A 144,179-nucleotide genomic window follows, 5' to 3' on the forward strand; every position below is an offset into this window, starting at 1 on the left:
TTGCTGCACGAGGAGTCTCCCACGGGTCAATTGAAGGAAGGTTGGTTGTTGTTATATTTTCTTGAATAATGTCCCAATTTTCAATGTGAAGGTGGTTTATTTGCAGGATATCAAATGCTTTGGTCAAATCCTGAAAAGATGAGATGGAGAATCTCTGACCATTGAAGAGAAAGGACAAGCCAAAGGGGAATAGCCACTTATACATCACTTTATTATCACGTAGCCACTCAGTTAGTGGTTTCAGAGCTCTTCTTTTCTTTAAGGTGGTTTGCGCCAAGTCCTGGAATATTGAAATAGGGCAATCATCCACACTTATTTGTGGGGCGTTTCTTGCTTTATTCATTATAGCGTCCTTAACAGGGTAATGCAAAAACTTGCAAATAACATCCCTTGGTGGTTCTGATGGTTGGGGTTTAGGGCGCAGAGCTCTGTGTGCCCTTTCTATGATTATTTCATGTGATGAATCTGGGCCTAGCAGCTGCATGCATATGTTTGTCACTGCTTCATGTATTCCATCCGTGCCCACTGCGTCTTCCCCTGTTCTCCTGGTCCTCCAGGAGTGTATACAGGGAGTTCAGGTGCTTCTGGTGCTGGGACAGAGTGGAGGCGACATTATTTTGATGCGATATGATCGCCGATTGCGTGTCTTCTAAAACCTCCACTCTCCTTCCTATGTGGCGCATGTCTTCTTTAATAGAAGTCAGGTCGGATCTCAGGGGTTCCAGTGCTTCATTCAGAGCGTCTTTTAGGAACGCTCTGGAGATAGGCAGGGTGTCAGTCCCAGGAGAGGCCTCCCTTACCTTCTCAGAGGCAGCCGCACACTTCACACTGTTCCCCGCCGCTCTCGGCGTGCCGGGCGCCATCTTGGATTCTTTAGCCACATGAACTTGAGCGGCTTTCTTCAGGAATTTATCCATGGAATCGTTCGGAATCGCTTCCTTAGTGTGTCTCTGCGAGTCCCCGGGTCTGGGGCCACCTATCTTGACCATTCTGGGTCCAAATCGCTGGTTGATTAAGGCTGTGAGGGCTCTTTACACAGCAGAGCTGCGCTTCAAGCTGCCATCTAGCTCCGGTGCAGGCTCCGCCCCCCGACATTGACACAATTCTAACAATTTTGGCTCTATACACCACCACAATGGATTTGGAATGAAACAAACAAGATGTGCTTTAACTGCAAACTGTTAGCTTTAATCTGAGGGTATTTACATCCAAATCAAGTGAACGGTGTAGGAATTACAACAGTTTGCATATGTGCCTCCCACTTGTTAAATATTTTTACAGCTGGTCACTGGGACCATTGGTTGTCTCTGGGTTAACACGTGTTACTAATTTACCGTTACTAAAATTGAACGTTTATTGTGGGGGACCCTAAACGATAGGAATCTCACTAATAGTGCAAAAGATCAGTAAAAAGAGAGGATGGCTAGCTTTCTATCCAATCAACCCACCACTTCAGTCTTTCTATCAGAAGCTAGCAGAGTGTTTTCTACACAAAATCTTCCAGTGAATGTACTGTATATCAACTTTGCTTTCAAGGAATTAAATAAAACTTACAAGCAATACATTAGATCCATATGGGAAGTAACCAGCCTGGAGACTTACCTGCAACAAAATATTGTATACAGAGGTATCAGGATTAACATCAGACCCAATTCGCACCAAGACGATCCAGAGTTTCAGAAAGGCTGGGAAACCCTGTTGACAGAGAGCTCCCTGCGTATGCAGGCGTACCTGTTGGAATACGAAAAAAAGGTACTGAGCAAAATAGCTGTACAACTTGAAAAAGGAATCAATGATATTAGGTCATTTCGGTCTCAAACAGAATTTACAAACTTAGAAATAAAACTTCAGAAAAATATTGAATATCTGCAGAGCGAAGTGAAAGAAAGAAAGCACCGGAAATACAACAGGGACAAAAAAGACTTTGAAACAGGGAAGATCTATATAAAAAATAGTCAAACTAATTACCGAAGTAATTATAACCTCAGTAAATACACTGATATATCAGAGTCAGATATATCAGAACCTGAGAGCAATACCTCCACATATAGAACAGGCTATAGGCCCAGATACAAACGTAGGGGCAATAATAGGTCTAATTTCAATCAAGCCAGGAATAAAGGTAGCTCCCAGGATAATCTAAGATGCCCCAACCCGGTGCCTACAAATACAAGTGCAGTGACAAGTGGTGGAGAAGGACAGTCATTTACAGCACAGCCATTCTCCTGTTCATTGTTACCTCAAACATCAGGAGGTGCCCTAGCAGGAACCACTACTCAAGTAGGGACCACCACACAAATGTTCATGCCCCATTTTTTAGTACCCGGAGTGCAGCTCAGGGACCAAGACAAGTGGGGATATCGTCAGGGAACATAGCCGCCGAATCACTGAGTAAAGAAATGCAAACTATTAACCTCACTGACCTGACACTAACGCCAGAATATGAAATGGTACTAAGCAAAGGCCTATCATTTGCACCATTACCCTATTTTGATTGTTTTAGTTGGGTTAAGGACATCAATCTTTTTGCAAGGAAACTACACAAAGAACACAAAAATTTGGAAAGAGATCCGACTAAATACAGTGCCAGAGAAGCACAAGCGATACAAATTTTAGAAGATCTAGAGAGAGAGCATAGGGGAGAGATAGTGACACTAAGTGCACCACACAGCACCCTAACCCCGAAATCAAGATTCACCCCACCATTTACGAAATATGGGAAAATAGAGTCATTTGTAGATTTGGTCACCAAAGACCTTCAAAAAATAAAAACTAGAAAAACACTTTTGGGATCAAACCTAAACCCACAAGAAAAGGTAGCTCTAGATAGTCTGATGAAAAATAACAATATAGACATTAAACCCTCAGACAAGGGTGGCAACATAGTACTCCTTAACAAGGAATACTATGTACGTATGGTGATGGCCCTCCTGGAGGATACAAATACATATCAACTAATGAAAGAAAATCCCACAGAGAAATTTAAACAAGATCTAAAAGCTATATTAAATCAAGCAAAACAGAAAGACCTTATCACCAAAGAATAACTGAAAGTTCTCTACAAACCCCATCCAACTATAGCTACTTTTTATGCTATCCCCAAAGTGCATAAGAAACGTGACATACTACCAGGTAGGCCAATAGTGTCGGGCAATCAAAGTTTATGTGAGGGTATCAGCGGCTATGTGGACCAGATGATATCCCCATTTGTATCCAGCTTGTCCTCTTACCTTAAAGCTACGAAGGACACGCTGACCAAGCTCCAGGATATTCAGGTCAATAAAACCACCTTGATAGCGAGTCTAGATGTAGAGGCACTCTACACCAGCATCCAACATGATTTGGGCCTAGAAGCAATTAGATATTATTTAATCGCAAAAGGTATACAATACCAAGAGCACAACAATTTTATTTTATCACTGTTACAATTTTTGTTAACACATAATTATTTTATATTTAATGGGAAGTTTTATTTACAGATCACTGGGACAGCTATGGAGACGACTTGTGGACCTAGTTTTGCTAATTTGTTTTTAGGGTGGTGGGAGGAACGCACAGTATTCACAGAAGATAATCACCGATTCACCAAACACATACTATATTGGGGTTGTTTTATAGATGGCGTTCTAATACTATGGGACAGCACTAGTACACATTTCCTTGAATTCGTCAAGGAACTCAATGATAATTGTCTAGGCCTCAAATTTACTGCTGAAATAGATGAGAATACCATTAATTTCTTAGACCTTACAATTACCCTGGAGAATGATGGCAGCGTAAAAACCACTATATATAGGAAGCCTACTTCTACAAACAGCCTCCTACATTGGCAAAGCCATCACCCCATTCCCCTTAAAAAGGGTATTCCAATCAAACAGTATCTCCGAGCGAAACGGAACTGTTCTACATCTGAGGGCTTTGAGGACGAATGTAGGCTCCTATATGACAGGTTCCTATTAAGAGGATACCCCAAAAAAAGTCTGCACTATGCATATAACAGAGCTAAAAAAAAAACGATAGAACCATTCTACTTCGCAGTGGCGAACAACGTGAAAGACAAAAGAAAGAAGTAGTACGATGCATAGGTAACTACGATGGACAGTACGAAAAAATACGCAAAATCTTAGGGCGACACTGGCATATATTGCTCTCAGATGACGAATTAAAAGAGATCATTAACCCTAGACCAGCCATCACATACAGGAGAGGGCAGAATATTAGAGAAAAACTAGTGCACAGTCACTTCACCCAAGGTAAAAAACAAGAAAAACCCACCTGGCTCCATGTGATGGGGTCATATCCATGTGGTGACTGCAGTTTCTGCGGGAAAATGATACCAAAAAAGGACTTTGTAAACCCAACTGACAACAAAAAAATATCAGATTAAAGAATACATAAACTGTAAGTCTATGGGAGTAATATATGCCATACAATGCGGATGTCCAAAAATATATGTGGGAAAAACCACGCAAGAACTTAGAAGGCATATTTCCAAAACACCTTAGCACTATTAATACCCTCAGCGATACACCCCTTGCAAGACACGTGCAAAATAGACATAATGGAAACGTTCAGAACCTTAATGTATGGGGGATCCAAAAACTTAAGTTAGGCCCAAGAATGGGCAGCTTGGATAAAAGGCTACAACAAGAGGAAGCTCGGTGGATATACTGCCTTGGTAGCCTAGCCCCTCACGGTCTAAATGAGGGATTTACATATGCGTCGTTTTTATGAGAGAGATTCAAATAAATACTGTAAATAATTTAGTATGTAAGAAAAAGATTATATATAGAACCATATGATGATGACAAGAAGAGTGGTTAATCAGTCTCTAAAAAACCTAGAACATAATAAAGATGCACCTCCATACTGCAAATGTAATCTAGGGACGGTAAAAGGATTATAACTAATCCCAATGATGCAAATCAAACATATTAGGATATAAAAGGAAATAAAATAAGAAAAAAAAATAGAATATACACACCTGAGGAACACTGGGCAAGATGGAGAGATCATCTGCAAAATATAAGAAAGAGGATGATGCAGAATAAGAAAAGGAGTCAGCAAACAAGCTGACAAAAAATGCTGTAGAGAAGTAGGGAGAGTCCATCTAAGCTCTAATGTGAGTGCATCTAATACCAGGAGCGTGTAAAATAAGACCAAGTATCTGCGCATGGGCAATAAATAAATAGATAAGATAAGTGATCTGCACTAAGTCCGTACGAAGGCGCAGTAACATCAGCAACAAGGGGAACGAATCATTAAGGGTTCGAGTATGCGCATAAAACTAAGGGGGAAAAAAAGCGGAATGAATCACAAGTAGTCGAGCATGCGCAAGAAATACATGATATGAGGGACCAGTAACTAAGTCCGGACGCATGCGCACAAACAACAGTAGAGAGTGGAACGAACTACAAGTATTTGAGCATGCAGGACATGAGGGACTAGTTACTAAGTCCTGGCGCATATGTACTAGTGTGAGAAAAGAGCGGAACGAAGTACAAAGTGCACAGACATGCACGGCAACGGAGGATGTTCACGATCATTACCAAGTTCATGCGGAAGGGCAGACGGCGCAGGTAAGCGCCGATAGGTAGAGAGAGAAGTGGGAGGACCTAACCACCCCATGCATCAAGAAACATATACACTGATTGGCCGAACATTACTCTGAGTAGTAAATAGATGTGGATTGGCCAATGTAATCATGATACACATAGGGAGGTTTTAAAAGCCTGATCCCGCCCCCAACACATTCACTGCCCAAACCCATGAAGACGCCAAGGATTTGGCGAAACATGTTGGGGGGCATAGAGTGTAACATGTTGTTTTTTAGCCAGCGAATGCCATATGTAGCAAGACAGTATGATTAGACTGTTAGCAGAAGAGTGAACTAGGAGGACATTTGCTATCTCAAGATAGCACACTGTGGAACTAACAGTGTGCATCAAATACAATAACATTGTTGCCAAGAGGAGATAGTAGAGGCAGCCAGGCAATACAAGTCAAGGCTGCCCCCTGATGGTTCACAACTGCATATCAAATACATATATCTATAATAATAACAGCTACAGCAGGCACGGCTGATAATTTTAAAATTGTGAGTTCTAGTTAATTTTAAGGGTAAAACAATAAACGTTAAATTTTAGTAACGGTAAATTAGGTAACACGTGTTAACCCAGAGACAACCAATGGTCCCAGTGACTAGCTGTAAAAATATTTAGTATTATGTCTCAACACGTGTTAGTGGGTCGAATGCAAATAAAGTCCCACTTGTTAAGGGACCAAATGTAATGAGACAATTGTCTTCTCAGCTGTTCCATGGCCAGGTGTGTGTTATTCCCTCATTATCCCAATTACAATGAGCAGATAAAAGGTCCAGAGTTCATTGCAAGTGTGCAATTTGCATTTGGAATCTGTTGCTATCAACTCTCAAGATAAGATCCAAAGAGCTGTCACTATCAGTAAAGCAAGCCATCATTAGGCTGAAAAAACAAAACAAACCTATCAGAGAGATAGCAAAAACATTAGGCGTGGCCAAAACAACAGTTTGGAACATTCTTAAAAACAAGAAACACACCGGTGAGCTCAGCAACACCAAAAGACCCGAAAGACCACGGAAAACAACTATGGTGGATGACCGAAGAATACTTTCCCTGGTGAAGAAAACACCCTTTACAACAGTTAGCCAGATCAAGAACATTCTCCAGGAGGTAGGTGTATGTGTGTCAAAGTCAACAATCAAGAGAAGACTTCACCAGAATGAATACAAAGGGTTCACCACAAGATGTAAACCATTGGTGAGCCTCAAAAGCAGGAAGGCCATATTAGAGTTTGCCAAATGACATCTAAAAAAGCCTTCACAGTTCTGGAACAACATCGTATGGACAGATGAGACCAAGAGCAGCTTGTACCAGAGTGATGGGAAGAGAAGAGTATGGAGAAGGAAAGGAACTGCTCATGACCCTAAGCATACCACCTAATCAGTGAAGCATGGTGGTGGTAGTGTCATGGCGTGGACATGTATGGCTGCCAATGGAACTGGTTCTCTTGTATTTATTGATGATGTGACTGCTGACAAAAGCAGCAGGATGAATTCTAAAGTGTTTCTGGCAATATTATCTGCTCATATTCAGCCAAATGCTTCAGAACTTATTGGACGACGCTTCACAGTGCAGATGGACAATGACCCAAAGCGTACTGCAAAAGCAACCAAAGAGTTTTTTAAGGGAAAGAAGTGGAATGTTATGCAATGGCCAAGTCAATCACCTGACCTGAATCCGATTGAGCATGCATTTCACTTGCTGAAGACAAAACTGAATTGAAAATGCACCAAGGACAAGCAGGAACTGAAGACTGGTGATGTCTATGCGTTCCAGACTTCAGGCTGTAATTGACTGCAAAGGATTTGCAACCAAGTATTAAAAAGTGAAAGTTTGATTTATGATTATGTCCCATTACTTTTGGTCCCTTAACAAGTGGGAGGCACATATGCCAACTGTTGTAATTCCTACACCGTTCACCTGATTTGGATGTAAATACCCTCAAATTAAAGCTGACAGTTTGCAGTTAAAGCACATCTTGTTAGTTTCATTTCAAATCCACTGTGGTGGTGTATAGAGCACAAAATGTTAGAATTGTGTAAATGTATCAATATTTATTGACCTGACTGTAAATAAAAATGTCCTGATCTTTCCCCATCATTCTGAACTCAATGCTCCATAATGACAAACTTTATTGAAAAGTAAAATCTAAAATATTGCACTGACCTTAGTATTTCAAAGCACCTTTGGAAGCAATTTACAACTTCCAGTCTTCTTGGATATGATGCCAAGGTTTCTACATCTGAATTTAGTGATTTTCTGCCATTATTCTCTGCAGATCCTCTCAGACTCTGTCGGGTTTATGAAAACCACCATGTACAGCTATTTTCAAGGCTCTCCAGAGATGTTCTATTGGGTTCAAGTGAGGGCTCAGACTGGCCAATCAAGGACATTCACATACTTGTCTGAAAGCCACTCCTGTGTTGTCTTGGCTGTGTTCTTAGAGTCTGAGGTCCAGAGCACTCTGAATCAGGTTTTCATTAACATTCAGCTTTCCCTCAACTCTTACCAGTCTCCCTTCCCTAGCCACTGAAAAACCCTACCGCATATTGCTGCCACCGCCATGCTTCACCATAGGGATGGCATTTGGCAGTGTCTGGTTTCCTCCAAATATAACACTTAGACTTGAGGCCAACTAATTATATTTTGGTTTAATCAGACTAAAGAATCTTCTGTCTTACAGTTCTCTTTTAGTTTTTTTTTTTTTATTGAGGAGAGGCTTCTGAACACATGATTATGTGGAGCTCACCCATTTAATTTTTGTTAATTTCTCTTACGAAGGCCCCTTTCCCCTGATTACTCAGTTTGGTGGGGTAGTCAGCACATAGAATACTCCTGGTTTCTCCAAACTTCTTCAATTTATGAATTATGCATGATGTGCTCTTGAGAACTTTCAGTGTAGCAGAAATATTTGTTTCCTTTTTCCATATATGATAGATAGATAGATGCAGAAACATGCAGAATTTCTAAAGTAACTGGAGAACTGTTGTAATATTTGTAGTAATATCTAATGCCACATAAAGCCCCAAATATAATATTGAATATAATGTATATTATAATTTAAGGGCATTATCAATTTGTTTGGCACTTTTATTTGACCCACTATAATAGTTTCTTACAACAATTCAGTTGTAAGCCAGCATTTTGGTAAAAGAAGGCATTCTAAAATGAGGTTTGTAAAGGCTAAAAGAAACAGGTGGTATTTTTAAACTGGAAAGCAAGCACTGCTGAGCTCATTTATATTAGGTAATTACACTTCTCATTACCTCTTTCTGTCTATGCCAGATTGGTTGTTACTCCACAGGGAGTGTATATAAGAATTGTCTTTTCAAAATTACTTAATATTTGTTTGTAAGGCATTGGCGGGCCATAAAAGGCAATAATTAAAGCTTTTAAAGTTTCCATTGTCTTTTCACTAAAAAATCAAACATTATAGGCTTTTCATTTCTATTTTTCTTTCTGTTTTGCATATAATAATTCTAGATGGGCAGTATATCATGGCTTTGCATATACAAGATAAAATTCCCTCTGAAATCACTCCCTATCTATGATATGTACGGAAAAAAATTAGATAATAAAAAGGCACATTTACATTGTTTTACTGACAGAATTCAGTAGCAAAAAACAAACAAACCTTTAGATATCTTTAGTAATCTTCAAAGAAGAGAAACAAAATCAAGCTCGGTATTGTGCTGTACAGCCTCTCTGGGGAAGGGGGGGGTGGTGCATTTCTCCTGTAACTGGGGCTACTATGTCAGCCCCAGTTACAGGAGAAATCAACAGTGAAAAGAAAAAAAAATATGAAAAAGTGAAGTAAATGTCCCCCAGAGGTCTTGTATGACCTTATGGGAGACGAAAAGTGTGAAATAAAAAATGTCCTGTTCCGGTCCGGCGGTCATGTGACCGTCGGGACCGGAGAGTGCAGGAGCTGTGTGAGGTCTTTCACAGACTTTGATCAGCCCTGCACTGAGGCTGTACAGCTCTGTATTGCGCTGTACAGCCTCTCTGGGGGGGTGCATTTCTCCTGTTACTGGGGCTACTATGTCAGCCCCAGTTACGAGGAAATCAACAGTGAAAAGAAAAAAAAAAAAGAAAAAGTGAAGTAAATGTCCCCCAGAGGTCTTGTATGACCTTATGGGAGACAAAAAGTGTGAAATAAAAAAAAAAATATAAAGTGTTGAAAAAATAAAATAAAAAAAGGTTTCACATCTAAAAAAAAAAAATCCCCAAGTAAGGAATAAAAAATTGTTAAAAATAGAAAAAATAAAATAAAATAGACATATTTGGTATTGCCGCATCCGTAAAAACCAGCTCTATAAAAATATAATATCACATGACCCAACCCCTCGGGTGAACACCATAAAAAAAAAAAAAGAAAACAGTGTCAAAACGAGCAATTTTTGTCACCTTACATCACAAAAAGTGCAACATCAAGTGATCAAAAACGCATATGTCCAACAAAATGGTAACAATAAAACCGTCACCTCATCCTGCAAAAAATGAGCCCCTACATAAGAAAATCTCTCAAAAAAAAAAAAAAAACTATAGCTCTTAGAATATGGAGACACTAAAACATCATTTTTATGGTTTTAAAAATGCTATTATTGTGTTAAAGTGAAACAAATAAAAAAAGTATACATATTAGGTATTGCCGCGTCTGTAAAAACCAGCTCTATAAAAATATCACATGACCTAACCCCTCGGGTGAACACCGTAAAAATAAATTTAAAAAAAACTGTGTCAAAACAAGCAATTTTTGTCACCTTACATCACAAAAAGTGCAACACAAATTGATCAAAAATGCGTATGTCCCACTAAATGGTACTAATAAAACCGTCATCTCATCCCACAAAAAATGAGCCCCTACATAAGAAAATCTCTCAAAAAATAAAAAAACTATAGCTCTCAGAACATGGACACATTAAAACATAATTTTTTGGTTTCAAAAATGCTATTATTGTGTAAAACTTTAATAAATAAGAAAAAGTATACATATTAGGTATCGCCACATCCATAACAATCTGCTCTATAAAAATGTCACTTGACTGAACCCCTCAGGTGAACGCTGTAAAAATAAATAAATAGAAACTGTGCTAAAACAACCAATTTTTTGGTCACCTTGCCCCATAAAGTGATATAATGAATGATCAAAAAATCATATGTATCCAAAAATAGTAGTAATTAAACTGGCACCTTATCTCCTAGTTTCCCAAATGGGATCACTTCTTGGGAGTTTCTACTGTAAGGGTGCATCAGGGGGCTTCAAATGGGACATGGTATCTAAAAACCACGTGGAGTTCCTTTTCTTCTGCGCCCTGCCGTGTGCCCATACAGCAGTTTATGACCACATGTGGGGTGTTTCTGTAAACCGCTGAATCTGGGTAATAAATATTGAGTTGTGTTTGGCTGTTAACCATCGATGTGTTAAAGAAAAAATTTGATTAAAATGGAAAATCTGCCAAAAAAATGAAATTAAAAAATTTGATCTCCATTTTCCTTTAATTCTTATGGAACGCCTAAAGGGTTAACAAAGTTTGTAAAATCGGTTTTAAGTAACTTGAGGGGTGTAGTTTCTACAATGGGGTCATTTATGGGGGGTATCCACTATGTAGGTCCCACAAAGTGACTTCAGACCTGAACTGGTCCTTAAAATGTGGGTTTTGGCAATTTTCTTAAAAATTTTAAGAATTGCTTCTAAACTTCTAAGCCTTCTAACATCCTAAAAAAATAAAATGACATTTCCAAAATGATGCCTACATAAAGTAGACATATGGGGAAAGTTAAGTAATAAATATTTTATGAGGTATCACTTTCTGTTTTAAAAGCAGAGAAATTGAAATTTAGAAAATCGCAAATTTTTCAAAATTTTGGGTAAATTTGGGATTTGTTCATAAATAAAGGTGAAATATATTGACTCAAATTTATGACTATCATGAAGTACAATGTGTCACGAGAAAACAATCTCTGAATGACTTGGATAAGTAAAGGCGTTCCAAAGTTATTACCACATAAAGTGAGATATGTCAGTTTTGCAAAATTAGGCCTGGTCAGAAAGGGGGCAAATGGCCCAGATGGCAAGTGGTTAATGACCAGTTTGGGGCCTCACTTACCAAGCGTTTTCTTCCTTTTTCAATTGTCACCTAAAGCCATTTGTGGCGTGTATTAGTGGCAAAAGAAAAAGATGTTTGCTGTTCAGCAGTGAAGTTATATGTTTTAAAGCCTTTTGTGGCCTGTATAAGTGGAAAACAAAAGGGCCTATTTGCTGTTCAGCGGTGCAGTTATATGTTCTAAAGCCCTTTTTGTGTGTATTAGTGGGAAAAAAGTGCTTATTAGTAGGCATGAGCGAACCCGTACTGTATAGTTCGGGTTCGTACCGAATTTTGGGGTGTCCGTGACACGGACCCGAACATTTTCGTAAAAGTCTGGGTTCGGGTTCGGTGTTCGGCGCTTTCTTGTGCTTTTTGAAAGGCTGCAAAGCAGCCAATCAACAAGCGTCATACTACTTGCCCCAAGAGGCCATCACAGCCATGCCTACTATTAGCATGGCTGTGATTAGCCAGTGCAGCATGTGACCCAGCCTCTATTTAAGCTGGAGTCACGTAGCGCCACATGTCACTCTGCTCTGATCAGTGTAGGGAGAGGATGCAGCTGCTGCTGTTAGGGCGAGATTAGGCACTAGACAGGGATTTACTCAGCAAAAACACTTAATGAAGTGATCGATCTACAGCTGTGAATCATTCATCTTCTGCTATTCAATTGCTTAGTGTTTTTAGGCTGCCCAGATGGCGCCTGAAAACAAAGCCCATCAGTCTGTCACATCACCCCTATGCATATCAGGGAAACTGTCTGCGCCTCAAGTTATGCAGCAGTCTCTTATGCTGTTTGAAGACTCTGCTGGCGGGGTTTCCCAAGGGCATCCACCTAGCCCTTCCCCAGTGGTGGAAGACATAGAATGCACTGACGCACAACCACTTATGTTTCCTGATGATGAGGACATGGGAACACCACCTCAGCACGTCTCTGATGATGAAACACAGGTGCCATCTGCTGCGTCTTTCTGCAGTGTGCAGACTGAACAGGAGATCAGGGAGGAAGACTGGGTGGAAGACGATGCATGGGACGATGAGGTCCTAGACCCCACATGGAATGAAGGTCGTGCCACTGACTTTCACAGTTCGGAGGAAGAGGCAGTGGTGAGACCGAGCCAACAGCGTAGCAAAAGAGGGAGCAGTGGGCAAAAGCAGAACACCCGCCGTCAAGAGACTCCGCCTGCTACTGACCGCCGCCATCTGGGACCGAGCACCCCAAAGGCAGCTTCAAGGGGTTCCCTGGCGTGGCAGTTCTTCAAACAATGTGCTGATGACAAGACCCAAGTGGTTTGCACGCTGTGCCATCCGAGCCTGAAGCGAGGCATTAACGTTCTGAACCTTAGCACAACCTGCATGACCAAGCACCTGCATGCAAAGCATGAACTACAGTGGAGTAAACACCTTAAAAACAAGGAACTCACTCAAACTCCCCCTGCTACCTCTTCTGCTGCTGCCGCCTCGGCCTCTTCCTCCGCCTCTGGAGGAACATTGGCACCTGCCGCCCAGCAAACAGAGGATGTACCACCAACACCACCACCTCTGTCACCAAGCATCTCAACCATGTCACACGGCAGCGTTCAGCTCTCCATCTCACAAACATTTGAGAGAAAGCGTAAATTCCCACCAAGCCACCCTCGATCCCTGGCCCTGAATGCCAGCATTTCTGAACTACTGGCCTTTGAAATGCTGTCATTCAGGATGGTGGACACAGACATCTTCAAACAGCTCATGTCGCTTGCTGTCCCACAGTATGTTGTTCCCAGCCGCCACAACTTCTCCAAGAGAGCCGTGCCTTCCCTGCACAACCAAGTATCCGATAAAATCAAGTGTGCGCTGCGCAACGCCATCTGTGGCAAGGTCCACCTAACCACAGATACGTGGACCAGTAAGCACGGCTAGGGACGCTATATCTCCCTAACTGCACACTGGGTAAATGTAGTGGCGGCTGGGCCCCAGGCAGAGAGCTGTTTGGCGCACATCCTTCCGCCGCCAAGGATCGCAGGGCAACATTCTTTGCCTCCTGTTGCCTCCTCCTCCTACTCGGCTTCCTCCTCCTCTTCTTCCACCTGCTTTTCCAGTCAGCCACATACCTTCACCACCAACCTCAGCACAGCCCGGGGTAAACATCAGCAGGCCATTTTTAAACTCATATGTTTGGGGGACAGGTCCCACACCGCAACTGTATTGAACAACAGACCGACGAGTGGTTGCTGCCGGTGAGCCTCAAGCCCGGCCTGGTGGTGTGTGATAATGGGCGAAATCTCGTTGCAGCTCTTGGACTAGCCGGTTTGACGCACATCCCTTGCCTGGCACATGTGCTGAATTTGGTGGAGCAGAAGTTCATTCACAACTACCCCGACATGTCAGAGCTGCTGCATAAAGTGCGGGCCGTCTGTGCTCGCTTCCGGCGTTCACATCCTGCCGCTGCTCGCCTGTCTGCGCTACAGCGTAACTTCGGCATTCCCGCTCACTCCACCTTGCACATGCTGAACAGACTGTGCGAGCAGCAGCAGGCCATAGTGGAGTTTCAGCTGCAGCACGCACGGGTCAGTCGCACTGCAGAACAGCACCACTTCACCACCAATGACTGGGCCTCCATGCAAGACCTGTGTGCCCTGTTGCTCTGTTTTGAGTACTCCACCAACATGGCCAGTGGCGATGACGCCGTTATCAGCGTTACAATACCACTTCTATGTCTCCTTGAGAAAACACTTAGGGCGATGATGGAAGAGGAGGTGGCCCAGGAGAAGGAGGAGGAGGAAGAGGGGTCATTTTTAGCACTTTCAGGCCAGTCTCTTAGAAGTGACTCAGAGAAAGGTTTTTTGCAACCGCAGAGGCCAGGTACAAATGTGGCCAGCCAGGGCCCACTACTGGAGGACGAGGTGGACGAGAATGTGGAGGAGGATGAGGATGAAGCATGTTCACAGCGGGGTGGCACCCAACGCAGCTCGGGCCCATCACTGGTGCGGGGCTGGGGGGAAACGCAGGACGATGACGATACGCCTCCCACAGAGGACAGATTGTCCTTACCTCTGGGCAGCCTGGCACACATGAGCAACTACATGCTGCAGTGCCTGCGCAACGACAGCAGAGTTGACAACATTTTAACGTGTGCGGACTACTGGGTTGCCACCCTGCTGGATCCCCGGTACAAAGACAATGTGCCCACCTTACTTCCTGCACTGGAGCGTGATAGGAAGATGCGCGAGTACAAGCGCGCGTTGGTAGACACGCTACTGAGAGCATTCCCAAATATCACAGGGGAACAAGTGGAAGCCCAAGGTGAAGGCAGAGGAGGAGAAAAAGGTCGCCAACACAGCTGTGTCACGGCCAGCTCCTCTGAGGGCAGGGTTAGCATGGCAGAGATGTAGAAAAGTTTTGTCACCACGCCACAGCTAACTGCACCACCACCTGATACGGAACGTGCTAGCAGGAGGCAACATTTCACTAACATGGTGGAACAGTACTTGTGCACACCCCTCCACGTACTGACTGATGGTTCTGCCCCATTCAACTTCTGAGTCTCCAAATTGTCCACGTGGCCAGAGCTAGCCTTTTATACCTTGGGGGTGCTGGCCTGCCCAGCGGCCAGCGTTTTGTCTGAACGTGTATTCAGCACGGCAGGGGGCGTCATTACAGACAAACACAGTCGCCTGTCTACAGCCAATGTGGACAAGCTGACATTCATAAAAATGAACCAAGCATGGATCCCACAGGACCTGTCCATCCCTTGTGCAGATTAGACATTTATAACTACCTCCCCTTAACCATATATAATTGTACTCCAGGGCACTTCCTCATTCAATCCTTTTCTTATTTTCATTTTACCATTATATTGCGGGGCAACCCAAAGTTGAATGAACCTCTCCTCTGTCTGGGTGCCAGGGCCTAAAATATCTGAAAGTGGCCTGTTCCAGTGTTGGGTGACATGAATCATGATTCTCTGCTATGACATGACGCCTGATTCTCTGCTATGGGACCTCTCTCCTCTGTCTGGGTGTCGGGGCCTAAAAATATCTGATAATGGCCTGTTCCAGTGTTGGGTGACATGAAGCCTGATTCTCTGCTATGACGTGAAGCCTGATTCTCTGCTATAAAACCTCTCTCCTCTGTCTGGGTGCCGGGGCCTAAAAATATCTGACAATGGCCTGTTCCAGTGGTGGGTGACATGAAGCCTGATTCTCTGCTATGACATGAAGCCTGATTCTCTGCTATGGGACCTCTCTCCTCTGTCTGGGTGCCGGGGCCTAAATATCTGACAATGGCCTGTTCCAGTGTTGGGTGACGTGAAGCCTGATTCTCTGCTATGACATGAAGCCTGATTCTCTGCTATGACTTGAAGCCTGATTCTCTACTATGACATGAAGCCTGATTCTCTGCAATGGGACCTCTCTCCTCTGTCTGGGTGCCGGGGCCTAAATATCTGACAATGGCCTATTCCAGTGGTGGGTGACGTGAAGCCTGATTCTCTGCTATGACATGAAGCCTGATTCTCTGCTATGACTTGAAGCCTGATTCTCTGCTATGACATGAAGCCTGATTCTCTGCTATGGGACCTCTCTCCTCTGTCTGGGTGCCGGGGCCTAAATATCTGACAATGGCCTGTTCCAGTGGTGGGTGATGTGAAGCCTGATTCTCTGCTATGACATGAAGCCTGATTCTCTGCTATGAGATTAAGCCTGATTCTCTGCTATGACATGAAGCCTGAATCTCTGCTATGGGACCTCTCTCCACTGTCTGGGTGCCGGGGCCTAAATTTCTGACAGTGGCCTGTTCCAGTGTTGGGTGACGTGAAGCCTTATTCTCTGCTATGACATGAAGCCTGAATCTCTGCTATGGGACCTCTCTCCTCTGTCTGGGTGCCGGGGCCTAAATATCTGACAGTGGCCTGTTCCAGTGTTGGGTGACATGAAGCCTGATTCTCTGCTATGACATGAAGCCTGAATCTCTGCTATGGGACCTCTTTCCTCTGACTGGGTGCCGGGGCCTAAATATCTGACAGTGGCCTGTTCCAGTGGTGGGTAACATGAAGCCTGATTCTCTGCCATGAGACCTCTCTCCAATTGATATTGGTTAATTTTTATTTGTTTTATTTTTATTCATTTTCCTATCCACATTTGTTTGCAGGGGATTTACCTACATTTTGCTGCCTTTTGCAGCCCTGTAGCCCTTCTCTGGGCTTTATTACAGCCATTTTAGTGCCGGAAATTTCGGGTCCCCATTGACTTCATTGGGGTTCGGGTCGAAGTTCGGGTCGAAGTTCCGATCCCGAACATTTCCGGGAAGTTCGTCCGAAGTTCTCGAACCCGAACATCCAGGTGTTCGCTCAACTCTAACCATGTCCCATTTGAAGCCCTCTTATGCACCCCTAGAGTAGAAACTCCAAAAAAGTGACCCCATTTTAGAAACTACGTGATAGGGTGGCAGTTTTGTTGGTACTAGTTTAGGGTACATATGATTTTTGGTTGCTCTATATCACACTTTTTGTGTTTCAAAAAGGTTAGATCATGTGGTAATTTTACAGAGCAGGTTGTCACAGACGCGGCGATACCTAATATGTATACAATTTTTTTTATTTATTTACGTTTTACACTATGATTTCATTTTTTAAATAAAAAAAAGTGTTAGTGTCTCCATAGCCAGTTTTTTCAGTTTATGGGCGATTATCTTAAGTAGGGTCTCATTTTTTGCGGGATGAGATGGCTGTTTTATTGGCACTATTTTGGCGTGCATATGACCTTTTGATCGCTTGCTATTGCACTTTTTGTGACGTAAGATGACAAAAAATGGCTTTTTTTTAACCGTTTTTATTTTTATTTTTTACGGTGGTCATCTGAGGGGTTAACTCATGTGATATTTTTATAGAGCCGGCCGATACGGACACGGCGATACCTAATATGTATACTTTTTTTTATTTATGGAAGTTTTACACAATGATTTCATTTTTGAAACAAAAAAAAATTGTTTTAGTGTTTCCATAGTCTAAGAGCCATAGTTTTTTCAGTTTTGGGGAGATTATCTTGGGTAGGGTCTCGTTTTTTGTGGGATGAGATAACGGTTTGATTGGCACTATTTTGGCATACATGCAACTTTTTTTATCACTTTTATTACTTTTTTTGGGAAGTAAGGTGGGCAAAATTTCAATTTTCTCATAGTTTTTATTTTTTTATTTTTATGGCGTTCACCGTGCGGGGAAAGTAACATGACCCTTTTATAGATCAGGTCATTACAGACGCAGAGATACCAAACATGTGCAGGGAATTTTATTTTTTTCATTTTTAATCAGTGATAAATGTGTTTTTTTATTTTAACTTTTTTTTACTTTTTTTTTAACGTAGACCCACTTGGTTCTTGAAGATCCAGTGGGTCTGATGTCTGTATAATACAGTACAGTACAATATATATTGTACTGTATTTTACTTACACTTTGTCTGAACAGATCTATGCCTTTAGCACAGATCTGTTCAGCACCATGGACAGCAGGACGCCTGAGAAGGCGTCCTGTTGCCATGGGAACCTACCCCATCTGCGAAGTTGTGGCCACAACTTCACAGACGGGGAAGGGTAAGGACTGGGGCTCCCTCCCTCTGTCACTCCATCCTGTCGTGGGGCTGCAAAGGCACAGCAGCCCCCCGATGGGAGAGGGAGGGAGCCGCATCTTACTGTTAACTCTTTCCATATAGCGGTCCGTACAGACCGCTGTATGGAAAGGGTTAAACGGCTGACATCCCATCACAGATGTCAGCCGTTTATACCAGAGTGTCAGCAATGTGCTGACACTCTGGTATACCACTGTACACCAACGATTATTCGGTGGGAGGCGGGCGGTGCGGCAGGCGGGATCGTGATCCCCTGCCCGCCTCCTGACGAATAATCGTTGGTGCACTCCCGCACCAACCGCAACACCCCTCCTGCACCACCCGCCACCATAAAACCATCCAGTGGTGCAGGGGGGTGGAAAAAAATGTATATGCAGCATTTTGAAGTTTGATCCAAAGCGCAGCAAACCGCAGGTCTGAATTGACCTGCGGTTTGCTGCGATCGCCGATACGGGGGGGGGGTCATATGACTCCCCCCAGCGTTGTCACAGGATGTCGGCTGAATGTATATATATATATGTATATATATATGTTTTTAGCCATAATATATTTACATATATTATTATGTATTTAGAATATATAATATATTATAATATATGGAAATATATTATGGCTAAAAACATCAGTAGTAGTTTCCCACATATTATGCATTCATATATATCACCTGATAAGAAGCTACCTTGTCGTCTGGTAGGTGGGCCCGACATATTTTTGATCAATAATATGCGCTAAGAGCTACTTCACCTCATTTGCAGTAAATATTGGCGTCATGTATTTGACCCTGTTCACACATTCACCTGTATACTCAGTCTTAGTGCATTTAGTGGTATGCTGCTACTATATTTGTTTGCTGTATTTTTGCTGGGTAGCTTGCACCTGCGATTTGTCTCAGGAGGTGCTGTTCCGTTTTTTTGCTTATATGTATATTATAGAGGACCAGGCATCCTCTTTGGAACTTAGCACTCCCCGCCCATCCCCCAGCCCTTAGTGTTTTTAAATCAGAGTGAAAATGGAGCTGGACCCTCCATGTTAGAGTAGGTCCCACCTGATAAGAAGCTACCTTGTCGTCTAGTAGGTGGGCCCGACATATTTTTGATCAATAATATGCGCTTCTTCACTGCATTTGCAGTAAATATTGGCGTCATGTATTTGACCCTGTTCACACATTCACCTGTATACTCAGTCTTAGTGCATTTAGTGTTGCGCTGCTACTTTATTTGTTTGATATATATATATATATATATATATATATATGTCAGGTCCATAAATATTTGGACATCGACACAATTCTAACATTTTTGGCTCTATACACCACCACAATGTATTTGAAATGAATCTAACAAGATGTGCTTTAACTACAGACTGTCAGCTTTAATTTGAGGGTTTTTACATCCAAATCAGGTGAACTATGTAGGAATTACAACAGTTTGCATATGTGCCTCCCAGTTGTTAATGAGCCAAAAGTAATGGGAGATAATAATAATCATAAATTAAACTTTCACTTTTTAATACTTGATTGCAAATTCTTTGCAGTCAATTACAGCCTTAAGTCTGGAACCCATAGACATCACCAGACACTGGGTTTTCACTTCTTTCCCTTAAAAAAAACTCTTTGGTTGCTTTTGCAGTATGCTTTGGGTCATTGTCCATCTGAATTGTGAAGCACCGTCCAATGAGTTCTGAAGTATTTGGCTGAATATGAGCAGATACTATTGCCCGAAACAATGCAGAATTCATCCTGCTGCTTTTATCAGCAGTCACATCATCAATAAACACAAAGGAACCAGTTCCTTTGGCAGTCATACATGTCTACGCCATAACACTATCACCACCATGCTTCACTGATGAGGTGGTATGCTTAGGATCATGAGCAGTTCCTTTCCGTCTCCATACTCTTCTCTTCCCATCACTCTGGTACAAGTTGATCTTGGTCTCATCTGTCCATAGGATATTGTTCCAGAACTGTGAAGGCTTTTTTAGATGTCATTTGGCAAACTCTAATCTGGCCTTCCTGTTTTTGAGGCTCACCAATTGTTTACATCTCGTGGTGAACCCTCTGTATTTACTCTGGTGAAGTCTTCTGGCCAACTGTTGTGAGGGGTGCTTTCTTCACCAGGGAAAGAATTATTTGGTCATCCACCACAGTTGTTTTATGTGGTTTTCCGGGTCTTTTGGTGTTGCTGAGCTCACAGGTGTGTATCTTCTTTTTAGGAATGTTCCAAACAGTTGATTTGGCCACGCCTAATGTTTTTGCTATCTCTCTGATGGGTTTGTTTTGTTTTTTCAGCCTAATGATGGCTTGCTTCACTGATAGTGACAGCTCTTTGGATCTCATCTTGAGAGTTGTCAGCAACAGATTCCAAATGTAAATAGCACACTTGAAATGAACTCTGGACCTTTTATCTGCTCATTGTAATTGGGATAATGAGGGACTAACACACACCTGGCCATGGAACAGCCAAGAAGCCAAATGTCCCATTACATTTGGTCCCTTAACAAGTGGGAGGCACATATGCAAACTGTTGTAATTCCTACACCGTTCACCTGATTTGGATGTAAATACACTCAAATTAAAGCTGACATTCTGCAGTTAAAGCACAGCTTATTCGTTTTATTTTAAATCCATCGTGGTGGTGTAGAGTTGTGTCGATGTGCCAATATTTATGGACCTGACTTTATATTGTATATATTTTTCTGGTAGTACTGAAATACTCCCTTATTTGCTTTCACCAGAAATAACTGTAACAGTGCAGTGCGTATATATTTTTCTTTGTTACTGAAATACGCCCGTATACGCAAATTAAAGCTGACAGTCTGCAGTTAAACCATATCTTGTTCATTTCATTTCAAATCCATTGTGGTGGTGTATAGAGCCAAAAATGTTACAATTGTGTCGATGTCCTAATATTTATGGACCTGACTGTATATATATATATATATATATATATATATATATATATATATATGACAAAAAGCGGGCAGCACTCTAATTCGTAAAATAGTAAACTCAAACTTTATTCCCCCATGTAGTAACGCTTACCATGTGCCTTACCACATGGGTGAATAAAGTTTGAGTTCACTATTTAACGAATTGGAGTGCTGCCCGCTTTTTGTCTTCTTTATACTGGGTAAGCTTATTCCCATTGGGTGTTGCACCCTCTTTTTTTTTTTTTTTTTTATTCTCAGTCGGTGCTGCCATTTTTCTGTCGGTGCTGCCATTATCCTTTGTAAGTGTACATTTATTTTGTGCCATTTACAATTACAAAAAATATATATAAAATATATAATTACATAAAAGTATAAATGAGGAACAATCATCTCCCATGCCTAAAGTAGGGACTGATAGCAGCTGTTCGTGGGCAATTCTATCATAAGAGGTGTTTGAGGAAAATAGTTTTGTGAGATATCTCCCTGGTGCTACCGCCAGCAGTTCGGCGGGACACGAACGCGCAAAGTTCGACGAACCGACCGCCAGACGAACCGCAAGGCCATCACTACTGGGTAACACTCAAGGCAGGTTTTGGTGAAACTTTGGTGAATAACTTCAGTATTTGATTATTAAACTTGAAAAACATTTTAAAGCAGGTATACTTGGCTCTATGATGATTGCACTACTTTCTAAGGAGCCCTATTACAGGACAGGGATCCATACTAAATACTATGCAGCAGCCTCCTGTCATTCATAAAGACAGGGGCTGCTGCATACACACTCTGGCTCCTCCAATGGCCACGGCCACGGGGGAGCCAGAGCACAACCAAAATCAAAAGCTATTGGTTTCAGCGCGCTTAGATGCCGTGGTCAGGATTGACCACTGCATCTGTGGGGTTAAATGTCCGCGATCGGCATAACTGCCGGTTGCGGACATTAGCCATGGGTGTCTGCTGGAAGAAGCAGGCGGCCACCCGTGGCTATTGCGCCTGCTGCGGGCAGGAGCTGGCGCCATCTTTAAACACCTGCCCAGTGCCTTACATATACGGCGCTGGAGGTGACAGGGTTAATGTAAAGTGTCTTCAAATCAGAGATTATTCTTAATACCATAGTGCATAAAACAGATAGATTGTGTCTAATAGTCTGTTTAAAGACAGTTTAACTCGTTTGCCATTAACCATCTCTTTATAACAAAAGTGATATTTTACAAGGGCTTTTATCTTCAATGTCAAAAGATTTTAAAGTCTGGTCTTCCTAAATATCCTTTATATATATATATACTTTATATAAAGACAAAGTCAATTGACTTTAGTGAATTATAAACAATACCCTTGAAATAATGAATTTTCATATTTTCTTGGTCTAAAAATCAAACAGTAATACAAAGTAAAGATCTCACTCAAAGACATTAATCAAAAGGCTTTCTTAGTTTTGAAGTGTTTGTTTTTGACAGATTTTGAAATGATACAGGTTCATGCACTTACTATCCTAAGGAATTACTTCTAAAATATCCTCTTGCTACTTGTCAATCTACTGGCCATTGCCATTTAACAACAAAGAGCATGAAAGTTGTCTGCAAGCCCCCTTTGAATAAAAGTAGTTTACTTTCTCAGTGGGCCACTGCACAGTAGGGGATTTAAAAATGTAATAGGTGAAAAGATTCATTAGAGGTTTTTAGCTGCTTTCTGGAAACACTTTCATTAAACCTTTTATGTTATGATTTTTTTTTAACCTCAAGGTCAACTGAAAAACAGTGACACAATTAAAATTCATGGTCAAATTATATATATATATATATATATATATATATATATATATTAAACAAACTAAGTACAATGGTCATAATACAAATCAGGCTATAATAAGATGAAAGAGAAGTACAGTAGTGTTAGTATAAGATGTCAAAATAAAATTTGACTAGCACCTACAAACAATAAATAAAGTACAGCTGCACGCTACCATGGCTGACATACAAACAATCTCTATGGTCCTTATTGTATTTTAATCTATGCTTTTAGCTTGCTGGTATCAGAATACATTTGGTTATGTAATTAATAGTGAAAGTGTTATTTAAATCCAGAACGAAGAAAAATAAAAGCTCCACGGCTAATTAAAACTTTAATAATTAAAAAACGATATTACTATGAAATGTATTATTTTGATCAATTTTTTTGGTGGATTAAATATTATTTTTGCTACTAAAATAAACAAAATTACACATGCATAACCATTTATATTAATTATATTAAATGCAATCAACATTTATTGATATCTACATTGCAAAGTAAAAGATTATATTTTTTTATGGATGTTTAAGGATGTTTTGGAATGAAATTTCCCTATTCACTACTTCCAAATTTAGTAGATTACCACTTATAATGTGTCATAGTAAGATCTAATATATAAAGCTGAGTGCAGGGGCGTAACTAGAAGTGACTGGGCCCCACAGCAAATATTTGTAAGGGCCCCCCTCAGCGCGCTTCACACCTCCCTCCTCCTGTGTAAACCCCACTCCTTTGGCACAGTGTAGAGGTATACTGTATATTGTGTGGCACAGTATAGAGGTATACTGTATATTGTGTGGCACAGTGTAGCGGTATACTGTATATTGTGTGGCACAGTGTAGAGGTATATTGTGAGGCACAGTGTAGCGGTATACTGTATATTGTGAGGCACAGTGTAGCGGTATACTGTATATTGTGTGGCACAGTGTAGCGGTATATTGTGAGGCACAGTGTAGAGGTATACTGTATATTGTGTGGCACAGTGTAGCGGTATACTGTATATTGTGTGGCACAGTAGCAGTATACTGTATATTGTGAGGCACAGTGTAGAGGTATACTGTATATTGTGGGGCACAGTGTAGCAGTATACTGTACATTGTGGGGCACAGTATAGAGGTATACTGTACATTGTGGGGCACAGTATAGAGGTATACTGTACATTGTGGGGCACAGTGTAGCGGTATACTGTATATTGTGGGGCACAGTGTAGGCTATATGTGCATAACATAAACATACTCCACATGAACACTTACAGTTACTTGGCTTGGCCCTTGGGGATCTCGGACGCCACTTCCACACTTTGGCCGGGGGCTCGGCGGAGCTTATGTTGTGTTTTATCCTAATGAGAAAGATTTTATAATAAGGATTTGGAGAAGGGGCAGAGGGATAGCAGAGCAGGGAGAGGCCGGTGCTGCTACTAGGGGGTCATACCATGGGGCAGTAATAAAACCCACCATAATGCCCCCCCCCAGTAGTAATAATTCTCCTTATAATGTGACAGTGCAAAAATACCCCCTTGTAATGCCCCCAGTTGAGCTAATGTCCCCATAGTGCCTCCATAATGTGGCAGTATAAATACCCCTATATAGTGCCCCCAGTAAATTCCCCCATAGTGCTCCTCTCCCCCCTTCCTGCTAGTGCCCCCCAAAATGTACCAGTATAAAATGCCCCATATATAGTGCCCCAGTAGATGCCCCTCAGTGTCCGGCCTCTGATAGGCTGCCGGCCTAGTGTCCCCCATAATGCCCCCCAATAATGTGCCAGTAAGTGCCCCCCATCATGTGCCAGTATCAAGTGCCTCTCCCCCCCCCACATGTCCCAGTATCATAGTGCCATCTCCCCCCATGTGCCAGTATCAAGTGCCTCTCTCCTTCCCACCCCCCATGTGCCAGTATCAAGTGCCTCTCTCTTCCCCCCCATGTCCCAGTATCATAGTGCCATCTCCCCCCCCCACTAAAAAGTGCCAATATCAAGTGCCTCTCTCCCTCCCCCCTCCCCATGTGCCAGTATCAGGTGCCTCCCCCCCCATGTGCCAGTATCAAGTGCCAACCCCCCTCTCCCCTCCAGGTGCCAGTATGAGGTGCCTCCCCCCTATGTCCCAGTATCATAGTGCCATCTTCCCCCCACCACCACCACAAAAAAAGTGCCAGTATCAAGTGCCTCTCTCCCTCCCCCCCCATGCCAGTATCAGGTGCCTCTCTCCCTCCCCCCCATGCCAGTATCAGGTGCCAACCCCACTCCCCCCATGTGCCAGTATCAGGTGCCTCTTCCCCCCCCATGTGCCAGTATCAGGTGCCAACCCCCCTCCCCCCCCAAGGTGCCAGTATCAGGTGCCAACCCCCCTCCCCCCATGTGCCAGTATCAGGTGCCACTGCCAGTATCAGGTGCCTCCCGCTCCCCCATGGCAGTAACAGTCGGGTATTAAAAAAAATAATAATAAACACTTCTACTTACCTCCATGTCAGCCTCTTCTTCCTGTGTCCCGCCCTGTATGTCCTTATATGGACTCAGTGCTTGTATTTCAGAAAAGAGTCTGCTGGGATTCGAACCCACGACCTTCTGCTTCAGAGGCAGAGCAGCTAACCACTAGACCATACCATCTGCCTTGCTGCTGGCTGAAAAAATATGAGACTTCTACTGTTATAGCTGGCTAAGTGTACATCTATACACATGGCAGCTGCTCATATATAGAGATGTAGCAGAGCTGAATGTGCTGAGACAGCTGTCATATACAGATATAGCAGTATCTCAGATATATCTCTATATGACAGCTGTTCCAGCACACTCAGCTCTGCTATATCTCTATATATGATAGCTGCCCCAGCAAACCCAGCTCTGCTACATCTATGCATATGACAGCTGCCCAAACACACCCAGTACTGCTATATCTCTATATGACAGCTGTCCCAGCACACTCAGCTCTGCTATATCTCTATATATGACAGCTGCCCCAGCAAACCCAGCTCTGCTACATCTATACACATGACAGCTGCCCAAACACACCCAGCACTGCTATATCTCTATATGACAGCTGCCCCAGCACACTCAGCTCTGCTATATCTCTATATATGATAGCTGCTCCAGCACAACCAGCCCTGCTACATCTATATATCTCTAAGTATTGCTATACAGTAGATAGATATATAGAGATATAGCAGAGCTGAGTGTGCTGGGGCAGCTGTCATGTGTATAGATGTAGCAGAGCTGGCTGTGTTTCGGCAGCTGTCATGTGTATAGATGTAGTAGAGCTGGGTTTGCTGCTGCAGTTGTCATATATAGAGATATAGTAGAGCTGAGTGTGCTGGTGCAGCTGTCATGTGTATAGATGTAGCAGAGCTGGGTGTGTTTGGGCATCTGTCATGTATAGATGTAGTAGAGCTGGGTTTGCTGGGGCAGCTGTCATATATAGAGATATAGTAGAGCTGAGTGTGCTGGTGCAGCTGTCATGTGTATAGATGTAGCAGAGCTGGGTGTGTTTAGGCATCTGTCATGTGTATAGATGTAGTAGAGCTGGGTTTGCTGGGGCAGCTGTCATATATAGAGATATAGCAGAGCTGAGTGTGCTGGGACAGCTGTCATATAGAGATATAGCAGTGCTGGTGTGTTGGGGGCAGCTGTCATGTGTATAGATGTAGCAGAGCTGGCTGTGTTTCGGCAGCTGTCATGTGTATAGATGTAGTAGAGCTGGGTTTGCTGGGGCAGCTGTCATATATAGAGATATAGCAGAGCTGAGTGTGCTGGGACAGCTGTCATATAGAGATATAGCAGTGCTGGTGTGTTGGGGGCAGCTGTCATGTGTATAGATGTAGCAGAGCTGGCTGTGTTTCGGCAGCTGTCATGTGTATAGATGTAGTAGAGCTGGGTTTCCTGGGGCAGCTGTCATATATAGAGATATAGCAGAGCTGAGTGTGCAGGGACAGCTGTCATATACAGATATAGCAGTGCTAGGTGTGTTTGGGAAGCTGTCATGTGTATAGATGTATTTTTTTTATTTTTTTATTTTTTTTCCAGTCAGTTGTAATGCAGCCTTTATGGCTGTGAGGGTAAATGCTTTGCCACTGATTCACTGATAGATTGGAGGTTGTGGGTTCGAATCCCAGACCAGGAGACTTTAGCAGACAGTAAGATTAGATCACACTAGCGGCTGCTGTGAAGGGGCCCTGAACACGATATTTAACTAACTTGAAAATAAACTGTCACACATGCTGCTGGGGCGCCGGGCCCCGAAGCAGCTGCTTCCCCGGTAGTTACGCCACTGGCTGAGTGTATGTGTGTGTTTATGTCCGCTGAAGGAATCCATACCGTCGCATTTACAATCACGAAATTTAGCACACAGGTACATCAGGTATCCGGGAAGGTTTTAGACCAGCTCTCTAGGTCGTACTGTTCCTGAGATATTCCTAAAAAATGCATTAGCCAATAGAAGCTCGGTCACATGATCCTTATCAGCCAATAAAAGCTTGCAGGTCCTCCAGTCTCCACATACATAGTTTTTCTCCAGGTTTCCATAACAACCCAGGCATTTTTCTTCATTGCTGTAGGAGAGCTTTAAAGGAAATCTGTCACAAGGATAATCGCTATTGAATAGTGATGATCGAGCACCAAAGTATTTGGGTGTTCATGTGCTCGGCCGAGCATAATGGAAGTCAATGGCAGACAATCAGGCACCCCCGGCTCTGAAGAGGAGAGGGTGCCTGGTCCTTTGGAAAAGGTCAGAAAGTGACAGAAACACCATCAAAATTGTTTGGGAACAGCATGGGGATGATGCCTAGATGCACCTTGTAATCCCAGGTCACTGCTGGGAACCATGTTGTCCGAGTTTTATGCCACTTTTACAGACTGACACAAATACGCACAAAACCCCCCCAAAAAATAAATTTTACAGGAACAATTGTTAGGAAACATTCTTTCCAGTATATTCAATTGTTTATAAAGTACAAGTGCTTCAAAAAATTACAAGCAAGAGACACTCCAAAACAGCCTGTATATCACATAAAGGAGGGCTTCATTCACATTGTTCAGGTAGTGGGACTCCTAGCCTCATAAAGCCAATGCATTAAGTGAAATGGCTGCCAAAAATTACAATGGACCGGCACTCAAAAACACCCTTTGTTACACATAAAGGAGGGCATCATACACACCCTTGAAAAATTATGATTGATGGCCTGCTGGTGACCCTCAAAAACATTTGGAGCAAGGGCCAAATCACTAACGGAAAACTCACTCAAAAAGGTGGTTTCACTGTAATAAAGTTTAAGTATAAGTGCATGCAGACGAATAAAACAAATTTTTTGAAGTTGGTAAATTATAGGTTGTGAAATCTTTCAAAATTGTGAGGTCAAAACAAACTAAATTCATTTAATTAATAACACTATCGTAAGAATTTGCTTGCCATGTCATTTTTGTGCTCCCTGCCTTCCTAGAGCCATAACTTTTTCATTTTCCTGTTCACATAGCCACATGGGGGCTTGTTTTTTGCGGGACAAGTTGTACTTTCCGACACCTCCATTTAATATTGCATATAATGTAGTGGGAAGGAAGCGGGAAAAAAATTCCAAATAGGGTGAAATTGCAAAAAAAAGCAATTCCACCACAGTTTTACGTTTTTATTTATTTACGATGTTCGATGTGCGATAAAATTGACTGGTTACTTTTATTCTACAGGTCAGAACAAATCCAGCAATACCTTATATGCATAGTTTTTCTTGCGTTTTGATAGTGATAAAATAATTAAAAAGGTGGAACAGATCTGTTTTATTTTTTTGTCACCATATTTTGACCCCTATAACTTTTTTTGTAATTATTTGTATGAAGCTATACACGGAATCATTTTTCGCGGGGCAATCTGAACTTTGCATTGAAACGATTCTGGGGTGTGTATAACTTTTTGATCACTTTTCATATCATTTTTTGTAGAAAATTAAGTGACCAAAAACGGTGAATCAGCCATTTGGACGCTTTTTTCCCGTTTTGCTGTTTGCCGTATGGGGAATATATATTTATATTTTTATAGTATGGGTGTTTTTGCACATTGCGACATCCATGATACGGTATAAATTTTTTAGATTTTTTTAGTTCTTTTATTATTTTTTTAATTAGTGATGGACAAACATCTGCCGGGATGGTTCGCGAATGCGATCAAATGTTTGCGAACCGCAAGTTTGCGGCGGGTCCCATTCATCTTAATGGCAGGCGAACCTGAAAAACCTTCAGCTCATATTTGCAGCCAAGAAATAATTACTAGAAGTGCACAAAAAGTCCCACAACATGGACAGTGACATACCAGATGTATTATTCGAATTTGCGATCTCCATTCATTATTTTTTTCAATGTGAAATATCGGCAATATCATTTTCGCAGACGCGCATGCGCAAATGCACTATACAGTACGCAAATGCACTATAAAGAAAGTATATTGGTATATAACACTCCACTTCAATCAGTTTTTTTGGGGGGCAACTGGTATATCACACCAGTAGAAATTATTTGTTCCAATAACGCTTGTCCCTCTATATACCTGCAGTATCGCAGCAGAACAGCACACAACTGCCGCACAATACAAATGTACTATAATATACTTTCTAACATAGAAAGTATATTATAACATTGTACAAGGAAGGCAATCCATTAGAATATACATAAAGATAAAACATAACCTTTAATCATTTTACTATGAGGGTCCATTCACACGTCCGTAAGTGTTTTGCAGATCCGCAAAACACGGACACCAGCAATGTGCATTCCGCAATTTCTGGACCGCACATCGCCGGCACTATAATAGAAAATTCCTAATCTTGTCTGCAATTGCGGGCAAGAATAGGACATGTTCTATTTTTTGGCGGAAACGAAAGCACAGATGCGGAAGTGCAGATCCGCAAATGTGGATGCGGATCCGCAAATGCGGATGCGGACAGCACATTCCGGCCCCATTGAAAATGAATGGGTCTTCACCCGGACGTGTGAATGGAAAAGATATCCCTCAAAATGAAAATAAATTAAATTATTTAAGTTAAAGGGGTTCTGCACTTTGTTTTAACTGATGATCTATCCTGTGGATCTGATCGGCGGGGGTCCAACACCCAGGACGCCCGCCGATCAGCTGTTTGAGAAGGTAGCGGTGCTCCAGCAGTGGCGCGGCCTTCTCACTGTTTACCGCCGGCTCAGTGACGTCACAACAAGTATCAACTTGTGTTGGCGGGGCTAAGCTCCATTCAAGTGAACAGAGCTTAGCCCCGCCCACGCTAGTTGATACTAGTGGTAATGTCACTGGGCCAGCGGTAAACAGCGAGAAGGCCGCGGCGCTGCTGGAGCACCGCTGCCTTCTCAAACAACTGATCGGCGGGGGTCCCGGGTGTCGGACCCCTGCCGATCAGATGCTAATGATCTATCCAGAGGATAGATCATTAGAGATGTCGCAAACATAAAATTTTCCGTTTGCGAACGGCGAACGCAAGTTTTTGCAAATGTTCGCGAATGGGCGAATCGCCATTGACTTCAATAGGCAGGCAAATTTTAAAACCCACAGGGACTCTTTCTAGCCACAGTAGTGATGGAAAAATTGTTTCAAGGGGACTAACACCTGGACTGTGGCATGCCATAGGGGGATCCATGGTAAAACTCCTATGGAAAATTACATAGTTGACGCAGAGTTGGGTTTTAATCCATAAAGGGCATAAATCACCTAACAATCCAAATTTTTTTTGAACAACGTGGTTTAAAACATCCAGTGTGTGTATACGATCAGGTATGATGTTGTATCGATCAGGTAGTGTAAGGGTTACGCCCGCTTCACAGACATTGACAGACCAAACTCCCCTTTTAATGCACCGCAAACAACTGCAAACAGTCCATTTGCCCAACCGCAAACTCTGCATTTGCACAAGGTTGGATACCAAGCTAGCCATGTCCCGTTGATGTCATTGAAGGTTTCTTCCTCCACCTAGCCACGTACAACACCAAGGTTCCCCGAAAGGTGAATTGAATTGATTTTTCGAATGGGGAGATGGTTCCCCTTTGTTTTAATCCACGGTCACTGCGTCTGCGCCGTTCAATTTACTGTCACACCCGATATGAGTGGTATTTTCTGTAGTACAATTCTCATCAGTTTAATCCCTGTTACGTCCCCAATCTGGGGTCCATTTATTGAATTGATTTTTCGAACGGGGAGATGGTTAAAAAAAACGCTGGCTCCCTCCCCTTTGTTTTAATCCACGGTCACTGCGTCTGCGCCGTGCAATTTACTGTCACAGCCGATATGAGTGGTATTTTCTGTAGTACTATTCTCATCAGTTTAATCCCTGTTACGTTCCCAATCTGGGGTCCATTTATTGAATTGATTTTTTGAACGGGGAGATGGTTAAAAAAACGCTGGCTCCCTCCCCTTTGTTTTAATCCACGGTCACTGCGTCTGCACCATGCAATTTACTGTCACACCTGATATGAGTGGTATTTTCTGTAGTACTATTCTCATCAGTTTAATCCCTGTTACGTCCCATATCAGGGATTGCCTTTTGTGAAAAAAAAAATTAGGCCAGGTACCTTCGACTGCCTTCACAGTGACAGACCAAACTCTGATAAACCAAACTGAATTGATTTTAGGAACCGTGAGATGGAAAAAAGCCGCTTGGTCGGTTCTCTTACTCCCAAATTGGGGCACTGCGCGTGTACGGAGCAATGGGCTGTGACACCCTATATGAGTGGTGTCTTAACTAGTACAATTCCTATCAGTTTAATCCCTGTTACGTCCCCTATCCGTGGGATGTGTCGAATTGATTAACCATTGTCAAATTAACGAACCATTACGACATCCTGAAATAATTTAATTTAGTTCTGAGCTCTGTACTTGCCTTGTATTGGAATTGATGGGGATTTTTTTAATTGTCTGCATTATTTCTAATAAACTATTAAAAGACTTTATTATGATTTTTTATTTTATGTATTAAAAACCCATACAACTTAAAAAATAAAAAAATAAAAAAATAAAAGAAAATTAATGTTTTTTCTATGAAAAATTATCCAGCCGATCGCTTTTGGTCTAATCATAATGAAGCAACGGCCTTATCATCTGGGGTGTGGCAACATTGCCAATACACTCATAGAGGTGATAATCATTTCATTGTGATATGCTTTTTTTTGTTTTGTTTTGTCTTGTTTTGCAGCCACAGTGCAGCACCAGAGGCCAGAAAAATTAGGCATGTACACATGCCTGAAAAATAATGGTATTGTTGCAGCCGCTGTTGTAGCAGCGGCCAGAAAAATGTATGTTTTCCAGGCAGAAATGTGACTAAAACATTGCAGCTTGAACCCTAGTTGGTGGCGGAGAATTCACGAAAGTCATCCGGTATGCAGACATTAAATACAGCAGCGTGGGGACCATTTTGAGGCCAAGGCATGTCATCAGGCCTTTTGTTAGTCAAACGTATCCCCTACTGTCAGTCCCTTCGGGATCCATGCCTCATTCCTCTTAATGAAGGTGAGGTAATCAACACTTTTTTGACTGAGGCGACTTCTTTTGTCAGTGACAATGCCTCCTGCTGCACTGAAGGTGCTTTCTGACAGGACACTTGAAGCGGGGCAGGCCAGAAGTTCTATTGCAAACTGGGATAGCTCAGGCCACAGGTCAAGCCTGCACACCCAGTAGTCAAGGGGTTCATCGCTCCTCAGAGTGTCGATATCTGCAGTTAAGTCGAGGTAGTCGGCTACCTGTCGGTCGAGTCGTTCTCTAAGGCTGGATCACGAAGGGCTGTGCCGATGTGTAGGACTGAAAAAGCTCCGCATGTCCTCCATCAACAACACATCTGTAAAGCGTCCTGTCCTTGCCAACGTGGTCATGGTAGGAGGAGGATTACTTTTACCTCTTCCCCAGTTAGATTCCCGTTGTGCTGTGACATCCCCCTTATAAGCTTTGTAAAGCATATTTTTTAGTTTGGTTTTGAACTGCTGCATCCTTTCTTACTTTCGGTAATTTGGTAAGATTTCCGCCACTTTCTGCTTATACCGGGGGTCTAGTAGCGTGGCCACCCAGTACAGGTCGTTTTCCTTCATCTTTTTTATACAAGGGTCCCTCAACAGATATGACAGCATGAAAGACCCCATTTGCACAAGGTTGGATGCTGAGCTACTCATTTCCTGTTCCTCGTCCTCACTGATGTCATTGACGGTCTGTTCTTCCCTCCAGCCACATACAACACCACTGGTCCCAGATAGGTGACAACAACGAGCACCCTGGGGTGCCTGCTGTGGTTGGTCTTCCTCCTCCTCAAAGCCACATTCCTCCTCTGACTCCTCTTCCTCATTCTCCTCTTGCAGCGTTGCCGCAGGTCAGGCAAGCGATGATGACAAGGCTGCTTCTGGTGGTGATCGTGACCACAACTCTTCCTCTTCACGCTCATCTACAGCCTGATCCAGCACTCTTCGCAGGGCACGCTCCAGGAAGAAAACAAATGGGATGAGGTCGCTGATGGTGCCTTCGGTGCGACTGACTAGGTTTGTCACCTCCTCAAAAGGACACATGAACCTACAGGCATTGTGCATGAGCGTCCAGTAACGTGGCAAAAAAATTCCCAGCTCCGCAGAGGCTGTCCTAGCACCCCGGTCATACAAATACTTGTTGACGGATTTTTCTTGTTGGAGCAGGCGGTCGAACATTAGGAGTGTTGAATTCTAACGTGTCGGGCTGTCGCAAATCAAGCGCCTCACTGGCATGTTGTTTCGGCGCTGAATATCTGGCTTACAGGGAACCCAGGCTTACAGGACGTCCTCAAGCAGGCCAGGAAGGTGTGTGGCCATTTCAGGCGTTCCTACACGGCCATGGCGCACTTTTCAGATATTCAGCGCCGAAACAACATGCCAATGAGGCGCTTGATTTGCGACAGCCCGACACATTGGAATTCAACACTCCTAATGTTCGACCGCCTGCTCCAACAAGAAAAATCCGTCAACAAGTATTTGTATGACCGGGGTGCTAGGACAGCCTCTGCGGAGCTGGGAATTTTTTCCCAGGCTTACAGGACGTCCTGTAAGCCTTTTAGACACAAAGCGTTGTCTGATGAGATTCAACACATGTGCCATGCACGGCACATGTGACAACTTGCCCAAATTCAATGCCGCCAACAAATTGCTTCCATTGTCACACACCACTTTGCCGATCTCCAGTTGGTGCGGGGTCAGCCACTGATCCACCTGTGCGTTCAGGGTGGACAGGAGTGCTGGTCCGGTGTGGCTCTCTGCTTTCAGGCATGTCAACCCCAAGACAGCGTGACACTGTCGTATCCGGGATGTGCAATAGCCCCTGGGGAGCTGAGGAGATTCAGTTGATGTGCAGCCAGACGCCGCAGCAGAAGAGGACTCAGCCGAGGAGGTTATAGAAGAGGATGGAGTAGAGGAGGTGGCAGTAGGCCTGCCTGCAAGTCATGTCGGTGTCACCGACTCCGCTGTAGAGCCACGCATTCCATTATTGTCAGCCGTCAGCAGGTTGACCCAATGCGCAGTGTACGTGATATACCTGCCCTGACCGTGCTTAGCAGACCAGGTATCAGTGGTCAGATAGACCCTTGCCCCAACACTGTATGCCAGAGATGCCATGACTTCCTTTTCAATTACTGAGTAGAGGTTTGGGATTGCCTTTTTTGAAAAAAAAAAAATTGTTCGGGTACCTTCCACTGTGGTGTCTCAATAGCGATTTTTTTTTTTTAAAGGCCTCAGACTCCACCAGCTGGCATGGTAAAAGCTGGCGAGCTAAGAGTTTCAGACGCCGGGCAAGGGGGTGACTCTGTGATATTGGCTTCTTACGCTCAAACATTTCCTTGACAAACACCCGACTGTGGGCAGATGAGATGGAACTGCTGAAGGTGAGAGGCGGAGTGGCGGGTGGTGGCAAGGAGGGGGCAAGGAGGACAGCAGTGGTTGACGTGGCTGAAAAAGCTGGACCAGGAGGAGGATGGTGGCCTTGAGTTTGTGTGCTGCTTGTACTCATGTGTTGATCCCATTGGCGTTTGTGATGTGAGATCATGTGCCTTCGCAAAGCAGTTGTACCGAGGTGGGTGTTGGACTTCCCACGACTCAGTTTCTTTAGGCACACGTTGCAAATGGCATTGCTGTTATTAGAGGCAGACACACAAAAAAATGCCACACTGCTGAGCTTTGCAATGACGGCATTCTGGTGGTGGCAACAGCATGCGTTGATTTGCGTGCTGTCTGGCTGACCCCGGGTGCTGATACATACTGTCTGACTGTGCCACTAGCTCCTTGCGACGACCTCCCCCTGCTTCCAACTCGTCTCCTCCTTTTCTCGGTCTCCCCTTCTGAACTTTCCCCCTCTTCTTCTTCTCTTCGAGGAAGGCACCCACGTGGCATCCACAGACACATTGTCATCATCAACCGCTTCACTTGTATCTGACACCTGAGCAAACGAAGCAGCAGCGGGTACAACTTTATCATCATCATCACACTGTACGTCCATGTGTGTAATGCTGCCTGACTGAGACATATCCCTGTTATCTACATCCTCCGGCAATAATGGTTGCGCATCACTAATTTCATCCAACTGATGTGTAATTAACTCCTCTGACGGATCAAGTGAAGCGGCTGTGGTGGCTGTGGTGGTAGTGGTGGCGGCGGGCGGGAGAGTGGTAACTTGAGAGCAGGTGACCAAAGCTGAGCTGGAGGAGGATGGTGCGTCAAGGTTCTTAGCGGAAGCTGTTGAAGATTGGGTGTCCGGTGTAAGGTATAAGAGAGAGAGAAAGAAAGTGTGAGTGTCAGACCGATCTGTTGGAAAGGGTTCCACTAGATCTGAAAGACTTGAGGCGCCTCGGGTTTATAGGAGTGGAGTGGAGAGAAGGTTGGGTGTTAAATACTAGAGGCTGCTCTGGGTATAGTCAGGTCGGAAAGGTGTCTGCCTGTAGAGGATATAGTAGTGAGCCAAATTAGGGGGACAGGTAGGTAGAAATACCCTCCAGGTCTCGCCTATTTGAAATATACCCTTTTGGGCGCCAATAGTGGTTGATCGTTAATGGTTGATATTTGGGCTTTGTATTTGGATGTAGGGGTGTGTATAGAAGTCTCGATCTGTGAGATAAAAGCACATATATATATATACGCACATAAAAACGCGTATAAAAACCTGCACAAAAGATCAAAAGATTGTACACATATAAAAGTCTAACACATTTTCTACATGGGTAGGATTACTGCAAACTGTCTCAAGTGCCTAAGAGACCGTGTTCTGCAGCATCGTGCACTGTATAGTATGGTACAGTATGTAAATCAATGGGTTAAAAATCTGTATAAAAGGATACCATTATACATATATTGAAATAATATATTTAAAATAATGTGGTATCGTGGGTTCAGTTACTCACTTCACGAGGGGGCGGTTTACCAGGATAAGCATAAAACACCTGTAAACCGAGTACCCCCCCAGCCTGGATTGCTTCTAGAGTTTTAACGGATGAAGGCAGCAAATCACACGGGTGCTTCTCTTCAAAGGTCTTTATTTGCATGTGCATATAAATCCGACACCCTGTAACGGTATGAGTGGTGGCCTAGCCAGTGTCCACAGTACAGTCTGTGGGCCAGACACTCACTGGCTTGCAACTGCGATTATATCACAGATAAATAATAAATTGAATTTTTTTTGTTATCTGCAAGTTATTGGGATTTGAGATTGACACCCTGTAACAGTATGAGTGGTGGCATAGCCAGTGGCCACAGTACAGTCTGTGAGCCAGACACTCACTGGCTTGCAACTGTGATTATATCACAGATAAATAATAAATTGAATTTTTTTTATCTGCAAGGTATTGGGATTTGTGAGTGATACCCTGTAACGGTATGAGTGGTGGCCTAGCCAGTGGCGACAGTACAGTTTGTGGGCCAGACACTCACTGGCTTGCAACTGCGATTATATCACAGATAAATAATAAATTGACTTTTTTTATCTGCAAGGTATTGTCTGTGACACCCTGTATAAATGGTGTGCACACAGTACTGTCTGTTAGCCTGCAGCCTCTCACACACGGGCAGACTACTGCAATATATATATATATATATATATATATATAAAAAAGCTGACTGATGTACCAGCCCTAAAAAGGGCTTTTTGAGGTGCTGTCAGGACGCTGTCCATATAGCAGATAAGTCTGTGGACACAGAACACTGCCCTAGCTAACGCTTTCTCTATTATATCAGCACCAGCTACACTGTCCCTCCTCTCACTAAGAATGCAGCTTCCGAATGAATCTAAAATGGATGCTGTCCAGGAGGTGGGAGGGTCTGGGAGGGAGGGTCTGTTGCTGATTGGCTGGAATGTGTCTGCTGACTGTGAGGTACAGGGTCAAAGTTTGTTCAATGATGATGTATAGGGGGCGGACCGAACATCGCATATGCTCGCCCGCCGCGGCGAACAAGCCATGTTCGCCGTGAACTGTTCGCCGGCGAATAGTTCAGGACATCACTATAGATCATCAGTTAAAACAAAGTGCAGAACCCCTTTCAGCAATAAGCATAGATGTGGTAGGCAATAACAAGTGCTCAGCAGCACCAAATCAGAAACCATATGTCCTTCCACAATCCGGGGGTTCCAGTGCGTATCCATGAATCCTGGAGGGATAGCAAAAAACATCTATTCCTGGGCTAGATGATGATGTGGTATTGAAGAACAGGGTGGGCAAAGAACTGTCCCTGATATTGCCTTACAGGGGGTTGCTATTCTGGCCCTGATAGCCTAACCACCCGCCCTGATAAAAGCGACCCTGTCCAGAACCTTACCCTATATAAAAGTGGCCCTAGTAAGCCCCTAGGCCCCTGACTTCCAGGTGATCACTATATAGATCTATGTGTTTTTGACTCATAAAAGTATATTATAAGTATATTGCACCCCTCTGTGTATCACACATATAGATAGCACACCTATACTAGTCCTTAAAATTACTTTTATGGCCCTATTAGCTAGCGTTTGGTGTCCCTAACAGCCTGTCCCTGCTCCACTCAATTGGCTGTCCTGTACCACCTGATGGATGTATCATGGGTCAAAGTTCTTCATAATGTAAAAGAATATGGCGGGCGCAAATTTCTTCATATGTTCGCATCTTCAGCGAATCGCGAACACACAGAGTTCGCCTTGAAACGACCGCCAGGCGATCCGCAGGGCCATCTCTAGCACTAATTAGATTGGTATTATCATAGCCTCCAATGCACTTGCATTGGTGATTCTAGTTAACCTCTGGGCGATTGCACGTCCCTGTGACGGTGATGATCCATTTGGATGTCTTCCCTATCAACTTTCGATGTTCTTTTCTGCACCTACCATGGTGATCACGGGTAACGGGGAATCAGGGTTCGATGCTAGAAAGGGAGCCTGAGAAACGGCTAACACATCCAAGGAAGGTAAGCGGGTGTTGCTCAAATCACACACTCCCGACTCGTGGAGGTAGTGACAATAAATAACAATACAGGACTCTTAAGATGATCTGTTATTGGAATGAGTAATAAAAAATTACAGGGAATGTCACTGCAGTATATACCCTGCTGCCACTTTGTTGCCTCTAGATAACTTCTGCCTGATTGCACGTCCCCATGACGTCCACGATCCATTTGGATATCTTCCCTATCAACTTGACCACCAGTAACGGGGAATCATTGTTCGATTTCAGAGAGGGAGCCTGATGAATGGCTATGTCTTCTACTTCTTGCTGCCATCTCCACACCATGTCACCTTGCCATTTTTATCACCATGCTGCTGATGATGCTGCTTAAAAGGGCTTAAAGTGATCACCAGGCCCACAATTTAATTATGGTTTTGTAATCGATAAATCCAACTCGCTTTTGTGGGCTGCATCAGTGGTGTAGCTAAAAATGACTGGGCCCCACAGCAAATTTCTGAATGGGTCTCCATCCCAAAGTAATTTTTTTGTGACCCCTTCCTTTAATGCTGCCCATTTCTGTGGCTAGTAAACATCGCTCTCTCAGACCAGGGCTGGCAGCTGTTCCATCCATTTTATACACTGTTTATAGTGTCACTGTATATGATTTCATTGTGTAATACTGTTTAGAGGGCCCTGACCAAATCCTTAAGTCCTCCTCCTCCTGGATGTGCCCCTTCTGGGTCAGGACCCCAAAGCTGCAGCTTCCCCTGCTTCCCCTATAACTACGGCCCTGGTTTGCATTAATCTGCAGGTGACCATGATACAGCTCCACAGATTCTTTCCATCTGCATCTTTCTTAACAATCTGTGGCCTTAATCTTTTATCCAGACTCTGTCATTGTGTCACTATGTAGCCTCCTCATGCTGCCATATCCACACCATGTCACCTTGCGACTCATTTTTATCACCATGCTGCTGATGATGCTGCTTAAAAGGCCTTAAAGGGATCACCATGCCCACAATCTAATTAAGGTTTTACACACAAAACCAAAGTACAAAAATCGATTTTATAGGAAAAATTGATTGAAAACATTTTTTCCTGTATATTTACTTGTATATAAAATGCAAGTGCTGCAAAACATTACAAGGAAGAGGCACTCTGATACAACGTGTATATCACATAAATGAGGGACTCATTCACATTGAGTTGAGGGCCTGCAGGTGAGCTGACCCTGTAAAAGATTTGAGTTGCGGACCTGCAAGTGAGCGGACCATGTACATTTTTTTATCTAAAGGGCCTGCTGGTTAGCGGACCCTCTAAAAAATTAGATGTGAGGGCCTGCTGGTGAGCGGACCCTCTGAAAATTTAGATGTGAGGGACTGCTGGAGGGTGGACCCTCTAAAAAATTTGATGTGAGTGCCTGCTGGTGAATTATATTCGAAGGCCATATATGCGAGAGCATTATATGTGACGAATAAGAAATGCATGTTGATAAGACGAAGAAGAGGAGGAGGAGGAGAAATGGAAGATTCAACCATATACACTTGTTTGTGGTGCAAGGGGTGCATGGGAATACAGTCTATTAACTACATTAAAAACACATGTAAAGTGCCTTTATGTTCATCAGCATTCCTCTGGTGGAGTCAAGAAGTCATGTTCAATCCAGACCTTGTTCATTTTTATGAGTCAACCTGTTGGCATTTTCAGTTGAAAGGCGGATACGCTTATCTGTTATAATGCCACCAGCAGCACTAAATACACGCTCAGACAAAACGCTGGCGGCAGGATAGGCCAGCACCTCCAAGGCATAGAGCGCAAGTTCGTTCCACGTGTCCAGCTTTGACACCCAGTAGTTGTAAGGCACTGAGGGATCATTTAGGACGCTGACACGGTCTGCTATGTATTCCTTCACAATCTTCCAAAACTTTTCTCTCCTTGTACCACTAGGCCACGCTTCAGGGTGAGGTTGCTGGCGGGGTATCTTGAAAGTGTCCCATGCCTTAGAAAGTGTTGCCCTGCCTTTGTTGGAACTGCTGTGTGTTCCTCTTGTCTCCCTTCCTCGGTTGCCTAAGGAAGTACGGACTCTGCCGACCGCATTGTCAGATGGAAAATTTTGGAGCAATCACTCAACAAGTAATTTCTGGTATTGCACTTTCTGGTTTTACTCGTCCTCTCCACCACAGGAATGTGATATGAGAAGTTCTCTTTGTAGCGGGGGTCAAGAAGGGCAAACACCTAGTAATCAGTGTTATCTAAAATGCGTATAATGCGAGGGTCGCTGAAAAGGCAGCCTAACATGAAGTCAGCAATGTGCTCCAGAGTACCAACAGGCAAGACGTCGATATCGATATCATGATGACTCTCCATCGCCTCATCCTCCTCCTCTTCTGCCCATCCACGCTGAACAGATGGAATAAAAGATACATGGGTACTACCCTCCTTAGCAGAGGCAACTGTCTCCAGCTCCTCCTCCTCTTCATGGTCGAATTTGCGCTGAGAAGACAAAGTGAGGGTGGGCTGGCTATCACCTGTGTAATGTCCTCTCCTATTTCCTCGTCTGCCACATTCAGAGCGTCGTCCTTAATTGTGAGCAGCGATCGTTTAAGTAGACACAGCAGTGGGATGGTTACGCTGATAATAGCGTTATCGCCACTAACCATCTGTGTGGATTCATCAAAGTTTTTTAAAACCTCACAGAGGCCTGCCATCAATGCCCATTCTTCGCTTGTGAATAGTGGCAGTTAACTCGAAAGGCAAAGTCTATGTTGCAGCTGGTATTCCACAACTGCCCTCTGCTGCTCACAAAGCCTGGCCAACATATGGAACGTAGAGATCCAGCATGTGCTCACGTCGCACAACAGTCGGTGAGCTGGAAGTTGCAAGCGCTGCTGCAGCATTGACAGAACGGCTGAAGCAGTGGATGACTTGAGAAAATGGGCACACACATGGCGCCTTCACTAGTAGCTCTGGCAAATTGGGGTAGGTTTTGATAAACCGCTGAACCACTAAGTTTAAGAAGTGGGCTAGGCATGGGATGTGAGTCAGGTTGCCAAGCTCCAAAGCTGCCACCAAGTTACGGCCATTGTAAGACACAACCATGCCTGGTTGTAGGTTGAGTGGCGAGAGCCACAGCTCGGTCTGGTCCTTTATACCCTGCCACAGCTCTGCGGCAGTGTGCTGTTTTTCCCCTAAACAGATCAACTTTAGCACGGCCTGTTGACGCATACCCACAGCAGTGCTACACTGTTTCCAAATAGCGACTGATAGCTGACTGCTGCTGGAGGTGGAAGTGGAGGAGGAGGATAAGTGAGGGTTGGAGCCAGTAACATAGCTGCTGGCGGAGACCCTGATGGACGTAGGGCCTGCAATCCTGGGCGTGAGTAGCACCTGTGCTATCCCAGGGAACTACTCACTCCCGGCCTCCACAACATTAACCCAGTGTGCTGTCAGGGAAATGTAGCGTCCCTGGCCACCAGCACTTGTCTATGTATCCGTGGTTAAGTGGACCTTCCCAGCAACTGCATTGGTCAGGGCATGGGTGATGTTCTGGGACACATGCTGGTGTAAGGTGGGCACGGCCTGAAAAATAGTGGCGGTTGAGGACTGCGTACCGAGGGACGGACACCGAAATCAAGTTGTGGAAGGCCTCAGTGCCCACAAGCCTAAATGGCAACATTTCAAGGGCAAGTAATTTCGAAAGTTGCACATTTAGTACTATGGCCTGTTGGTAGGTGGGTATTTGCACTTGCGTTCAAATGACTGTGTTATGGACATTTGGATGCCGCGCTGGGACAGGGAAGTGGATGTTATTGCTGATGGTTCATGCAAAGGTCCAGGTGCAGGGCGAGGGGCATTTGGGCCTGCGCCTTCGACAGGGGATGGGCCAGCAGTGCGTAACCCAGCGGAAGAGGAGGCAGGGGTGTGACCCACAGACCCAGATTGTGGACCCAGACATTCCGTCCACTTATTAGGGTGCTTGGATGCCATGTGGCGGATCATGCTGGTGGTGGTGAGGTTGTTAGTGTTCATGCCCCGGCTTATTTTGGTATGGCACAGGTTGCAAACTACCACTCTTTTGTCGTCTGCACTTTTCTAAAAAAAGCACCATACTGCGGAACACCTACCCCTTGGAAAGGTAGATTTAGGCATGGGGGTGCTCGGTGTAATGGTTGCGGGCCTGTTTGGTGTGGACCGACTTTTACCTTTTGCAAACCCACTGCCTCTTCCAGCCTGTTGCGGTGCTGCGGATCCCTCCCCCTATGTACTGCTTTACTCGCTCGGGTTTTCACCTTCCCACGTTGGGTCAGTGACCTCATCGTCAACCATCTCCTCTTCCACTTCCTCACTCTGATCATCCTCCTGACTTGACTTAACCACAACCTCAGTGTTTGACAGCTGTGTCTCATCATCATCCACCTCGTGTACGAATGATTGCTGTTCAACACCGTCATATTCTTGAGACTGTGAAGGCTAAATAGGTTGGGAATCAGGGCACAATATCTCAGGTTCCTCTTCAAGCGTGCTGGACGCAAGGGCCAAATGTAATAGCGGTGCTGGAAAGAGCTCCTCGAAATATCCGAGTGTGGGATCACTCGTTTGGCAATCCTCTCCAAGGTGGGAGAAAGGATGATCAGAGTTAGGATTCGGTTGACCAGACTCTTGGCTACAGAGACTGGACTTGGTGGAAGAGAGGATGGTGCTTTACCCACTGGAACCATTATGTTCAGCAATCCAACAGACCAACTGTTCGCACTGGTCCGCCTTGGACAGTGTTGTCCTACACCGCCCAGCTAAGTTGGACATGAAGCTGGGTACAGTGGATGTTTTTTTTTTTTTTTTCTGGTGCACAGTTTAACCGCCTCCGGACCGCCTAACGCAGATGTGCGGTCCGGAGGCGACAGCCCTGCGCACGACGACGCATATACGCGTCATCTCGCGAGGGCCGGGATTTCCTGTGAACGCGCGCTCACAGGAACGGAAGGTAAGCGAGTGGATCTCCAGCCTGCCAGCGGCGATCGCTCGCTGGCAGGCTGGAGATCCGAATTTTTTAACCCCTAACAAGTATATTAGACGCTGTTTTGATAACAGCGTCTAATATACCTCCTACCTGGTCCTCTGGTGGTCCCTTTTGTTAGGATCGACCACCAGAGGACACAGGTAGGTCAGTAAAGTCGCACCAAACACTACACTACACTACACCCCCCCCGTCACTTATTAACCCTTTATGAACCCCTGATCACCCATGATCACCCCATATAAACTCCCTGATCACCCCCCTGTCATTGATCACCCCCCTGTCATTGATCACCCCCCTGTCCGGCTCCGTTCAGACGTCCGTATGATTTTTACGGATCCACGGATACATGGATCGGATCCGCAAAACACATGCGGACGTCTGAATGGAGCCCTACAGGGGGGTGATCAATAACAGGCGGGTGATCACCCATATACACTCCCTGATCACCCCCTGTCATTGATCACCCCCCTGTAAGGCTCCATTCAGACGTCCGTATGATTTTTACGGATCCATGGATACATGGATCGGATCCGCAAAACACATGCGGACGTCTGAATGGAGCCTTACAGGGGGGTGATCAATGACAGGCGGGTGATCACCCATATACACTCCCTGATCACCCCATGTCATTGATCACCCCCCTGTAAGGCTCCATTCAGACGTCCGCATGATTTTTACGGATCCATGGATACATGGATCGGATCCGCAAAACACATGCGGACGTCTGAATGGAGCCTTACAGGGGGTGATCAATGACAGGCGGGTGATCACCCATATACACTCCCTGATCACCCCCCTGTCATTGATCACCCCCCTGTAAGGCTCCATTCAGACGTCCACATGTGTTTTGTGGATCCGATCCATGTATCCATGGATCCGTAAAAATCATGCGGACGTCTGAATGGAGCCTTACAGGGGGGGTGATCAGTGACAGGGGGTGATCACCCTGATCACCCCCTGTCATTGATAACCCCCCTGTAACGCTCCATTCAGACGTCCGCATGTGTTTTGCGGATCCAATCCATGTATCCATGGATCCGTAAAAATCATGCGGACGTCTGAATGGAGCCTTACAGGGGGGGTGATCAGTGACAGGGGGGTGATCACCCTGATCACCCCCTGTCATTGATCACCCCCCTGTAAGGCTCCATTCAGACGTCCGCATGTGTTTTGTGGATCCGATCCATGGATCCGTAAAAATTATACGGACGTCTGAATGGAGCCTTACCAGGGGGGTGATCAATGACAGGGGGGTGATCAGCCCCCTGTCATTGATCACCCCCCTGTCATTCGAGTTCCTAGAATTTTTTATTTTTTGTCACAAGTTAGCGGAAAATGATGATTTTTCTTTTTTTTTCTTTTTTTCTTACAAAGTCTCATATTCTACTAACTTGCGACAAAAAATAAAAAATTCTAGGAACTCGCCGTGCCCCTCACGGAATACCTTGGGGTGTCTTCTTTCCAAAATGGGGTCACTTGTGGCATAGTTATACTGCCCTGGCAATTTAGGGGCCCAAATGTGTAAGAAGTACCTTGCAATCAAAATGTGTAAAAAATGGCCTGCGAAATCCGAAAGGTGCACTTTGGAATATGTGCCCCTTTGCCCACCTTGGCTGCAAAAAAGTGTCACACATGTGGTATCGCCGTACTCAGGAGAAGTTGGGGAATGTGTTTTGGGGTGTCATTTTACATATACCCATGCTGGGTGAGAAAAATATCTTGGTCAAATGCCAACTTTGTATAAAAAAATTGGAAAAGTTGTCATTTGCCAAGATATTTCTCTCACCCAGCATGGGTATATGTAAAATGACACCCCAAAACACATTCCCCAACTTCTCCTGAGTACGTCGATACCAGATGTGTGACACTTTTTTGCAGCCAAGGTGGGCAAAGGGGCACATATTCCAAAGTGCACCTTTCGGATTTCACCGGTCATTTTTTACACATTTCGATTGCAAAGTTCTTCTCACACATTTGGGCCCCTAAATTGCCAGGGCAGTATAACTACCCCACAAGTGACCCCATTTTGGAAAGAAGACACCCCAAGGTATCCTGTGAGGGGCATGGCGAGTTCCTAGAATTTTTTATTTTTTGTCGCAAGTTAGTGGAATATGAGACTTTGTAAGAAAAAAATAAAAATAAAAAATCATCATCATTTTCCGCTAACTTGTGACAAAAATAAAAAGTTCTATGAACTCACTATGCCCATCAGCGAATACCTTAGGGTGTCTACTTTCCGAAATGGGGTCATTTGTGGGGGTTTTCTACTGTTTGGGCATTGTAGAACCTCAGGAATCATGACAGGTGCTCAGAAAGTCAGAGCTGCTTCAAAAAGCGGAAATTCACATTTTTGTACCATAGTTTGTAAACGCTATAACTTTTACCCAAACCATTTTTTTTTGCCCAAACATTTTTTTTTTATCAAAGACATGTAGAACTATAAATTTAGCGAAAAATTTATATATGGATGTCGTTTTTTTTTGCAAAATTTTACAGCTGAAAGTGAAAAATGTCATTTTTTTGCAAAAAAATCGTTACATTTCGATTAATAACAAAAAAAGTAAAAATGTCAGCAGCAATAAAATACCACCAAATGAAAGCTCCATTAGTGAGAAGAAAAGGAGGTAAAATTCATTTGGGTGGTAAGTTGCATGACCGAGCGATAAACGGTGAAAGGAGTGTAGTGCAGAAGTGTAAAAAGTGCTCTGGTCATGAAGGGGGTTTCAGCTAGCGGGGCTGAAGTGGTTAATTGCGCCCTGGGCCACGGCCTCTGCGTGCACCATCAGCATCAAGCATCAATTTATATTTATATATTTCCCTATATCTGAGCCTGACAACCACACAAGGTGTTGAAGCGCAAATCACAAAATTCACGGATTACACCGTTGACAGCAAAAATGTGGATAGATTATGGGAAAAAAATTATTGTTTTCACTAATATTTTTCCTATCTCTACCCCTGACACACAGAAGGTATTGCTGTACTGATGTCACAAGTCACTGCAGACACCTTCTATATAGCAAAAGAATCACTATTTCACAAGGTATAAAAAAATAAATTGCTACTGGCATTACAATGATGGCAGTACTTACCTGCACGTTTTTTTAGCTGCTTAGCAGCCGCGAAACGTGCGGGGAAGAAACTCGAACATGGAGCTCGAGCGCATGTGGTACTCGACCGAGTACCGCCATGTGCCGAGCATAGCGATGCTCGAGTCGAACAGGTATTTGGACGAGCATGCTCGCTCATAATTACTATTGAAGTAAAGCCATGGTCTAATAGCACTTAGTACCTTATTTCAAGATGAACCTTTGTTCCAGCATTAGATGTTTTTATCCTCTGAAAATCCAGTTTATTTGGTATGCAAATGAGCAAGTAAGGTGCCCAGAGGAGCATCACTCTTGTAGGAAGGAGCCCAGACACACCACCTACCACAATGTGTCCACCCTCAAAAGACTCAAAACACTGACCTCAGGTCCCGCTAAGCCACGCCCCGATCTGTTTAGTTTACTCCCCCTCCCACTCCTGAGCCGACGGGGATTGAAAAAATGAAGGTGAAAATCAACTTCTGTCAACTGCAGGGGTGGGAGGGAGGGTGATTTTCTCCCTGTAGCTTACACTCAGACAGCACAGTCCTGCTGCCTTAGAGTGAGCTGTTCAAAGGGACACGCTCCTGATACATTTAGCCCCCCCCCCCCCCAACTCAGCCAACTGAGATTGAAAAAGTGAAGTTAAAAATCAACTTCTAGGTCCTTCTAAGCCACGCCCATATCTGGTTAGACCATGCCCCCTCCCACTCCTCAGCCAAAAGGGATTCAAAAAATGAAGGTAAAAAACAACTTCTGTCAGCTGCAGAGGTGGGAGGGAGGGTGACTTTCTCCCTGCAGCTTACACTCAGACAGTACAATGCTGCTGTCTGAGAGTGAGCTGTTCAAAAGGACATGCCCCCGATCCAGTAAAGGCAACTGTTAAGAACTAAAAATATAAAATTGGATTGAACACATGGCTAACGAAATGGCCCCTCCTTAAGAAAAACCCCTAAAGATAATAGTTGAAATTCGATAACACGTAGTCGTCACTGGTGTTAATTTCTTCCGAGGCCTCAACAATTATTCACTCACCGTACAGACAAGAACAAGTAAGTATGTGGCTGGAGGTAGATTACACAGTCATGGGATATCAATTTTACAGCAGGCCTGTGGACTGCAGGCCCCAAAAATTATGCATTCAATGTACAGAATAAAAACAAGTAAGTATGTGGCTGGAGGTAGATTACATGGTCATTGGATATAAATTTTACTGCATGCCAGTACAAAAACAGGTCAAATACATGTTTAAAAGAACTAAATATATTAAATTGGATTAAAAACATGGCTAACAAAATCCCCCCTCTTGAAAAAACCTGAATGATAATAGATTAAACACGTGGTTGTCACAGGAATTCCTCTGAGGCCTAAAATATTAGGCATTCACCGAACAGAAAAGGCCTTTTATGACACTGTATTTACCTAAGACAGGGACCATTATTTGTTCTAGGTGGTGTTGGATATTTGTGGGCTGTCATGAGGAAATTCAATTAAACATGGTCGACTTGTCAAATGTGTTGAATTTCTCAGAGATCCATGCCTCATTAATTTTTAGAAATGTGAGCTATGTGAGTGCGCTTATTGGTCACGATCCCCCCTGCTGCGCTGAACGTCCTTTCGGACAGGACACTGGACGAGGGGCAAGCCAAGAGTTCCATGACAAATCGTGCCAGCTTTGGTCACAGATCAAGCCTGCTCGCCCAGTAGTCCAGGGGTTCCTCACTTCTCAGAGCGACCACATCGGCCGTTAACCCAATGTAGTCGGACACCTGTCGGTCTAGGTGTTCTCTGAGGCAGGATCTGGAGGGCAGCTGACGATGGGTTGGCTGCAAGAATAATCTCATATCTGAAGTGACCAACACATCTTCAAACTGCCCTCTTCTTGCAAACACTGTTGGATTGGTACCCGCAACTGTTTCTCTGTGAGTAGAAATTCCTCTGTCGGCGCCCGCAATAGCGGAATGCAGCATTTCTCTAAACAAGGCCTAGAAGTGCTGCGTTCTGACAGCCCTCTGTGATGCTGCTAACATGTCTGCCATTTTGTTTTTGTACCGGGGGTCTAAGTACGTTGCCACCCAGTACTGGTCCTTGCCTTTTATGCTTTTTTAAGGGGGTCCCCTCTTCAAATACTGGAACATAAAGGCTCCCATTTGCACTAAACTTGAAGCAGTAAAGTGGCCTGGCTCCTGCTCATCGTCCAGGATAATGTCGTCCTCGTCTCCTCCCACCATCCACGGACAACACCAGGGATCCCAGAAAAGTTTAAAGCATGCTCTCTTCTTGCTCCTCCTCCGCCCTGACACCATCCTCCTCTGACTCCTCTTCAGACTCCTGTTGACTTGTCTTAGATGGAGTAGCCCCCTTGGGAATTCATCCAGCATTGCGACTTCATCTTCCTACTCATGCTCCTCGACAGCTTGATCAATGACATGATGCAATTCACGCTCCAGAATAAAGGCATACGATGTGATGTCACTGATGGCGCCCTGACTGCGACTGACCAGTTTGGTGGTCTCATTAAATGGCCACAGAAGTCTGCATGCGTCACGCATAAGCAGCCACTGGCACGGTGAAAAAAAAAACTAGCTTCCCAGAACCTGTCCTGCCGCAGAGTTCGTAAAGGTAGTCGTTAACTTCACGTTTCTGCTGGAGCAGTCTATCAAGCATATACAAGGTGGAATTCCAGCGCGTCGGGCAGTCACAAATCAGACATCTGACGGGCAGATCGTGTCGCCGCCGAACGTTAGCAAGGTGAGCTATGGCCGGGTAAGATCTTCTAAAATGGCCAAAGATTTTCCTGCCCTGCCGCAAGACGTCCTGGACTCCGGGATATTTGGCAATGAATCACTGCACAACTAAGATCAGGATGTGTGCAAAGCACGGCACGTGTGTCATTTTGCCCTGTTTCAGAATGCTCAGCAGATTGGACCGTTGTCGCACACCACTTTACCAACTGTCAAATTGAGCGGGGTAAGCCACTGATCGGCCTGTGACAGCAGAGCTAAAAGCAGTGCAGGACCGGTGTGGCTCTTGGCTTCCAGGCACAAGAGCTGCAGCATATCATGGCAACATCTCACCTGGCACGTCGAATAGGTTCTGGGGAGCTTGGGAGGTGCAGAAGAAGAGGCGGTAGCAGTGGAAAAGGAGGAGTCAGCCGAGGAGGAGACGTAGGATGGAGTAGGAGGAGGCGAAGAAGAGGCAGGCCTGCATGCAATCCGTGGCGGTAACACCAAAGCCACACGGGTGCCACGGGTTGCATGCTTGACGGCCATCAGAAGGTTCACCCAGTGGGCTGTAAAAGTTATGTACCTTCCCTTCCCGTGTTTGCTAGACCACGTGTCTGTGGTCAGATGTATCTTGGCACCGACACTGTGTTCCAGAGATACATTCTTTCGCCGCTGAAAATGGCCATATACGATAGCTCCGGGATGCCCTTCTGGGAGAAATATTTCCTTCTGGGGACCTTCCATTGTTGTGTGCCAATAGCCACAAATTTTCTAAAGGCTTCCGAGTCCAACAGTTTACATGACAGTAGTTGGCGGGATAGCAGTTCTGATAAGCCAGCGGTCAGCCGTTGGGCAAGAGGGTTAACCAGTGTCATCATCTTTTTACGCTCGAACATTTGGGCCACAGAAGCCTGCCTTGTGCCAGATGAACACGACAACAGCACGGTGGAAGGTGGAGTGGAGGACAAATGGGGAGTAAGAGGAGAAGGAGAAGAGGCATGATGTGGAGCGCCGGGAGTGTGTCTTTGTGGATTCTGACAGTGTTGCTCCCACTGGGCTCGGTGATGGAAGGACAGGTGCCTTCTTAAGGCAGTTTTCCCTAGCTGAGTGTTGGGCTTACCGCGACTTATGCGTTGACAGCACAGGTTGCATATGGCAAAACTATTGTCAGCAATGGACACGTTAAAAAAAACTGATTGTGGAGCTCTGTGCCGGCGTCCTGGGAGCGCCAGATGTGAGCGTGCATGGTGGATGTCTCGTTCCAGATACATTAGCAGTCTGCTTTTTGCCTCATGTGCACTGTAAGTTCTGCCTGCTTCGCCTCCTTCTCCTCCCTATGTGCTGCTCTGACTCTCCCTCTGAACTCCCCTCCTCTTTCTCTTTTGTAGGCACCCATGTGAGGTCCATAGACCATCGTCCCCTTTACCAACACTGACATTAGAGATCTCGGAGTAGGCAGCAATAGCGGGGACCACCCTCTTCGGGCAGATCTGGGTACTGTCGTCAGACTGCTGGGTGGCGACCGTTGCTACCTCCTTTTCCTGATCCGATGCCAAGAATGGCTGCGCATCAGTAAGGTCTTGGAATGGATGGGAAAATAATTCCTCTGACTCGAGTGAAGGGGATATGGTGGTGGTGGTGGTGTCTTTGGGGGTGCACACAGTAGAGAGTGAAGAGGGTGTAGTCAAAGAGGATGAGGAGGGTGCAGAAGCGTAAGGCTGAGTGAGCTACTCAACCAAGTCTGGTGCATCCTTTGACATAATCATACGCACCTTCTGCAACTTCCCACTTAGGCTCCGGCCTGATGCACCTGCCCGACCCCAACCACCCCTGCGGAATGGCCTACCTCTTCCTCTGCCTGCCATTTTCAAAATGACCCTGTGACAAAAGTCCCTATAGAAGGGCAGTATTTGTGTAAAAAGGTATATCACACCCCTGCCTCAATCAACTTTTTTGGGGTACAACTGGTATATCACACACCAGTAGAAATTATTTGTTCCAATAGCGCTTGTCACTGTGTGTAGCTGTGGTTAACGCAGCAAAACCACAAACAAATACTGCACTACCCAAATGCACTATATAGAATGTATATTATTTGTATATAACACCTTTTCTTCAATCATTTTTTTTTTTTGGGGGGGGGCAACTGGTATATCACACCAGTATAAATTATTTGTTCCAATAGCGTTTTGCGCTCTGTGTAGCTACAGTATCGCAGCAGAACCGCACACAACTGCTGCACAATACAAATTCACTATAATATACTTTTTATGTATATTACAAGTATCTTACTCCCCTCAGTAAGTCACACCTATCGATAGCACACCTATACCAGTACTTAAAAGGACTTTTGTGGCCTTATTAGCTAGCGTTCGGTGTCCCTAACAGTCTGTCCCTGCTACACACAGCAGCCTCGCAGCCTCTCCCTACACTGGAAAAAAAAAAGACTGAATATAAAATGGTGGCCAGATCAGGTTTATTTATAAGGTAGGGGGTATGTCCATGTGCTGAAACGTCTCAATTTGCTGTCCTGTACCACCTGATGGATGTGTCATGGGTCAAAGTTCTTCACAATGTAAAAGAATATGGTGCCGGCGGACATCACCATATGTTCGCCCGTTCGGCGAACCACAAACGAGCAAAGTTCGCAGTTAAACGACCGCCCGGTGAACCGCAAGGCCATGTCTAATCACCCACTCCTCAGGCAGAGAGTTCCACAGTCTCACTGCTCTTACCGTAAAGAATGCTCTTCTAGGTTTCTGTACAAACCTTCTTTCCTCCAGACGCAGAGGATATTCCCTTGTCACAGTCACAGTCCTGGGGATAATTATAAGATGGGACAGATCTCTGTATTGACCCTTGATATATTTATACATAGTAATTAGATCTCCTCTCAGTCGTTTTTTTTTTCTAAATTGAATAACCCTAATGTTGATAATCTTTCAGGGTACTGTAGTCCTCCCATTACAGTTAATACTTTAGTTGCCGCCCTCTGTACAATCTCCAGCTCTGCTATGTATGCCTTGTTCCTAGGAGCCCAGTGCTGTACACAGTACTCCATGTGTGGTCTGACTAGAGATTTGTAAAGTGGTAGGACTATGTTCTCATCACAGGCATCTATTCCCCTTTTGATGCAACCCATTATCTTTTTGGCCTTGTCAGCAGCTGCCTGGCACTGGTTTTTATAGCTTATTTTGCTGTTCACTAAAATTCCTAGGTCTTTTTCCATTTCAGTGTTACCCAGTGTTTAACCATTTAGTATGTACGGGTGAATGGCATTATTCCTTCCCATGTGCATAACCTTACATTTGTCAGTGTTAAACCTCATCTGCCACTTATCTGCCCAAGCCTCCAATCTATCCAGATTCATCTGTAGCAGTATACTGTCCTCTTCCGTGTCAATTACTTTACACAGTTTAGTATTATCTTCAAAAAATTAATATTTTACTGTGCAAGCCTTCTACAAGATCATTAATAAATATATTGAAGAGAATAGGGCCTAATACTGACCCCTGAGGTACCCCACTAGTGACAGTTACCCAATCTGAGTGTGTACCATTAATAACCACCCTCTGTTTTCTATCACTGAGCCAGTTACTTACCCACATCCAGTCCAAGCATTCTTATTTTATATACTAACCTTTTATGCGGTCAAATGCTTTGAAGAAGTCCAGATATACAACATCCATTGATTCGCCGCTGTCAAGTCTAGAAACTTACCTTATCATAGAAACTAATTAAGTTAGTTTGACATGACTGATCCCTCATAAAGCCTTGCTGATATGGCGTTATTTGCTTATTTACCTTGAGGTACTCCAAGATAGCATCTCTTAGAAAACCTTCAAAACAGTTTACCCATGACAGATGTTAAACTTACCGGCCTATATGTCTGTGAAGGTTCTCATTTATCCAGGTCATGGTATATCTGTAAAAAATAAATCAAGGCAACTGGACTTACTGTAGATTTCTTGAAAACGTTTCTCAATTCTGAGTGACTGTACAAGAATTATCTCGGAATAAATATGTAACTGAATCAACATCTGGTAATTATACCCAGCATGGGGTCAAAGGTGTTGATGCCATTATCCTAATTGGAGTCAGTAGGTGATAATGACCTCCCAGAAAAAGTTGTCAAGACAGCATTGTATGTGGCAGACAATATATTTCAACCCCCCCCCCCCCCCCCCGCCTCTATTCAAGCTTGGCTTCTCCATTTTTATGTAGATGGCCTCCTTCACACCTCGTCTGTACCAATCTGCCTCCTTATCCAAAACACGTACTTGACTGTCTTCAAAGGTGTGACCTGTTTCTTTTAGATATAAATACATGGCTGAATCTTGACCAGAGGTTTTGGCTATTCTATGCTGAGCCATACGCTGATGTAGTTGTTGTTTTGTTTCGCCGATATACAGTTTGAAGCATTCCTCATTGCACTGGACCGCGTACACAATGTTGTCCATCTTGTGTTTAGGTGTTGGGTCTTTTGGGTGAACCAGTTGTTGCCTCAGTGTGTTGCTGGGTTTAAAGCAGACAGGGATGTGATGTTTATTATAGATCCTTTTGAGTTTCTCAGACACTCCAGCTACATATGGGATAACCATATTCTTGCGTCTGTCATGCTTCTCGCCCCTCACTGGTAGTCTTGGTGCTCTTTCTTCTCCTTCCTTCTGTTTTGAGAAACGCCCAATCTGGATACCCACAAGTTTTAAGTGCCCCTCTGAGGTTTTTGAATTCCTTCGCCTTGGCCTCTGTGCTGCTGGGGATTTTCTCTGCCCGGTGGTGTAGAGTCTGGATGACTCCCAGTTTGTGGTCTAGAGTTTGGTGGGAATCAAATAGCAGGTACTGGTCTGTGTGTGTTGGTTTTCAATAGACCTCTAATTACCAGATGTTGATTCAGTTACATATTTATTCCCAGATAATTCTTGTACAGTCACTTAGAATCGAGAAAGCTCGTTGGAAGAACGAGTGAAACATTTTCCAGAAATCTACAGTAAGTCCAGTTGCCTTGATTTATTCTTTACAGATTTACCGGCCTATAGTTTCCGGGCTCTGTTTTTGGACCCTTTTAGCATATTGGCACTAAGTTTGCTATGCTCCAATCCTGTGGAACACTCCCTGTCAGTGTAGAGTCCTTAAATATCAGAAATAAGGGTCTGGCTATGACATTGCTTTATTCTCTCAGGATACGAGGGTGTATGTCATTTGGTCCTTGCGATTTGTCTATTTTAATCTTTTTAAGACGCCACTATGCTTCTTCTTGGGTCAGATAGGGCACTTTTAATGGGAAATAAACTTTTACATTCTGCATTTCATCTGACTTTTTATTTTCTTCAGTGAATACAGTGGAGAAAAAAATATTTCATAGCTTTGTTTTCTCCTCATCACTCTCTGTTAGTCCCCTTCATTACTCTGTAGAAGGCCGACACCTTCAGATTTATACTTTTTACCATTTATATAATTTAAAAACAGTTTAGGGTTAGTTTTGCTCTCTTTGGCAAATAATCTTTCGGTCTCTAGTTTGGCTGCTTTTATTTGTTTATTACACATTCAATTTTTTTCCTTATAGTTTTTCAGTGCTTTCTCGCTACCCTCCGGTTTTAGTGATTTAATTGTTTTCTTTTTGTCATTTATTGCTTTCTTTACAGTTCTATTTATCCACATTTTTTCCTTTTTCCTTAACCTTTTATTTCCATAAGGTATGTACCTCTCACAATTAGATTTTAGGATGCTTTTAAAAATATCTCATTTTGTGGCTGTATTTTTATTTTTGAGGACTTTGTCCTAGTTAGTTAGGCCTATGGTCTCTCTTAGTTGGCTAAAGTCAGCTAGACTACCACAACACCCTCTTTAGTGTTCTTACTTCCCCAGTTTATTCTATACTCTGCTGTACAATTTATCTACCTTTTGTTGATCTAATGCCACCCGCCCTCAATTGTCAATTACTGCACTGGTTGGAAATCATACAAAGGAGGGAATTGTCAGTTTTTCTTGAGTATGTGCTGACATAAATTGTGCCAAATGTTTCACATTGTTTGATATATTTTGTGCATCTATAAACATGATTCTTCTGTGTCTGAGTTGTAGCCTAAATTGTGTACACTACCTCCCTACTGGAGTAAGACTGCACCTTTCTTGAGTCTTTAAAAAAGTTGCATTGATAAATTTAAAGTGTAACGGTCCAATTTTCATAAAAAAAATCAATAAATTAGCATATGTTATTGTGCAGCAGCATTATGCATAAAGCAATCTTTAGTTTCTTCACATACCACTGTTTTCCTTGAGTTTTCCCTTAGTTACGACTGTTTAAACATTTACAATATGAGGACCTTCCCAACATGGCTCCTCTGCCAGTTCTGAGGCCAAAACTGCTTTCCCTCACTTCCCATATACACTTGCTGTGGCCAGCAGCTCCCTGCCAGTCAATCTGATTGGATTACTGAGAGACATGCCTCCTCACTCTGAAGCCTAATGCAGGCATGCAGTGTGAAGGACCTCCCCTCTGTCTTCTGTTTACATTAAGTTGGGAGACAGACAAGCCCTAGTAACAGTCTTTAAAGGGAGCAGTGGAAAGGGACAGAGGACATTAATGAAAGCTGTAATTATTAGGTAATTACAGATCTTTTGACAGTCATTGACAGACTAACTCAGGTATACATGCCTAGCTCTAATAAACTGGCAAAGAAAAAAAATGACAGTTACCCTTTAAAATGAAACTAATTAACTTAGCTATTCATGCCCACTTTCCCATCTGCTTTACTGGCGTGAGTAGTTAAAAAAATATATGATTTAGCAAAATGTTTGCCCAAGTAAGGAGAAAAGATCACAATGCATTATTTTGCAACTTTTTGAAGCTATAATTGTGGAGTGCAGGCCTTGATAACTTCCCACAAAAGACTAAAATTTGTGATTTTTCATTTCTGCATTTTCATTTTTTACTTAATGCCTTCATGGAGCCCTATTTTTATTTATTTTTTCTATTCACATAGCCATATGAGGGCTTGTTTTTTTTTGTGGGGCAAGTTGTAATGTCTAATGGCACCATTGCATACAATGTAACTTGAAGCTGGAAAAATTCCAAATGGGCTGGAATTGGAAAAAAATTCTGCCATAGTTTTATGGGTTTTGTTTTTATAGTTACCTATTCAGTGACATGTCATTCTACAGATCAGTATGATTACGGCATTGCCACATTTATATAGTTTTTCTTGTGTTTTAATACTAATATGAATAGTAAAATAAAATAAATATATAATAATATATAAAATATAATAAAAATAACTTTAACAACCAGTTTTTTCTTTGTTTCACCATATCCTAACCCCCACAACTTTTTTATACTTACATCTATACAACTGTGTTACAGCTTATTTTTTGCAGGGTAATCTTTAGGTTTTATTGATACTATTTTCAAATGAGTTTGACATTTTAATAATAAAAATAAAAAATCGGAATGTGAAGCAACAATAAAATGGTGAATCGGGGGCGGAGCTTGACCGCTGGCGTGGATGGCTGTGTGAAAGAACTGCTCCTCCACGTTCCAGCATCTACAGCCTTTTAAACAGCAGTGACCTGTACAGCAATGGCCTCCACGTTCCAGCATCTACAGCCTTTTAAACAGCAGTGACCTGTACAGCAATGGTCAAATACGGTCAAGACAAAGGGCTAGAACCCCCGGATACACCAAGATCACACAAGGGGCAGCAGGATATGCAGAAATTTCCTAAAAAGAGAAGCTCACACTCACCGGAATCTAATGCCAAGATGGTGGCGGTGCGTGAGGCTGAAGCGGAAGCTGATGACTCAGAAGCAGACAGTGAAAGATGCGGTGCAGCTGATGAGCGAGACCCGATGCCTGTGTCCAAGTCATTTCTCACCAAGGTAACTCAGTCAAGCTTTGGACAAAGCCCTTAGACAGGTACTTACAGAACTGGCTGATATAAAGATAGAGATATCTCAAGTAGGCCACAGGGTTGAGGCCCTGGAACATACGGCCCAAGAACTGTGGTCGCACGCCACAGGAGTGGCGGAATGCCTAAATGGTCATGCCGTTGAGCTCAATAGAGCATTCTTACTGCTGGAGGATCAAGAGAATCACAGCAGGAGACGCAATATTCTTATAAAGGGCCTACCTGAGCCCTGGGCTGCGGAATCACTTCGCGAGGTAGCCATGGAAATCTTCGCAGAGTTGCCAAGCCTGGACTCTGCTGCTTCCATTACCATCGAACGCATACATAGGGCCTTGAGACCCCAGCCGAAGCCAAATGAGAGGCCAAGAGACATAGTCTGCGGCCTACTATCGTTCATAGACACAGCATGTGTCATGGAGGCGGCGCGCACTAGAGGCCGAATTTCGTATTGAGGCACAGATATTGCGCTTTATCAGGACATTGCGCCCTCATCGCTCACAAAGAGGCGCATATTGAAACCCCCTGCTAGACGCATTAAGGGCACAAAAGATCCCATATACCTGGATGTATCCCTTTGGACTGTCAGTGCTTAAGAATGGGAAACGCATTGCCATACACACTCCGGAGGACCTGGATGGTGCGTGGGAGCGCATCAGTGTTCAGCCCATCGACATCCCTTCGTGGCTACCTGTGGCCTGTCCGGCGGCACTCCCGGTCCTGCTGCAAATAGAATCTTGGAGAAGAGTCCAGTGTGCCAAGGCCAGCAAAGCAACTAAACATCTGATGGGAGCCGCAGACCCTCCAACATGAGGACATCTTGGAGAAGAGTCCAGTGTGCCAAGGCCAGCAAAGCAACTAAACATCTGATGGGAGCCGCAGACCCTCCAACATGAGGACATACCGCGCTGTAATCTGGTTCAGTATTATTGAGGCCATAAGATACTTTTGCTGGGACAGGCCTTGCACTTTTACATGAATAACACCTTGGGACGATCTAGCCATATTATTCCCACATATTTGGTGAGTTGAAGCTGAGTCATCATACATCCTAGGGGCCCACACTCACCATCACCTCTCGATCAGTTTTCCGGTGCTCCTTGCACCTTGTTAACGTTCAAGTTACACCAAATCTATGATTAATGTACTCAGCACTCTCTTATTCAACTGTTTGTTAGTGCGATGCTTAGATAACAATATGTTTCTGTTCAAAGTACTCAACACCTTCATCAGGGTACATGTATGTAATGTTTTAACACCAACATGTTACCGTCTATATGTACTCAGCGCCTTCATACATATATGGGTTATTCGGGCACTAGTGTGTCTCTGCTTAATGCTATCAGCATTTCTCTGCCCGAAGCTGTATCTGCGATGTCTGTTCTATAACACATTTTTGGTTAATGTATTCAGCGTGTTCTACCTGGGAGCCCAGATGCATTCTTATTAGATCTTATCCTTCCCTGGGGATCTCATCTGTGACTCTCAGGTACAGATATGTTTTAGTGTAATGCATTCTACACTTTTCCACCTGAAAATGTATGTCAAGAATGTATGCTTACTGTACATACGTACATGCTTACTGTACATAACACATTCCTACCCGAAAGGTAGAGCTATGCCTGCTAACCCTTACCCCCCCCCTTTCCCCTTTCCCCCCTTCCCCCTCCCTCCTCCTAATTGCTTCCCTACATTTGCACCTAAGGGCTTGGCGATAATTTAAGTATACAGGTCACCAAAGAATAGCTTTAACATTGCTAGCTGTGATGTCTGGACGATGCGACTAGGCTAAAAGTTTTTCTTGTGTTTCACTCCCCTGCTGTCTACATACACCACGGATTACTCCTTATGTAACAGCCTCTATTTACTGGCGTCATATCCAGTAACTGGTTAACTACACTATTTTCTCTATTTCTCTTGATTTTCCTTGTTCTTGCTATTCCACCCAAACCCTTGATTCTACCCTTAAGACAAGTTTACAGAGAGTTCTTTGCCACAAAACTAGGTAACACTGCTCACCTAAGATGACTGACATAGTGGTTTCTACATTTAATGTGAAAGGTCTTAACTCGCCTCAGAAACGAGGTTAGGTCATGCTTGCTCTTAAAAAAACTAGGCTTACATATTGTGTTCCTCCAGGAAACTCACCTCTGCCAGAAGAAAATGACAAGACTACCGAAGCGTCCATATGCACTCTGGTACCACAGTACCCAGCCAGTGTCAGCCTCTAAAGGAGTTGCCATAGCAATTCATCAATCAGTCCCAGTCCATTGGCTCCTGCAAGCCCTTGACACCCTCAAGCTTTTTGTCGAGGGACACATAATTCTTGGTGCTGATCTGAATCTAGTGCTGGACCCAGCTGTGGACTCATCCTCAGCTAAGTCCCATATAGCACAAAAACTCCTTAGCAAACTCCACAAGAAACTCCATGACTTACACTTAATAGATGTATGGCGTAGCCTCCACCCCACAGTTAAAGACTTCTTCTTCTACTCCTTCCCACATGGGACGTATCAGCAATTAGACCACGTTTTTACTTCTGCACCTCTTCTTCCCTCTTTTAGGTCAGCTGAGATCGGAACTATCACCATATCGAACCACGCACCATGTTCGGTGACCTTCACCCTAGCCCCTCTACCAAAAAAAGAATGGAGCTGGAAACTGAACGAATCTCTACTTCTCAATCAACTTCATCTAGACCAGGTTAGGACCCAATTGACGGAGTACTTTGCGATTAACTCATCTGCACACAGCTCACAACCCATTATATGGGGGCCCACAAGGCGTTTGTCAGAGGTTGCTTTATCTCTCTGGGCACCAGGGTTAAGAAAGAACGACAAAAAGCAGTAGATACACTCTTAGAGAAGATAGCAACAGTAGAAAAATTGCATAAGTCTTCCCTAAGAATCGAACATCAAAAAACTTTAACAGAGCTTAGGTTGCGGGGGGCGGAGCTAGTGCCGAAGCAGCATGGACGCCTGAGGCTGCAGCTCCGTGTTCAGTGTCACCACAGAAGCCTTTTCACTGCAAGCTGGCGTTCTGAACATGGTCAAAATTGGAGGTTCCAGGCCCGGTGACCACACAGCACAAGACAAAAGCGCTCCCACTCCAGGGGAGATGGATAAATTCATTAAAAAAGCGGCGGCACTGCATGTCTCCAGAGACACCAAGATGGCGCCGACCCCGTCCCGCACCCCGCGCTCCAAACAAGCTGAGCTACTAGATCAAGCCATCGGAGGTGAGGAGGAAGCGGACAACCTATCTATCTCACGCACCTTCCTGAAAGAGATCCTCTCCTCCTCACTGGCTTCAGCACTTGAACCCTTGAGCTCCGATCTTGCCTCTATCAAGCAGGAAATCTCACAAGTTGGCAGCCGAGTGGAAACATTAGAACACACACAGGAAGTTATCATCCAGCACCAGACTGAAGTCTCACAGCGCTTCCCGGCTATACCATTGAAGATTAACTACCTCTGCAGCTCCCTGGAAGATCAGGAAAATAGAGGTAGGCGCAATAACTTACGTTTTAAAGGTGTCCCTGAGTCTGTTGAAACAGGAGACATCCCCAGCACAGTGGTGCAAATATGTATGTCCCTGCTAGGGCCAGAAACTGCACATGAAGTTATACTTGAAAGGGCACACCGAGCCCTAAGGCCCAAACCTGCTGCCTCAGCCCCTCCAAGGGACATAATATGCAAATTTCTCAGCTTTCCTGTGAAGGAGGCAGTTATATACAAGGCCCGTCAATCCGGCAAAGTAACCTGGGACGGCCATGATATACAAATATTCCAAGACTTAGCCCAGTCCACCCTTGAAAAGAGAAAAGCCCTGAGACCACTGACAAACTGGCTCAGAGAAAACAGGATCCCCTACAGATGGTCCTTTCCGTTTGGCCTTTCCTTTATGTTTGAAGGACGCAGACTATCCATATCTAATTACACCAATCTGGACTCAATCTACGACGATCTCCAGATAGAGCCCCTAAGGATTGAAAATTGGGACCCCATCCAAGATTTGGGAAATCTACCCGAAATTCCTCACCCAGGCATATGGGAATGTCAACGCACTCCTAAGCGTCAGAAGAGCCCTAGGAATCCCAGAAGAACAGCACCCAGAAGACTTCCTATGGACAACTGATTATTTCCTACCCGCCAGCTTAATGCGCATTTGGTGACAACTAACATGATACCTTTTCCCCTCTCTCCCCCCAATCCAACCCCGGGCACATCATGCCTACTCTTAAATTAGCTTTGCTAATACTGTTATTTGATGTTCTTCCTGTTAACTTTTTCTTTTTATTTCAGGATGTAATGCATACTATTGAGTACTTGATTCCCCACAGAGGGAAGGAGCATTATGTGTCTTGTTTGGGCCGTGTAGAGAACCTGGATTATATGTCCTCTGGAGTAAGGAGCTTTGGAGCAGTACCCTCTAATTTTTAAACTAATGGCGGATATACAAATTACCTCTTATAATGTAAAGGGCTTTAAAGCCCCTTCCAAACGCTGTCAAATTCTCTCTGATCTTAAAAAAAGAGGCTGTTCCGTAGTTCTCCTCCAGGAGACACATTTCAGACTTAACCATTACCCTAATCTCTCCCATGCATACTTCTCCAATTGGTACCATTGTGGTTCTGAATCATCGGCTTCTAAAGGAGTCAGTATAGGTTTTAGTAGAAATACACCGTTTACCTACTTGGATCATATCCAAGACCCTAATGGTAGATTTTTAATTCTTAAAGGTAATATAGCAAATCAGGTTTATACATTTATTAATGTGTATGCTCCAAACGTCAAGCAGGCTAAATGGCTCAATAAAACCCTCCAAACGTTTGACCACTTTAGAGAGGGCGTGACTATCATGGGAGGTGACCTCAACCTTACTTTGGTCCCCCCGGTCGACTCCTCTTCTCAAAGGTCTGCTATCTCGAATAAAGCTCTAAGCAAGCTGAGAAAAATTTTACATGACCGACGCCTGGTTGACGTCTGGAGGACCTTGCATCCCAACGATAGGGACTATACTTTTTATTCCAATCCACATGGTTCATATCAGCGCCTGGATTATTTGTTTGTCTCTTCTGAGCATATCCATTTATGCACCAAGGCCCAAATAGGTCCTATTAGCCTATCTGATCACGCCCCCTTATGGATACACATACTCACACCTAATAGACCTCTAAAAATGTTCCACTGGAAATTAAATGTGCAGCTAATCCAAACCCCAGAAAATATTGAAAAAGTCCATAAATGGCTGAAGGAATTTTTCTCATCCAACAACACTCCGGACATCCACCCCTATACCCTTTGGGACACCCACAAAGCCGTTGTCAGGGGACACCTTATAAGTCTAGGCTCATATATAAAAAAATTAAGACTTGCCCGCATTGACTCTCTCCTAAAGGAAATTAAAGATATAGAAGCTCTTCATAAGAGATCCCTGCTGGACTCTCATTTATCTAAGTTGGTAACATTGAGAAATGAACTCAAAAACCATCTAAACACCCAAACTGCTAAATATTTCCTTCATTCACAATATAAATATTCCGCCCATGGGGACAAGGTGTCCAAATTTATGATGTCTAGAATAAAAAAAAGAAAGGCCCAAAACTTTATTTGTAAAATTCGCAATAGTGACAATACCCTACTCACAAACACTCAAGACATAGCTCAGAGATTCAGATCTTTCTATAGTTCTCTATATAACTTACCTCCCCAGAAAAGTGACAGCACGGATCATACACATCAAAATTTTATAGATGTTTTCCTCCGCTCTATTAAATTGCCCCAAATTGATAGTAACCAGATAAAGGCCCTAAACTCCCCATTCACTAATGATGAACTTCTTCTGGCAATTAAACAGCTCCCTAAAGGGAAAGCCCCCGGTCCAGATGGATTTCCAGCCTTCTACTACCGCTCTTTCCAAACCACCCTCCTCCCTCACCTGCTTAATGTATGCAACCAATCCTTACTAGGTGATCCTCTTTCTCAAGAGATGACAAAAGCTAACATCACTATTATACCCAAAGAAGGAAAGGACCCCAATGATTGTAGCAACTACCGCCCAATATCCCTTCTTAACATTGATTTAAAATTACTGGCCAAACCTTTGGCAAACTGTCTCGCACCACTATTACCTAAGCTTGTACATAGGGACCAGACTGGTTTTGTTAAGGGCAGAGAAGGAAAGGATAACACAGCAAGAGTAATAAATGCCATACTTCACGCCTCAAAATTCCACCTTCCCTTAGTCTTGATCAGCACTGATGCCGAAAAAACATTCGACCGAATTCACTGGAACTTCATGTACAGCACTATGATACAGTTTGGTATTCCTTTAGCCTTTATACATTCTATCAAAGCAATGTACACCAATGCCTCGGCGTCAGTGCTGATTAACGACACCACCTCACAACCTTTTCCCATAAGAAATGGGACTAGGCAGGGTTGCCCCCTCTCCCCCCTAATCTTCGTCTTAACAATTGAGCCCCTCCTCACTATAATACGATCAGAGACAGAGATTGCAGGTCTTAAATTAGGGGATCAAGAACATAAAGTAGCAGCTTTCGCTGACGACCTCCTAATACTGTCCCCCAACCCTGAAAAATCCCTTCAGCACATATACACTATTTTGGATAACTTTAGTCTCCTCTCCAACTTTAAAATAAACATGAAAAAATCCCACATTCTCAGTATAGGACTCAACTCCAAGCTTAGGTCTAAACTACTTCATTCCTCACCTTTTAATTGGGATTCGCCACATATCACATATTTAGGAGTAAAAATCCACCCAGATCCCTCATTATTATATAAACAAAATTTTCCCCCTCTACTAAACGCCATTGAAGACCAGCTAGATTCCCTAAACCCCCCTTTACTTTCTTGGTTTGGTCGTAAAAATATGGTCATGTCACTGGTCCTACCTAGACTAAATTATCTTCTTCAGGTCCTCCCCATCCCTATCCCTAACTCCTTTTTTCACTCCTTAGAACAAGCTATTCGTCTTTTTATATGGAATGGTAAAAAGGCAAGAATCAATATCAACACCCTACAGAGACCTAGAACCTTTGGTGGAATAGGTCTCCCAAATCCCCTATTATACAATAAAGCCATTCTCCTTTCCAGAACCCTTGACTGGTTCAGATGTCCTGAACAAAAATCATGGGTCACCATGGAAACTCCTAGATACCTCCCGACATTAAGAGCCTTATTGGTGGACCCCCATCACAACATCTTCGCATCTCACAAATATAACGTCTTAGCGATGGCAACCCTTGAGGCCTGGAAGTGGCTTCAAAGCTCTAAATGGGGTTTTCCATCTCCCTCACCCCTGATCCAAGTCAGAGATGTTATTGGTTTAGCCCCTCTGGAACTTAGACAAAGCCTCCCCCATAACATTAGATTCCCTGAGGTATCTATTCTGTCCATTTATTCAGAAAACAAGACGGACAAAATAGTGCAAGACTCCATTGTCTTCTCTCTCCCAGGGATTAAATCCCAGCCTCACGTACTAGCCTTTCTAATTGCCTATATTAACAAAAACATCCCACTAGATTCCCTATCCACAATCATTCTCCCCCCCAGAAACCCATGTCCTCACTTTACAAATATCTTAGTACACCCATCTTACCTCCAAAACCTTCCTTTATATGTCAATGGGAGAAGGAGTTAAATACCATATTTTCGCCAGAAGACCAAACACTCCTATTCAAAACGCCTCATACATCCTCTAGATACACCAGAATCCAGGAAATGGATATAAAATATTAACTAGGTGGTACAAAACACCTGATATCACCTGCCGATATGATAGAAATGGATCGGACGTCTGCTGGAGATGTGGAGAGGCACGTGGAACTATGCTCCATATTTGGTGGGCGTGTCCTCCTATCCTTAGCTGGTGGAATAATATATCCATTAATTGCAACAAAATTTGTAACTCCAACATCACCCCCTCTCCTGCATTAGCCTTACTGAGTTTGCCACAAGACCAATAAACAAAAACCTCTCCTCTTTTTAGGATTTTACTCATATCTGCCAGACTCCTAATCCCCAAGCATTGGCTGTCCCCTGACTTGCCTTCTCTTGAACACTGGTTCAATAAGATAGACTCTATCCACAGATTCGAGGAAATTGTGGCTTGGGAAAATAGATCCCATCACAAATTCAGACCTATCTGGGAAAACTGGAGATCATTTAGAGGTCTCCCCTAATATATTATTATAAGATATGTACTCATCCAATCATATTGGGGGTCATTATTTACTCAGACTTAGTGAACAGTCTTCTTGGTACTCTTCTTCATTCTCTTCCCACTAGGCCCGAATAATAGATGCATAGAACACAGCATTGTTAATTTACATCCTCAGTGTTGATATACTGTTGACATACTGTTTTATGTTTGTCTTCTGTTACCTGAATACCTCTCTGTAAAGGGATGATTCTCCCTATCATTGCTACACTGATATGACTGTAACAGATATTTATTTTTCAATAAAGTTTAAAAAAAAAACAAAAAAAAACCAGATCTTAGGTTGCAACTTCGCGACCTTCTCAACCAAAGGGTGATGAGACAGATGTTGAACTTTCAGCATAAAGTTTACGCCCATGGCGACAAAGGAGGGAAGCTGATGTCCTCTTTGCCTAAGAAAGCTAAGAATATAACCTACATCTCTTCTATAAAGCAACCAGATGGCAGCCTAACACAGGAAACCCCAGAGATAGCTAGGGCTTTCAAAGAATTCTACTCAGCCCTTAATAATCTTCATCAGAAAGGTGCATCTGATGGAGAACCACAAAAAGAACAGCACATTTGGGAATTTTTGAGCTCTCTCCTAGTGTTGATCACGAATATTCGAATTGCGAATTTTAATCGTGAATAACGGCACTTCGAGAATTCGCGAATATTTCGAATTTTGCAAAATATATTCGTAATTGCAAATATTCAATTTTTGTGAAAATACCAGTTCATGCGAATTTTTATGCGAAAAAAATTGTATGCAAATTTTTTGCGAATTTTCGCAATCAAGGAAATAATGCCTGGAGATCATGAATTCGCAAATTCTCGAATATATGGCGAATATTCGCCCAAATATTTGCGAAATATCGCGAATTTGAATATTGCCCCTGCCGCTCATCACTACTCTCTCCACCTTCCGGTTATTACACATGAGGATTCTACATACCTTACTAGACCGATAACAGCAGAAGAAGTAACAGACATTCTTAAAAGCTTTCCACCAGGCAAGAGTCCAGGACCAGACGGTCTGTCCTTGTTATACTTTAAAAAGTTTCAGGATATCCTAGTCCCCAGATTTACAGAAGTCTGCAATGCCTTACTACAAGATGACTTCTTACCCAGACAAACGCTGGATTCCCACGTTACCCTAAAGAGGGGAAAGATCCCCAAAACTGTGGAAGCTATCGTCCGATTTCCCTCCTGAACCTGGAATTAAAGCTTTGGGCCAAGGTCTTAGCATACAGAGTGAGCAAGCTTTTGCCAGCTCTAATAGGACCTGAGCAATCAGGTTTCGTCCAGGGTCGTGAGGGGAAAGACAATACACACAGAATTTTTCACGCCATACACATGGCCCATAAAAAAGACTTTCCTCTAGCCTTACTTAGCATCAACGCCGAAAAGGCGTTTGATAGGGTCAATTGGATGTTTATGAAATTGACTCTACAACGTTTTGCCTTTCCAGACACCTTTATACAGGCAATCCTTACTCTCTACCAAAATCCTCATGCCAGATTGAAAGTCAATGGCACGCTCTCGCCGACTTTCGACATCACAAATGGGACTAGGCAGGGGTGCCCTCTGTCCCCCCTCGCTGTTTATTTTAGCAATGGAAACACTTTTACAGTTAGTCAGACAATCGCTGGACATCTCGGGAGTTAAATATGGCCAAAGAGAATTAAAATGCACTGCATTTGCGGATGACTTATTGTTCTTAGTAAAAGATCTTGAAAGAGGGCTAGGCCCCTTGGTGAACAGAATAGATACATATAGTTCACTCTCAGACTTTAAAGTAAATCACGCCAAATCCGAACTCTTAAATATCTCCCTACCAGTATCTAAAGTAACCGCCTTAAGCGCTCATCTTCCATTCCATTGGACTAAGGGGCCAATTAAATATCTGGGGATCCAAATCCCCAAAGACACCAACGACCTATACTTGCACAATTACACCCCCCTTTTAAGAGAGATACAAAGTTTGCTTTAAACCTATAGTCTCCCCTATCTCTCCTGGATGGGAAGCCTATGTGATGCCTATGTGATGCCTATGTGATGCCCAAAATCTTATACATTATGCAATTAGTCCCAATATGGCTCCCTAAATCCTTTCTCTCGAGCGTATGGGTAATGTTCTCTAGATTCCTATGGAATGGTAGAAAGCCTTGCATTTCTCACGGAATTCTGGTTAGATGTAGGGAGCAAGGGGGCCTAGGATTACCTGACGTCTCTAGTTATTATAGAGTGATACAACTCAATAGATGGCTGGAATTAGTGGACCCTAAAAGACAACCAGACGTACACGCTATCTGTAGACATAGTGCAGGTCAGCATTTCCAGAAACACCTATGGCTTCCAGATAAATACATACACAGAGATATGACTCTAGATCCTATGCTTAGAGGACTTGGAGAGGTCTGGAGAGAAATGTGCAAAACCCTGGCACCTATCCCATCTCCCCTGATGCCAGTAAGCCTTATTCCAGACCTCCTAAATAGAGCCAACCGGGTTAAACCGCAGTTGTGGTCCTACCTGGCATCAACTAGACTTAGTGAAGCCACTCCTGATGTGGAGCCCTCCATTCTTGGAATGCTCCTGCATACAATTGTTGACTCGCCTGGGTTTTTTCTCATGAAATCCCATATCAGAGCTTTGTGCGGAGAATTAAAAGAGCAGTACTCCCTCCAAAGGTCCCTGACTGACTTTGAGAAATTGGTCTACTCACCACTACCTGTTTATAGGAAAGTAGCAAAGCTCTATCCATTGGTGGGAGGCTTGGGTGAACCACGGAAACCCCTATATCTTAGGGAGTGGGATAAAGAATTGAACAAAGTTCTAAATGATGAAGAGGTCAAAAAGGTGCTAGCAAACTCACATAGATTCTCTACCTGTACTCGTCTACAGGAGAACCATTTCAAAATGCTAACAAGATGGTACAGAACCCCTGACTTTCTCTTCAAGAGAGGTTTTTCTGCCACAAGAGAGTGCTGGAGGTGTGGAGAGGGAATAGGTTCTTTGTCACATATTTAGTGGGACAGCCCCGGATTAGAGCCTATTGGAGAGAAGTGGAAGCGTTATTCCAGAAACTTACAACCCCAGATTTCAAGCTTAATCTAGAGATGGTGGTCCTGGCCCTTCTCACACCTGATTATGCCCCATCCAAACGGAATCTAATATCGCACCTTCTGGCAGCAGCCAAAATGGTAATTTCCCTATATTGGCTAGACACAAATCCTCCTTCCATGCCATAATGGAAAGCTAAGGTCAACGATTTGAAGAGATGTCTGGATGGATAAACAGGACTCATGATAAGTTCCTGAAGTTGTAGAGTCCTTGGAGATCTCTGGCGGAGGTGACCCCTGGTTGACAGTTACACTAACAATTGGGAAAAAGCATCATTTGTCGATGTACCCCCCCCCCCCCTTTTTTTCCATCCCTACTCCACCTTGACCTATTCTTCTCTTTGTTCTTTTTCTTACTCATACTTTATTTCTTGCCTCTTATTTTTGTTTCCCTCCATGAGCTGAACACAGATTCCTAGGGGAGAAAGCCAGATCCGCTCAATCTATCTCTCACATATTACCTTCCTTTTTAAAGGGAAACGATCAATAATAGCAATAACAATAATCGATGTCTGTTTAAGATTAGATCATTACGCCTATCACTGTGTGACAATGGATGAAAATTCTTCATGGCTATTTCTGTACATGTCATGTTACTTGGTCTTTCTTATTGAAAATAGAAAAATAAACTATATGGGATAAATACATTTATATTTTAACATTTCTGGCATTTTGCGATGCAGTGATGCCTATTATCTTTTTTAATTGTTTATTTATTTTCATTTTTAATATGGGTGAAAGGGAGTATATCTGAACTAAATATATATTTTTTTTATATTTTTAAACATGTTTTTAAACTTTTTTACTTTTTTTTTTAAGTTTTCCAAGGGGACTTGAATGTGCAATAATTTGATCGGTTCTCCCATAAACTGCAGTGAATTGCCATTGCAGTCTATGGGAGTCACCATATACCTATAGATCACTGCCTTAAGCAGGGCTAAAGAAGAGCTATTAGTGTGGTAACTTTGGAGCCTTTAGAAGGCTCAAGGCTGCCACAATGAGTAAATGTCTCCCCCAATCTCAGCATGGGGGAACCGTTTGGGCTCCAGGAGTGCAGTGCTCCTGGAGAAAAACTGGGCAGGTGTTGCAATTAGCAGAAACCTGGCAACTAAGGTGCCCTTAGCTTCTGAACATGTACCATGTTAAAAACCCTGATTTCCATTGTACATGTATGAAAGTCATCCTTTAAGGGGTTAACTTAGAAAACCCTGTCTCTAACCTAAATCTCCTCTTTATTCTTACTTTTTTTTTTTTTTCATTTAATTATGAATATATATGTGCTTTTTATAACAAATGAACACATCTCCATATTTATTACATACCTATTACCTATTTAATATCTACCTAGTATATGCTGCACAAGAAACATTATTCCAATAGTCAATTATTTTTTTTAGACTTAAAATATTCTGAAAACTAAAGATCTGTGGCAACCTTTTGATTTTCATTTGTACTTTAACTGCATTTAAAAGCCTATTGTTATCTAGTAACATCACAAGATAAAGCATAGCTTTGCAGCTGAACTTTTGTAGTGCAGTACATCTTTATAAGATCTTCAGTACATACTAATTCAAAATGGCTGCCCCTTAACCACTTTAACCCAGCTAGCTGAAACCCCCTTAATGACCAGGCCACTTTTTACACTTCTGCACTACACTACTTTCACCGTTTATCGCTCGGTCATGCAACTTACCACCCAAATGAATTTTACCTCCTTTTCTTCTCACTAATAGAGCTTTAATTTGGTGGTATTTCATTGCTGCTGACATTTTTACTTTTTTTGTTATTAATCGAAATGTAACGATTTTTTTGCAAAAAAATGACATTTTTCACTTTCAGCTGTAAAATTTTGCAAAAAACAACGGCATCCATATATAAATCTTTCGCTAAATTTATTGTTCTACATGTCTTTGATAAAAATAAAAAAATGTTTGGCCCAAAAAAAATGGTTTGGGTAAAAGTTATAGCGTTTACAAACTATGGTACAAAAATGTGAATTTCCGCTTTTTGAAGCAGCTCTGACTTTCTGAGCACCTGTCATGTTTCCTGAGGTTCTACAATGCCCAGACAGTAGAAAACCCCCCACAAATGACCCCATTTCGGAAAGTAGACACCCTAAGGTATTCGCTGATGGGCATAGTGAGTTCATAGAACTTTTTATTTTTTGTCACAAGTTAGCGGAAAATGATGATTTTTTTTTTTCTTACAAAGTCTTGGCAAAAGACAACTTTTCCAATTTTTTTATACAAAGTTGGCATTTGACCAAGATATTTATCTCACCCAGCATGGGTATATGTAAAATGACACCCCAAAACACATTCCCCAACTTCTCCTGAGTACGGCGATACCACATGTGTGACACTTTTTTGCAGCCAAGGTGGGCAAAGGGGCACATATTCCAAAGTGCACCTTTTGGATTTCGCAGGCCATTTTTTACACATTTTGATTGCAAAGTACTTCTCACACATTTGGGCCCCTAAATTGCCAGGGCAGTATAACTACGCCACAAGTGACCCCATTTTGGAAAGAAGACACCCCAAGGTATTCCGTGAGTGGCATAGTGAGTTCCTAGAATTTTTTATTTTTTGTCACAAGTTAGCGGAAAATGATGACTTTTTTTTTTTTTCCTTAAAAAGTCTCACATTCCACTAACTTGCGACAAAAAATAAAAAATTCTAGGAACTCGCCATGCCCCTCACGGAATACCTTGGGGTGTCTTCTTTCCAAAATGGGGTCACTTGTGGCGTAGTTATACTGCCCTGGCAATTTAGGGGCCCATATGTGTGAGAAGTAATTTGCAATCAAAATGTGTAAAAAATGGCCTGCGAAATCCGAAAGGTGCTCTTTGGAATGTGTGCCCCTTTGCCCACCTAGGCTGCAATAAAGTGTCACACATCTGGTATCGCCGTACTCAGGAGAAGTTGGGGAATGTGTTTTAGGGTGTCATTTTACATATACCCATGCTGGGTGAGAGAAATATCTTGGCAAAAGACAACTTTTCCCATTTTTTTATACAAAGTTGGCATTTGACCAAGATATTTATCTCACCCAGCATGGGTATATGTAAAATGACACCCCAAAACACATTCCCCAACTTCTCCTGAGTACGGCGATACCACATGTGTGACACTTTTTTGCAGCCTAGATGCGCAAAGGTGCCCAAATTCCTTTTAGGAGGGCATTTTTAGACATTTGGATCCCAGACTTCTTCTCACGCTTTAGGGCCCCTAAAAAGCCAGGGCAGTATAAATACCCCACATGTGACCCCACTTTGGAAAGAAGACACCCCAAGGTATTCAATGAGGGGCCTGGCGAGTTCATAGAATTTTTTTTTTTTGGGCATAAGTTAGCGGAAATTGATTTTTTTTTTGTTTTTTTCTCACAAAGTCTCACTTTCCTTGGGACAAAAATTTAAATCTTTCATGGACTCAATATGCCCCTCAGCGAATACCTTGGGGTGTCTTCTTTCCAAAATGGGGTCAGTTGTGGGGTGTTTGTACTGCCCTGGCATTTGAGGGTCTCCGCAATCATTACATGTATGGTCAGCATTAGGAGTTTCTGCTATTCTCCTTATATTGAGCATACAGGTAATGAGATTTTTTTTTTTCTGTTCAGCCTCTGGGCTGAAAGGAAAAAATAAAAGGCACAGATTTCTTCATTCGCATCGATCAATGTGGATGAAAAAATCTCTGCCCAAAAAAAAAAAGGAGGGGAAAGGCGTCTGCCAGGACATAGGAGCTCCGCCCAACATCCATACCCACTTAGCTCGTATGCCCTGGCAAACCAGATTTCTCCATTCACATCAATCGATGTGGATGAATAAATCATTGCTGGGATTTTTATTTTATTTTTTTTATATACAAAGTGTTTGCCAAAGCATATGAACACTGCTGCCCCCTCAGCTCATATGCCTCGGCAAATGTATATTTTACTGCAGAGGAGAAATCTCGTCTTGCAGCGCCGCATACACCGACTTTTTTGTAATCTGACAGCAGCGCAATGCTTCTGTCAGAATGCACATCAGTGCTGCAGCTAGTCGATCGGTTGAACTAAACATTAACCTCTTTGCTTACTGTTTTTGTTTTTTTTTGTTTTTGTTTTTTACCTTTATAGAACAAACCTCTCCTTCCCCATGGGTCAATGTGCAAAGCGCAAATCGCCCAAAGATGTGGCGAAGTGCGTTATGCACTTTGTCCCAGGTGAAAGGAGAGGTTTGCAGCAGCTGTATGTGAATGGGCCCTAATAGCTCTGTGTGCCTGTCCTCTGAGATGTGATCCCTATGCTAAGTGTACCTGTGTGTGGTACTTCCGGAAACACTCTCCAAAGCATAGGGCAGGGTGGTCAGGACAGTCAGGACAGAAATAGCGGGTGTCACGCCTTATTCCACTCCTGCTACAGACACAACATTTTTTTCGGGGTGGCGGTTTGAGGTACCAGCAACGACACTGGGGAAATGTCGCTCATGTAGACGGCTAACTAGACTGGTGGATGGGGCCACGGAACCTCCTGGGTACAGGAGGTTCTCGATGATCTCTTCCTGAAATTTGAGGAAGGATCCAGTTCTCCCAGCCTTACTGTAGAGAACAAAACTATTATACAGAGCCAATTGAATTAAATATACAGACACCTTCTAATACCAGCGTCTGGTTCTGCGGGACAATAAATACGGAGCCAACATCTGGTCATTGAAGTCCACCCCTCCCATGTGAAGGTTATAGTCGTGGACTGAGAGGGGCTTTTCAATGACACGGGTTGCTCGCTCAATTTGTATTGTCGTGTCTGCGTGAATGGAGGAGAGCATGTAAACGTCACGCTTGTCTCTCCATTTCACCGCAAGCAGTTCTTCCTTACACAATGCAGCCCTCTGCCCCCTTGCAAGACGGGTGGTAACGAGCCGTTGGGGGAAGCTCGCGTGACTAGTTTGCGCGGTGCTACAGGCGCCAATCTGTTCTAGAAACAAATGCCTAAAGAGGGCCACACTTGTGTAGAAATTGTCCACATAAAGATGGTACCCCTTGACAAATAAGGGTGACACCAAGTCCCAGACTGTCTGCCCACTGCTCCCCAGGTAGTCAGGGCAACTGACCGGCTCCAGGGTCTGATCTTTTCCCTCATAGATCCAAAATTTGTGGGTATAGCCTGTGGCCCTTTCACAGAGCTTATACAATTTGACCCCATACCGGGCGAGCTTACTTGGGATGTATTGTTTGACGCCAAGGCGCCTGGTAAAATGTATAAGAGACTCGTTTACGCAGATGTTTTGCTCAGGGGTATACAAATCTGCAAATTTCTGGTTGAAATGGTCTACGAGGGGCCGAATTTTGTGGAGCCGGTCAAAAGCTGGGTGGCCTCTGGGACGGGAGGTGGTGTTGTCGCTAAAGTGCAGGAAACGCAGGATGGTCTCAAATCGTGTCTTGGACATAGCAGCAGAGAACATGGGCATGTGATGAATTGGGTTCGTGGACCAATATGACCGCAATTCATGCTTTTTAGTTAGACCCATGTTGAGGAGAAGGCCCAGAAAAATTTTAAATTCGGAAACTTGGACTGGTTTCCACCGGAAAGACTGGGCATAAGAGCTTCCCGGGTTGGCGGATATAAATTGTGTGGCATACCGATTTGTTTCGGCCACGACTAAGTCCAAGAGCTCCGCAGTCAAGAACAGCTAAAAAAATCCCAGGGCCGAACCGATCTGAGCTGTCTCAACCCGAACTCCAGACTGGGCGGTGAAAGGGGGAACTACAGGTGCGGCTGAAGTTGGGGACTGCCAATCAGGGTTTGCCAGCACCTAAGGGATTCTAGGGGCTCTACGGGCCCGTCTTTGCGGTGGCTGCGACGGGGTCACTACTGCTCGTGCCACCGTACCAGCTTCAACTGCCCTTCTGATGCTCGCCACTTCACCAGGTTGTACGGCAGTGCTGGTACTAGGTCCAGGAAGGGCTGCGCTGCTGGTGTATGCCTCACCACGTAATCCGACAGCACCAGCGCCACTCTGCTTCTCTTGAAGCGGATCCTGCGCAACCTGTGGTCTAGCAACACAAGGCCGGGTAAGCCTGGTGCTATCAGGGACCTCAGCCTCCTCGTCCGAACTTTGGGTCAAAGCCACTGCTTTCTACAGGTTCGTATTCTGACCCGCTAGATTCATCAGATGAGGGTTCCCATTCCTCATCCGACTGGGTCAGAAGCCTGTAGGCCTCTTCAGAAGAATATTCCCTGTTTGACATTTGGACCACTAAATTTAGGGGTATTTCCTGAGACTACCCAAGAAAAAAAGCAAGCCTGTCTTACAAATGGGAGGCTAGCGAAGTACCGGAGGCCGCTGCGGTTGATAAAAAATATCAAAACTGATTTTTTTCATCGCCGCAGTGCGTGTGAAGTGATTGTGCAGTGAGCAAAAAAAAAATATTTTTGGTCACTGCGGTGGGGCGGGCGTGGGTGAACGCACGTGTGGGCGACCGATCAGGCCTGATCGGGCAAACACTGCGTTTTGGGTGGAGGGCGAACTAAAGTGACACTAATACTATTATAGATCTGACCATGATCAGTTTTGATCACTTACAGATACTATAAAAGTACAAATGCTGATTAGCTATACGCTAATCAGCGAATAAGGGACTGTGGTGCGGTTGGCTGGGCGCTAACCGATCGCTAAACTACCTAACCAAGGGACCTAAACTATACTAAAACCTATCAGTCAATACCAGTGAAAAAAAAAAAGTGACAGTTTACACTGATCACTTTTTTCCTTTTCACTAGTGATTGACAGGGGCAAGAAGGGGTGATCAAGGGGTTAATTGGGGTGCTGGGAGGTTATCTGGGGGCTAAGTGTGGTGTTGGTGGGTACTCACAGTGATGTGTGCTCCTCTGCTGGAACCAACCGACCAAAAGAAGGAGCAGAGGAGCACAGCAGCCATTTAACACATCATATTTACTAAATATGATGTGTTATCTGGCTGCTGATTCGTTTTTTTGAAAATCAACAACCTGCCAGCCACGATCATTGGCTGGCAGGTTGATGACGAACTTGTCTTTGAAATTTTGCCGGCCCGCGATGCGCATGCACGGGCTGGCTTTCCCCGAAATCTCGCGTCTCGCGAGAGGACGCACCGGCACGTCCGCCCAGAGAAACAGGACCGCCGAAAAGACGCAAACCTGCGTACGGCGGTCCTTAGCAGGTTAATCAATGTTGTATCAAGGGAAGCATATGCCGTTCATGGATGTGAATAGTTGATAGTTTAACAACTATAATATAAGATAACATGATAGCCTAAAAATAAAAGCCTAAAAATAAATGAAGGGAAGAAAATTAAGACACTACAGTATTTAGTTCCATAAGGTCTCCTAAAACTCTTGCAGAACTCTGGAAGATTATCAGGGACATTTTCCAGCTAGTATTCTTTTCATTCAAGTTGACTAAAAGTGGTGGGGACCAGCTGTAATGCTGGTAGCATTATTGCTTAGTCTTTTTGTAGACTGACCACTAGGAAGAAGTTTGATGGCAGCAATATGCCTCCAGCCATTGACAAAATAATCTAATTGCTTTCTCTTTCCAAACTGTGTGTTTTTTTGCCTCTTCTTTTTTAGGTCTCTAAAAAAAAATATACAGTACAGACCAAAAGTTTGGACACACCTTCTCATTCAAAGAGTTTTCTTTATTTTTATGACTATGAAAATTGTAGATTCACACTGAAGGCATCAAAACTATTAATTAACACATGTGGAATTATATACAAAAAAGTGTGAAACAACTGAAAATATGGCATATTCTAGGTTCTTCAAAGTAGCCACATTTTGCATTGATTACTGCTTTGCACACTCTTGGCATTCTCTTGATATAAAAAAAAAAAAAAAAAAAAAAAGTGGCGATAAAATCTATGCCCTCAGCAAAATAAGAACTGATCTTTTGCCCTTAGGAGTGTAATTTAAAAATACATATAATGAAAGAACTTCAGCACAGAAGTGTTACAGCTTAGGACTTGTTCACATCAAGGGATCAGTTATGCTTGCCATATACTTCTATTATGACGGATCAAAACAGAATGCTTCTTAAGGTTTCCGTTTTGATTTTCACCTTATGGATTCCGTTATTTTCCATTATAAACATGTTATAATGGAAAGCCATAATGGAATAAATAACAGTGATGTGATACTTATTTTTTTTTAGAAACGGCTGTTTACAATAGTCAGTGAAGTTTTGGCCATCTGGCCTTCTTCAGACTACATCAGAAAACTAAATGAAAAGGAGACCAATTAGTAATTATCAGAGCTAGTAATTCTTTATTTCAAGAATATAGGTGAATATTTTCCGGTTTTAGCATATCTGTGAATAGTAAATTTCAACTCAGTAACAGTACACCATACCATAGCTCCAATACAAGGAGACACTACAACTAGACACACACCCTAGTTTCTGTTGACAGGAGAATCATGCTCTGCTTCTTCAGAAAACACATCTGGACCATATACGCATGTGCAACATGTGCGTTCCACATGGCGTCCACTTCCTGCCTATGGAACGCATATCACTGATGAAGTTAGCACAGATGTAACAGAGGGACGTGCAGCCCTCAAAAAGCTTACATGCATCCAACCCTTCCAGCGCCATTTTCTCAAGTGCAAACTCACACCTTACCTTGAGTGCTTTCCTCCTACATTTCTTCCTGCTCTGACCAGCGGCATTAGGTAAGTATCACTGGTCATATCTAATTTAAACTATTATCATATTACCTGCATTGTGCCATGATCACTCTATAATTACTATGTATATATATATATATATATATATATATATATATATATATATCAGCTGTGTATCCACCTGACTTCTCCACAACGCAACTGATGGTCCCATCCCCATTTATAAGGCAAGAAATCCCACTTATTAAACCTGACAGGGCACACCTGTGAAGTGAAAACCATTTCAGGTGACTACCCCTTGAAGTTCATCAAGAGAATGCCAAGAGTGTGCAAAGCAGTAATCAAAGCAAAAGGTGGCTACTTTGAAGAACCTATAATATGACATATTTTCAGTTGTTTTACACTTTTTTGTTATGTATATAATTCCACATGTGTTAATTCATAGTTTTGATGCCTTCAGTGTGAATCTACAATTTTCATAGTCATGAAAATAAAGAAAACTCTTTGAATGAGAAGGTGTGTCCAAACTTTTGGTCTGTACTGTTTATATATATATATATATATATATATATATATGTATATATTGTGATAAGGTGGACAGTGCGAGAAGGTGTGTATATCCCACTCAGATAACTCAGCTAGGTGGGATTTTGGAATATTCTGGACTGGATTTTAGTTGGATTGACAGATAGGACTGGAAGTGGGATTTGCCAATCCACACCCTTCCAGGGCGGGTGTTCCCTTGCTCCAGAGAGAATCGCAGATGAGGTCTGTGATAATCAGACTGGGATAAAGCACTTCCCAGGGTGTCAGTTAGGGGAGAGTGTTATTCTGGAACAGAGACCTGCAGAGGTTTGTAGTGGTCTCAGCCGGGTAGGCTGAGGCACACAAGGCTAAGTGACAGCCTGTAATTTGGGGGACGCAGTGAACCCTGTGGCACAAGGGTCACAGGATCAGAGTCGGGAGGACTGCTGGAGCACAATCCCCTAAAGGGACTTGTATTTGCACAGTCTGGGGGCTGGTAAACTGTTTGACTGGGAAAGCCAGGACTGATGCCAGGTATGAATTGCAACCTGTAGTTGAGTCAGGGCTTCAGTTACTGTGTTTAGGTAGAGTACAGACAGGCAGGCTTTTATTTTGTATTATTTCTGTTAGTACTTGTGTCGCAATAAAGCACAGTTTGGTAATGAAAATACACGGTCTGAGAAGAAATCTGTAAGCGTGACCCTTGGAAGCAAGCTAACCCTCACTATAAATAAATATATATATATATATATATATATATATATATATATATATAAAATAAAAAGTAGATGAGCAGCACACACTAGATAGTTGCAATTCCTTAGAGCAGACCAGGACTAGATCCAATTCGAATATATATAAAAAAATCCAAGGCAGCACACAAAAATGAGTGAAAAACAGGGTGTTTATTCCCCCATGTGAAGACAGCAGCGTTTCAGCTCTCTCTATGGAGCCTTTGTCAAGCCATATATATATATATATATATATATATATATATATGGAAAAAATAAAAAATTAAGCACTGACTATAAACAAGGAAAGATGTGCGGGTGCAAAGTCCTAGGGTGTTGGCTAGTAACCCAGGAAAATATAGAAGAAAAATGGACAGCACTAATTAAATGTTACCATGTTTTTATTGAACACACCATGTAAAAATTCACAATGCAGGTGGAAAAAGAATGTGAACCCTTGGATTTAATAACTGGTTGAACCTCCTTTGGCAGCAATAACTTCAACCAAACGTTTCCTGTAGTTGCAGATCAGATGGTCAGGAGTAATTCTTGACCATTCCTCTTTACAGAACTGTTTCAGTTCAGCAATATTCTTGGGATGTCTGGTGTGAATCGCTTTCTTGAGGACATGCTACAGCATCTCAATCGGGTTGAGGTCAGGACCCTGACTGGGCCACTCCAGAAGTCGTATTTTCTTCTGTTTAAGTCTTTCTGTTGTTGATTTACTTCAATGCTTTGGGTCGTTGTCCTGTTACAACATCCATCATCTGTTGAGCCTCAGCTGGAGGACAGATGGCCTTAAGTTCTCCTGCGAAATGTCTTGATATGATAGCAATCTGTCCAGGCCCTGACGCAGCAAAGCAGCTCCAAACCATGATGCCCCCACCACCATACTTCACAGTTGGGATGAGGTTTTGATGTTGGTGTACTGTGCCTCTTTTTCTCCACACAAAGTGTTTTGTGTTTCTTCCAAACAACTCAACTTTGGTTTCATCTGTCCACAGAATATTTTGCCAGTACTGCTGTGGAACATCCAGGTGCTCTTGTGAAAACTGTAAACGTGCAGCAATGGGTTTTTTTTTGGACAGCAGTGGCTTCCTCTGTGGTATCCTCCCATGAAATCCTATCTTGTTTAGTGTTTTTTACGCATCATAGATTCGCTAACAGGGATGTTAGCATATGCCAGAGACTTCCGTAAGTTTTTAGCTGACACTCTATGATTCTGCTTCACCTCATTGAGCAGTCTGCAATGTGCTCTTGCAGTCATCTTTACAGGACAGCCACTCCTAGGGAGAGTAGCAGCAGTGCTGAACTTTCTCCATTTATAGACAATTTGTCTTACCGTAGACTGATTAATAGCAAGGCTTTTGGAGATACTTTTATAACCCTTTCCAGCTTTATGCAAGCCAACAATTCTTAATCGTATGTCTTCCGAGAGCTCTTTTGTGCGAGGCATCATTTACATCAGGCAATGCTTCTTGTGAAAAGAAAACCTAGAATTGGTGTGTGTTTTTTATAGGGCAGGGCAGCTGTAACCAACACCTCCAATCTCATCTCATTGATTGGACTCCAGTTGGCTGACACCTCACTCCAATTAGCTCTTGGAGTTGTCATTAGTCTAGGGGTTCACATACTTTTTCCACCTGCACTGTGAATGTTTACATGGTGTGTTCAATAAAAACATGGTAACATTTAATTCTGAGTGTGTTATTAGTTTAAGCAGACTGTGATTTGTCTATTGTTGTAACTTAGATGAAGATTAGATCAAATTTTCTGACCAATTTGTGCAGAAATCCATGTCATTCCAAAGGGTTCACATACTTTTTTTTGCAACTGTATATTGTGGTACTGTGAACAGTGCTGGAAAGCGTGTATGTCCCACTCAGGTACCTCAGATGGGTGAGACAACTAAAATCCAGAAAGTTTCAGTAGTCTCAGCAAAGCATAGTTTATTAATTCTGGGCTGGATTTTAATTGGATTGGCCGGTAGGTTTGACAGTGGGATCTGCCAATCTACACCCTTCCGGCACGGGTATTCCCTTCTACCTGAGGTGATTGCAGGTGAGGCCTGCTGTAATCAGGCCGGCATAAAGTGTCTCCCAGTATGTCAGTCTGGGGTAAGGCTCCATTCACACGTCTGCATTTTTTTTCCGCATCCTTTCCGCAAAAATGCGGAAAAGATGCGGAATATATGCAGACCCATTCATTTCAATGGGGCCGCAAAAGATGCGGACAGCATTCAGTATGCTGTCCGCATCCGCAATTCCGTACCGTTCCGCAATGCGGATCCGTCAAATAAGTACCGCATGTCCTACTTTTGTCCGCAAATTGCGGACCGTTGCCCCATTGAAGTGAATGGGTCCGCAAAAAAACGGATGACATGCAGAAAGATGTCAAATGTCATCCGCATGTCATCCGCAATTGTGGATCATGAATTGCGTATCTGCAGAAAATAGAAAAATAATCCTGCCCCATATGACCTTTTCCGCCTTCTTTTTCTGATTTTTGCGGAAACACGGAAGCACGGAAAAGATGCGGATGCACTTTTGAAAAAAAACGGAACACGGATCTGCAAAAAAAAGGAACGTAAATCTGGAAAGAAAATATACTGACGTGTGAATGTAGTCTTAAGGCCTCATGCACACGACAGTATTGCTTTTTCAGTGTTTTGCGGTCCGTTTTTTACGGATCCGTCGTTCCGTTTTTTGTTTCCCTTGTGTTTCCGTTTCCTTTCCGTTTTTCCGTTCCGTTTTTCCGTATGCCATATACAGTATACAGTAATTACATAGAAAAAATTGGGCTGGGCATAATATTTTCAATAGATGGTTCAGCAAAAACGGAACGGATACGGAAGACATACGGATGCATTTCCGTATGTGTTCCGTTTTTTTTGCGGACCTATTGACTTGAATGGAGCCAAGCACCGTGATTTGCAAACAAGAATAGGACATGTTCTATCTTTTCACGGCACGGAAATACTGAAATACTGAAACGGAATGCACACGGAGACACTTCAGTATTTTTTGCTGAACCATTGAAATTAATGGTTCAGTATATGTTCCGCATACTGAACTCAAAAAACGTCTAGTATACTGAACGCAAAATACTGTCGTGTGCATGAGCCCTAAGTGTGTGTGATCCTGGAGCAGAGGCTCTGTGTGAGTGGTCTCAGCTGGGTTGGCTGATGGGCCACGAGGCTAGGCAATAGCCTGAACTTTGGAGGACCTGGTGACGCCTGTGAAACAAAGCGGGAGGACTACTGGGCCACAATCTCCCATAAGGTATTGAAGTGTCACAGACTGGAGGTTGCTGGAATGTATGGCTGAGGAAAGCCGCATTTGTGTTCCATGTGTGAACAGGGCTCTCTAGGTGAGTCAGGGATATGTTTATGTGTTTAGTTATAGCCTAGCCGGGCAAGGGTTTGTTATTTTGTGTGGATGTCACACGTGATAAGTTGAAGCTGCAACTTCGTAACCTATGCTTTGCTGAAGTGTCTGAAATAAAGCAAGAGTTTGGCTATTATAACTGTGTCTGCGAAGATGTCTGTGAGTGTGACCCCCTGAAAAGAGATGATCCCTTACATTTGGTTGAGGATGCAGCAAGTTGTCCATGAGAATAGGGCAACAACAGCCGGTTTCTAGGGGCAACGACAAGACAGAGCAGGTGCTACTGAATGCTGCTGTGTTGCTGTGTGAAGCATTAAATGGCCGGAAGCCTGTTTTTTGTATTTTTTTATTTTTTTAGTGAGGCTGCTGCTTGTTAGATTCTGGACTCTTTGCTGTATTGCAAGTTGATGAAATTGTGCAGTGATTTAAAGGGCCAGAAGCCTAGTGAAAAAGAGACTTACATGTTAAAAAAATAAATACATTTTTTTAAATCACTATGAGATATGTGCAGAACCACCTGCAGAGGTCTACACAATGGATGATTGTGTGATCAGAAGATCTGATACAGAAATATCCTGCAAGTTGGTGATTGGGGTAATCCCGCTGTGGGTCACTTTAGATTCCCACCAAGTGTCCCAGGTTATGCCAGAAGTACTGGACTTTCTGAAGAGGGGGCCAGAGACAGATGCCACCGTGTCTCTGACCTTTATAACGGACTATGGCCCTGTGCAATGGGAGCTCTTAAAATGTGAGACCCTGGAAGTGAAGTTTGTGCTTGGCAAAGACTTTCCATTTTTTTAGCAGCTGTGGAGCGGAGAAAATGCTACAAATTGTGTACCTGGAGAACCCAAGGAATATCAGATGTGCGTCATAGCGAAGGGCAACCGTCTGGAAGTCAAGGCCAAGGCATTTCCCATGGCAACTACTGCATCCGGGAAAAGGATGGTGTCCACTGTGGAAATGGACTTATCGCACGTGAGAAGGACGAATCAAAGATGACAATGGGTAAGATCATTCCTGTAACTGCTGGTGTAGCAGACCAGTAACAGTGAGCACGGCTCTGGAAGTTGGGCATGTTACTGACTGGGGCCCTAGTACCTCAGAAACCGTGAACTGTGGTGTGAGTTGGCAGTTGCCATTTGCTGAGCCATGAGGTGTTGAGACACCGGGACTGGAGACTGCTAAGAAAATGTGTAACATTGTGATAAATGGCAGTCCAGTTCGACAATTGTTGAATGCAGAAAACCAGATGAGCCTCGTACATACCAGCTTGGTAAATGGGGACTATGTGCTGGATTTTCACGCGGGTAGTAAGAACTATCCAGATCCTCAATAAAGACCCTGGGGAGGACCCATTAGAAAATACATCCCTTCAACATATACAAAGATTGCACATAACTAAACTCATAACACCTTACCTATGCCATGCCGGTACCCCAAGGGTCCCTACCCCCTTTGAAGAATTATCTTCACTTTTAAAACCGCCACCACAACTTCTTTCAAAAGTGTATTCTATATTACAAATAATTAATTCCCCTACGGACAGGTACTACATCTCAGAGTGGAGTAAAGATCTCGCTACCACATGGACTCCGCAAGAATCCAAACAGATTTACAAGTACTCTCACGGCATCTCACGCTGCACAAAATTACAGGAGAATTCTTTTAAACTCATCTCTAGATGGTACCGAGCCCCAGTCAGGCTTAAACAAATGGGTTGCCTTGACACAGATGTGTGTTGGAAATGTAACTCTGCACAAGGCTCATACTTACATATGTGGTGGTCATGTCCTGTCCTAACCCCATTTTGGTCTGAAGTCTTGAAACTGTCCAGACAAATCTGCTCTCTAACCTCAGATCCTAAACCAGTCTCCATCCTTCTTAACATTAGATTAGATGATATCCCTGCCCGGAAAAGGATTCTTTTCCAACACCTCATGGCTGCAGCCAAATCCTTAATACCACAACAATGGAACCAACCAAAAGCGGCTCAATGGTTACAAAAGGTTAATTTAATCTACCTAATGGAAGAACTGTCAGCATGGGAACTACGTTCTCATCACAAGTTTCAAAAAATTTGGCAGGACTGGATTGAGTTCCGGTCATCCTCTCAGGTCTTGCAACACCTCACATCTCTTTCACAAATCACTGTGGTCTGACATTAAACTTTAAAACCTCTGATATAGATCCCAGCCCTCTCATCTTCCTCCCCCCCTCCATCCCTTCCCTTATCCCAGTGCCTTATCCCAGTGCCCCCCATCTCTTTCCCTATCCCTTGTTATATTATGTACTATGTTTATGGTTGCATACTCGATACATATTTATTCTGTATTGGATTACAGCCCTGTCGCCTTATCTGCACTACCACTTACCAATATTAGGTAGCTACCTCACAGTATTGGTCGCACATGACATTGGTCAGCACTTTATTTTCCAGGGCTTGTGCCCCATGGTCGCGCCCTCACTTTATATTATGCAGATGCAGCTATGCGCTTCAAGGGCTTTTCCTTTACATCCACTAGTTGGTTGGGTTACACTATCCCGGCCCTATCTTCACAGAGTGCTTTGATTCTACACTTATCCGCCATGTTGTTGTAACATTATAAAGCCTCATGGATTATGTATCTTGTATCACATATGTTTATTTGTCCCCTTTATATTCTGTTTGTGTAACGGAATTATTATAAAATCAATAAAAAGAAAAGAAAAGAAAGTAGGAACTATCCAGTTGTTCTCACTAAGTGTGTGACTCCAGTAGGAACTGAGACTTTTAAGTTTGGAGTTACAAATGTGCTCATGCAGGATGTCATTTTGGGTCGTGATTTCCACTTATTTTGGAAGTTGTGGGGAAAGGGAAACACTTCTGCAGTCAGTGTCAAAACTCCTGGAGAACTAGTACCTAGCCCTTTAAATGAAGTGATCATTAGAAACAATGGTATTGATTAGGTGCAAGGTAATTGTACCAAGTTTGCAGAATTGCATAATAAAAATGTGATGTCATGTGAAATAAGTGATGATGTTAACAATATGCTTTTTCTCTTGCAGGCTGTGATTTGGAAAGAAGCTCCACCTGCTGGTAAACATGTAATTGATTTAGAAATGCTGATAAATGTTGAGGGCACACAGCTGAGGGAACCCACTATGATAAATGTGTGGGAAAGTGGGACAGGGCTAGCGTATGTACCACATGTACCAGAGTGTTCAGTCTCTCCAACTTGACCGCATCCTATGTTTAATAATGAAATGTCCAATGTGGTGATTGACTCATCGGTTCGATAGAGGTCAGGATTGATAATAACCCGAGCGGTATATATGACGTATGTACTGTTACCGATAGCAACTCAGAGAGAGAAGCTACCATGTCATGGTCTTGCGAAATTAAGGTAGTTACTAGTAGCAACCAGACGACAATTATACCTGACGTGATGAGAGTTAAGTGGGGAGATGCCAGCATAGGGTCTGAGAATTATACCCAGGCAGTGGAAGACTTCCTGGCTGGTCTGACCAACCAAAAAGAGCGAGTAGAAGAGTGGTGATTGGCTCATCGGTTCCCCTAGAGGTCAGGATTGATAATAACCCGAGCGGTATATATGACGTATGTGCTGTGACCAATAGCAACTCAGAGAGAGAAGCTACCATGTCATGGTCTTGCAAAATTAAGGTAGTTACTAGTAGCAACCAGACGACAGTTATACCTGACGTGATGAGAGTTAAGTGGGGAGATGTCAGCATAGGGTCTGAGAATTATACCCAGGCAGTGGAAGACTTCCTGGCTGGTCTGACCAACTAAAAAGAGCGAGTAGAAGAGCATGACCGACTGCTGACAGAGGCTCACTACAAGCTGGGCCTGGCAGGTCAATATGGCTGCTAACTTGAAGATTTTTTCGCCCACTCCGCACAGTCCCTAGATACACTAGAGAAGGGACTAGCTGTTCTCGCAGAGCAACTGGAGAAAGCTCCAGAATAGTCAAAGGAGGAGACTCAGAAAGAGATGAATGAACTAAGGATCTAGAGTCACAAATAGAAGCAGAAATTCTCCAACTTCTAAAAGAACTTGCAGCTTCTGATAGATCCAGACTTAATGCGTGGCAGGAAAGAGATGAGCTGACTGATAAGGAAAATCTGCTCTCTTGGATGGAAAAAGACATTTGGAAGCCAGGATTGCTCAACTTGATCAAGAGTTGTGTGATCGAATGGTGGACCTGGACCACCAGAGAAAAATTGTGTCTAAGTTGGAGAAGAAACAGAAGTTTGACCAGCTCCTGGCTGAAGAGAAAAACACCTCGGCCCGGTATGCCAAAGAATGTGACCAACCGGAGACTGATGCTCGGGAGAAGGAGACCAAGGCCCTCTCCTTGGCTAGAACCCTTGAAGAAGCACTCGAGGAGCGAGATGAATTTGAGAGGATGAACAGGCAACTCAGGGGAGAGATGGAAGATCTCATGAGCTCAAAGGATGACGTCGGGAAGAACATCTATGAGCTGGAGAAGTCTAAGCGTGCTCTCGAGCAGCAGGTGGAAGAAATGAGGACTAAACTTAAAGAGTTAGAGGCAAGAGCTTCTTGAGATAACAAGAAATAAAAATGAGAAACCTGGAGAGACCTCTGAAAGATGCCAAGAAGTCTAAGCCAGAGCCTGTTAAGAATGGGTCTGGAGATGGTGGCGCCGTGGTGCTGGCCAAGGCAGAGAAGATGGAAGATGGTTCTGTTGAAACAGGTAATGTGGCTGATATGGAGGCTGAATCCAAGAGACTCGTGGTAGTGAGTAGCCAGGACCTGATCATGAAAGTCATTACCTCTGCTGTCAATGTGTTCCAGAAAGTCAGCGGTCTTCTGGGGAAGAAATACGAAGAGACAGACAACCAGCATGCAGATCTTGTATATTACTGTGAGATGACTCTCCTATAGCCTACATGAATGAAGAACAATATCCTGGGTGACCCTCTGGAGGGAATTCCAGAAGATGAAGAGTCTGATAAGGACCCCAGTATCCTCAGTGCCTCCAACCTTGATGACAAAAAAATTAGGAATATGTGATACCATATCTGAGAGGGGTGAGAAAAATATTAAAGAGAATGGAGACTCCAAGAAGACAAAGGCTGAAAAAGCTAAGGCTGATGTGTTGCAGTGTGAGAAATCCTCAGCTGCTGCAGAGCCCAAAGAAGAGGCTGAAGGAGAGTCTGCCGAAGTGGAAAAGACACAGAAGAAGCAAAGGTCTCTGAAACTGCTGCCAAACCTAAGAAAACCGTGGAAATTGAACTTATGGTCGTTCCAGAGCTAGCATATCGAGAAGCAGAAATGCTCGAAAAACTTGAAAAAAAGAAGTGAGCCAGAAGAGTTTAAAAAGAGCAAGTGGCGACAAGCATGCTCTAGTGGAAGAGCTGCAGCAGTCCAGGAAAGGACCTGGGCATGTGTGAGAGCCAAAGAGACTAAGAGAGCGAGATCAGAGAGTACGAGAGCGTATCATCGTAGCTCGTGGAAGAGTAAAACGAGAGTGTCTGGCCATTAGCTGGACACTGGAGTCTCTTAGATAATGTCCATTAGACAGAACGTCTGATTTGGTGATAAACCAAGCTCTGCTCACATGGGTGTGGAAAAATAAAGGGAAAGGTGTGTGTCGGATGCCCTCTCACGAGCATCCGGGTATTACAGGTATTCATCCCCACAGGTGTGAACAGAGGGGGGATATGTGGTAATGTGTACAGTGTATATACCGTATGTCCCACTCAGGTATCTCAGATGGGTGAGACAACTAAAATCCAGAGAGTTGCAGTAGTCTTAGCAAAGCATAGTTGGATGAGACAGTTTTGTTTAATAATTCTGGGCTGTATTTTAATTGGATTTGCTGGTAGTCTTTGCAATGGGATCTGCCAATACACACCCTTCTGGCACGGGCATTCCCTTCTACCTGAGGTGATCGCAGGTGAGGCCTGCTATAATCTGGCCGGCATAAAGCTTCTCCCAGTTTGTCAGTCTGGGGGAAGTGTGTGTGATCCTGGAACAGAGGATCTGTGAGTGGTCTTAGCCGGGAAGGGGCTACACACCTTGTTATTGGGAAGGGGCTACACACATTTGAGAATTTCATTTACTTTTCTATATAGATTTTGCATCAACCCCCCCCCCCCCTCCTTCATTCTTAATTCTCTCCCTTTCATCATTATGTTCACCCATGTCGCTATGCCTGATGTGCGGCGGTGTCCGCCCCACAATGGGTTAATGCCGGATCCATTGCGACTTAAGCATCTCCGCTGAGACACTCCTACCATATATCCAAGGCGCCTCCTCTCCCTTGTATTGAGCGCAGGAGGTGCGGCTGTTAGGTGAGAGGGATGCGTTCCATTGGCCGGATATCCGCCAGGCACCAACCCAGAAGTACCTGTCTCGGCGTGCGTTCCGCGCTGGAACGCATATACACGGCAGCGGCCGGATAGCTGTGAGGGAGGCAGCCATCCTCCAGGTGCCAATTGTCTCTGACTAATTGCAAGGAGGGTTAATTTAATGGGGGGACTGATAGCATTAAGTGTATCAGACCCTGATTCAGACTGACCCCAGCTGGATGGCGACCTTATGTGAGTATAGTCCTTGGCACTTCCTTACTATATTTTTTCGGTCCACAAGATTAATAACTAAACTCTCACTATACTTCAGGTCCTATATGGTCAACAATCCTGTAATGTAGGAGCTACATCCTGTAAGGCCGCTTTACGCTGGCAGTAACTGATCTTTCAGGTATGGTGGATAAACCTTCTGCTCTTTTCCTTCACTTGAGGCCACATTCCCTGGCTAAGTTTATTCGCATGGCGACTGTCCTCCTTTTTTACAGCTATATTCAACCTAGATGACCTGGGTGATGCGCAGGGCGACTATTCTTGATGCCCTGTGAGGATAACTCTCACAGTCCATCGTACTGTGACTAGTTGCCTTTTGTGACCAAGGTATTTATTAATAATTGGACACACCACTCACAGTCAGTGCACAACATGCACATACATATGTCTGCTTTTTCTTTCGCAGAGGCCCGTATGTAGTGTGTGTCCATTGCATTATCCTTAACCACCCAGTTTATTGCCAAGTGACTGTATGTACTCCGCCATTCGACATTGATTTATCTATTTACCTTTATATCAAGGTTGGGTCTGATTCCATTACGTAATATTATTCAACGCAATATTTTATTACGCATCACTATCTAACGGAGCTTGTTCCACGTATATGTGCTCAGTTTTTGAATATCATCACATATCTACCCCTTATTACCCCCTGATGATCCCACTTTATGGGTGAAACGCGTCAGGGTTGGTTCATTATCCTTAACTATCGTACTAGTGTGTGTTTGTCTGTCTGCGTGTGTTTTTTAATATACTTGGTGTACCCTGTACCTCCTGGCAAATTGTCACGAGGATTGTATACAGTGGGCACCTTTTTCTATCTGTTTGTGCATTTGTTAGTTATCGATTGGTGGGCCTCTCTGATACTAGCGTTTCACCACCTGTCACCATTCCAGGAGGCGAGGCTAGGCTCTAGGACAGGGAGTCCCGACCACCAGGGGACGTCCCTGGGCAGAGGTGTAGAGTAGGGTAGTAGTTTAAGGGACACCTTCCCCCACCCCTTACTTAGCTCACCCAGCCAAGTGTGGGCCCACCTGGGTAACTATATAGGTTAGTTCTTCATTCTCATTAAACTTTAGCTATCCTTTTGTATAATAGGGTATCATTGCTGGACTTGCTGTATTATGTAACTATTACCCTTCTAATATCTATTGTTATAATTCCTGCTGGACTTATATATTTTTGAATCTTTCTTGGTATGGCTAGTTTCTTGTCGGGAACCATTTTTACTGATGATCTGGTCAACGAAGCGAGGGACATATTCTCGGATAGGGACGTCCCTGCGCTGGGCCAGGTGGCCACTAGTAAACAGGTATTCAGCGATCTGTACAATTGTTACAAAGACAACATCAAGTCATGGTGGGAGATTAAATTGTTCCGTGGGGTCTCCGCATCCGAGTACGCCCAGCTGACAGAATCTCCTCACCAGCCCTATTGGTCAAGTGGGAAGACACTCGCACTCAGAGCTCACTAGCCCTTATGACACTGCTACTGGAGGAAGAAAAACAACTGTTTGATAGTTCCTCTAGGAAACTGCAGGAACAGATTGAAACCGCTTTAAAACTAAAAGACGATCCCGAGTTTACAAGATGGGAAACGTCTCTACAATCGTCTGTAGACAGATTTCAGGGGCTCATCAAAGAGCGTAAGCATAGACAATTTGTGAGAGACCTGGGCGACTTTAGGGACAATCGGGTATACTCAGTTGGACAGGGACCGGTGACGGGGTCCAAACTCTCCTCCTCCGAGATCGATTCATCTGATACAGACTCTTATCCCAAACCGTATAGCGGATCGTCTAATCGAGGTCGACCCAATTATAGACGGCAAGGGGGACGGGGATGGCCAAGACAGGGTGGTTATCGAGGCAAGGGAAAATGTACTCGGGACCTGGGTATCAGAATCCCCCCTCTCCTTCACCTCCATCAGTCTCTGGCCCTTTTACCAACACCATGCCACAACAACCGCCCTTCTCCTCTTCTTTTTTAGAGAAAGGTGTGATCCCCTATCAGCTTCGGGATCGCAACCGTCAGGACAGGGGACAGTAGCGGACCTCCAGATTATCAATCTATCGACCCGGGGTCTTTGCTCGGAGGAGGTGGGGGTCCTTAAGAGGGGACTGTCGTTTGTACCAACCACGAACTTCAGTCTCTTCACCTTGACTAAGGACCTCCACCTCTTCTGTAGAAGACTGAAGTGGCATAAGTTCTTTAAGAACTCTAATAGGGATACATGTCACAGACTGGGCCTTGATGAAGGTGACTATGGGGACCTTCAGAATCTGACTGACCTTAGTAGGGAGCAGAGTAGAACCCCCGGAACAGGCCCGTTCACCACACTTCGGCCTAAAAGCAAAAGAATGCCACCCCCATCCAGTTATGAGCACGTAGATATTTTCCTCCAAATGGTCACGCGTGACCTTGAACAGCTTGAGCAACTGAGACCCAAAACATTCAACCTCTCGGTCACAGAAATGCAGGCACTTAGGTTGCTCGAAAAAGATGATACCATTGTCATTAAGCCATCCGACAAGGGTGGTAATTTAGTCATCCTAGATTGCGACCTGTATAAACGCATGTGCCTTGATCTCTTGAAGGACAGAGGGGGCTACGAGATCTTATCCACCAACCCAACCCAATCCTATTTGGGAGAATTAAAGCAGATCTTAAGTAAAGGCGTAAAGAATAGGGTCTTAAGTACAACCGAATATGATTTTTTACTACCTGCGAAACCTCTCACAGCTGCATTTTTCGGGCTCCCTAAAATACATAAGGGACATCCCCCCTGAGAGGTCGTCCGATAGTTTCAGGCGTCTATTGCCTAACCCAGAATTGTGGCATTTATCTGGATCAGATTCTGAGGGAGTTTGTCTTGTCCCTCCCTGCCTATACGAGGGACACGATGGACTTCCTCAACAAAATCAACACCTTGAATCTTGATCCAGACTGCTTACTGGGTAGCATTGACGTTGAATCGCTGTACAGCTCTATACCACATGATTGTGGAGCCGTTGACCATTTTCTCCGAACCAGGGGGATCCAGTGCGCTTCGCACAATGCCTTTATTCTGGAACTGCTGGGGTTCACCCTTAGCCATAATTTCTTCTTGTTTGATGCACGGTTCTACCACCAGCTCAGAGGGACGGCAATGGGCAGCCCCCGTGCCCCATCTTATGCCAACCTCTTCCTGGGCTGGTGGGAGGATACCCACGTGTTTCCCGACCATGCCGTCTGGTGGGCGGATAATATCCAATTCTGGACACGATACATAGACGACTTGTTCGTGGTCTGGAAGGGTAAACCCTCAGGTAACCAAAATAGGGGATTCTCTATCGACAAATATCTACAGGAAAAGTACTGCCACTAACTCCCTGCTTCACTGGAGCAGTCACCATCCTACTCCTCTAAAACGAGGTATACCCAGAGGTCAATACCTCCGGGTCAAGAAGAATTGCTCCAATAATACATCATTCTTCAGTGAGGCTGGGAGTTTGCTGGAGAGATTACTGGCTAGGGGATACCCCAGAAGAGTGTTGCTGGAAACGTTTCAACACGCATCAACAAAAGCAGAGCAGTGGATTGTCCCCAGCCGGGTTGGCTTAGGGGCCACGAGTCTAGGCAATATCCTGAACTTTGGGGGACGCCGTGACGCCTGTAAAACAAGGATCACAAGGCCAGTGTCGGGAGGACTACTGGGCCACAATCTCACAAAAGTTATTGAAGTGTCACAGCCTGGAGTGTATGGCTAGGGAAAGCTGCATTTGTGTTCAATGTGTGAACAGGGCTCTCTAGGTGAGTCAGGGATACGCGTATGTGTTTAGTTAGAGCCTAGCCGGGCTATGGTTTGTTATTTAATGTGGATGTCACACCTGATAACTAGAAGCTACGACTTCATAACCTGTGCTTTGCTGAAGTGTCTTAAATAAAGCAAGAGTTTGGACATTATAACTGTGTCTGCAAAGATGTCTGTGAGTGTGACCCCTGAAAAGAGAAGATCCCTACAGGGTACATTACAGTCAGCAGACACATTCCAGCCAATCAGCAGCAAGGATAGCTCCATCTTAGATTCATTCAGAAGCTGCAGTCTTAGTGAAAGGAGGGACAGTGCTACTGATTTAAATCGATAGTAGTCATGAGCGGGAGGTGCCATATTCGATTTCGACGAAATTCGCGAATATTCGCTAGAATATTCGTTTCATATTCGTTGAAATCGAGTTATCGCAAATATTATGCGATTTAAATAAACGCGTATTGCGATTGTAACTTAAGGCTACTTTCCTATTGGTTTGATATCTAGAATTAGCGAAGATGACAAATATGACGAATGTATTCGTCATATTCATCAAAACGAAGATAACAAAGTATTCTCCATCTTCGTTTTAGCTCCTATTCGTCAACTTCGCTAATTCTAGCAATCAAATAGGAAAGTTGACTATAGAGACAGCTACGTTTAATTCGCTATGCGATTATATTACTTTGCTTTTTTTTTTATAAATAGAATAATTATAATACTTGATAATTATTATAATTATTCTATTTATAAAAAAAAAGCAAAGTAATATAATTGCATAGCAAATTAAATACAGCTGTCTCTATAGTCCACTTTCCTATTTGATTGCTAGAATTAGCGAAGTTGACGAATAGGAGCTAAAACGAAGATGGAGAATACTATGTTTTTTTTCTTCGTTTTGAGGAATATGACGAAAACATTCGTCATATTCGCTAATTCTACCAAGCCAACCATAGTAAATCAGGTCCAAGTTGAAATCACAATTCGATTATTATAACTTGAATTAATCAAATTGCGATTTCAACTTAGCACTGCTATATTCCATATTAGGCTAGAATTAAAGAATATGGAATATAGCAGTGCTAAGTTGAAATCACAATTTGATTATTATAAAAACTTGAATTAATCGAATTGCGATTTCAACGTAATTCTCAAATCCGACACTACATTCTAGTATGGAGACGTTCCCATGGTGATGGGGACGCTCCATGAGCACGGAAGTCGGCAGAAGCGGCAACGGGCACTGACTGGAGCAGCCAGGAAGCCAGAAATCCTAAGGACAGGTAAGAACTACTTTAGGGAAGTGGGAAAGAAAAAAAATATAACCAAAAAAACCCTAATATTAGAAATATCGAATTTTCAGCACTATATTCGAAATATTAGCGAATTAGCAAAGTGCCGATATTCGCAAAAAAAAATTGATATTCGAATATTCGCGCTCAACACTTATTTCCCCCCCCCCTCTGTAATCTAATTGCAGTTGCCTGCCAGCGTGTGTCAGGCCCACAGCATATACTGTGCCCACTTGCCCAGTGCCACCAGTCATATCGGGTGTCACAGTAGCTTGCTTTAAAAAAAAAATATAACTTTTTTTACTGCAATATAATTGCAGTTAGTTGCCTGCAAGCGTGCACAGTGCTACTCATATCTAGAGATGTCGTGAACATTAAATTTTCCGTTCGCGAACGTGAATTTTCGCAGATGTTCGCTGTAACGGACCGTTTCAGCAGACAAGGGGTTCAAATCCGTTTAGGCGATATGCCCCTTTCTGAGAGACATGCACAGCTACTACAGAACACCAACCTCCCGAACTGGATACAAAATAGCACTCCAAACTGGAACCTCGCGAATAGCTGCCGGCAGACGAACAGGAAAAGCGTACAGTCAGCTTACACTCCTGGCAATCAGTCTCTAACAGCATATAGGGAATCCCCCCAATAACGAGACAAGGCTCCGTCTTGAGGGTCAGCAGTGGTCTGACTGTACTTCAAGTACAGCCTCTTTTATTCATAAGAAACATACATAGTACTGCCCACAGGGTTTTGAAATCCAACCAATCAATACCTTTCAACACACACAATGCAAGTACAGCAACCAATCGTTCCCGCCCCCTAGAGGACCAGAAGGGAGACTGCGACACAGAACAGATACAACACATCCCCACAATGCATCATGGTTTCCTCCTCTCTGTCCCAGAGACAACCAAAGGCAAACCAATTATCTCTCAGGACAAAGGGAGATCACCAATACACATGGGGAGACAACAGGACAGACATCACCATTTAAACACACAATGGGAAAATAGAACCACACCCAGCATATTCCTCCCAAGCTGACAAGTTACACTTATTATAAATTGTTACAACTTTGTGAGGTTACATTGTCCATACATATAACTTACATCAATTTAAACAGTATAACTTGGGGGACAAACCTATCCAAAATTCACTTGAATAGGTTCAGGGGTTTAAAAGTTAGCATGGGCCATAATCCTGAGGCAAGAGGCTTTTAAACAGCCCCCTCCAAAACACCGTGGCGAGGTTGGTTTCGCCACATTCGCGAACGGGCGAACCGCCATAGACTTCAATAGGCAGGCGAATTTTAAAACCCACAGGGACTCTTTCTGGCCACAATAGTGATGGAAAAGTTGTTTCAAGGGGACTAACACCTGGACTGTGGCATGCCGGAGGGGGATCCATGGCAAAACTCTCATGGATAATTACGTAGTTGACGCAGAGTCGGGTTTTAATCCATGAAGGGCATAAATCACCTAACATTCCTAAATTGTTTGGAATAACGTGCTTTAAAACATCCAGTGTGTGTATACGATCAGGTATGATGTAGTATCAATCAGGTAGTGTAAGGGTTACGCCCGCTTCAGTGACAGACCAAACTCCCTGTTTAGCGCACCACAAACAGTCCATTTGCACAACAGCAAACTACACATTTGCACAAGGTTGGATACCAGGCTAGCCATGTCCCGTTCCTTGTCCTCACTGACATCATTCAAGGTCTCTTCCTCCACCCAGCCACGTACAACACCAAGGGTCCCCGAAAGGTGACAACAAGCCCCCTGCGACGCCTGCTGTGGTTGGTCTTCCACCTTCCTCCTCTGACTCCTCTTCTTCAGACTCCTCTCTCTGCATTGCCGCAGGTCCAGCAATCGACGGCGACAAGGCTGCTTCTGTTGGTGATGGTGACCATAACTCTTCATGCTCATCTACGACCTGATCCAGCACTCTTCGCAGGGTACGCTCCAGAAAAAACGCATATGGGATGAGGTCGATGATGGCAAAATGGAAGACTGTTCTGTGGTCAGAGGAGTCACGATTCGAAGTTCTTTTTGGAAATCTGGGACGCCATGTCATCCGGACCAAAGAGGACAAGGACAACCCAAGTTGTTATCAACACTCAGTTCAGAAGCCTGTATCTCTGATGGTATGGGGTTGCATGAGTGTGTGTGGCATGGGCAGCTTGCATGTCTGGAAAGGCACCATCAATGCAGAAAAATATATTCAGGTTCTAGAACAACATCTGCTCCCATCCAAGACGTCACCTCTTTCAGGGAAGACCCTGCATTTTTCAACAAGATAATGCCAGACCACATTCTGCATCAATCACAACATCATGGCTGCGTAGGAGAAGGATCCGGGTACTGAAATGGCCAGTCTGCAGTCCAGATCTTTCACCTATAGAGAACATTTGGCGCATCATAAAGAGGAAGGTGCAACAAAGAAGGCCCAAGACGATTGAACAGTTAGAGGCCTGTATTAGACAAGAATGGGAGAGCATTCCTATTTCTAAACTTGAGAAACTGGTCTCCTCGGTCACCAGACGTCTGTTGAGTGTTGTAAGAAGAAGGGGAGATGCCACACAGTGGTGAAAATGGCCTTGTCGCAACTTTTTGGGGATTTGTTGACACCATGAAATTCTGATTCAACATATTTTTCCCTTAAAATGGTACATTTTCTCAGTTTAAACTTTTGTTCCGTGATTTATGTTCTATTCTGAATAAAATATTAGAAGTTGGCACCTCCACATCATTGCATTCAGTTTTTATTCACGATTTGTACAGTGTCCCAACTTTTTGGGAATCCGGTTTGTAGAATAAAACCTGCGAATTGTGGAACTACCTGGTGGAACTTCACTATTTGTGTTATAACTTCCTTCTATGGTGCAGGTATACGTTAGTGCACCAGCCTCTGGTAACCGATTGTTTGGCTACAAGGTGAAACAACTTCACATTTGGAATAAGGATCTGGGATTGGTACTCTACACTCATAAGGCAGCGCGATCAACATTTATTTGAACTGACTGTGAAGCAAACTTTACCCACGTCGCTTGGTGGATCTGCAGCGCCGATAAGTAACCACAAAGATTAGAGACTTCTTGTATTTTAAGGGATAGTGTTAGGCCTTTATTAATGTTAGGCAACACCACCATCACTGTCACCGATAATCTCCACACTGTCCCATGGAAGCTTTCAGCTGTCCATCCCCCAAACACTGGAGATAAAGAGGAAGTAGCCCCCTACCCCACCCATAAACCTTGGCCCTGAATGCCAGCATTTCAAAATTGCTGGCCTTTGAAATGCTGCCATTCCGTCTGGTGGAGACTGACCATTTTAAAAATGTCATGACGACAGCTGTCCCATGTTATGTGTTTCCCAGCCGCCATTACTTTTCAAGGCAGGAGCTCCATACTGTATTAGAATGAATTGGCACAGATGATTCGAAGTTATTTCTTTGCGAAGTCTCGCAAGACTTCATGTAATCACTTTTTGAATTATTTATTACTGTAAAAAGACCTTGATACCAAACTTCGGTTCAGTTCCAAGTGGTACCCTGAACCGAACCGGAGTTCGGTATCAAGGTTTTTTACAGTAATAATTCAAGAAGGTATTACACAAAGTCTCGTGAGACTTCAGAAAGTAATAACTTTGGCTCATCGGAGCCACTACATTCTAATACTGTACGGTGCTCCCTCATAATGAGGTACAACATTCTCCCACAGGCTTTTAAGGGAGTAATTTTATGGCTCTGTACTGCTTGTAGCTTGCACAAGGCTATAGTTTTTATGGGTGCATGAGGTCTTAGACCTCTTTTTGGTGGAGATGCCTGCTGGTGTTTATACACATATTGTGGTATTGCAAGAAGCAATGTCTTTTTAACAAACTGAGAAAAATTATTTCTATGGGGGTAGTAGAAAAGGTATGGTGCTATTTTAACCCCTTCTGGATGTCTGCTGTACATGTATGGTTAGAAGTCCATTCTTTAAAAATGGTACCGACTTGCAAGGGTCATTCCCTTGCTGGATGCTAACAATATACTTTCCAGCATGTTAGCAACCAAGTATGCAGCTTGTCATGCTCTTCAGTGTGTCTAAAGGGGCCAAACTGTTTCATTCTCCGCGTCACAATGCTATGGTTGGACATGTCCTATGTCATGATCAATATGTCAGCCACAATGAGCATCAGCTTTGTCCCCACAGCTTTACGCCTGTAAAAACCCCATGACCCCCTCCACCACCAACTCCTCCTCCTCTGGACCTAGCTCCTCCTCATTGTCCATCCCAAACAACCTGGCCCTATGTGAAATAACAATCCCCCCCCCCCCCTTCCATGAATTTACTGTAAATAACCAAAGTTTTAGTTCAATCTCACTAGCCACATCAATCCCTGATTATTACTGGCAGACCTGTAAAATCAAGAAATCACTGTCAGACAACATGAAGTAGGCTAAAAGATCTCAAAAAGCAACATATCATGCCCCGATCTGAATAAATTCAAAAACAGATGAGAAAAAAAAGTAATTGACATCTATTAGTCTGGAAAAGGTTTAAAAGCCATTTCTAAGGCTTTGGGACTCCAACGAACCACAGTGAGAGTTATTATGCACAAATGGAGAAAACATGGAATAGTCGTGAACCTTCCCAGGAGTGGCTAGTGCACCAAAATGACTCCAAATTACATCGACTCATCCATGAGGAAATAACACCATCTAAAGACTGCAGGCCTCAGTTAAGGTCAGTGTTCATGATTCAACTGCACTAAAATGGTCTCTAATGGAGAGTTCCAAAATGAAAACCACTGCTGACCAAAAAGAACACAAAGGCCGTCTTTCAAAAAGAACACAAAGGCCCCCCCCCCAAAAAAAAAAAAATTCCCAAACCTTTTGCTAAAATATTCTGTGGACTGACAAGATAAAAGTGGAAATTTTTGGAAGATGTGCACTTTGTTACATCTGGTGTAATACTAGCACCACATTTCAGAAAAAGAACATCATACCAATAGTCATCACACGATGGTCTGGGGCTTCTTTACTGCTTCAGGAGCTGGATGACTTGCTGTAATTGATGGAACCATAAATTCTGCTCTCTACTAGAAAATCCTGAAGAATGTCTAGCCATCAGTTTGTGATCTTAAGCTCAAGCGCACTTGGGTTTGCAACAAAAAAAATATTATGGTTTTGGAGTGGCCTAGTCAAAGTCCAGACTTAAATCTGATTGAGATGCTATGGTATGACCTTAAACAAGCTGTTAATGGTCGAAAACACTCTGGTGTGACTGAATTTAAATAATTCTGCAAAGATAGTGGGCCACAATTCTTCCACAGATATGTGAAAGACTCATTGGCAGTTATCACAAACACTTGATTGCAATTGTTGCAGCCAAGGGTTGCACAACCATTTATTAGGTTTAGGGGGCAACTACTTTTTCGCGTAGGGTCAGGTTGGTTTGGATAGCTTTTTTTCCCTTTTAATAAATGAATCATCATAGAAAAATGCAGGTTTTTTTATATTTACTCAGGTTATCTTTGTCTGATATTCAAATTTATTTCATAATCGGAAACATTTAAGTATGACAAATGTGCAAAAACAAAAGAAATCTGTAAGGGGGCAAATACTTTTTCACAAAACTGTATATGAAAAAAGGGAAGAAGATTGAACTATTGTATTTGGAAGGATGTGTCTTATTTTCTGGCTGCAGAGCTTGCACACAATGATAGTTTTGTTGGTGACTGTGTCTGCTACTACTAGTAAGTTGGCTGGTGCCAACAGTGCTGCCACTACTTGCGCTACAACCACCCACATTCTTTGTGGTGGATGGAGTGTCACTATCAGTATGTTATTATCTTGTACATTTACCAGCCATTTTATTTTTAGACCCTTCATGGCAGCCAACATGTATGCAAAGAGGAAGTCTGAGGCAAAAAAAAATGCAGATCAGACATTTTAAAGGCTATGTATATATTTTTGGATGCATTGTACACATTATGAGAAGTGTTGCGCGAACCCGTGGAAGTTCGAGTTCGGCTGAACTTCAGGTCAAAGTTCGGGTTCGGGACCCGAACTTGACCCAAACCCCATTTGAACTTCACTTTTATTATTTTCCGTTATCACATGGTTATAACGGAAAATAATAGCATTCTGAAAACAGAATGCTAAATAAAATGTCTATTGACGTCACCGTAGGTCCTTTTGCAGGTCCTGAAGAAAAGAAGATAACGGCTGTGCGATCAAGTGGATGAGGTAGGTTTTTATATTTTAACCCCTCAATAGAAATTTTATTTTGCATTCTGTTTTAAGAATGCTATTTTCTGTTATAACCATGTCATAATGGAAAATAATAAAATCACCCGAACACCGAACCCAAATTTCAGTGAAAAAGTCAGGGTAAGGGTCCAACTTTGCAGTTCAGGTTCGCTCAAATCTAATTATGAGCTAAAACTTTTTTTTTTTTATTGGTCTTTTATAAAAAAAATATATAAAGTCCTATAAAGACCTGAGATACTGCAAGTAGAGTGTTTCCCAACTCATTCAGATGAGTCGAGGGTTTAACTGGAGAAACCCCCCCCCCCCCCCCCACCACCACCACCACTGAAGATTGTTTTTGCAAAGGGCACTGAACTCTGCCAAGACTTGGAGGGGTTCAGCCGGACAGCCTAAAGGTTGACCAACCTTTATTGCTACAGTATCTAAAGGTGTCTAATTCAGTCATGAAGACCTTGAAACACTTTAGTTTTCAATCCATGAAAAGGTAATTTTTTGTTCCCAATTCATTCAAACGATATATATCAATGAAAAACAGCGCAGCACTCCAGTATGGTGAAAAAAAGAAAGCTTTTTATACACCCAGTGGTGACGCGACGTTACGGCTCCAACATGAAGCCTTTCTCAAGCATTACCGTTTTTTGCTTATATGTATATTATAGAGGACCAGGCATCCTCTTTGGAACTTAGCACTCCCCGCCCATCCTCCACCCCTTGGTGTTTTTAATCAGAGTAACAATGGAGCTGGACCCTCTGTGTTAGTAGGTCACACCTGATAAGAAGCTACCTTGTCGTCTGGTAGGTGGGCTCGACATATTTTTGCTTTGCAGTAAACATTGGCATCATGTATTTGACCCTGTTCACACATTCACCTGTTCACTCAGTCTTAGTGCATTTAGTGGTGTGCTGCTACTTTATTTGTTTGCTGTATTATTGCTGGGTAGCTTGCACCTACGATTTGTCTCAGGAGGTGCTGTTCCGTTTTTTGCTTATATGTATATGTATGTGTGTGTGTGTATATATATCTATATACACAGTACAGACCAAAAGTTTGGACACGCCTTCTCATTCAAAGAGTTTTCTTTATTTTCATGACTATGAAAGTTGTAGATTCACAATGAAGGCATCAAAACTTTGAATTAACACATGTGGAATTATATACATAACAAAAAAGTGTGAAACAACTAAAAATATGTCATATTCTAGGTTCTTCAAAGTAGCCACCTTTTTGCTTTGCACATTCTTGGCATTCTCTTGAGCTTCAAGAGGTAGTCATCTGAAATGGTTTTCACTTCACAGGTGTGCCCTGTCAGGTTTAATAAGTGGGATTTCTTATAAATGGGGTTGGGACCATCAGTTGCATTGTGGAGAAGTCAGGTGGATACACAGCTGAGAGTCCTACTGAATAGACTGTTAGAATTTGTATTATGGCAAGAAAAAAGAAGCTAAGTAAAGAAAAACGAGTGGCCATCATTACTTTAAGAAATGAAGGTCAGTCAGTCCGAAAAATTGTGAAAACGTTGAAAGTGTCCCCAAGTGCAGTCACAAAAACCATCAAGCACTATAAAGAAATTGTCTCGCATGCAGACCGCCCCAGGAAAGGAAGACCAAGAGTCACCTCTGCTGCGGAGGATAAGTTCATCCGAATCACCAGCCTCAGAAATCGCAGGTTAACAGCAGCTCAGATTAGAGACCAGGTCAATGCCACACAGAGTTCTAGCAGCAGACACATCTCTAGAACAACTGTTAAGAGACTGTGTGAATCAGGCCTTCATGGTAGAATATCTGCTAGGAAACCACTGCTAAGGACAGGCAACAAGCAGAGACTTGTTTGGGCTAAAGAACACAAGGTATGGACATTAGACCAGTGGAAATCTGTGCTTTGGTCTGATGAGTCCAAATTTGAGATCTTTGGTTCCAACCACCGTGTCTTTGTGCGACGCAGAAAAGTTGAACGGATGGACTCTACATGCCTGGTTCCCACCGTGAAGCATGGAGGAGGAGGTGTGATGGTGTGGGGGTGCTTTGCTGGTGACACTGTTGGTGACACTGTTGGGGATTTATTCAAAATTGAAGGCATACTGAACCAGCATGGCTACGACAGCATCTTGCAGCCGCATGCTATTCCATCCGGTTTGCGTTTAGTTGGACCATCATTTATTTTTCAACAGGACAATGACCCCAAACACACCTCCAGGCTGTGTAAGGGCTATTTGACCATGCAGGAGAGTGATGGAGTGCTGCACCAGATTACCTGGCCTCTACAGTCACCGGACCTGAACCCAATTGAGATGGTTTGGGGTGAGCTGGACCGCAGAGTTAAGGCAAAAGGGCCAACAAGTGCTAAGCATTTCTGGGAACTCCTTCAAGACTGTTGGAAGACCATTTCAGGTGACTACCTCTTGAAGCTCATCCAGAGAATGCCAAGAGTGTGCAAAGCAGTAATCAAAGCAAAAGGTGGCTACTTTGAAGAACCTAGAATATGGCATATTTTCAGTTGTTTCACACTTTTTTGTTATCTATATAATTCCACATGTGTTAATTCATAGTTTTGATGCCTTCATTGTGAATCTACAATTTTCATAGTCATGAAAATAAAGAAAACTCTTTGAATGAGGTGTGTCCAAACTTTTGGTCTGTACTGTACATCTCATCTGCATCCATGACATAGAAATATAATAGTTAATCTTTCTGTTATTTCTGTTGGTGACTTAGAGCCATTTTTTGGGATGCAAAATTTGTACCTATGACACAGAAATAACAATTGTTTATCTGTCAGACAATTTTTTGTGCCAGCTAAGTGTCCTAATGAAACATCTTCCGGTGCACGCAGGCAACAGAACATTCTGCGTCATTTTGTTGGCCTGAATACTGGTCTACGAATGGTGAGGCCAGAAAAAGTAAAGCTAATAGCAGACTGGGTGGCTGACAGTGTCTCCAATTCCTTTACATTGTCTCCCACCTCGTCCCCTGGTGAAAGCACAGAGTTTACTTGGGCATCTGTCTTCCACATCACCCCTTTGCACATCAGCCAAGCAGTCTGAGCCACAAGTCATGCACCAGTCACTTATTCTTTTTGATTACTCTGGTGGTGGGGTTTCCGTGGGCCATCCACCTAGCCCTGCCCCAGAAGTGGAAGAGATTGAGTGCACTGATGTCCAGCCACTTATTTTAGAGGATGATAACATGGGAGAAAAATCACAGCACATCTCTGATGATGAAGATGAAACACAGGTGTCAACTGCTGCAGCTTTCTGCACTGTGCAGACCAGCAGGGAGAGCAGTCTCAGACCTCATATGGCATCCAGGTCATCAGAGTGACCTGTGCAGTTCAGATGAAGTGGGGGGTCTTCACAGCACCAGCAACACATAAAAAGAGGAAGCAGAGTGCAACAGCAGAGTGTCTGGCACCTAGCCACTACATCTGCTACTGCCCACCTTGCAGAGGGTCAGAGCACACCAAAGCCAGCTCAAAGTATTTCCCTGTGTGGCAGTTCTTCAGACAATGTGCTGACTACAAGACACTGTGCAGTCAGAGCCTCTGTGCAGTCAGAGCCTCAAGCTAGGAATTAATGTTGTAAACCTGAGCACCGTCTGCATGACCAGGCATATAACTGCAAAGCATCAGCTGCAGTGGAGTAAACACCTGAAAAACCACAAAGGATCAGAGGCTCCACCTGCTGCCACTTCTGCTGCGCTCTCGGCCTCTTCCTTCCCCTCTGGCGCAACAGTGCCACCTGACATCCCACAAGGAGATGATGTGACACCAACACCACCAGTGTCACTGAACATCTACATACTGCCCCATGGAAGCGTTCAGCTCTCCATCCCCCAAACACTGGAGAGAAAGAGGCAGTACCCTTCCCACCTGCGAGCTCTGGCCCTGACTGCCAGCATTTCAAAATTCCTGGACTTTGAAATGCTGCAATTACATCTGGTGGAGACTGACAGTTTTAAAAACGTAATGACAGTGGCTGTCCCACAGATCGTGGTTCGCAGCCGCCACTGCTTTTCCAGTTTGGCCATCCCTGCCCTGCATGAACAAGTGTTCTAAAAAATCAGTTGTGCGGTGCTCAATGCCATCAGTGGCAAGGTCCACATAACCACTGATATGTGGACCAGTAAGCACGGGCAGGGACGTTATATCTCCCTAACTGCCCACTGGATAAATGTAGTGGCGGCTGAGCATGAGGCAAAGTGGTTTGGCGCATGTCCTACCGCCACCGAGGATTCCTGGATGTTTCTCGGTGCCTCCTACTCTACTTCCTCCTCCTGTTCCTCATCTACCACCTCTTCATCATGTCAGCTCAACACCTGTAACACCAACTTCAGCAAAGCTAGGGGAAAATTACATCAATCTGTACTGAAACTCATATGTTTGGAGGAAAAACTCCACACCGCACAGAAGCTGTGGACGGGTATGGAAGAACAGACCAATGAGTGGTTGGTGCGGCTGAGCCTCAAGCCTGGCCTAGTGGGGTGCTAATCTCCATTAAAGAACTGCAAAGCCCCACAGTGGTGCTGAATGGACAGCTCCACACTACAACTACTCTCCATTACAAAGCTGCAAAGCTTCATATCACTGCTGAGTGGACAGCTCCACAGCCCAGAGCTGCAAAAATTTATGAACATGTGATGCCCATGCCTGTATTGAGGACTATAAACTGCGGATCTGCAAAACACAGGCAAAATTAATTTGTCCATATTGCTGAGAGGATCCTTTGAATTCCATGGATCCACGATCCACCAGATATAGTTAAAGATAGGACAATTTCTATCTTTTGTGGCACGGACCCAGAAGAACATGAAAACACACAGAGGACCTTCTATGTGCATCGAGGTCAGTGCCTTAAAGCTGCAAAATATAGAACAATTCATATCTTTCACCATGTCTTGTGGACCCATTTTAAGTCAATGGGTTAAAAATGTGGGCTAAACACAGCTGGTGCCCGTGCTTTGTGGAACCGTGGTTTGCACTGTGCAACATGGGCATGGCCATCATATGTGCATGGAAATGCACCCTTATAGTGAAGTTGTAGAAATAGCCCCTCCATAATCCACTACAAAGTTGTAGTTGATAGTGATACTGAATAGGTAGCTTCATATCAGTGCATCACAGAACTGCAGTTTATAGTGGTGTTATTAGCTCCATATCATTACAGAGCTGCAGTTTATAATGGTACTGAATAGATACAGTGCTGCCCATAATTATTCATACCCCTGGACCATTCTGACTTAAAGTTACTTTTATTCAACTAGCAAGTAATTTTTTTTTAATGGGAAATGACATAGGTGTCTCCCAAAAGATAATAAAACAATGTACAAGAGGCATTATTGTGGAAAAAAAATAATATTCTCAGCTTTTATTTACATTTGAGCAAAAAATACAAGATGTTCTGCACTGTGGAAAATCTCAGAGGACGTGGTCGGAAGCCAAAAGTGACACCTGTGCTGGCCAGGAGGATAGTTAGAGAGGTGAGAAAGAATCCAAGGAACACCAGCAAGGCCATTCTGGTGAATCTGGGCTCTGCTGGTGCCAATGTTTTAAGGCAGACAATCCCCACTGCACAATGCAGACCAAGGAGGACGCCACTTCTCCAGATAAGGCACACAAAAGCTCACTTGGCCTTTGCAAAAGCTCATCTGGACAAAGAAGAAGACTTCTGGTCTTCTGTGTTATGGTCAGATGAAACAAAAATTTAATTGTTTGGTAGCAATGATATTTCCTTCATTTGGCGTAAAAAAGGAGAAGCAAAAATACCTGTGGAGACATGCAAAAAGCTGATCTGCAATTATAGGAAGCGTTTGATTGCTGTAATAGCCAATAAAGGCTTTTCTATTGATTATTGAGAAGGGCATGAATATTTTTGGACTGGACACTTTTTACTCAAATGTAAATAAAAGCTGAGAAATGTTTTTTTTCCCCCCACAATAATGCCTCTTGTACATCGTCTTGTTATCTTTTGGGAGACACCTATGTCATTTCCCGTCCCAAAAATTATTTGATGGTTGAATAAAAGTAACTTTAAGTCAAAGTTTGCCTGGGGTATCAATAATTATGGTTCAGCACTGTAGCTCCATATCAGTGCACTACAGAGCTGCAGTTTATAGTGGTGCTATTATTTCCGTATCACTACAATACGGAGCTGCAGTTTATATTGGTGCTGTTAGCTCTATATCAGTACTCTACTGAGCTGCAGTTTATAGTAGTGCTATTGGCTCAATCTCATTAAAGAGCTGCAGTTTATAGTGGTGCCGTTAGCTCAATATGACTACACTACAGAGCTGCAGTTTATATTGATGCTGGTAGCTCATATAAGTACTCAACAGAGCTGCAGGTTATAGTGGTGCTGTTAGTTCTGTATCAGTAAAGAGCTACACTACATCACTACACTACAGCACTGCACTTTATAGTAGTGCTGTTAGCTCCATGTCACTAAAGAGCTGCAACTTATAGTGGTGCTGTTAGCTTCCTATCAATACACTACAGAGCTGCAGGTTATAATGGTGTGGGGATTCACTCTGGTAGACAGGGTAAACAGATGCAGTACAGAGTCAAATTACTAGTTCTTAAATCAAACTTCAGTGTTTATTCACATATAAGGCAAAAAAAAGTCACTTTGCAGTCTTGGTGTTAGTTCACACACAATGGACAGTTCACATATCAAAAAAATACCTTTTTGGCAGTTCTGCCTCCAGCAGTCCATAGCAGGCTTTTAGGGGGCCTGTTTCCCCAAAAAACAGGTCTCAGCCTTCCAGCAAGGCACAAGCCTCAATGTACCTGGGACAGGGCATCAGTGTTTCCCTGCAACCGCCCTGCTCTGTGTACTACTGAGAACTTAAAGTTCTGCAGAGACAAAAATTATCTGGTGACCCGGGCATTCCTGTCTTTGGCCCTTTGGCCTGGCTCATCCACTTGAGAATGGAGTGGTCGGTCACCAGACAGAATTCTCTCCCCATCAAATAGTAGCGGAGAGACTCTAGTGCCCACTTGATAGCCATGCACTCTCCACTATACTGTATCTGGTTTCGGCAGGGGTGAGCTTGTGGCTTAGGAAGACAACGGGATGCTCCTCCCCGTTGACTTCCTGAGACAGTACAGCACCAAAGCCTACTTCGGAGGCATCCGTTTGTACCACAAACTCCCTCTTGAAGTCAGGCATCACCAAAACCAGTGACCCACACAGGGCGGACTTCAAAGAGGAGAACGCCTCTTCCGCCCGATCATCCCAGTCAAACATCACTGACTTATGTCTTTTCAAGAGCCCTGTCAATGGCGTGGCTATCGTAGGAAATTGGGGGACAAAACTCATGTAATAACCCACCTTCCCAGGCAATTACTTGCCTAAAGGTGACAGGTCGGGGCAAATTCCATATTGCCTCTATTTTGTTTGGGTTTGCCTCTTTGGGTTAGCTGTTAGTCCAGCCTTCCGAAGGGAGTCCACTACGGCCTGTACTTTGGGCAGGTGACTTTCCCAGTCGGTACTGTGAATGACAATATCGTCCAGGTAAGCCGAGGCGTACTACCGATGTGGACGAAGCACAATGTCCATTAGACGCTGAAAAGTGGCAGGGGCGCCATGCAGACCAAAGAGTAACACCTTATACTGATACAGCCCCTCAGGCGTGATAAAGTAAACTCCGTCTAGTAACCTCCGTTAAGTGCACCTGCAAGTACCCTTTCATGAGGTGCAAAACAAAAAAATTCCATGCTTGTCCTAACTTCTCGATTAGCTCACCCACCCGGGGCATATGCATCATATTTAGATATCTTGTTCAGCTTACAAAAATCATTAAAAACCATAACGTCCCGTCCGGCTTGGGTATTAAGACTGTAGGACTAGCCCACTCACTTTTAAACTCCTCAATGCCGAGTCTCCGGCACCCAGTATAGTTTTAACCAGACTTTTGCCTGAGGCTCAGTGACAATGTCATGTTGGATTGTGGAAGTGTGTCCAGGGACGTCTGAGAACACATCCGTGTTCTGACTAACAAAGTTCCTGGCTTCCTGAGCTTGTTTAGAGGTAAGTCTGTTAGCAAGTTTTACTGTGGCAACCGCTTGCCTTGCATGAGACAGAGGGCCGGAACCTCTTCCTTTAGAACACCGGGTTGCGGGCTATCTTCAGTACAGGACTCCCTATCTTTCCAAGGTTTTAGGAAATTAACATGGTAAACCTGCTCCGGCTTTCGTCGCCCTGGCTGGTGTAACTTGTAGTATGTATGAGGCCGCGCGTTTTCTTCAGCACAACTTATCACAGGTATTATTACTCTCCCTTTCCCACAGTGGAATCGAGTCTCGCACAGGTGAATATAGATCTGCTTCGTTTTTATTCGTTTTTATGTCCCTATCTTCGCTGTTGTCGTGGATCTGCGGATATCAGAAATCCCCCCCCCCCATAGTGAACTACCGTAAGTTACAGTAAATATAAATGGATTTATTATACTCACAAGACTTCATTCAAACAGTAAAAATATACAGTACAGACCAAAAGTTTGGACACACCTTCTCATTCAAAGAGTTGACTTTATTTTCATGACTATGAAAATTGTAGATTCACAAATGAAGGCATCAAAACTATGAATTAACACATGTGGAATTATATACATAACAAAAAAAGTGTGAAACAACTGAAAATATGTCATATTCTAGGTTCTTCAAAGTAGCCACCTTTTGCTTTGATTACTGCTTTGCACACTCTTGGCATTCTCTTGATGAGCTTCAAGAGGTAGTCACCTGAAATGGTCTTCCAACAGTCTTGAAGGAGTTCCCAGAGATGCTTAGCACTTGTTGGCCCTTTTGCCTTCACTCTGCGGTCCAGCTCACCCCCAAACCATCTCGATTGGGTTCAGGTCCGGTGACTGTGGAGGCCAGGTCATCTGGCGCAGCACCCATTCACTCTACTTCATGATCAAATAGCCCTTACACAGCCTGGAGGTGTGTTTGGGGTCATTGTCCTGTTAAAAAATAAATGATGGTCCAACTAAACGCAAACCGGATGGAATAGCATGCCGCTGCAAGATGCTGTGGTAGCCATGCTGGTTCAGTATGCCTTCAATTTTAAATAAATCCCCAACAGTGTCACCAGCAAAGCACCCCCACACCATCACACCTCCTCCTCCATGCTTCACGGTGGGAACCAGGCATGTAGAGTCCATCCGTTCAACTTTTCTGCGTCGCACAAAGACACGGTGGTTGGGACCAAAGATCTCAAATTTGGTCTCACCAGACCAAAGCACAGATTTCCACTGGTCTAATGTCCATTCCTTGTGTTCTTTAGCCCAAACAAGCCTCTTCTGCTTGTTGCCTGTCCTTAGCACTGGTTTCCTAGCAAATATTCTACCATGAAGGCCTGATTCACACAGTCTCCTCTTAACAGTTGTTCTAGAACTCTGTGTGGCATTGACCTGGTCTCTAATCTGAGCTGCTGTTAACCTGCGATTTCTGAGGCTGGTGACTCGGATGAACTTATCCTTCGCAGCAGAGGTGACTCTTGGTCTTCCTTTCCTGGCGCGGTCCGCATGTGAGCCAGTTTCTTGGTAGCGCTTGATAGTTTTTGTGACTGCACTTGGGGACACTTTCAAAGTTTTCCCAATTTTTCGGACTGACTGACCTTTACTTCTTAAAGTAATGATGGCCACTAGTTTTTCTTTACTTAGCTGCTTTTTTTCTTGCCATAATACAAATTCTAACAGTCTATTCAATAGGACTATCAGCTATGTATCCACCTGACTTCTCCACAACGCAACTGATGGTCCCAACCCCATTTATAAGGCAAGAAATCCTACTTATTAAACCGGACAGGGCACACCTGTGAAGTGAAAACCATTTCAGGTGACTACCTCTTGAAGCTCATCAAGAGAATGTCAAGAGTGTGCGAAGCAGTAATCAAAGCAAAAGGTGGCTACTTTGAAGAACCTAGAATAGGACATATTTTCAGTTGTTTCACACTTTTTTGTTATGTATATAATTCCACATGTGTTAATTCATAGTTTTGATGCCTTCAGTGTGAATCTACAATTTTTATAGTCATGAAAATAAAGAAAACTCTTTGAATGAGAAGGTGTGTCCAAACTTTTGGTCTGTACTGTAGATCTAAAAACTAAGGGATGGGGGGGGTGGAGCTAGCGCCTGACTGTGATGGCAGCTTAGTCGGGAGCTCTCCGTACTAGATCCTGCATAGCGCCAGGTAACGCAAGCTGACAGCCGGAGAAATGGTCAAGATAGGCCAGCCTAGGTCTGGAGACTCCTCCAGTACTAATTAATTTGCTAGATCAGGCGGGGAAATGGATAAATTTATCCGAAAAGCAGCCGCCACTGTTGCCGTGCGGGAGCCCAAGATGGCGCCAACATCCTCGCTTAAGGTTAGTGAGCGCGCCGCTGATCTTTCAGAAGGGGAGTCTGACAATGAAGATTCTCACAGCAGGACGGCACTCACGATCACCCGCCGATTCCTAAAACAAACAGTCAGCAAAGCTATGGAACCGATCCTGAGCGAACTTACAGCGCTCCGCCACAATATCCTGCATGTAGGAGACAGAGTGGTTACTCTAGATACGCATCAGGCCGCGATCCTAGCCCACCAAACAGCCACTGCATCCTCCCTGCAGAAGTGTCATACTCATCTCAATGACCTCCATAATGCTCTGGAGGATCAAGAAAACCGAGGATGCAGAAACAATTTGAGGTTCAGAGGGATACCTGAGACAGTCATAGCCACGGACATCCCAGCCACAGTGCTGGCACTTGCAAGTCTTTTTTTTGTAAATTCTTTATTTTTGAAGAATTTTCATTATATAGACAAAATAACAAGACATGTTCAGCGTCATTAGAAATCAAGGCATATACAAAGCAAAGGAGCCACTTGGGTGGACATTCCCCACACAAGTAGGCATAGTACATAAATCAAAGGTGCAAGACAGTTTATACTATATAGGCATGTAAGCGGAGGAAAACAAACTGTCCGTTTAGAAAGAGAAGCATATAAATCTATGTCCAATGATATATTGATACATTATCTGCCTAGAACCTGAGATTTGATAGAACTGTCTAAAACAGTAACAACAACAATAACATACATCAATAGTCGGACGTGTCCTTAGGGATATCTGAAAGTCTGGGAACACATGTGATAGGCATCTATCGAAGTGGGTGAAAGATGATAGCAACCTGCTGTATGTTAGGGTAACACTGGGTAGAATTAACGTGTTCTAGTAAATGGGTGTCAAATGTCTGGCCTGTGAAGAGGAAAACTAAGGTTCCATTCTAACATGGCCTATTGAGGTCAGGCCAATTGAGAACATATAAGAGGGCAAGTAGATATATTTCACGGTGTTAGTATGCCAAGCCTAATTACCAAGAAATTAGTTGTGGAAATTTAACCATGGTTGCCATGTCTTTAGGAAGGCCAATCTATTACTCTTTTCCCAACTCACCATTTCTTCCATAAGGCATATTTGATGGGTTTTCTCCACCCATTCTTTTATGGTAGGAGGGTCTGAGTTCCGCCACTTGGTGGGGATAATATATTTAGCTGCAGCTATCATGTGTGTGGCTAAACTACTAGGGGAGGGCCGAAATTCACCCTGAGGAAGCCAAAGCAAGATAAGAGCAGGAGTTAATGAGATCTTAGAACCGCAGACTCTATTGATGGTTCGTTCTATTTCAGACCAAAAGTCTGAGATTTTTCTACAGGACCACCAAATGTGGGAGATGGAGCCTCTATCCTCTAAGCATCTCCAGCACCTGTCTGATGGAGAGAGATGTGCTCTATGCAGAAAAACAGGGGTCTTGTACCACCTAGATAAAATTTTGAAGGAGTTCTCTTGGATGCGAACACATCTCGAAAAACCATGTTAGTTTTTCAGGATCGTCCCAACATCTTCATCAGAGAGGGTAATCTGAAGCTCCCCTTCCCACGCTCTTAAATAAAAAGGTCTCTCTATAGACATATCCAGTAACAATTGAGAGTATACCTTTGAAAGGGTTTTAGGGGGGGAGGTCGGCATCATGGCGTAGTTTTCAAGCCAAGTAGGGTCCTTAATCGAGTTTTCACTCAATTTCTTGTATTTTTTGCAGCATATTTCGAGATCTAGTTCTACCAGTCTAGACCACAAATGTCTGGGCACTAGGGTCTGGGCTTTAGTTAGAAATTCCGAGAGGACTTTGGTCCCGGTCAGGTCAGAAATCTTGAGTCCATCTAGATGTAACCAAGCTCTATGAAAGTCTCTCTTCTCCTTATTAAGGAAAAACGGAAGGGCGGACAGAGGGGCTATAGGTGAAAGTTTGTTGGTAGACATTGATAGAGCCTTGGTCTTACCACAGACCTGGAACATACAGCGAGTTAGGGCGCTAAGGGGGGCTTTATCTTTTTTAGCCGGTGTGTGTACCCATAGACGATGTAAGGCTATGTCACCCAGAAGAGCCTTTTCAAGGCCAACATGTAAGGCTTTGTTATGTGGCCTGGCCAGTTCAACCCACCTTTCCAGCTGGATAGCATGGAGGTATGTTTTTAAGTCTGGTAGGGATAGACCGCCTTTGTTGTGTTTCCCAACAAGGAGAGAGTGAGCCAGTCTAGGTTTTTTGTTGGACCATATAAACTTGCTAAATAAGGAACGTAATTCAGACATGAATTTATTCGACAGCGGTATAGGTAGACATCTCAGGGTGTATAGAATTTGTGGTAAGGCATATGTGGACACCAAGTTTTTCCTACCCAACCACGAGAGGAAGGGAAGTTTAATGGATGCCAGGTAGGATTTAATTTTGCTAAATAGGGGTGCGTAGTTGAGCCTAAATAAATGGGAGGGATTTGCCGGGATCATTATCCCAAGGTGTTTAATAGCATCTTTTGGCCATTGGAAGGAGGTACTTGTTTGGATCCTCAAAATGTGTGTCTGCGGGGCCGAAATGTTTAGTATCTCAGATTTGTCATAGTTGACCTTGAAATTGGATATTTCTCCAAACTCTGAGAATATCCTAATTACTTCAGGAACTGCCACCCTAGGATTTGTTAAGAGAAGAAGCAGGTCATCCGCAAAAGCTGCTAATGAGTGAGTTCTGCCTCCTACCAGCAACCCTCTTATGGACTCCGAAGTCCTTAATTTACAGAGTTCCAGGGTTAATATAAATAATGCTGGTTAGAGAGGACAGCCCTGTCTCGTCCCATTGGAGATTTTAAACGGAGGGGATAATGTACCATTTACCAGCACTCTTGCTGAGGGGTGTGAGTATAGCGAGAAAATGGCCGATATGAACAAGGGCGGGAAGTCAAAGTGACGTAGCGTTCTTTCCATGTATGCCCAATTGACCCTGTCAAACGCTTTTACAGCATCTGTTCCTAACAGGGTCAATGGGACTTTGTGTTGTTTAGCGTAATAAATGGCATGTAGGACCCTACTCACGTTATGTTTGCCTTCTCGGCCTTTAACAAAACCTACTTGCTCCTCCCCTATGAGCTTAGGTAGTAGCTTAGCTAATCTGTGGCTTAGAAGCTTAGCCCATATTTTAACGTCAACGTTAAGCAAGGATATTGGTCTGTAGCTACTACACTTGGTAGGGTCTTTTCCTTCTTTGGGCATAACCGTTATGTGAGCGATTAATGATTGAGGAGGGAGGGAGTTTCCGTTTAGGAGGGAGTTGCATAAATTTACTAGTTGTGGGGCAAGAGTGCTTTTAAATTTTTTATAATAAACCATGGGTAGGCCATCAGGTCCGGGGCATTTCCCTGAGGGGATTCTCGCTAAAATATCCATTATTTCTTTTACTGTCACTGGGGAAAGCAACATATTATATTTCCTCAGTCGCTAGGGTCGGGACTCTTATTTCTTCTAGGAAAGAGTCTATTTTGCGCTGTATACGGTTTGGGTCATCGGGATTAAGGTTGTATAGGTCCGAATAGAACCTAGCAAACTCTTCCGCTATGGCAGGAGTGTTAGTTAATTGAGGGCCCTTCTCGGATTTGATACTAGCAATGAAAGCTCTGTCTCTTTGACCCTTGATCATCTGAGTAAGTAGTTTAGAACCTCTATCTCCGTGAACATAAAACTTATATTTAGCTGATCTAAGGGCTTTGGCCGATTTTATGTTTAACAGATCTTTCAGTTGGCATCTCAGCTTTATAATGTCGTTATAGTGGGTGTCCGAGGGGTTTTCCTTGTTGATAGTTTCTAGGGCCGAAATTTGTGCTAGAATTGAATCAGTCTTAAGCGCCCTTTGCTTACGTACCCAGGATCCCAGGGAAATGAGTTCACCTCTGATGTAAGCCTTGTGGGCTTCCCATATCATAGCCATATCAATAGTGGGAGAACTGTTAAGTTCAAAAAAGGTCTTAAGCTTCTCTTCCAACTTCCGCCTATCATTTTCGTTTTCTAACAGGGTTTCATTCAGTCTCCAGGACCAATCTTTAGGAGGTAGACCTTTCAACTGTATCACCAGAGAGACAGGAGCGTGATCTGAGACAGTGATCTGTCCTATAGTGGAGGACTCAATCTTATCTAGCACATGGTTAGAGACAAAAAGATAGTCCAACCTCTGATAGGATCTATGTACAGCTGAGAAGAACGTGTAGTCCTTGTCACTAGGGTGAGACAGTCTCCAGGTGTCCATAATTTGGTGTGCAGCTAATGCTTTAAGTAGTGAACGGATTTGTGTAGTGGAGTGTTTAGGTACCTTAGAGGTAGAGTCCATAGGGTGGTCGAGAGTCAGGTTTAGATCTCCTCCCAGTATCAGAAACCCTTCTCTGAAGTCACGTAGCGAGCTTAGTATCTTAAGAAGCCAAGGTATTTGTCCCGTATTAGGGGCATACACATTGGCCAAGGTCACCCTGCTACCATATAGAGTGCCTTTTAAGAATAGGTATCTACTTTCAGGGTCGATGTATTGTGCTTGAAGTTGGAAGGGGGTATTAGCTCTGAATCCTATGGAAACACCTCTAGAGGCTGATGAGTGGGAACTATGGAACCAGTTCGTATAGTGTTTGGTGAAAAGTTGTGGGATATGGTTGTTTCTGAAATGCGTCTCTTGTAGGAACAGAAGGTCTGCCCTCTCTCTCCTAAGCATGTGGAATACCTGACTTCTCTTTTGAGGGACATTAAGCCCATTTACATTAAGTGACGTTACCTTTAAAGGATCCATAATTTATAGGTGTTTGCATGGTAGAGCAAAGATACATATCCCAGTAAGGCAATTATATATGGACACAGGACCCATCCGAACAAACTATACACAGGAACAAAGAGAACAAATTCGAGCATGTTAATACTCATAGGAGAACCTCCTACAAGTTAGGGTGAGGGAGAGAGGATAGGGTGGTGGGGGCAGGACAGGACAGAGAGTGGGGGGGGGAGAAGGAGTGAGAGAGAATAAGTATAGTAAAATAAAGTAAAGTAAAGTAAAGCGGGAGGGGGAGAAACTGTGAGGTACAGAAAGCCTGTACGAGCACCCACAACACAGCTTAAGAGCTAGACCAGGAGGAGGGAGGGAGGAGGTAAAGGAAAAGAGAGGGTAAACATACCCATATCTCAGAAAATCGCTCCCCCCCCCCTCCTCCCAGCACTGAGGATTCCCACATAATGACCATATAGGAGTCCCATTACCTTCATGGGACCCATCTCATGGGTTAAGTAGTAAGTAGACGGAGGGTCATGTAATTATATAAAAACATAATAACCAAAAATGCAGCGACCCCTATCTTAGCTACTATATGGATTGATAGAAAATAGGATAATAAGAGATTAAATCTCGTCACTGCCATCATGTTCGGGACCAATTGTCCCTGTTTTTGAAATATGGATAAAGGAGTCAACCATGTGGTGGCAATGACGGGGTTAACCATCTGAGACAGACCTTACATTTTACAACCTAGGCCTACAGCATAAACTAATTCTGAAAAAGGAAAGAAAGAACAATTTAACAATCAGTGCGGTACCGATATGTTACCGGATTCAGACCGCAGGTGGGTAACACTCGATCCATGCAATATCGCATACAGGTTCAAGTGTCCTGGAGCTCTGCTTGTCGCTTCTTCGCCTGTGGTGACTTGAACTTTTTAGCTATTTGCCAATCGTCAATGGCAGGCAATGTAGGCATCTTCATTCCTCCGGACATCGGCAGCCACAAGGGAATGTCCAGGGGTTCCACTTGCAGGGCTTCCCACATCCTGCTGAGATCGTCGGGGTGCCGCACTGTGATCTGCTTCCCATTCACTGTGGCGCACAGGCCAAACGGAAAAAGCCAGTGCAAGGGGTGGCGTCTCTCCCTTAAGATATCGGTGAGTGGCTTTAGTTGTCTCCTCTTGGCTAAGGTGCTGGCAGCCAGGTCTTGGTAGATCTGGATTTTACGATCCTCATGCGAAATGTCCCCTTTGTGACGAGCGGCAGTCAAAATGGCGGCCGTATCCACATAACTAAGCAAGCCGCAAATAATATCCCGTGGCGGGGCATCCGGCGGTGGTTTAGGCCTGAGGGCCCTGTGGGCTCTCTCTATAACTACCATCTTTGCCCGGTCTTGTCCAAGAAGTGCAGTAAAAATTTGGCTGACCGTGTCTGATATATCGTCCCTCTGCACACTTTCAGGGACTCCTCTTATTCGAATGTTCTTTCTTCGGCTCCTGTTTTCCTGGTCTTCCAGGTGCAGGAAAGCCGTGTTCAATTGCTCACAAACCTCTTCAACTTTCGACTGCATTGCACGGCTGTGCTTACTCAGGGCCGCTTGAGAGTCTTCTAGAGCCGCCACTCTATGTCCCGTTTGTTTGATCTCCGATTTTATGGCGGAGAGTTCTTTCATGACGGGCTCAAAAGCAAGTGCCAAGGACTCCTTGAGAAAGGCTCTGGAGATGGGAATCGAGCCGAGTTCGCTGTGTGTCTCAGACACGGCGAGGGAGCCTTCATCATCAGAGTCCTCTGTGTATGCCGAAGCGGCAGCAGCTTCCTGCGCCATCTTAGATCTTGCAGCCAGCGAGGATATCTTCTTTTTCAAGTATTTGTCCAAATCTGATTGCCCTCTGGCATGTCTGGGTGTAGTCTGGGTCTCTTTAGCTTTGTCTCTATTAAGTTTTCCCATGATAAGTCAGGGAGGGAACCCTTAAAATAGCTAATTGCTGGTGCTGCTGTGAGGAGCTCACGGGTCAAGCAGCCATTTCCTGACGCGGCTAGCTCCGCCCCCTGGCACTTGCAAGTCTTTATTGGGTCCAGATCAACAGTCTGAAATCATCATCAAACGTGCCCACAGAGCTCTGCGGCCTAAACCCAAACCCTCTGAACCCCCCAGAGATGTAATTTGACGATTCCTAAATTTCCAGATTAAAAACAGCAGTACTGGAGGCAGCCAGGAACCGAGACAACATAACATGCGAAGGAGCGCCAGTCTTGATTTATCAGGATTTAACACCTTCAACACTCAGATAACGTTGATACCTGAAGCCCCTGACCGACTGGCTCCAGTCCAACAAGATACTATACCGATGGACATTTCCATTCGGACTTGCCTTTACCCATGCTGGAGGTCGGCTTTCCATCTCCGCGTATGCAGACCTAGATGGAGTGTTTTAACACCTGCAGATCCCGCCTATGGAAATGGAGAACTGGGAGCTTTACCGGGACATCTTCGAGCTTCCAGAAATACCTGTGATTGTGCCATTTGAATCTCCGCGCACTCCAAAATCGCAGAAGGCCAAGCGAAGGAACATACAGTTTACTCCATAGGGACTAGTTCAATAATGTAAACTGTTTTCATGTAATGCTAGGAAACACATTAGGCCCAGTCCATTCCCTATACTCGCTTTCTAAATCATTCCTTCCCTATACTTTCATACCTTTAACCCCTGTCACTCCACACCAATTTCTTCCCTCTGTCTGCACTCATTCCAAACCTACTATGCCCATCTTCCTTCAGCCTAATTGACTTTTCTCCACTGTCTGATAGTTTCTCCTTAGAGGCCTTTTCCGATGCTATGAGGATCATAACTGGGTTGATCAACCATTTCCCCCCTTATGATCCTCACTTCGTTCACTTTTTTTACCCGTATTAACGGGTACACTCTGTTGAAAGTTCATACTAGTGTTTTACACGCTATTGTTTTGTATTGTTCAAGGTACATATTCCATCTTCTCTTAAGAAGCAAAGAATACTTGGGAATCCTCTGACATCCAATTCGCCCAGCCTGAAAGGTCAGTCAGATTCTACACGGATGAGGTGTGTCTCTCTGGGAGGGGGATGCACCCCAGCTAGGTAACCCTCTACATCTTAAACACCATGGCTGACTTATCATTTGCGTCCTACAATGTTAGAGGTTTCAACTCCCCTTCCAAGAGGAGTCAGATCTTTACATTGCTGCACAAATCTGGGGCCAGTGTCCTGCTCCTACAGGAGCCACACTTCAAATTCAATCATTACCCTAACCTATACCCACTACTCCCAATGGTATCACTGCAGTGGTAACACATCTGCTTCCGGGGGGGTAAGCATTGGATTTCAGAGGACAGTCCTGTTCAAGTACACCTCACACATTCAGGACCCAGAGGGGAGGTACCTCCTGGTTAAGGGTAGCATAGGCCCTCAAATGTACACAATCATAAATCTTTATGCCCCTAATTCAGGCCAATCTAGATGGTTTTCCGCAATCTTCCTAATCATTGAGAACTTTGCGGAAAGTTTGGTGGTCCTGGGAGGCGATTTAAATGCCACTCTGACCCCGCAACTTGATTCATCCACTCGGAGGTCTTCTCTATCTGCGGGTGCCTTACGCGGAATAAGGGAGGGACTCTGGAACCTACATCTTTTTTATGCATGGCGTACGCTACACCCCAATTTGAGGGATTATAGTTTTTAGTCTCATGTCCACGGGTCCTATCAAAGATTGGATTACTTATTCGTATCCAAGGCACACCTGCAGTTATGTCATGATGCTAAAATGGGATCCATCCACCTATCAGATCACGCCCCCATCTTCCTGAAAGTCTCAACTCCGCTTGAACGAGTCACTTTTGGGGGACAAAATGACTATAGAAAAAATATCCTAGCTGTTAAAAGAATACTTCATGCTGAATAAATGTACAGAAACATCTGACCAATCTCTATGGGATGCCCAAAAACCATATATCAGAGGGCACTTTATTAGCTTGGGCTCATTCCTTAAAAAGGAGAGGGGTAAAAAGTTAGATGCCCTTTGGCAAAAAATATAAATACTTGAATGTCTGCACAAACGCTCCCTGTCAGAATTCCACTTACAGGAACTTTTCAATCTTAGAGCAGAAATAAAGTTCCTCCTACAACACTCAACAACCAAGATTTTTTTTTAATTCACAGCACAAGTTCTTCGCCCATGGGGACAAAGCATCAAAATTTATGATGCGTAGAATTAAGAATAAGAAGGCAGCTAACTATATTCACCAAATAGATTCCCCCCAGGGTACTTCACTATACTCCTCTAAGTTAATTGCGTCCTGTTTCAAGGAATTCTACAAATCCCTATATAATTTGCCCCCTTCACTTCCATCGGATTCCTACGCCACCTTAACCTCCTCCTTCCTAGAATCACTAGATCTCCCGTCCCTCCCTCCGGATTCCAAACGGAAACTATCATCTCCTTTCACATTGACAGAACTAACAATGGCACTAAAACTAGCACCATCGACCAAAAGCCCAGGCCCAGATGGATTAACTGTTTCCTATTACAGAACTTTCCAACAACTTATCCTCCCCCACCTGCTTTCTGTTTGTAACTGGACCCTCCAAGGAAAACAACTTTCAAAAGATATGACAATAGCCCATATCACGTTGATACCCAAGGAAGGGAAAAACCCTAAAAAAATGTGCTAACTATAGACCCATATCACTTCTTAATATCGATCTTAAGCTACTAGCAAAGATGCTGGTGAATCGTTTGTCTACGGCTTTCCCATCTTTGGTACATGGGGACCAGGTGGGCTTCGTCAAGGGTAGGGAGGACAGAGATAACACAACTAGAGTTCTTAATGTTGTCTACTACGCTACCCTCCGATCCAAACCTCTTCTCCTACTCAGTACAGAAGTGGAGAAAGCATTTGACAGGATTATGATCATGACCTCAAACCCAGAAACATCACTCTCGGCGATTCAACACAAGTTAGACAAATATAGCACCCTCTCCAACTTTAAAATAAATAAACAAAAATCACTTATCATTTGTTTTGGTATTCCCTTGATAACACAAAATCGCTTAAAAACAATTCTGCATTTGACTGGTCATCTCCTTTCCTCACATACCTGGGAATCAAGATAAGCCCCAATGTAGCTGATCTGTTCACGCTCAACTACTCCCCACTTCTGCATTCTATATCCTCCACTCTAGATAGTTTGAATTCCAACATACTATCATGGTTTGGTAGGAAAAATCTCCTTATGTCCTTAATTATCCCACGCCTCACGTACATGCAGCAGGTTTTACCCATACACATGCCAAAAACCTATTATGATTCCCTCAGGAAAATCTTCTGTAAATTTATATGGAATGGCAAGAGGCACAGACTATCGTACGACACACTATCTCGCCCCAAAAGATCCAGAGGGATGGCTCTCCCAGACCCTGAACTATATGGAAAAGCAGTACTTATGTCCAGGGCAGTGGAATGGCTCAGGAACTCCAACCCTAAACCATGGGTCGCAATGGAACAGGAACTTGTAGGTAAACCACTGCGCTCCATTTTATTGGGAAATTCCAGTCTGTTAAACATACCATCCTCATCATACCCCATCATCCAAGCCACATTGAAGGCATGGAAATGGTTCCAGACCACCCACTGCTCAATACCCTTCCCATCCCCCCTCCTTTCTCTGAGAGATATATTGGGTACAACTCTTCCTCTGGTGATTGAATGTACCCCTCGACCCCTGAGAGAATTAGCCATACCCGTATCTTCTCTCTTCGTCCCAGAGGGCCATGTCTTACCTATTTCTGAGCTCCAAAAATTGCTCACTCCTGCTCACCAGTGCATGTCTCCAATATCATACCTTCACTCCTACCTCTCCCAGCATACCTCTAGAGGTGATTTTCTCCGACCTTTAGTTTAGATAGAGGCTCTCATTAACATGAAAAACAATTTGATTAGTATACGGACAAAAGAAACAAAAAAGTTACTACGGTGTTAAAAACACAGTCACCAGACCACTGTCAGTAGTGTTGGTTTAGTCAAATGGAGGGGATGTGCACAATCCCTCACTCCAATGTCTAAAGAGGCAAACACTTGCCCTGCCGCGTCTGCAAAACTTGTCGCTACGTTCGTTTGATTGCCCTAATTCACAAGACTACTGTATACAGGTCCTTCTCAAAAAATTAGCATATTGTGATAAAGTTTATTATTTTCTGTAATGTACTGATAAACATTAGACTTTCATATATTTTAGATTCATTACACACCAACTGACGTAGTTCAAGCCTTTTATTGTTTTAATATTGATGATTTTGGCATACAGCTCATTAAAACCCAAATGTCCTATCTAAAAAAATTTGCATATTTCATCCGACCAATAAAAGAAAAGTGTTTTTAATACAAAAAAAGTCAACCTTCAAATAATTATGTTCAGTTATGCACTCAATACTTGGTCGGGAATCCTTTTGCAGAAATGACTGCTTCAATGCGGTGTGGCATGGAGGCAATCAGCCTGTGGCACTGCTGAGGTGTTATGGAGGCCCAGGATGCTTCGATAGCAGCCTTAAGCTCATCCAGAGTGTTGGGTCTTGCGTCTCTCAACTTTCTCTTCCCAATATCCCACAGATTCTCTATGGGGTTCAGGTCAGGAGAGTTGGCAGGCTAATTGAGTACAGTAATACCATGGTCAGTAAACCATTTACCAGTGGTTTTGGCACTGTGAGCAGGTGCTAGGTCGTGCTAAAAAATGAAATCTTCATCTCCATAAAGCTTTTCAGCAGATGGAAGCATGAAGTGCTCCAAAATCTCCTGATAGCAAGCTGCATTGACCATGCCCTTGATAAAACACAGTGGACCAACACCAGCAGCTGACATGGCACCCCAGACCATCACTGACTGTGGATACTTGACACTGGACTTCAGGCATTTTGGCATTTCCCTCTCCCCAGTCTTCCTCCAGACTCTGACACCTTGATTTCCGAATGACATTCAAAATTTGCTTTCATCCGAAAAAAGTACTTTGGACCACTGAGCAACAGTCCAGTGCTGCTTCTCTGTAGCCCAGGTCAGGCGCTTCTGCCGCTGTTTCTGGTTCAAAAGTGGCTTGACCTGGGGAATGCGGCACCTATAGCCCATTTCCTGCACAGGCCTGTACACGGTGGCTCTGGATGTTTCTACTCCAGACTCAGTCCACTGCTTCCGCAGGTCCCCCAAGGTCTGGAATCGGTCCTTCTCCACTATTTTCCTCAGGGTCCGGTCACCTCTTCTCGTTGTGCAGCGTTTTCTGCCACACTTTTTCCTTCTCACTGAGGTGCCTTGATACAGCACTCTGGGAACAGCCTATTCGTTCAGAAATTTCTTTCTGTGTCTTACCCTCTTGCTTGAGGGTGTCAATGATGGCCTTCTGGACAGCAGTCAGGTCGGCAGTCTTACCCACGATTGCGGTTTTGAGTAATGAACCAGGCTGGGAGTTTTTAAAAGCCTCAGGAATCTTTTGCAGGTGTTTAGAGTTAATTAGTTGATTCAGATGATTAGGTTAATAGCTCGTTTAGAGAAACTTTTCATGATATGCAAATTTTTTTAGATAAGAATTTTGGGTTTTCATGAGCTGTATGCCAAAATCATCAATATTAAAACAATAAAAGGCTTGAACTACTTCAGTTGGTGTGTAATGAATCTAAAATATATGAAAGTCTAATGTTTATCAGTACATTACAGAAAATAATGAACTTGATCACAATATGCTAATTTTTTTAGAAGGACCTGTATATACTAGTGGGAGACTTGGACCGTCACACCACTAGGCAACTGAAAGTGCTGTTTGGCAGCTGACAGTTAAAGCAGACGTTGACTCCACAGCTATATCTCCTGTGTATGCCAACTGATTATCACAACAGTAAGAAGACAGTAATCCAGCCGGACTACTAGTTAGCTACTGACAGTGGATTCCTTACCGCACATTAAAACCTAGCACTGCCCCCCGACATGTTTCACCAGTAACACTGGCTTCTTCAGGGGTAATGGGCAGCAATGAATGACCTCAGATACCGGAGGTTGAAATAGTGCATTTACTGATTGACAGGTACTTCCGACCTATCGGTCAAAGAGCAGGAGATTACGTCAGTCAATTATCGTCAGAGGACAAAATTACCATCACCTTGTCACGTGACCTTCCAGCGTCGCCTCCCAAGTGCGTCATTGTAGACGCGCTGTCCTGGCGGCGCATGCGCAGACACTTAGACGTCCGCAGGTATTACATGCTTGACTGCGCATGAGCTGTGTAGATTCACACTGAAGGCATCAAAACTATGAATTAACACATGTGGAATTATATACATAACAAAAAAGTGTTAAACAACTGAAAATATGTCATATTCTAGGTTCTTCAAAGTAGCCACCTTTTGCTTTAATTACTGCTTTGCACACTCTTGGCATTCTCTTGTTGAGCTTCAAGAGGCAGTCACCTGAAATGGTTTTCACTTCACAGGTGTGCCCTGTCAGGTTTAATAAGTGGGATTTCTTGCCTTATAAATGGGGTTGGGACCATCAGTTGCATTGTGGAGAAGTCAGGTGGATACACAGCTGATAGTCCTACTGAATAGACTGTTAGAATTTGTATTATGGCAAGAAAAAAACAGCTAAGTAAAGAAAAACGAGTGGCCATCTTTACTTTAAGAAATGAAGGTCAGTCAGTCCGAAAAATTGGGAAAACTTTGAAAGTATCCCCAAGTGCAGTCACAAAAACCATCAAGCGCTACCAAGAAACTGGCTCACATGCGGACCGCCCCAGGAAAGGAAGACCAAGAGTCTCCTCTGCTGCGGAGGATAAGTTCATCCGAGTCACCAGCCTCAGAAATCGCAGGTTAACAGCAGCTCAGATTAGAGACCAGGTCAATGCCACACAGAGTTCTAGCAGCAGACACATCTCTAGAACAGCTGTTAAGAGGAGACTGTGTGAATCAGGCCTTCATAGTAGAATATCTGCTAGGAAACCACTGCTAAGGACAGGCAACAAGCAGAAGAGACTTGTTTGGGCTAAAGAACACAAGGAATGGACATTAGACCAGTGGAAATCTGTGCTTTGGTCTGATGAGTCCAAATTTGAGATCTTTGGTTCCAACCACCGTGTCTTTGTGCGACGCAGAAAAGGTGAACGGATGGACTCTACATGCCTGGTTCCCACCGTGAAGCATGGAGAAGGAGGTGTGATGGTGTGGGGGTGCTTTGCTGGTGACACTGTTGGGGATTTATTCAAAATTGAAGGCATACTAAACCAGCATGGCTACCACATCATCTTGCAGCCGCATGCTATTCCATCCAGTTTGCGTTTAGTTGGACCATCATTTATTTTTCAACAGGACAATTACCCCAAACACACCTCCAGGCTGTGTAAGGGATATTTGACCATGAAGGAGAGTGATGGGGTGCTGCGCCAGATGACCTAGCCTCCATAGTCACCGGACCTGAACCCAATCGAGATGGTTTGGGGTGAGCTGGACCGCAGAATGAAGGCAAAAGGGCCAACAAGTGCTAAGCATCTCTGGGAATTCCTTCAAGACTGTTTGAAGACCATTTCAGGTGACTACCTCTTGAAGCTCATCAAGAGAATGCCAAGAGTGTGCAAAGCAGTAATCAAAGCAAAAGGTGGCTACTTTGAAGAACCTAGAATATGACATATTTTCAGTTGTTTCACACTTTTTTGTTATGTATATAATTCCACATGTGTTAATTCATAGTTTTGATGCCTTCAATGTGAATCTACAATTTTCATAGTCATGAAAATAAAGAAAACTCTTTGAATGAGAAGGTTTGTCCAAACTTTTGGTCTGTACTGTATATTCTAATGCATTGGCCTCCTTGTACAATGTTATAATATACTTTCTATGTTAGAAAGTATATTATAGTGCATTTGTCTTGTGCGGCAGTTGTGTGCGGTTCTGCTGCGATACTGCAGGTATATAGAGAGACAAGCGTCATTGGAACAAATAATTTCTGCTGGTGTGATATACCAGTCGTCCCATAAAAAAACAGATTGAAGGGGTGTTATATACTTTCTTTATAGTGCATTTGGGTACTGTATAGTGCATTTGCGCATGCACGTATGCAAAAAAATTTATATTGCCAATATTTTGCATTGAAAACTAAAATGAATGGAGATCGCAAATTCGAATAATACATCTGGTATGTCGCTCTCCATGTTGTGGGACTATTTGTGCACTTCTAGTAATTATTTCTTGGCTGCAAATATGAGCTGAAGGTTTTTCAGGTTCGCCTGCCATTAAAATGAATGGGACCCGCCTCAAACTTGCGGTTCACGAACATTTGATCGCGTTCACGAACTGCCCTGGCAGATGTTCGTCCATCACTAATCTGCAGGACTATTTTGAGGTTGGGTTTACACTTAAATCACTTACAGGTGGAGAGGGGTGAGGGTGGAGTAGAGGTTAAAGGGCTTGTGAGGAGGATTTTGGATGTACGCCCCTGACTAAGCCAAAGGAGCGAGACCTGGGTCGGGCTGTGAGAGGACACGGGAGTTTTATATAATTTATGCCTGTTTTATAGAAGTCTTGTGAGTATAATAAATCCTTTTATATTTACTGTGACTTACAGATCTTCACTATGGGGAGGAATTTCTGATATCCGTAGATCCACTACAACAGAGAAGATAGGAACAAAACAAAGCGGAACTATATTCAATTGATGTGCCTACATTCCACCTGTGTTTGAGTATACTTACAAAGATACAGAGGTGATTGTATAAACGGTGCTTCACTATCAGTGCTCCTTTTCTGATGTTTCACAGAATGTTTTATGATAGAAGACGTCTGTTAGACTCGATTCCACTGTTGGAAAGGGAGAGTGCTAATACCTGTGATAAGTTGTGCCGAAGAAAACGCATCTCATACATACATATGTACTGCATTTTACTTCGTGTGAATTGAACCCAAAACACGTCCGAGACATGCAGCGATAAACCATCACAATTGACGGACTGGATATATTGTATGTTGTTTTTATTGGTGTACCTTGTAATTTACCTCTCCAACTTTCTGATGGTGAGTACAATAAAGGAATTCAAGAGGGGCCTGGATGTATTTCTGGAGCGTAATAATATTACAGGCTATAGCTACTAGAGAGGGGTCGTTGATCCAGGGAGTTATTCTGATTGCCTGATTGGAGTCGGGAAGGAATTTTTTATTCCCCTAAAGTGGGGAAAATTGGCTTCTACCTTTCAGTTTTTTTTTTTTTTTTGCCTTCCTCTGGATCAACTTGCAGAATAACAGGCCAAACTGGTTGGCCAAATGTCTTTTTTCGGCCTTATGTACTATGTTACTATGTTACCTCGTAGGGCCCCTGCCACCTAGCCAGGAACTTACTCTCCATGGTCGGTACCAAAACCAAAACCCATTCACCCGGGTTAAAGATCCGGACCCGAGCCTATGCTTGCTGAGCTGTCTCCATATGCTCCCTAACAAGAGGTAACACTGTCTCTATCCGTTCTTGCATCTGGGTAACATACTCAAGGACACTGTTATGTGGAGTGGGTTGCTGTTCCTACACCTCTTTGGCTACACCCAACAAACTGCGAGGATGTCTGCCGTATAGCAGTTTGAAGGGAAAGAACCCAGTAGAGGTCTGGGGTACCTCTCTCTCTCTCTAACATAAGATAGGGCAGAAGAAGGTCCCAGTCCTTCCCATCTTTATACACCACCCTTTTTAACATGTTTTTACATTTTATGTTAAACCTCTCTACAGACAGTCCGTTTGTTTTATGTGCAGTAACTTACAGAGTTCCGCCATAACCTTGGACATAAAAGGGGGTCCCCTGGTCGGTCAGAACTTCTTTAGGTAGTTCTACTTGGGAAAACATCTACATTAGCTATGAGTTTGGCTGATGTATGTTGCAGTGGCACTGCCTCCGGGTATTGAGTGGCGTAGTCTAGGATGACTAAGATGTATTGGTGCCCTCCAGAGGAAGGAGGTACTGGGCATATGAGATCCATAGCTATTAATTCAAAAGGCTGTACTAAGGGAAAACGAAAATGCGGCTGGGGGCTAGTTATCTGGCAGGTCGGGCAAGACTTATAAAACTCATCCACCTCTCTGAATATACTGGGCAATTAAAACTGCGGTCCTGCATTTTCTGCAACCCAAGGTGACCCCCGATAACATGTTGGTGGGCTAGTTCTAACACGAGTTTTCGATAAGCCTGGGGCACCACCAACTGTTCAACGTGCTCACCCTGTAGTTAGTTTACCCAATACAACATATTCTGATGAACACCGAATTGGCTCCAGGTTGTTATGGTTCACCATTGATTAGTGATACATTCTCCCAGGCTTGTTATAGTGTTGGGTCCCGGTGTTGTGCTATACCGAAATTATCCCCGGATACATTGAGCTCTGCCAATTCAGGACCCGGCGGCAAGTCCCCCACCACCACACTTAGTGGGGTTGTCTCCCCCTCTTCTCACCTCCGGGTCTGAGGTGGAGATTTTCGGGGCTTGACTGTCCCTCTCCCGAAAGAACCCCCCTTTAGATTCCTGGTGGCCTCATAGCATTCCACTAGGCCCACCATTTCAAGGGCATTACCCGGAGACAGCTGGCCGATACAATGCTGCAGACGGGATGGCAAAGCCCTCCGGAACATATCAGCTAACAGCCTGTCCAGCATAGCCGTGGGACTTAGCACATCAGACTGTAGCCATTTTTGCAGCAGATGTAATAAGCTATAATACTGGGGTCTTGCAGACTCGGCTGGGTTAAACTGCCACTAGTGCACCCATTGGGCCTGGATTAACATATTCACCCCCAGTCTCACCATAATTTCAAGCTTGACCTCCTGGTAGTCTGCTGCTTTCTCGTCGGATAGATCAGAATACACCTGCTGGAACCCTGATGTCAGGAACGGATTGACGACCTCAGCCCATTGGTCTCAGGGTAGCTTCTCGCTCGTGGCCACCTTCTCAAACACCTCCAGATAGGCTTTGACATCATCCGAGGGGGTAACCTTGGGCATCACCATATGGACCGCTTTCCGGGCATCCTGGATGCTCGGGTTTGCTTCTACCGCCTGCAAAGTCATCACATGTTGCAACAGCAGCTCGTTTGTTTCATGCAGCTGCTTGTTAGCCTCCTGTTGGTGCAGATTTGTTTCTTGCTGCTGCTTGTTGGCCTCCACGAGGGCCTTTATTACAGCTTCCATTTTGTCGAGGGCCACGGGTTGAAACTTAGCGAGTTTAGTGCAAGACATACAACCGTGCCCGGAAACAATAAAAACAATATTTTTTTGTTTAAGCCTGCCTCACTGCTTGTGCCCACATCCTTCACCAATTGTGGGGATTCGCTCTGGTAGAGAGGGAAAGCGGATGCAGTACAGAGGCAAATTACTAGTTCTTAAATCAAACTTCTGTGTTAATTCACACATAAGGAAAAAACTAAATGTCACTTTTCATTCTTGGTGTTAATTCACACACAATGGTCAGTTCACATATCGAAAAATTACCTTGTTGGCAGTTCTGCTTCCAGCAGTCCATAGCAGGCTTTTAGGGGGCCTGTTTACCCAAAACACGGGTCTCAGCCCTTCAGAACAGAACAAGCCTCAGATCCCAGCACACACACCTTGCTGCTGAGCCCAGCTGTCTTTTAAGGACAGCCAGGTGCTGCCAAAACCCGGACCGGCACTTAAAATCCAGTCCTGTGTTTGACCCCACCTGGCTGCAAATCAGCCCAGCAGCACACACTGGGAGGAAAATACCTGTTTTCCCAGACAATACCCTTCACTGTGTCACAGGTGCTATTACTGTAGCTCCATATCACTACACTACAGAGCTGCACTTTATAGTGGTGCTATCTACATATCACTACATTACAGAGCTGAAGTTTATAGTGGTACTGTTAGCTCCATAATCACTACACTGCAGAGCTGCAGTTTATAATGGTACTGTTATCTTCATATCATTACATACGTAGGTGCAGTGTGCAGTGGTGTTATTAGCTCCATAAAAGTACACTATAAAGCTACAGTGTATAGTGGTATTCTTAGCTCCATAACCCTGCACTACAGAGCTGCAGTTTATAGTGGTGCTATTAGCTCCATATCATTATAGAGCTGCAGTTTATAATGTTGCTGTTGTCTCCATATAACCACACTAAAGAGCTGCTGTTTATTGTTGTGCTGTTAAGCTCCATATCAAAAAACACTACTGAGGGCTGCAGTTTATATTGGTGCTATTAGCTCCATATCACTACACTACAGAGCTGGAGTTTATTGTTGTGCTGTTAGCTCCATATCACTACAGAGCTGCAGCTTATAGTAGTTTTGTTAGCTTCCTATCAGTAAACTACAGAGCTGCAGGATATAGCGGCGCTATTAGCTCCATATCAATACACTACACTATGCGGGTTAAAGTGGTGCAATCTCCATATCACTATAATACAGAGCTGCAGTTTATAGTGGTGCTATCTCCATATCACTGCAATACAGAGCTACAGTTCATAGTGGTGCTGTTTCTTCCATAATCACTACACTACAGAGCTGCAGTTTATAATGGTACTGTTAGCTTCATATCCCTACATAGTTGCAGTGTGCAGTAGTGTTATTTGCTCCATAAAAGTACACTACAAAGCTACAGTGTATAGTGGTATTCTTAGTTCCATAACCCTGCACTACAGAGCTGCAGTTTATAGTGGTGCTTTTAGCTCCTTATAATTATAGAGCTGCAGTTTGTAATGTTGCTGTTGTCTCTATATCATTGCACTACAGAGCTGCTGCTGTTTATTATTGTGCTGCTAAGCTCGATATAACTACACTACAGAGCTGCAGGGTTTAGCGGTGCTATTAGGTCAATATCAATACACTACACTATGTGGGTTATAGTGGTGCTATCTCCACATCACTACAATACAGAGCTGCAGTTCATAGTGGTGCTGTTAGCCCCATAACAGCACACTACAAAGCTACAGTTTATAATTAATATCGTTATCTACATATCACTACAATATAGAGCTGCACTTTAACCACCTCCCGACCGCCGTACGCATATATGCGTCCGGGAGGTGGTTGCTTTATTCCTCCTGGACGCATATACGCGTCTTCTCGCGAGACGCGAGATTTCCTGTGAACGCGCGCGCACAGGCGCGCGCGCTCACAGGAACAGAAGGTAAGCGAGTGGATCTCCACCAGCGGCGATCTCTCGCTGGCAGGCTGGCGATCCGAATTTTTTAACCCCTAACAGGTATATTAGACGCTGTTTTCATAACAGCGTCTAATATACCTCCTACCTGGTCCTCTGGTGGTCCCTTTTGTTAGGATCGACCACCAGAGGACTCAGGTAGGTCAGTACAGTCCCACCAAACACCACACTACACCCCCCCCCCCGTCACTTATTAACCCCTTATAAACCCCTGATCACCCCATATAAACTCCCTGATCAACCCCCTGTCATTGATCACCGCCCTGTCATTGATCACCCCCCTGTCAGGCTCCGTTCAGACGTCCGCATGATTTTTACGGATCCGATCCATGTATCCATGGATCCGTAAAAATCATGCGGACGTCTGAATGGAGCCTTACAGGGGGGTGATCAATGACAGGCGGGTGATCACCCATATACACTCCCTGATCACCCCCTGTCATTGATCACCCCCCTGTCAGGCTCCATTCAGACGTCCGCATGATTTTTACGGATCCGATCCATGTATCCATGGATCCGTAAAAATCATGCGGACGTCTGAATGGAGCCTTACAGGGGGGTGATCAATGACAGGCGGGTGATCACCCATATACACTCCCTGATCACCCCCTGTCATTGATCACCCCCCTGTCATTGATCACCCCCCTGTAAGGCTCCATTCAGACGTCCGCATGATTTTTACGGATCCGATCCATGTATCCATGGATCCGTAAAAATCATGCGGACGTCTGAATGGAGCCTTACAGGGGGGTGATCAATGACAGGCGGGTGATCACCCATATACACTCCCTGATCACCCCCTGTCATTGATCACCCCCCTGTCATTGATCACCCCCCTGTCAGGCTCCATTCAGACGTCCGCATGATTTTTACGGATCCGATCCATGTATCCATGGATCCGTAAAAATCATGCGGACGTCTGAATGGAGCCTTACAGGGGGGGTGATCAGTGACAGGGGGGTGATCACCCTGATTACCCTGATCACCCCCTGTCATTGATAACCCCCCTGTAAGGCTCCATTCAGACGTCCGCATGCGTTCTGTGGATCCGATCCATGTATCCATGGATCCGTAAAAAATCATGCGGATGTCTGAATGGAGCCTTACAGGGGGGGTGATCAGTGACAGGGGGGTGATCACCCTGATCACCCTGATCACCCCCTGTCATTGATAACCCCCCTGTAAGGCTCCATTCAGACGTCCGCATGCGTTCTGTGGATCCGATCCATGTATCCATGGATCCGTAAAAAATCATGCGGATGTCTGAATGGAGCCTTACAGGGGGGGTGATCAGTGACAGGGGGGTGATCACCCTGATTACCCTGATCACCCCCTGTCATTGATAACCCCCCTGTAAGGCTCCATTCAGACGTCCGCATGCGTTCTGTGGATCCGATACATGTATCCATGGATCCGTAAAAAATCATGCGGATGTCTGAATGGAACCTTACAGGGGGGGTGATCAGTGACAGGGGGGTGATCACCCTGATCACCCCCTGTCATTGATAACCCCCCTGTAAGGCTCCATTCAGACGTCCGCATGCGTTCTGTGGATCCGATCCATGTATCCATGGATCCGTAAAAAATCATGCGGATGTCTGAATGGAACCTTACAGGGGGGGTGATCAGTGACAGGGGGGTGATCACCCTGATCACCCCCTGTCATTGATAACCCCCCTGTAAGGCTCCATTCAGACGTCCGCATGCGTTTTGTGGATCCGATCCATGTATCCATGGATCCGTAAAAAATCATGCGGATGTCTGAATGGAGCCTTACAGGGGGGGTGATCAGTGACAGGGGGGTGATCACCCTGATTACCCTGATCACCCCCTGTCATTGATAACCCCCCTGTAAGGCTCCATTCAGACGTCCGCATGCGTTCTGTGGATCCGATCCATGTATCCATGGATCCGTAAAAATCATGCGGACGTCTGAATGGAGCCTTACAGGGGGGGTGATCAATGACAGGGGGGTGATCAGGGAGTCTATATGGGTGATCACCCCCCTGTCATTGATCACCCCCCTGTCATTGATCACTCCCCCCCTGGTAAGGCTCCATTCAGCCATTTTTTTTGGCACAAGTTAGCGGACATTTTTTGTTTGTTTTTGTTTTTTCTTACAAAGTCTCATATTCCACTAACTTGTGTCAAAAAATAAAATCTCCCATGAACTCGCCATACCCCTCACGGAATCCAAATGCGTAAACATTTTTAGACATTTATATTCCAGACTTCTCACGCTTTAGGGCCCCTAAAAAGCCAGGGCAGTATAAATACCCCACATGTGACCCCATTTCGGAAAGAAGACACCCCAAGGTATTCCGTGAGGGGCATATTGAGTCCATGAAAGATTGAAATTTTTGTCCTAAGTTAGCGGAAAGTGAGACTTTGTGAGAAAAAAAATAAAAAAATCAATATCCGCTAACTTATGCAAAAAAAAAAAAAATTCTAGGAACTCGCCATGCCCCTCATTGAATACCTTGGGGTGTCTTCTTTCCAAAGTGGGGTCACATGTGGGGTATTTATACTGCCCTGGCTTTTTAGGGGCCCGAAAGTGTGAGAAGAAGTCTGGGATCCAAATGTCTAAAAATGCCCTCCTAAAAGGAATTTGGGCCCCTTTGCGCATCTAGGCTGCAAAAAAGTGTCACACATGTGGTATCGCCGTACTCAGGAGAAGTTGGGGAATATGTTTTGGGGTGTCATTTTACATATACCCATGCTGGGTGAGATAAATATCTTGGTCAAATGCCAACTTTGTATAAAAAAATGGGAAAAGTTGTCTTTTGCCAAGATATTTCTCTCACCCAGCATGGGTATATGTAAAATGACCCCCCAAAACACATTGCCCAACTTCTCCTGAGTACGGCGATACCAGATGTGTGACACTTTTTTGCAGCCAAGGTGGGCAAAGGGGCACCTTTCGGATTTCGCAAGCCATTTTTTTACACATTTTGATTTCAAGGTACTTCTTACACATTTGGGCCCCTAAATTGCCAGGGCAGTATAACTACGCCACAAGTGACCCCATTTTGGAAAGAAGACACCCCAAGGTATTCCGTGGGGGGCACGGCGAGTTCCTAGAATTTTTTATTTTTTGTCACAATTTAGCGGAAAATGATGATTTTTCTTTTTTTTTCTTTTTTCCTTACAAAGTCTCATATTCCACTAACTTGCGACAAAAAATAAAAAATTCTAGGAACTCGCCATGCCCCTCACGGAATACCTTGGGGTGTCTTCTTTCCAAAATGGGGTCACTTGTGGGGTAGTTATACTGCCCTGGCAATTTAGGGGCCCAAATGTGTGAGAAGAACTTTGCAATCAAAATGTGTAAAAAATGCCCTGCAAAATCCGAAAGGTGCACTTTGGAATATGTGCCCCTTTGCCCACCTTGGCAGCAAAAAAGTGTGACACATCTGGTATCGCCGTACTCAGGAGAAGTTGGGCAATGTGTTTTGGGGTGTCATTTTACATATACCCATGCTGGGTGAGAAAAATATCTTGGTCAAATGCCAACTTTGTATAAAAAAATTGGAAAAGTTGTCTTTTGCCAAGATATTTCTCTCACCCAGCATGGGTATATGTAAAATGACAGCCCAAAACACATTCCCCAACTTCTCCTGAGTACGGCGATACCAGATGTGTGACACTTTTTTGATGCCAAGGTGGGCAAAGGGGCACATATTCCAAAGTGCACCTTTCGGATTTCACCGGTCATTTTTTACAGATTTTGATTGCAAAGTTCTTCTCACACATATGGGCCCCTAAATTGCCAGGGCAGTATAACTACCCCACAAGTGACCCCATTTTGGAAAGAAGACACCCCAAGGTATTCCGTGAGGGGCACTGCGAGTTCCTAGAATTTTTTATTTTTTGTCGCAAGTTAGTGGAATATGAGACTTTGTAAGGAAAAAAGAGAAAAAAAAAAAAATCATCATTTTCCGCTAACTTGTGACAAAAAATAAAAAATTCTAGGAACTCGCAGTGCCCCTCACGGAATACCTTAGGGTGTCTTCTTTCCAAAATGGGGTCACTTGTGGCGTAGTTATACTGCCCTGGCAATTTAGCGGCCCAAATGTGTGAGAAGAACTTTGCAATCAAAATGTGTAAAAAATGCCCTGCAAAATCCGAAAGGTGCACTTTGGAATATGTGCCCCTTTGTCCACCTTGGCAGAAAAAAAGTGTGACACATCTGGTATCGCCGTACTCAGGAGAAGTTGGGGAATGTGTTTTGGGGTGTCATTTTACATATACCCATGCTGGGTGAGAAAAATATCTTGGTCAAATGCCAACTTTGTATAAAAAAATGGGAAAAGTTGTCTTTTGCCAAGATATTTCTCTCACCCAGCATGGGTATATGTAAAATGACACCCCAAAACACATTCCCCAACTTCTCCTGAGTACGGCGATACCACATGTGTCACACTTTTTTGCTGCCAAGGTGGGCAAAGGGGCGCATATTCCAAAGTGCACCTTTCGGATTTCACCGGTCATTTCTTACACATTTTGATTGCAAAGTTCTTCTCACACATTTGGGCCCCTAAATTGCCAGGGCAGTATAACTACCCCACAAGTGACCCCATTTTGGAAAGAAGACACCCCAAGGTATTCTGTGAGGGGCATGGTGAGTTCCTAGAATTTTTTATTTTTTGTCGCAAGTTAGTGGAATATGAGACTTTGTAAGAAAAAAAAAATAAAAATAAATCATCATCATTTTCCGCTAACTTGTGACAAAAAATAAAAAGTTCTATGAACTCACTATGCCCATCAGCGAATACCTTAGGGTGTCTACTTTCCGAAATGGGGTCATTTGTGGGGTTTTTCTACTGTTTGGGCATTGTAGAACCTCAGGAAACATGACAGGTGCTCAGAAAATCAGAGCCGTTTCAAAAAGCGGAAATTCACATTTTTGTACCATAGTTTGTAAATGCTATAACTTTTACCCAAACCATTTTTTTTTTTGCCCAAACATTTTTTTTTTATCAAAGACATGTAGAACTATAAATTTAGTGAAAAATTTATATATGGATGTCGTTTTTTTTGCAAAATTTCACAGCTGAAAGTGAAAAATGTCATTTTTTTGCAAAAAAATCGTTACATTTTGATTAATAACAAAAAAAGTAAAAATGTCAGCAGCAATAAAATACCACCAAATGAAAGCTCCATTAGTGAGAAGAAAAGGAGGTAAAATTCATTTGGGTGGTAAGTTGCATGACCGAGCGATAAACGGTGAAAGTAGTGTAGTGCCGAAGTGTAAAAAGTGGCCTGGTCATGAAGGGGGTTTCACCTAGCGGGGCTGAAGTGGTTAAAGTGGTGCTGTTAGCTCCACATGATTAGAGAGCTGCAGTTTATGGTGGTGCTATTAGCTCCTTATCATTACAGAGCTACAGTTTATAGTAATTAGCTCCATATCACTACAATACGGAGCTGCAGTTTATAGTGGTGCTGTGGCTGTAGCTCTGTATAACTAAAATAAAGTACTACAGTTTATAGTGGTGATGTTAGCTGCATATCAGTACACTACAGAGCTGCAGTTTATAGTGGTGTTTTTAGCTTCATATCCCTACACTACAGAGCTACAATATAGTTGTGCTTTTAGGTCCATATCATTACAGCGCTGCAGTTTATAGTGGTGCTGTTAGCTCCATATCACTACAATACAGAGCTGCAGTTTAACTTGGTGTTTTTAGCTTCATATCACTTGACTACAGAGCTACAGTTTATATTGGTGTTTTTAGCTTCATATCACTTGACTACAGATCTCAATATCAATACACTACACTATGTGGGTTATAGTGGTGCTATCTCCACATCACTACAATACAGAGCTGCAGTTTATAGTGGGGCTGTTAGCCCCATAACAGCACACTACAACGCTACAATTTATATTTGTGCCGTTAGCTACATATCACTATAATATAGAGCTGCACTTTAAGGTGGTGCTGTTAGCTCCACGTGATTAGAGAGCTGCAGTTTATAGTGGTGCTTTTAGCTCCTTATCATTAAAGAGCTACAGTTTATAGTAATTAGCTCCATATCACTACAATATGGAGATACAGTTTATAGTGGTGCTGTTGCTGTAGGTCTGTATAACTAAAATAAAGTACTACAGTTTATGGTGGTGATGATGTTAGCTGCATATCAGTACACTACAGAGCTGCAGTTTATAGTGGTGTTTTTAGCTTCATATCCCTACACTACAAAGCTGCAATATAGTTGTGCTTTTAGCTCCATATAACTACATTACACAGCTGCAGTTTATATTGGTGTTTTTAGCTTCATATCACTTGACTACAGAGCTACAGTTTATATTGGTGTTTTTAGCTTCATATCCCTACACTACAGAGCTGCAGTTTATATTGGTGTTTTTAGCTTCATATCCCTACACTACAGAGCTACAGTTTATGGTGGTGCTATTAGCTCCATATCAGAATACTACAGAGCTGCAATATAGTGGTGCTATTAGCGCCATGTCATTACACAGCTGCAGTTTATATTGGTGTCTTTAGCTTCAAAACACTGCACTATAGAGCTACAGTGTATTCCACTACAGGCTGAACAGACATCTCCTTGCAGTTACATTGATGCTGAGGGGATAGCCCCTCCTTAGTCCTCAGCTTCGGCTGCCTCCAGCTCTCACTAGTTAACTCTTCATAATTCCTCTTACTTGATAACTTCTCCTCTCACTTTAGGATTGTCATTTTCCTCCTGGTCTCAAATCCTCTGCTTTACTTTGTCTAGCAGCTGAGTGCCAGCCTCCTAGGAAAGAAGGAGCTGTGCCACCCACACCCTCCTCATCTCCTCCTCCTACCTTCAGTCGGAGAAGTCCTGAGATAGCACCTTCACACCAGTACTGCACCAGAGTGCAGCCAGGCAGCAGTACAGTAGATGGCTGCAGGAGGGGCTGGATACACACATCACAAGATGTGCTAAGGAGGTAATCCAGATGACCTGCAGCATCCTGTAGCATTCATCATCTCCACTTAATAGCCGTCCAGAAGGGGCGGATCTGTAAACTTTTCAGACATGTTGCTTCCTTGGGAAGGCTGAAGTTCCTCTGAAGTGATCTTCTAGACTCCTTGCTTGTATCCATCAGCGCCAGCGTGCATCCTGGTCTAAGGTAGGCTAAATGATGTCTTGTTCCTGAGATTACTTGTTGTCTGCACTGAGCTATAGTCCTCAGCCTGAAATTATTAATCACTGGCCCTGTCTGATCAGCCTGGGTGACATTGACACTCCCTCCACATTGTGCAGATGCTTAGCTGTTTAGTGATTTCTTGCTTGGGTAATTTGACAGTTTTGCTCTGTAGTTTTCAATCGATCTTCTGACCGCATCTTATGGCAGGTGAAGTTAAAGAGCTGGACAGAAGCCAGTGGTAGGCTGGGGAAAAAATTGGCTTTTATGTGCTGTGATATTGTTGAGAAGGTAAAAGACTTTTCTTGGATGGAGAACAGTGTGGTCAATTCAGGCCATTGGGAGTATGAAATACTACATTTTCCTTATAAGATCGTAAAGTGTGAAGAATTGCTCAGATGAGCTGCTTAAGTCATTCTTAGGCTTATTTTACTAAATGACTTAGTGAATCTTAATGCTGTACATGTCACGTTTTATGCTTTCTTTGCGCCAGTTGTATATTGTACACCTGCTGTTATCCTGACTTGTAGTAGACTATCATTCGTGTAAGATTACTATTTCTGGTAACATGATAGATAGACAAATACAGTAAATAGATATAATGCTCTTGATTATTACATATCATAAATTGAATATATATATATATATATATATATATATAGTGAGAGACTTAGAGGTTTTGTATAAATTTGAAAGCATCCATCAATTAAGCATTTCTTATGGAATGTGTCCACAAAGACAAAATAAATATTAACCACTTCACATCCGGGCCATTTCCCCCTTCCTGACAGAGCCTAATTTTGCAAATCTGACATGTGTCACGTTATGTGGTAATAACTTTGGAACACTTTTTTTTTTCTCGTGACACATTGTACTTCATGACAGTGGTAAATGCGAGTCAATATATTCCACCTTTATCTATAAAATAATCCAAAATTAACCAACGATTTAGAAAAATTCTAAAATTTTCTAAATTTTAATTTCTCTGCTTTTAAAACAGAAAGGGATACCTCATAAAATATTTATTGCTTAACATTCCCTATATGTCTACTTTATGTTGGCATCATTTTGGAAATGTCATTTTATTTCTTCAGGACGTTAGAAGTCTTAGAATTGTAGAAGCAATTCTTAAATTTTTTAAGAGAATTTCCTAAACCCACTTTTTAAGGACCAGTTCAGGTCTGAAGTCACTTTGTGGGGCTTACACAGTGGAAACCCCCCATAAATGACCCTATTGTGGAAACTACACCCCTCAAGTTACTCAAAACTGATTTGACTGTTATTCCTTTAGGTGTTCCACAAGAATTAAAGGACAATGGAGATGATATTTCTAAATTTCACTTTTTGGGCAGATTTTACATTTTAATCCATTTTTTTCTTAAACACTTCGAGGGTTAACAGCCAAACAAAACTCAATATTTATTACCCTGATTCTGCGGTTTACAGAAACACCCCACATGTGATCATAAACTGATGTAATGGCACACGGCAGGGCACAGACGAAAAGGAGCGCCGTATGATTTTTGGAAGGCGGATTTACCTGAACTGGTTTTTAGATTCCATGTCCCATTTGAAGCCCCCCTGATGCACCCTTACAGTAGAAACTCCCAAAAGATTACCCCATTTTGAAAACTAGGGGATAAGGTGCCAGTTTTATTGGTACTATTTTGGGGTACATATCATTTTTAATTGCTCTATATTACGTTTTTTGTGAGGCAAGGTAACCAATAAATGGCTGTTTTGGCACTGTTTTTTTATTTTTTATCTTTTACAACATTCATTTGACAGGGTAGATCATGTGCTCATTTTATAGAACAAGTAGTTACGGACGCAATGATATCAAATATGTCAACTTTCTTTGTTTGTTTCAGTTTTACATAATAAAGCATTTTTGAAAAAAAATTGTTTTTGTGTCTCCGTTTTCTGAATGCCATACTTTTTTATTTTTCTGCCGATAATCAGGTGCAGGGGCTTTTTTTTGCAGGAAGAGTTTATGTTTTTATTGGTACCATATTTGGGTACATATGATTTTTTTATGATTTATTATTTCATTTTATGGGTCAAGGTGACCCAACAATTGGTTGTTTTAGCACAGTTTTTATTTATTTATTTTTATAGCATTCACCTGAGGGGTTAGGCCATATGAAATTTTTATAGAGAAGATCATAACGGATGTGGCAATACCTAATATGTATACTTTTTCTAATTTAAGTTTTACACAATAATAGCATTTTTTAAACAAAAAAAATGATGTTTTAGTGTCTCCATAGTCTGAGAACCATAGCTTTTTAAATTTTTGACCAATTGTCTTAGTTTTGGGGGGCATACACCTTTTTGATCGCTTGGTGTTGCACTTTATGTGATGTTAGGTGACAAAAAATGTTTTTTTGTCACTGTTATTATTATTATTATTTTTATGGTATTCACCTGAGGGGTTAGGTCATGTGATATTTTTATAGAGCTGGTTTTTACGGATGCGGAGATACCTAATATGTCAACTTTTTGTATTTATTTCACTTTAACAATAATAGCAGTTTTGAAGAAAAAATAAATAAATTAGTGTCTCCATTGTCTGAGAGTCATATTTTTTTTTATTTTTTTGACCGATTGTATTTTTTGCAGGATGAGGTAACTGTTTGATTGGTACTATTTTGGGGGGCATACGCCTTTTTGATCGCTTGGTTTTGTAATTTTTGTGATGTAAGATGACCAAAAAATACCTTTTTTTTTTTTTTTTTTACGGTGTTCACCTTCACCTGAGGGGTTAGGTCATGTGATATTTTTATAGAGCTGGTTGTTACAGATACGGCGATACCTAATATATATCCTTTTTTATTTATTTCACTTTAACACAATAATAGCATTTTTGAAACAAAAAAAAATTATGTTTTAATGTGTCCATGTTCTGAGAGCTACATTTTTTTTTAATTTTGTGTGCAATTTTCTTATGTAGGGGCTCATTTTTAGGGGGATGAGGTGACTGTTTTATTGGGACATATACGCCTTTTTGATCACTTGGAGTTGCACTTTTTTGTGATGTAAGGTGACAAAAATTGCTTTTTTTGACATATATATATATATTTTTTTTATGATGTTTATCGGACAGGGTAGATCATGTGATGATATTTATAGAGCCGGTCGTTACGAATGCAGCAATACCAAGTATGTCTATTTTATTTATTTTTAAGGTTTTTTTTAACATTTTTTTTAATTACTTAATTGGGGATTTTTTTTACATGTGAAACCTTTTTTTATTGTTTTTTTATTTTATTTTATTTTACACTTTACAAGACCTCTGGGGGACATTTAACTAAACTTTTTTTTTTTTTTTCACCATCGATTTCTCCTGTAACTGGGGCTGACATAGTAGCCCCAGTTACAGGGGAAATACAGCTCCCAGAGAGGCTGTACAGCAGAATAAAATGCAGTGCAGGGGGAGGGGATATCATCTGTGCAACTGAGACTCACCTGTTGAAAGAGGATGCCCATAGACTCAAAAATTCTCATATCCCCCATATTTTCCATTCACATTTAAAAAAAAAACAGAGGGGTGTGATGGTTGCAATCAAGGATTCGGTTGTGTTTCAGTTGTCCAGATCTATAGAAGACCAGAATGGCCGATATATTATACTAATAGCTACTATAAATGATGTAAAATAGACATTGGTATTCGTTTATGTCCCTAACAAACACCAATTGCACTTTTTGCGGAAATTAATGAACAAGGTAGACGCAGTGAAGGAAGGCTTGGTCCTCTGGGGGGGAGACTTTAATTCTATATCAGATCCTCATTTGGATTCAACATCCAAAACTAGAGCTCACCCGCAGAGTCTCAACCAGATTTTACTGAGGGAAGACCTCTACGATGTTTGGAGGCTACACCATGACAGTTTTTTTCGAATGCCCACCAAACCTACTCTAGAATAGATATTTTCTTAGTTGACCGTCACCTCCTGCGAAACGCCACACACTCCTCCATAGAATCAATTACATGGTCCGACCATGCGCCCATCCCTTTGACCATTAGCGAAACTACTAATAGACCTCCTTACTCCCCTTGGCGCAATAATACGTTCCTGCTGGAGCACCCTAAATACAAATCGACACTGCTTGAAGGACTGGAAGAATTCTTCCGTATTAATGACGGGTCTGTATCAAACCCCTTCTCGTTGTGGAATGCCCACAAGGCTTTCATGCGGGGACTATTTATAAAGTCTGGATACAGGGTGAAAAAAGAGAGAGAAGAGCGTATTAATGCTTTAACCCAACAGATTAAGTCCTTAGAGTCTAGCAATAAAATGAACCCTTCAGACACTGTTGGGACCCAATTACAGAACCTGCGTCTCCAACTAAAAGACTGCCTCCTCTATAAGTATGAGAAGCACCTAAAAGTAGTTTGTGCGACATACTATGCGCAAGACAACAAATCCGGTAAGCTATTAGCTCGTAGATTGAAAGAGAGATCTGCTAAAGCTAAGACCCCCTTCATTACGTCTCAACAGACGGGTAAAAAGATAGTAGACCCTCAGGGAATCGCAAACTCCTTCAAAAGCTTTTATGAGGCCCTTTACAATTTGAAGCCACAGACTGACACTCCCCCTCAAACAGCAGCAGTGGTAGATCAATTTCTGAGTTCTCTTTCTCTTCCTAGCCTCACCGAGACCCAATTGGAGAACATAAACTCCCCTATTACGCAACAGGAAATCCTCGACGTTATTTCTAAACTTCCCAATAACAAAGCCCCCGGCCCAGATGGGTTTTCGAATGCATATTACAAGACATTTAAAAAGGAACTTTCCCCATATTTATGCCAAATTTTCTGTCACACTATGAGCACAGGCGGTCTCCCCAAGGAGATGTTAGAAGCGACAATAGTTACTATACCCAAAACTGATCCCCCCGCGGATGACACAAAGAAATACCGCCCGATATCGCTCCTAAACACAGACACAAAAATATATGCGAAAATCCTAGCGAATCGCCTAGCCCCTTATATACCAATCCTTACCCATGCTGATCAAGTGGGGTTTGTAAGAGGCAGGCAGCTACAAGATAACTCCAGACGTACCCTAAACTTATTGGACTATATACAGAGATCGAAACTTCCCGCTCTGCTGGTCACATTAGATGCCGAAAAGGCATTTGACCGCATTAACTTGTCATTTGCCTTTGCAGTCCTATCGAAGATGGGATTCTCTGGGGCCATCCTGGCGGCTATGAGAGCGTTATATACCCAACCTAGTGCTAGGGTGTGGGTCAATGGGGCTCTTTCAGACCCGTTTGACATTTCCAACGGTACCCGCCAGGGTTGCCCCCTATCCCCTTTGATATTCATTTTGACCATTGTGCCCCTAGCCCAAGCCTTGAGACAATGCCTGGAGATAAGATTGGGGACAAAGAACACACGGTCAGTTTATATGCCGATGACATTATTTTAACTTTGACAAATCCCCAAACGTCTCTCACTGCTGCTATTAATATAATTTCCCAATTTGGAAACCTTTCCTTTTACAAACTCAATGCTTCTAAGTCCCAAGCCCTTCCAATAAATATTTCCCCTGAACAGGTAAAAACGCTTAAAAATGCTTTTGCTTTGGATTGGCAGGATAGCCAGATTGATTACCTGGGGATCAAGCTGTCAGCATCATTCAAGAAGCTATATGCCATAAATTATGTCCCATTCTTAGAAATTTTAGAGAAAGATCTTTCCAATCTTTCCAAATGCGAAATGTCTTGGGTGGGTAGAATTGCCTTGTTTCAGATGTTTATCCTTCCCAAACTATTGTTCCTATTTAAAACATTGCCCATTACTCCACCAAGTAGTTTCTTTAGGAAATGTACTTTGCTGATTAATAAGCTAGTATGGAAAGGACATATGCCTAGGATTGCAACTACGATAATGCAGAGAGACAGGCGTCGCGGGGGACTGGGCCTCCCGCATATCTATGAGTATTTTTTGGCCTCGCAAATCTCCCAGCTGAGGGAGTGGTGGATGGAAAGCCACTCCAAGCAGTGGGTACAATTGGAAACAACTTTGTCCTCGGTTGGTAGCCTTAAATCTCTTCTGTTGGCGGCTCTCCATCCATCATTCCACCGACCCTCCTCATCCTCGACACTAGTATCCATGGCATTGGGAAGTTGGACCCAATTCCACAAATTGAGCTCTCCGATATCCGGACCCTTCCCACCCTCGTCTCCAATAACGGTACTCAACCATCTAATCCCTAACATCTCGGTCTCATCCTGGGCAATGAATGGATTGGATCTTTTCTCAAAGCTGTTTGTATCTGACACCCTACGTTCCTTCGAGTCCCTACACAAGGAATATCAGATACCAAACACGGATTTCTACAAATATTTGTGCATTAGGCATTTCCTTACAGCAAATGCTCCCCCCAAACTTCTTTGTAACCAGGAAATATTCAAGATCTGGTCACTTGCTCCCCCATATTGCACACGCCTCCGACCCCTATATAGCATGCTCGGGAATAAAGGGTCCTTTACTAAAACGTCCCCTCTGCATTCTTGGGAAAAGGACCTGGGATTGGCATTCTCGGATGAGCAGTGGTCCTCAACATTTGCCTTTATCTCCAAAAACCTTAGATGCTCTTTACATTATGAATCTCTGATGAAGACAATGTTAAGATGGTATTATACCCCGGATCGCCTGCCCCATATCTTCCCAGGATCCTCACACCTGTGTTGGAGGGGTTGTGGCCAGAGAGGCACTTTATATCATATTCTGTGGTCTTGTCCACTGTTGCATGGGATTTGGAGATCCACTTTCTCCCTGGCTTCAGACCTATTGGGTACCCAGCTCTCGCCGACTCCTGAACTGGCCCTCCTTTATATTGATATGAATAAAATGCCACGAGGCGTTAGGGTGGTGTTGGGACATCTCTTCCTGGCCACCAAATTGGCCATTACCCAGAACTGGAAAACCCAGAGTATCCCTAGCTTAATAGATATCACTCGCAAACTTAACTCCACCTACATACACAAGAAGATGTGGGCGAGGGCTGGCTGCTCATTCACAGCATTTCAGAGAAACTGGATT

The sequence above is a fragment of the Bufo gargarizans genome, chromosome 1 (assembly GCF_014858855.1).
Source record: "Bufo gargarizans isolate SCDJY-AF-19 chromosome 1, ASM1485885v1, whole genome shotgun sequence".
Taxonomy (NCBI): Eukaryota; Metazoa; Chordata; class Amphibia; order Anura; family Bufonidae; genus Bufo; species Bufo gargarizans.